The following is a 112,524-nucleotide window of genomic DNA, read 5'->3' as shown; positions in this document are numbered from 1 at the left end:
TCTGTGTAGCTTTCTTGTGAAATTTATTTAGAAGGTTCTTGGTCCTAGAGTAGACAAAAGTTCCTTGGGCATGTTTAGGTTGGTTGAGCAAACTTCCCAAATTCACCTACTCCAGACGTTTTTCTAAACTTCTGTGTCTAGTTTTCCAATTATAAAAAACAATAGATGGCCTTGTTTCTTTTTATTAGATGTTCTTGCCGCTTAATTTCATTTTTAAATTTCAGCTCTTTGAATCTCCAAAACAGTATTAAGCAATAATGTTGACAGTTGGTGTCTGTCTGTAGCTCCCGATTTTAATCAAGGTGGTTCTCCTTTCCCACCATTTGTGGAAATGTTTACTGTTGATTTGAGTACATCAAAATTATTGTTCTATGATTAACCCATTACACGTTCTGAAATCGATTCCCAAAATATTTAAACTGAAATCTTATTCCCTTAAAGAGCACACAATTTTAAAAAGGCGATCTGGGGAGGGGGCTAATGTTACAGTGCGCAGTTTAAACAAAGGCTGGCCCTGCAGGGGTGTGTGGGGGGATGGGGAATGGGTGGCAGTGTGCTTCTGTTTCGAAGGAGGGTCCTGGGGCATGGGGGACGGCGTTAAGTGCATCCTGGAGCCACATGCTTAGGGATTGGCCGCCAGCCAGCGCAGGGTGCGGCAAGCCCTGGGATGTACTCCAGCTCGAGGGCGCGGAACCTGGGGCCGGCTGACTTCGGCAATCAGCGTCTCCGCCCCTCGCCCGGTAGGCGGCGCTGGGGACCTGCAGCCCTCCAGCTGCCCACGCCCCAACCAACGCTACCCTCCGGCCCGGAGCTGGCTGCTCAGACGCGGCGCAGGGGCGCGGGGCAGACGCTGGGAGTCCCCGAAGTCACCCCGTGAGCTAGGACAGCCCAGCGCGGACCCAGGTAAACGGCTCCGTGTATCCTCCGCGCCCTCCAGTCTGAGAGCGGCCCTAGCTGGAGGCCCGCACCTCTGCCTGGGTCTCCCGGGGAACCGAAGCGCGCTGCGAGGCCCCTCTAGCCAGAGCCCTGCATTTCTCCAGCTACCCCCGGGCCTCGGAGCCTGCGGCCGCGGGCTAACGAGGAGGGCAGTTACCTTAGAGAAGTGGTGGATCCCCTTAGAGAGGCTCTGCTGCCGGAGCCAAAGCAGTGGAAGCCCCCTGCAACCTCGCTGCGCCCATCCCGTTCGCTCTACTCTCGCACCAGTTCAAAGCACGGTACTGTATCCAGACCCATCAAGGAGTCAGTTCTCCAAATAACCCTTCATCGAATGCAGTATGAACATAAGCACAAACACAGTGTCTATAACCTGAGAAGATTGTAAATGTCATCTGCAGGATTAAATACATGCAAACCCTGGAGAAATTTTAGGGGGGCGGAAAAAGAACAAAGAGAGGCCCATGTCTTGCCAGACACAAATAAAATAGTACCATAAAATTATTGTAATAAAACATTGTGAGACTGGCAGAAGGATAAATAAACAGATTAAGGGAACAGAACGAACAGACACCAGAAACAGACCAACACATCTAGTCACCTAAATATGACAGAGCTACACATTTAAACTGTGAATAAAGGATTGATTATTCAATATATGCTGTTAAAAGTTTAAAGAACTGATGTTGATCAGCAACTGAGGTCATTCCCCAGACTCTGCAGTGCTGGGGGTCTGGAGTGATGTAGGTGGGAGTGGGGTGAGGTGTGGTTACAAAGCCAGCAAAAAGAGGCCAACAGGCTGGGATGAAGAATCAGAGGCCAGAGTCAGGGCTTCCAGAGCAGCTGAAATTGAGGAGGGGGGAGGAATTCCAGAAAGAAGAGACCAATAGAGGGAGAACCCACAAATCTGTATATAACGCCTCTCAAATTCTTGGCTGACTCTTAAGCTGCACCGGTACGGGCAAGACTCCAAGGAATCCAGACGAAAACAGGCATCGACCAGAGAGTTCAACAGCCACCCTGTGCTAGAGAAACAGTGCAGAGCTCAGATCCCATCAATATTAATTTCTTGTTTATCATATACATCACAAATGTTTTTTCCTGGCTTGTCATTTAAATTTTAACTTTGCTTATTGCATTTTTCCCCATAAACAAGATTTACAGTTTTGTGCACACAAACTTGTGAATATTTTTCAATGTGGCTTTGTTTTGCTGAAATGCTTGGGTAGTCTATAAAATTATAAAAATATGCGGGCCGGGTGTGGTGGCTCAAGCCTGTAACAGCACTTTGGGAGGCCAAGGCGGGTGGATCACGAGGTCAAGAGACTGAGACCATCCTGGTCAACATGGTGAAACCCGTCTCTACTAAAAATACAAAAAATTCGCTGGGCATGGTGGCGCATGCCTGTAATCCCAGCTACTCAGGAGGCTGAGGCAGGAGAATTGCCTGAACCGAGGAGGCGGAGGTTGGGGTGAGCCGAGATTGCGCCATTGCACTCCAGCCTGGGTAACAAGAGCGAAACTCCATCTCAAAAAAAAAAAAAAAAGAAAAAGAAAATATGCTCTATAATTTCTTGATTGGTAGGTATGTTTTTTTTCATATTATTGTTTTTTTAAATTTTGTTATGGCTGATTTAAAAAAACAATTAAATCTTTGCTCTATGTTAATATGTGAGATTTTGGCAAAAGTGATATCTCTTATTAAAATAGATCAAAATCAGTTCTTTAAGTGTTTAACAACATTTACTGAATAATCAACTCAGGTTAGATGATCTTGGGAGGTGGACATGGGGGTAAGGAACATGGTTGTCAAAAGATGCAAAGTTTCCATTAGGTGGAATCAGTTCAAGAGATCTATTTACAACATGGAGATTATAGTTAGTCACAAAGTACAGTATTATATTCTTGAAAATCACTCAGAGAATAGAGTCTAGGTGTCTCACCACAAAGATGATAAGTATATGAGGTAATATAAATGTTAATTAGCTCAATTTAGCCATTTTACAATGTATACATATTTTTTCTTTAATCACCTACAGAAATGATCTATACATATTCCAAACATCATGTTATATATAATAAATATATATAATTTTTGTCAATTTAAAAAACTTATTCATTTATTTATTTTGAGACAGTGTCTTGCTCTGTTTTCCAGGCTAGAGTACAGAGGTGTGATCACAGCTCACTGCAACTTCTACCTCCCAGGCTCAAGTGATCCTCCTGCCTCAGCCTCCCGAGTAGCTGGGACTGTAGGTGTATACTACCATGCCTGGCTAATTTATATGTGTGTATATATATATATTTTGTGGAGATGGAGTTCTGTCATGTCACCCAGGCTGGTCTCAAACTCCTGGAACCAAGCAATCCACTCACCTCAGCTGGGATTACAGGTGTAAGCCACTGTGCCTGGCCAAAAAACTTAATTACTTTTTAAAAAGGAAAAGCTTGGTAAACACTTTGGTTTTCCATTAAAATCCCAGAAAGGACACACCTAAGAGTAATGGCTGCTTCCTAGGACTGAGGGCTATGCCTGAGGACTAAAGGCAAAATTGAAATAGACCTGCTCTGAAAAGTCTAAAATCAAGTTTCCATAGGATCAAAATGATGTGCCTGTGATTAAACTTCCTCCAGAACAACAACAAAAAAATTCTTAAGTGGAAGATAACAGAATTCAGAGTCTCTAAAATGTATCAACCACAATATTTAGAAGACAACAAAAATTTGCTACCTATGATAAAAAGCAGAAAAATGTGACCTACAATATACAGGGAAATTGGCATTGGAAGCAGACCAGCAAATGACACAAGTGTTGAAACTGGGCAACAAGAATTTTAAAGTAACTATTATAAATATATTAAAGAATATATGGAAAAGATAAATATAAAAAAGCAAAAGATGGGAATTTCAGGAGAGATATGGAAGCTAAGGAGAGAAATTGAAATTCAAAAAAAGGAAGCAAATTATAAAACTAAACATATACAATATCTGAAATCAAAAAATTTATTGGAAGAACTTAAAAGTAGATTGGACCTGCAGAAGAAAGAATGAACTTGAAGACAGTCAATAAAGATTATCCTAACTGAAGAACAAAGAGTGAAAATCAAGAAAATTGAACAGAATCTCAATGACTTGTGGGACGCTATCAAGCCCTCTAATATATATGTAATGGGAGCCCCAGAAGGAAAGGATTAAGCAAGGAGGTGGAAGGAAATTATTCATTATTTGAAGGAAAAGAATGAGAGCGGGTAAGTAGGAGTATACTGTTGTAAGATTCTAGCATTGTATTTGAAATGGTATAATACCAATTCAAAGTAGACTTGATATGCCAGTCACAGTGGCTCACACCTATAATCCCAGCACTTTGGGAGGCCAAGTCAGGCAGATCACTTGAGGCTTGAGGTTGTTGGAGTTGTATTTGCTTCATCTCTTTGAATTTTCATGTCAGCAATTGCTCCCATGTAGCATCAAGGGTGTGTGCAGCGAGGGGAAGTGAGTCTGAGAGAAGCCAGTAGAGACTCAGATAAAAGCAGGTAGAGCCAGTGGTACCAGGGCGTGGCCAATAACCAGGGACCAAATCCAGGGCATCCTCACAGAGTTCTTTGTGTGGTGCACGTGAGAGACCTAATCAAGGGCAGTGGCAGGAGGAGTGACTTCACAAAGTCAAAGACAGAATGTTAGCAGGACAAGGGGAAGTGAGGCCCTCTCAGGGCATGAGTCTGTCCTATAACTGGAAGAGCACCTTATGCAACCCCAGGCAAGACTGTTCCTTATGCAAAGCTCAGCTTTTCCAACTTTAGTTCATCACAAGTATACAAAAATTCTGAGTTGTAGAAGAAACAATTATGTCGGCCAAGTGTGGTGGCTCAGCCTGTAATCCTAGCACTTTGGGAGGCTGAGGCAGGCCAACATTTCACCATCTCTACAAAAATGCAAAAAAAAAAACTAGCCATGCGTAGTGGTGCACGCCTGTTGTTCCAGCTACTTGGGAATCTGAGCCAGGGGAATCGCTTGAACCCAGTGAGCAGAAATTGCACCACTGCACTCCAGCCTGCAAGACGGATCAAGAGCCTGTCTCAAAAAAAAAAAAAAAGAAAGAAAAGAAAAAATAATTATGTCTATGTATACCTAATTTGTTAATTTAGTTACTCACACTTTAAACCACGTATCATTGAAAGTAATATTTCCATTTATACACGCTGTATTTGCCCATTCCACATTTTCTGAAACAATTTTATTTCTAAAACTTCTACATGGATCAGGGACCCCAGGGTCTTTATCACCCCTGGAGCCTCATGTTGAGTCATCCAACAGGTTTCTTGAAAACCTTGTTTCTTGAGACTGACGAGACCAAAAAGCCTTGAGGAGTTCAGTTCCCTACTTACTATCATAAAGGTCTCAAGGAAATGAGTTTTCAGATGCTGCACTTATCGTAGGTGGAAATGGGGCCTGCTTGACCACTCAGCAGAGGTGTGAGGCTGGCTAACACCAAGGGAACATCCAAAGCACTGTTTACTAAAGGGTGAGAAAAGCTAAGGACCCTGACATTTGCAACATGGTCACAATGGATTATCTTATGGACAAAGGATTTACAAGGGTTGCTTATGTTAGAAAAAAAAGAGGGAAACTTTGAGAAAAGTTTTAAGAGTCATGTCAATATGCCAGGCACGGTGTTTCACACCTGTAATCCCAGCACTTTGGGAGGCCAAGGCAGGTAGATCACCTGAGGCCAGGAGTTTGAGACAAGCCTGGTCAACATGGCAAAACCCTGTCTCTACAAAAATACAAAAAAATTAGCCAAGCATGGTGGCGCATGCCTGTAGTCCCAGCTACTCAGGAGGCTGAGGCAGGAGAATCACTTGAACCTCGGAGGTGTAGATTATAGTGAGCTGAGATTGCACCACTGCACTCCAGCCTGGTGAGACTCAGTCTCAAAAAAAAAAAAAGAAAAGTCATATCAACAGAGTATGTAACTGAAATCAACATTTGGGGGCAACTAGGGAAATTTGATGCTTGACTTACTATTAAATGTTTTTAAGGAACTATTGTTTATTTATTTTTATTTTTTCGAGACAGTGTCTCACCCTTGTTGCCCAGGCTGGAGTGCAGTGGCTTGATCTTGGCTCACTGCAACCTCCACCTCCCAGGTTCAATTGATTTCCTGCCTCAGCCTCCCAAGTAGTGGGGCTTACAGGCACCCATAACCATACCTGGTTGATTTTTTGTATTTTTAGTAGAGAGAGGTTTCACCATATTGGTCAGGTTGGTCCCGAACTCTAGATCTAAGGTGATCCACCTGCCTCAGCCTCCCAAAGTGCCGAGATTACAGGCTTGAGCCACCACACCTAGTCTATTGTTTGTTTGTTTATTTATTTTGAGACAAAGTTTTGTTCTTGTTGCCCAGGCTGGATTGCAATGCCATGATCTCAGCTCACTGCAACCTCCATCTCCCAGGTTCGAGCGATTCTCCTGTCTCAGCCTCCTGAGTAGCTGGGATTACAGGTGCTCATCACCATGCTTGGCTAATTTTTGGTATTTTTAGTAGAGATGGGGTTTCACCATGTTGGCCAGGCTGGTCTCAAACTCCTGACTTCAGGTGATCCACCAGCCTCGGCCTCCCAAAGTGCTGGGATTACAGGTGTGAGCCACCATGCCCGGCCTGTTTATTTTTTAATTGAGATAATGGTGCAGTGGTTATATTAAAATAATCTTCTCTTGTAAATATACAATGCTGGCTGAGGCAGGCGGATCACCTGAGGTCATGAGTTCACAACCAGCATGGTGAAACCCCATCTCTACTGAAAATACAAAAAGTTAGTAGGGCATGGTGGTGCACGGCCTGTACTCTAGGCAGGAGAATCGCTTGAACCTGGAAGGTGGAGGTTGCAGTGAGCCGAGATCATGCCACTGCACTCCAGCTTGGGCAACAGAGTGAGACCCTGTCTCAAAAACAAAAAATACAATGTCGAATTTTCTTTAAATAGTCCAGTGCAAGGCTTGACGAGAAGACAGGGAGAAAGTGTGTGTGTGTGTGCTGGGGTGGGGAGGCAACTGAATGGGAAATGAGACTGACCACAGTTGATGATTACTCAACAAAAAACAAAACAAAACAAAACAAAAATAAGAAAACAGAACAAAAAAGAAAGAAAAAAGAAAAAAAAAAGATTACTCAAGCTAGGTCATGAGTACCTGGGGGGAGGATTATGCCATTTTCTCTCATTTTAAGTATGACATCCTCCATAGTAAAAAAACAAATACAATAAAATATTTGCAAAAGTTCGGTTTTTAAATTTAGGTAACTGTAGGCCAGGTGCTGTGGCTTATGCCTGTAATCCCAGCATTTTGGGAGGCTGAGGTGGGCAGATTACCTGAGGTTGGGAGTTCGAGACCAGCCTGACCAACATGGAGAAATCCCATGTCTACTAAAAATACAAAATTAAATGGGCATGGTGGCACATGCCTGTAATCCCAGCTACTTGGGAGGCTGAGGCAGGAGAATGACTTAAACCTGGGAGGTGGAGGTTGCGGTGACCCGAAATTGCGTCGTTATTCCAGCCTGGGCAACAAGAACAAGAGCGAAACTTCATCTCAAAAAATAAATAAATAGGCCAGGCATGGTGGCTCACATCTGTAATGAAAGCACTTTGGAAGCCAAGGTGGATCACCTGAGGTCGGGAGTTCAAGACCAGCCTGATCAACATGGTGAAACCCCATCTTCATAAAAAAAGAAAAAAATTTTAAAGAAAAAGAAAATAAATAACAAATATAAATAAACTTAGGCAATTGTAGTATGAGAAGCATAATAAAGACTAGATAACAATTGCCTCTTGACGGAGAGTTTCTTTGAGAACTAATAACTCTCAATGTTGGTGTCTGTATTAGTAATTTGACCAAGGCACACACATACTAAAGGCAGAGTTGGGCTCTGGTCTTGGGTCTTCCCAAGCTCTCATGTAATACTGCATCAAAGCCAACCACTCCATAACTCTAACTGGTTTATAGTGCAGCCCTCTCACCTGTCTTGATCTGGAATCAGGACTTACACTTGGTCAGTTAATCAGGCAGCAGTGAGCACCCATGCTAGAGCGTGTCTTACCAGCTTTGAGTATGTAGTGAGCCATGGACATTGTCAATTAGGTTTTAAAGACAGAAAAGAGGGCTGGGCTTAGTGGCTCATGCCTGTAATCCCAGCACTTTGAAAGGCTGAGGCTGGATCACATGAGCCCAGGAGTTCAAGAACAGCCTGGGCAACATAGTAAGACCCCATTGCTACCAAAAATTTAAAAATTAGCTGACCAGGCATGGTGGCTCACACCTGTAATCCTACACTTTGGGACATCAAGGCAGGTGAATCACCTGAGGTCAGGGAATAGAGACCAACCTGGCCAACGTGGCGAAATCTTGTCTCTACTAAAAATACAAAAATTAACCAGATGTGGTGGCTTTCGCCTATAATCCCAGCTACTTGGGAGGCTGAGGCAGGAGAATTGTTTGAACCTAGGAGGCAGAGGTTACAGTGAACTGAAACTGCGCCACTGCACTCCAGCCTGGGTGACAGAGCAAGATTCTATCTCAAAAAAAAAAAAAAAATTAGCTGGGTATGGTGGCACATGCCTGTAGTCCCAGCTACTTGGCAGGCTGAGGTGGGAGGACTGCTTGAGCCCAGGAGGTTGAGGCTGCAGTGAGCTATGATTGCACTACAGCACTACAGTCTGGGCAACAGAGTTAGAAAAAAAAAGGAAGGAAAGGAGAATATGTGTCAATCTGGAGAGTCAGTTAAGTGAAGCTGCTATGGTATTTTTGAGGAAACAATGTATTAGTCAGCTTTGCTGTGATAACAAACAGCACCTCCCCACACCTAATCTCATGTCTTAATACATTTATTTCTCATTTGCATTGCATGTTGGTGTCTGCAAATCAGTGGTGATGGCTCTGCTTCATGTATCATCTCATTCCAGGACTAGCTTGAAGGAGCAGCCCCTTTTTAGGACATGTTATTCTTATGGCGAAAGGAAACAACAGGGGACGGAGCTGAAATATCTAATGGCTCTTAAAGGTTTGTCTCATCTGTGGTGGGTATTACTCCTGTTCATGTCCTATTGGCCAAAGCAGGTCAAAGAACTACACTCTACCTTTGGAAAGACACTTCAGGTCACATATATAATCCTCCTACAGGGAAGGAAGCAGATGGTTGGAATCAATAATCCAATCATCTGCATATTCCAAGATGTTAACTATTGCTGCAGTAGAGGGTATGAATATTGCTGTTATTTTTTCATTCTCATATTACCCATTTTTACAATATTTATGCCATTTTAATCACTTGACATCTATCCTATTAGGATAAATTATAATGTCTGGAAGAGCTCACCTTGCCCAATATCTGGCCTTTGTTGGAGGAATTTGCTGACTATGAAAATCATACCCTTCACCTTGCACAAATCAACCTGTCCACTTGACTTCGTTTTGAACAGAGTCCAGATTGCTTCAATTACTAATGACTATATTGTGACTGAAACTTGAGCACTTATAAGCATAGTGAAAATATATGTATAAAAGAGGCTGACATGTATTAGATATTCAAAAAGACTTCTTCAATCTAAATGATAGGCTATTTACACTGATAAATGTTCCAACACAACATAATAAAAACATCTGGCTTCATTTGTAACATTTTATTTTGTAATTCACTTTCCATTACAAAAGTACATGTTCATTCATAAAAATATAATTTTCACAATTATAAAAATAAAAAGCAAAAAGCAGTAGATAAAAGCACTAGTTATCTCACCACCCTGTGATAACCACTTAGTCAATATATTTTCAGGAATATTTCTAGCATATGTAAATATATTAAAAGGGGTCTATGATTGACTAGTTTCAATTCTCACTATGGCATGACTCATCTATGCCATATAGATATATCCTATAGTATTAATGGCTGTACAATATCTTATCCTATGGGAAAAGCCTATTTTATTTTAACTAGTCTTCTATTAATTATCAGTTTTGTTAAAAATTCCCTTATAAATGAATAATTTCATATATCTATAATTAATTATATTAATTAATTCAATAGGCCAGCTTTCTGGGATCACAAATTTTGAAGCAAATGATTATGTGCAGTTTTGAAGCCCACAGTATTTTTTTAAATTAGTTTTTACATGTGGCCTTGCCGAAACAAGGTCTCAAACAATTGGATAAAGACTCAGAATTGTTCGTCTCCATGGAAATCTTTACTAAAAGGCGAAAGATTTATGCGACCTGAAGAGAAACCAGAGTACAAAGCCCATAGTATTGAATTACAAGAAAAATACTGAAAACCAGTCTACTTTGTAATATCAAATATGATTGCAGATCATCTGTGGTATTTGTCTTCCTGCATTCATCAGTCCCCTAAAGTGATAACAAGCTATTTGTCAATGCAGAAATAGTTAACTATTTAATATATTTATATAATTAATTAATATAAATAGTTAATTATTTATATAATTTGGAACTACCCTCCCACCAAAGACAACTAAAGTAATCCATATGGAATATAAAAAGCTTCTGGCCAGGCATGGAGACTCACCTATAATCCCAGCACTTGGGGAGGCCAAGGCAAGTGGATCACTTGAGGCCAGGAGTTCTAGACCAGCCTGACTAACATGGCAGAACCCTGTCTCTACTAAAATAAAAAAATTAGCCAGGCACAGTGGCACATGCCTGTAGTCTCAGCTACTTGGGAGGCTGAGGCATGAGAATTGCTTGAACCCAGGAGGTGGAAGCTGCAGTTAGCCAAGATTGTACCAGCCCAGGCAACAGAGTTGAGACTCTGTCTCAAAACAAAACAAAAACAAACAAAAAGCTTCTTTCTAAAACATTGAAAAGCTGACAAGTAGCAATATCCCTTGGTAGAAATCCAGAGAGAAGATCTCAGCATTTGGGGTACTTTTGTCAATCACAAAAAGTGATTAAAAAATATTGAGGAGGCTCGGCCTTTCCAAGGGTGGGGTAATTTTGGAAAACCACCCCATACTTTAGAGGTGGAATTTTCATTGACTGCACCCTGAAAGTAAAAGTAAACAAAAAGTAAACTAGCCTTCCCCTTTACCGTAGCTCAGTTTCAAGAAGTCTGGGTGATGCAGAAAAATCTCAAGCACTAAAATGGATTGCAAATGTTCCCACACATTTGCAAAAGTAAATGAAAATCCTTTCTAAAGGAAGATGATATCATCCTAGTATTAAAATTACTCCAATCAATTCTTCAAGTACAGTTTTCAACACTCCATCAAAGATAACCAAGCACAGCAAGAGATAAAATAAGAGTAAGCATAAACAGTAGAAAACAGAAAGAGGCTCACAGATACTCCACATAATGAACTTACTGGAAGCAGATGAGGGGGAAAAACTATCTTACTATGGTCATAGGGCTAAAAACTGAACTCAGCAATTTCATTCTCACATATAGACCCCAAACAAATAAAAAAAGCAAATATTGACACAAAAACTCGTATACGGATGTTCATAGTAACATTATTCATAATAGCCAAAGTACAGACAACCCAAATGTCCAACAGTTGATGAATAAATGAATAAAATGTGGTATATTCATACAAGAGAACATTATTCATCCATAAGAAGGAATGAAGCACTGATACATGCTGCAATACGGACAGCCCTTGAAAACATGATCAGAGAAAGAAGCCAGATACAGTGAGACTACGTATCGTATGATTCTATTTACAGTAGTACCCCCTTACCTTCAGGGGATACATTTCAACACCTCTAGTGGATGCCTGAAACTACAATATATCTAATCCTATCATACTATGTTTTTTCCTTTGCATGTATATCTACGATAAAGTTTAATTTATAAATCAGGCACTGTAAGAGGTTAGCAACGATAGCTAAGAACAAAATAGAACAATTAGAACAATATGCCAGCTTCTGTGACAGGAAAGTTGCATGGAAAACCACCACCATATGCCAGCAACACTGCTCTTGAACTTTGGGTCTTGATTAAGTATAAGAAATGTTGCTGGAACACAAGCCCTGTGATACTGTGGCGGTTGATCTGTAACTGAGAAGGCTGCTAAGTGACTAGTAGGCAGGAAGTGTAGACAGCGTGGACCATGGTGGATAAAGGAAGCGTTCATGTCCGGGGTGGGACGAAGGGGGATGGTGAGAGATTTCATCACGCCACTTAGAATGATGCACAACTGAAAACTCATATGTTGTTTATTTCTTGAGTTTAATATTTTAGGATTGTGGTTGACTGCAGGTAACTGAAACCATGGAAAGTGAAACCACAGATAAAGCGGGCTACTGCATTTAAAATGTCCAGAATAGGCAAGTTCATGGCGACAGAGATTGGTGGTGTCCAGGGGGTTGGGGGATCGGGAATGGGATGTGACTGCATAACAGGTACAGAGTTTCTTTCTAGAGTGAGAACAGTATTCTGAAACTGGTGGTGATGACTGACAACTTGTGAATGTACCGGAAGCCACTGCATTTGTATGATTTTTTCTTTTTGAGACAAAGTCTCACTCTGTCACCCAGGCTGAAGTGCAGTGGCACCATGATGGCTCACCACAGCCTTGACCTCCTGGGCTCAGGTGATCCTTCCACCCCAGCCTCCTGAGTAGCTGGGACTACAGGCACATGCCACCATGCCAGTCTATTTTTTGTATTTTTTGCAGGGATAGGGTTTCACCATGTTGCCCAGGATGGCCTCGTAATCCTGGGCTCAAGTGAACCTCCCACCTTGGCCTCCCAAAGTGCTAGGATTATAGGTGTAAACCACTTCCCCCAGCCTTGTACAATTTAAAATGGTTAAAATGATGAATTTTACATTGAATTTCACTTCATAGGAATTTTTTTTTAAAAAACAACAAACCACTTTAATGGACACATAAATTCCCTGGGGGTCTCATTGCAAAGCAGATTTGGATTAAGAAGTCTGGGTGGGGCCTGAGACCCTGATCCCCTTGCTTTTCACCTATGGCCACATTTTGAGACGCAAGACCACTCGAAGAGCCCCCACCTCTGTGAATCAACCCCTGCTCATCTGCTCCTGTAATTAAGGAGGACTAAAGCACAGATGGCGGGAATGGGGGTGTCCCCAGGTCTGAGCCTGGGGGGGGGGTTGCAGGCCTCCTCCAGGCATGGAAGTGGAGGGAGAGGGGGCTGTAGTTAAACGGGTTACTCTGTCAGCAGACACAGAGGAGACAGAAGGAGGAGCTTTTATTGCACACGAAGCTGCGGAAGGAAGGCGAGCAGACAGGGCTGGCTCTCAGAGGGTGCTGCCTGGCAAGGGCACCACCTCCAGCTGCTGGGCTCCAGCTCCGGGGCTCAGAAGCCATCTGAAAGAAAGCGGCGGCCTCCAGTGAGCAAGCTGGGGTGCTGCAGGGTCCCTGGCCTGTGCTGCCCAACAGTTTCTTCCCTCCTCTCCCCCGTCCCCCGGGACAAGGGGATCAAGGAGAGAGCAAAGTGCAACTCCATCCCTGCCTGATCAGTGGGGTGCCGTCTTCCCTGAGGGTGGAACAGGAGGGGCTTCTAAGGGGGAAATAAAAGGAGCTGAGGAGCTTTAGTCCGGAGAAGGCCAGTGAAGGAGGCAGCTTCTCCTCGCTGGGGTGTGCGGAGATGGTATCTAGGGCCGGCTCTTCCCGAATTTCGTCTCGACACTGGGCGGCAGCGACCGGGTGTGGGTTGGGGAGGAGGGGTGGTGCCGTCCCGCTTCCGTCCCCGGGGGGGCTGGGGCCCTCCCTGCTGTCCAGCATACATCTGTGTGGTGGAGCAGCGCCCCCCCCCCGCCACTGTCCAGCCCCAGATGACAGCAGTTCAGAGGCTTTCCTCTGCCACCTGCACTGCTCACCTTCTCCGAGGAGGTCGGGGGCCGGGCTGAAGGGTCCTGGGGGCAGGTTCCAGGCCAGCTCCTCCAGCAGGCCCAGCAGGTCTTTCACCTCTGTCGCCAGGTGCTCCACGGTCTTCTCTACCATCTATTATGGGAAGGGGGTCAAGTCGAAGACAGGAGTGGTGCCGCACTCTGCTTCATCAGCTAGGCCCTAAGGAGCAGCTAGCGGTTCAGCGGGGTGCAGTGGGAAAGGACTGGGCGCTGCGGGAACTGATTTTCCTCACTCAGGCTCTGCCCCTACCTGCCTCAGTTTCCCCAGATGACAATATCCTAGGGGGCTCGCTCTCTAAGGCTCCTTCCTTTATGGCACTCAGTCACAGGTTGGGGTGAAACGCCTTTAGAATACCTTCTCCCTTTTGGGACTTTGCAGCCTGGCGCTCACATTTCTTTTGTTGCTCTGCTCCCTGGTGGTGTCTCTGCTGAATGACAGATTTGGGATTTTGAAATTTACTCAGGGTTCTCAATAGTTATTTTTTTCCCGTGTATGCCATGGACCCCACTGGCAGTGTGATGAAGCCTACAGACCTCTTCTCAGAATAATGCCTTAAATGCAAAAAATAAAGCATATAGAATTACCAGGGGCATCGATTGCATTAAAATATTATTCATTATTAAAAATTAAACGTTTTGGCTCAGCACAGTGGCTCACACCTGTAATCCCAGGCTGAGGCGGGCAGATCACTTGAAGTAAGGAGTTTGAGACCAGTCTGGCCAACATGGAGAAGCCCCATGTCTACCAAAAATACAAAAAATTAGCTGGGCATGGTGGTGCATGTCTGTAGTCCCAGCTACTCGGGAGGTTGAGGCATGAGAATCACTGGAACCCTGGAGGCAGAGGTTGCAGTGAGCTGAGATTGAACCATGAATTCCACCTGGGTAACAGAGCAGGACTCTGTAAAATAAAAATTTAAACTTTTGGATATAACATACGTATTGACCAGGCATAGTGACTCATGCTTGTAATCCCAGTACTTTGGGAGGCCGAGGTGGGCGGATTGCTTGAGCTCAGGAGTTCAAGACCAGCCTGGGAAACATAGTAAAATCTCACTTCTCCAAAAAAAAAAAAAAAAAATACAAAAATTGGCCAGGCATGGTGGTACATGCACCTGTAGTCCCAGCTACTTGGGAGGCTGAGGTGGGAGGATTGCTTGAGCCTGGGAGGCGGAAGTTGCAGGGAGGTGAGACTGCACCACTGTACTCCATCCTGGGTAACAGGGAGACAATGCTTCAAAAAAAATGTATTTATTAACTCACATGATTTAACATCAGGCCTAAGAACAACAGAAAAGTTGACATAGGAAGGTTATAAATAATGTGTTGAGATATTCATAACTAGAACAAGGTGAAATGATCTGGATTTCTCTTGATGACCAAGCTATAGTACTGTTAATACCACTGCTTGCTGTCTGTATTTATGAGGAACGGGAATGCTCAATTTCAGTTAAAGGCTTGCAACAATACAAATGCAAGCTTTTTTCCACACAAGTTAGGAATCATGGCTAAATAACAAAATAGTGACTGAATTTCTACCTTCCCATCCAGTACTGATGCTGAAATATCTGCATGGGAGCAAGTAAGGCCTTAGGAGAAGCAGGGTCCATTGGGGGCTGGACAGCCTGACTGCCTAGATGGGAGGGTGATGTTGGACAAGGCAGCCACAGTGCAAGATTGGCCTGTATGGCCTGACATTCCATAGCAAGCTTGCATCTGCCCATAAAAACACCATCCTAGGCCAGGCCTGGTGGCTCACCCCTGTAATCCCAGCTCTTTCGGGGGAGGAGGTGGGCGGATCACCTGAAGTCGGGAGTCTGAGACCAGCCTGACCAACATGGAGAAACCTCATCTCTACTAAAAATATAAAATCAGCTATGCGTGGTGGCACATGCCTGTAATTCCAGCTACTTGTGAGGCTAAGGCAGGAGAACCTCTTGTACCCGGGAGGCAGAGGCTGTGGTGAGCCAAGACCGTGCCATTGCACTCCAACATGGACAACAAAAGCAAAGCTCCCTCTCAAAAAAAAACCCCAGTCTTAGAAGGTGGTCCTGACCCCGCATGTCCTTCCAAACCACGCTGTTACCTCCTCCACGACAACCAGACGGCGTTGCACAGCCATGTGTCTGTCACACGCTGTGCTCTGAGCTGCGTCTCCTTGGGGAGGGCTGAAGGGTTCTGCAGCTGTGGGGAAACAAGTCTTGTCACTGTGGGGCCCTTGGTTTGCCATCATGCCAGATACTCCTGTAAACACTGGGCTCAAGTGAGGTCGGTCCCCAAAGCAAATGCAACAGCAAGCAGAGGAAGGCCCTGTGGGGTCGGTGTGTGAGTGCCAGCCATCTCAATCGCACCAGTCACCTACAGACCCACATGGACTTCCTCAAGGAGGTGAAGCCCAGGGAGGAAGGGAAGACGGGCTCCACCCTGGGAGAATGGCAACTGCAATGACAGAGAGGCCTGAAAGAGCATGGCTCAGTGTATAAACCCTGCAGGGAGCCTGCAGTGGCTGGAGATACAGGGTGGTCGGGAGAGAGACTGGACAGGGAAATCCTGGAAATCAAACCAAGGGGGCAGAGCTTTAGCCCAGAGGCTTTAATAAATCAGTTCTGATGCATGTTTGCAGGGAAATCTGGGCTCACTGCAACCTCCACCTCCCGGGTTCGAGTGATTCTTCTGTCTCAGCCTCCCAAGTAGCTGGGATTACAAGCACCTGCTACCATGCCTGGCTAATTTTTGTATTTTTAGTAGAGATGGGGTTTCACCATGTTGGTCAGGCTGGTCTCAAACTTCTGACCTCCCAAAGTGCTGGAATCACAGGCGTGAGCCACCACACCCAGCCAAGGGGGGTTATTTTAACACAAGAGTCACAGAGTCAAACATGAATTTTTAAAATATAAGGAATAGACTGGAGGGAGATGCCTTTGAAGGCAGGGAGTTACTGCAGCAATCAGGGTAAGAGGGATGAAGGAGAAGGGATGGGCAGAGGCAGTAGCTGTAGGAATGTGAGGATAAAAGTGAGAGGAGGTATTTCATTAGCAGCATTGACACTGGGACCCGTTAGTAACAGCTGGCATGTGATGAGCGCTTACCATGCACCACGTAGGGTGTTAACCTCTCCAACAACCTGTTGTTACGCCCAATCTACACGTAAGAAAACTGATGCATAGAGGGGTGAAAGTATGTGTCCAAACTCACTACTCATAAGCAGAGGATCTGCCATTCCATTGTTCTCCTCGAGTTAGCTCTTCCAGGCACCATCAACCCTCACCGCAGAAGTCTAAAAGCCCGGACTCCAAGCTCAGGCTTCAGAGTTGGTAACCCAGAGATGCCTTTGGGGCATCAGAGTTGGCTGGAACCTTGGAGAACACTGACACTCAAGAAGAAGGGTGCTGCCCCAGAGGTCAAGAGCAGCCAAGCTTTACAGATTCTGCAGAGATGAAAAAGGTCAGCATGGTCGAAAGCAGTGAGGAGGTCTAGCAAGATAAGGACTGGAAAAAGAGCATGGGAAAGGACCTTGTTAGATGTCACCCCAGGAGTGGTGGAGGAAAAGCAGAGTTTGGATTATGGTAAGATGAGAAGGGAAGGTGAGGCTGGGGATAGAAACTTGGATTCTGGAAAATTTCACAAAGCTTGGCTATGAAGGAAAGGAGATTGATCACAAGGTCTAGAGAAGATTGTGTGTGTGTGTGTGTGTGTGTGTGTGTGTGTGTGTGTGTGTGTGTGTGTGTGTTAATCATTGGAAAACACAATGATGTTTACAGCCTGAGGGACAAAAGGAAGACAGGAGAAGCAAAGGAATGCTCTTCCTGAATTGACGGGAGGCCCTGGATCCAGAGAGGGTGGGAACACATTTGGAAGGAAGACAGAAGAAATGCAGCACAAATGGGCAGAGGTAAACCATCTAACTAGAGGGCCAGAAAGTGGAGTGAGCTCCTGCCTGATGGGCTCTGTTCACTCTGTGCAGTAAGACAGAGAACACGTAGGGAACAGAGCTAGTTGTTAAAATTTCAAGAATCCTATGAGTAGGTTACTAAACACAGATGTTAAAATAGTGACCGTGGTGGCTGGAAATGGTGGTTTGTGCCTTTAATCCTAGCACTTTGGGAGGCTGAGTGGGAGGATCACTTGAGGCCAGGAGTTTGAAACCAGCCTGATCAACACACTGAGACCCCATCCCTCAAGAGAAAAAAATTTTTAAGTAAAAAGAAAAAAAAAATGGTGGCCATGATGATTTACACCACAGAAATCACCAACCCCACCTGCCTTTTTTACTTTTTGAGAGCCAGTCCATCAGTGCACCACCAGGAAAGGGACTTGAATAAAGGGCTTCAAAAGGGGATGTGCAGAATGAGGGAGGCAGGGTAGGAGGACCATGCAGAATGAGCCGGCATCAACAAGGGATCCTGGAAGTGTGAGTCCTCCCCCACCAGTGCTCCGCAGTCTAGGCGCACAGCAGCAAAGACAGATGGCTGGATGGAGTCTGCAGGGTGGATGTGGTGGAGGCAAGGGGCCAAGGAGCTGAGATTTGACCAGCCAGGTTTAGGAGAGGAGCCCTGGAATCCAGCGGGGATAAGGAAGGAAATGAGGCCAAGAAGAGGGCCGATAAGCTGGGAGAAGTGGGGGGCTGAAGAGACTGGAGGTCTTAGGAATCACAGGAGGAACAGGAGGTAAAGAATGTTGCAATTTTTGCTTTTACAGGTAGAGTGGCTGCAGATAGTGACAATATCAAGGCTGTGGCCATGGATGTGGGCATACAAAGCTCAGTGTGGGGAGAGAGTTACGGAGCTTGAGCTCTCTAGGTGCAATGCTTGTAGCTTAAGGCCTTGGTGTTGGATGGGTTGGCCAAGGGGCCATCTGCACTTGTCTAGAAGGGGGGCAGGTCTTGAGATAGGACAGAGCTGGTGACGGATGTGTAACTCTGAGAGGCCAAGTGACTTGCCCAAGCTCACACCATCAGTAAATGCCTGGACCTCAGGCACCCTGACCTCCTGGCTTCAACTCATCAAAGTAGGGCCCCCTGCCTTGTGATTTTCTAATTCCAACTCTATCTAGATCTCAGCTCTTCCACTCAGGGATAAGAACAAGACCAGGGACAAAACGTCCTTCCAATCTGAGCATCTTTTGTGGAGAACAATCTGTTTTTCAAATTTTCCTTTTCATTATTTCCCTCCACTAAACTTAGAAAAGACTCTTCAAAAGATAATGGTGTTATTCCTGAATTTGGGGAGGGAGGAGGACATGATAAGGTGCCTTGGTTATTTTTTTAAGGCGAGTCTTTTAAAGACCCATACTGAAATATTTACTGATGAAATGTTATGCTGTCTTGGATTTACTTCCAAATAATCCAGGTGTGGGTGGGGATGGGGGAGAGGCCTGAGTGGATGTTTAGAGCTAACAAGATGGGCTGAGAGTTGCTAATTATTGGAGCTGGATGATGAGCATGTAGGGGTACATTCGGCTTTTCTCTCTACTGTTGTGAGTGTGGTTTGAAATGTTCCATAATAAAAGCCAGCTGTCTGATGGGGTTGTCAGCAGAAAGCAGTAGCCATCGTGGGCTGCAGGCATCCATGTAAAATATTCAGAGAGAGAGGCTCCACCTGGGGGCTATGCTCCATCCTGGCCCCACATCCTGAGAAGGCCCTTGAGAGGCAGGAGCAGGTCTAGAAGAGGCTATGGGAAAGAGACTTCTTATTTATTTTTAATGGGGTCTCAGTCCGTAAGTGCAGTGGCACAATCATGGCTCACCGCAACCTCTGCTTCCCGGGTTCAAGCAACTCTCCCACCTCGGCCTCCAGAGTAGCTGGGACTACAGGCACACATTATCATGCCTGGCTAAGTTTTGTATTTTTTGTAGAGATGGGGTTTCACCACGTTGCCCAGGCTAAGCTCAAACTTCTGGGCTTAAGTGATCCACCTTCCTTGGCCTCCCAAAGTGCTGGTATTATACGCGTGAGCCATTGCACTCAGTCTGGGACTCCAAATTCTAACTCAATTGTTTCAGCTGAAACTGGGCTGATCAACTTTGAGAGGAAAAGCTCTGAGGGGGCCGGAAGAGCTGTTCTCACCCACAGAGTGGCTGTCCTGGGGGGCCTGTCATCATGCGTCTGTGGATACACACACCACCTGCTGGCTCTGTCCAGAGGCCTTTGGCCAGGCCTTTCCCCTGAGCCTCACCTGCCCTCCCCCAGACCCCAGCCACTCTCCCCTCACACACTTCTCCCAGGCTCAGGCCAGAAGGATACAGTGTGACCCTGCTGGCCAAGTGGGAGTCAGGCTGCGTTGGAAGTCAAGAACAACTAGAGCCTGCTCCTCTCCACTGACCTAAACACCCTGTTCTCTAGAGTCTGTAATGAGGTCTAACTTGGCTCCCAATCCCCTCCAGGGAAAAGGCGGGGCTGAGGTTGCTCCCCACGTGGTTCAGCGCTAATCCTTCACATCTGGACAAAACTGTGCTCTGTGCCCCTTGGAGCGACTGTCCATGAGCTCATCGGGGCCTCCACGGAGTACATCTGAGAGAGCAAGCTTGGAGCAGAGCCTGACACTGTACTGCCTGCTCCCTCCCCACCAGGTCCTCCCCACAGAGCTGACTTGAATGCATCGTGGCAGAAAACATGCTGGAGACCCCTGTTCTCAGCCTGGTTCAGCCACTAATGATTGTGGGATTGTGAGAGTTTCTTCTCCCTGAGCCTTTGCCGCCTCCTCCAAAAAATAGGATGAGGTCGGCCTGAGGCCCTCACTTCCCCGTGTAGCTCATCCTTAATTCTTCTTGTCTGTCATTCGGAGTCCACAGAGAGGCCTCAAAAATGAGCTACAAGACCTGAGCTCAGTGGTTCACACCTGTAATCCCGGAGCTTTGGGAGGTCGAGGCAGGAGGATCACTTAAAGCCAGGAGTTTGAGACCATACTTGGGCAACATATTAAGACTCTCTCTCTAGGAAAAAAAATAGACAGGATTGGTGGCATATGCTTGTGGTCCCAGAAGTTTGAGACTACAGTCAGCTACGATTGCACCACTGCTCTCCAGCCTGGGCGACAAAGACCCTGTCTTGTAAAAATAAAAGTAAAAAAAAAAAAAAAAAAAAATTAGTAGTCACACATGCACCCATAGGGCTGTCAGTGGCTCAGACAAGGGGAGTGGAAAAGGCTGAAGGATTCTGATGATTAACCCTGAGCAGCCAAGGCTGTGGCCCCACAGGGCTCCCTTCCTTCCTTTCCTCCCACCCTCCTGGGCCCTGCCAGTTGGAAAATGGACCTCCTTGGATGCTGCGTTGTTTTCTCTGGCCTAGCTCCTGCTCCGGGCCTGATGTGCACCCTGGATAGTGGCCATGGGTGGGGCATCCTGTGCTGGTGAGAACAGGCTGCTGTGGAGCCAGGAGGCCCCAGGGGAGGGCTGGGCTGGGCTGGCTGCCCCAGTTAAAGAGATGTGGCCCCTGGGTGCCATCCTCTGAGGCTGAAGTACTGCTCCCTCTACTTCCTGGCCTTATGGGGAGACCTTTTGTATCTGAACCCAAACAGTAAGAAAGTGCCACAACGCAGATGATTTCTGCATGCTGGGCAATGAGAAATGTTTTCTCAGTGGCGTCTCTGAAAGGTGTTGCTGTATCTTCTGAATTATCAAAGTCACACTCTTTGAAGGGTCTGCTTTGAGAAGCAACCCTGGACACTTGGGGGTTAATTATATTTGACCACATTCAATGTAACAGAATAATAAACTTTACTACATCCAATACTTGTATAAAGATGTATGATTCATTCAAAACCATCCATGGGTTTTGGTTATTTTTGAAAGCAGCAGAACACTATTCTTCAAATGATTCTATAAAAAACTCCAAAATGTGGGCCTGGCATGGTAGCTGATGGTCTAAAACGCCATCAGGGAATAAAGGTTTCTCTGAGTGCTGCTAAAAGAAACCAAGACTGGGGCTGGGCGTGGTGGCTAACAACCTGTAATCCCAGTACTTTGGGAGGCAGAGGCTGGCCGATCCCTTGATGTCAGGAGTTCGATACCAGCCTGGCCAATATGGTGAAACCCATCTCCACCCCCACCCCCATCTCTACTAAAAAATGCAAAAGTTAGCTGGGCGTGCTGGTACGGCATCTATAATCCCAGCTACTCAGGAGGCTGAGGCACGAGAATTGCTTGAACGTGGGAGGCAGAGGTTGTGGTGAGCCGAGATTGTACCACTGCACTCCAGCCTGGGTGACAGAATGAGATTGTCTCAAAAATAAAATAAAATAAAATAAACCAGGGTTGAAAGTCGGACAAGCAAGAGATAGATCTCAATTTACAGAAAATATAAGGGATGGAGGTATTTAAATGACATCAAAGGGATGCAATTAGCAAAATCTAAATGTGGAAAACTTTACAGAGCAAACTTAGTTTCTTCAACAACAACAAAAAATTAAGTTAAAAAAAAAAAAAAAAAAGCTGGGCATGGTGGCTCAGGCCTGTAATCTCCGCACTTTTGGATGCCGAGGTGGGTGAATCACAAGTTCAGGAGATCAAGACCATCCTGGCCAACATGGTGAAACCCTGTCTCTACTAAAAATACAAAAGTTAGCTGGGTGTCAGGGTGCGCACCTGTAGTCCCAGGTACTCAGGAGGCTGAGGCAGGAGAATCACTTAAACCCGGGAAGCAGAGGTTACAGTGAGCTGAGATTGAGCCACAGCACTCCAGACAGAGCGAGACTCCATCTAAAAAAAAAAGGGGGGGCAGCAGGGAGAAGACTTACATATTTAAAGAGACTTAATAGACATATTGACCAAATGCAGTATATGTAACTTTATTTGGATCAAACAAATGAATTGTCAAAAGACATGACACAATCAAAGACATTTGAACAGTGATTGAATATTTAATGATGTTCAATCACACACTCTTTTTGGAGTGCGACCGTGGCATTGCAGTTAGGTTTATTAAAAGAGTGCTTATCTCTTAGAGATACACAAGGAAATATTTATAGATGAAAATATATGGGTTGGGCGCGGTGGCTCACACCTGTAATCCCAGCACTTTGGGAGGCTGAGGCAGGTGGATTATAAGGTCAGGAGTTCAAGATCAGCCTGAACAACATGGTGAAACCCTGTCTCTAAAAAGAAAGAAAGAAAATACATGATATCAGGCCAGGCGTGGTAGCTCACACCTGTAATCCCAGCACTTTGGGACGCCAGGGCAGGTGGATCACTTGAGCCCAGGGGTTCGAGACCAGGCTGGCCAACATGGTGAAACCCTGTCTCTACTAAAAATACAAAAATTGGTCAGGTGTGGTGGTGGATGCCTGTAGTCCCAGCTACTCGGGACGCTGAGGCAGGAGAATCACTTGAACCTGGGGGCGCGTAGGTTGCAGTGAGCTGAGATTGCACCACTGCATTCTAGTATGGGTGACAGAATGAGATCCTGTTGCACAAAAGAAGGAAGGAAAGAAAAAGAAAGAAAGAAAAAGAAAGAAAGAAAGAAAGAAAGAAAGAAAGAAAGAAAGAAAGAAAGAAAGAAAGAAAATACAATGCCTGGATTCCATAATCCAGGGAGGGGAGGGGGTGAGGACTGTAGATGAGATAACACTGCCCATGAACTAAAACTTGTTGAAGCAGGGTTGATAAGTACATTATGTGATTCTTTCATATACTATTATTTTGTATTTTTTGTATCCAACAGTTTTCATAATCAAAAGTTAAGAGATATCTGAGGCCGGGCGCGGTGGCTCATGCCAGTAATTCCAGCACTTTGGGAGGCCGAGGCGGGTGGATCACGAGGTCAAGATATCGAGACCATCCTGGTCAACATGGTGAAACCCCGTCTCTACTAAAGATACAAAAAATTAGCTGGGCACGGTGGCACGTGCCTGTAATCCCAGCTACTCGGGAGGCTGAGGCAGGAGAATTGCCTGAACCCAGGAGGCGGAGGTTGCGGTGAGCTGAGATAGCACCATTGCACTCCAGCCTGGGTAACAAGAGTGAAACTGCGTCTCAAAAAATAAAAAAAGATATCTGAAATCTGAAAGATTATGCACAAAAACGTATGAAGTCAGTGTGAAATTGCATTAATCATGAATACTTTCCTCCTTTTCTTCTTCTTCTCTCTCTCTCTCTCTTTTTTTTTTTTGAGATAGAGTCTCACTCTGTCACCCAGGCTGGAGTGCAGGGGCACCATCTCTGCTCACTGCAACCTCTGCCCTCTGGGTTCAAGCGATTCTCCTGCCTCAGCCTTGAGAGTAGCTGGGACTACAGGCATGTGCCACCTTGCCTGGCTAATTTTTTTGTATTTTTCATAGAAACGGGGTTTTACTGTGTTAGCCAGGATGGTCTTGAACTCCTGACCTTGTGATCTGCCTGCTTCGGCCTCCCCAAATCCTTTTCTTCTTAATCTGTAGCAATGAACGTGCATAATCAGAAAGAAAAACAACGTTTAAAAATGGGTTAGAATTCTCTCTACAAAAGTGGCCACTCCCTCCTCCCTCTGGGAGAAGCACAGGCTCTGCTTTGTGCCCTCAGCTCCTGGAGCCTGGGGCTGAGCTGGGAGGCGGGTAAAGGAGAAGCGGATGAGAGGGTGTGTACTGGGGCCCTACTCTATGCTGGGCAGAGTCCCAGCCACTCCTCATACAGCTTGTGAGAAAGTCATTGCTGGTTATCTTTAACAGGTGGGGAAACTGAGGCTCAGAGAAATCAGTGGAGTCATCTGAGAGGATGTGTGCTGATGCATGTTCCCTGCTGGGCACTTCCTCCCTCGTCTAATCCCTGAGGCCAGCCCTGTGGGGCGGGTATTATTCTCCCCAACTGACAGAGGAAGAAATAGCCCCAGAGAAAGGAAAGGACTCACCCAAGGTAAGGGATCACGAGGGCTGGCCTGGATCCTTTCCCCAAGTGCTCACTCCCACAGTTCACTGGGCCCTGAAAGGGGATGGGGGCTTCTATCTTAGCACAGGGCACTTCTGCCTGGGTGGGGGCAAGGACTGAGGGGGCAGGAGGCCTGGATGTTTCGTGAGGGCTCTGCCTTGGCACCACCATGAGAACTGAGCTTACCCCTCACCTGGACAACTAAAGTGAGCAATAGCCGTCCCTGACTAAATGGGGTCATGGCTTGTAAACTATAGAGTCCTGTGCAATGTGCAGGGTGGTGGAATGAGCATCCGTGTACAGTCAAGACTACAGTCAGGTAAGTCACTTGACTTGAGTCACCCTGAGCCTCACCTGTGAAGGGGCAACATTAAGCTGAGGGGAGAGGTGGGGGAAAGAAAAGGGAGAGTAAAAGGCAAGGAACCCAGCTAATGGAGTACCCAGAGAGCCTCTCCCTCCTGAACAGCCCTCCACCTCCACCCAGGGCTCCACCTCCACCCAAAACAGCTCAGTCCCCCAGAGAAGCTCCCTGGAAACCAGGAGGCTGACTTCCTCACCAACTGCAACACCCCCTGAGGCCACCTGGCAGGTGAAGCAGTGGCCTTTCTCCTGGGCCCGCTTGCCTGGCTCCTTGAGGCTGTATGAGCTGGCCTGGGTCACTCACCCTTTGGAGTCTGGCTTCTTAGACAATGTCCTATAAAGCCAGGCCTGAGCCTCCGCAGGCCCTCTGAGATGTAGCTGGCCTCCCGGGCTGCCCCACGCAGCAGCTGTGACCTCCCACCCCAGATCCTGGCTCCTCTCTTGCCAGCTCTACTCCCGTCATTGAGCTTCCCTCTCTCTCCTTTGTGATCTCTCTCAAATCTTTCTCTTTGCTTCAATATCCTCTCTCCCTCCACCCCATTTTAGTCACTCTTTCTCTTTCCTTCTCTTTGGTCTCTTAAACTCCTTTTTCTTTCTATCTTAGTTCATATCTGTTCATCTACAAAGCCTCTTTCTGTCTCGGCCTGTCCTTTTTCCTTTTCACGATTTATTCTTCCCTCTCTTCTTTATCTCTCCATTGCTCTGCTTCTCTGCCCTTTCTGCGTCTGTTTCCTCTCACCGTCTTTCTCTCCATCCCTCCCTCCCTCCCTGCATCTGCCTCTCTCTCCATCCCGCTGTAGTGTCCAACTCTCTCTGTCTCTCTCTTGCCCATTCCTTCCTCGCCATCTGCGGGTCCCCTGCCGCGCCCGGCGCCCCACTCACCAGCCAAAGCGCCCGCGGCGCGGAGCAGAGCCAGCCCAGCCAGCGCGCCGAGCAGGGTCCGCATGTTGCCGGCCCGGACCAGCGCAGCGCCGCGTCTGCCCGCAGCCGCCCTCCCCGGATCGCGCCCGGCCGGCCTGGGAGGAAATGCTCTTAGTCCGAGCCAAAAATCCTGGGCGGCTCCGGGCTTTCCGGCTGGAGCGAACCCGCCTCCTCCAGAGGCCCCTCTACACCCCTTGGGCAGCTCGGAGCCCAGAGACCCCAGGAGCTGAGACGCTGACCGTGCCACCCAGGCGCCTCCCGGGGAAAGGGCCGCCTCCGGAGTCCCCGCGCCTCCTGGGGTCCCGGGAGGGAAGGGGAGGGATTGGGTGTGGGCGTTGGCTTTAGGCGGCGAAGCCTGGGGTCAGGGGTTCGTTATGATCCCATTTCAGAGGCGGGCAGACTGAGGCTGGGAGAGAAGTGCCTTCCTCGGCATTACCCTCAGCGATGGTACAGGATCTGAATCCCTGTCTCCGGGAGTGTGGAAGCTTTTGCTTGTCTACCTACGAATGATAAATTAATTCTAATGACACGGAACAGTGTCTGGCCCTAAGAAGGAGACCCAGAAACTCACTGCTCTGGTAAGGGAGTGATAGCAACGTGAAAAGGTACTGGTACTTTAAAAAAAAAAAAAAAAAAGGTAAAATTGGGACTCTCGTAAAGATGAAATTAGCATATTCTAAAGGTTTTATTTAATCCATTATTAATGAGGCAACAAGTAAGATGCCACAAGCAGTCCAAAGTTTGGAACGCAGTAGTGGAAACTTCCCCTATGGGACACGCCCATTCAACAAAGTGCAACAACAAATGAAGGTTTAGTGAAAACACAAAGCAAAAAAGCTGCAGCTCTGACCTCTCTGCTGCAGAGCCCTGAGTGCCTTGCCTGGCTGTAAGTAGAACGCTTTCATCAGCAAGCCTGGGAGAATGCCCTTGTCCATCAAGGGTCCCCATTGGGGTTAACTGGAGCCCTTGCAGATCAAGGCTGCCCCTCTGCCTTCTGTGTTCTTGGCTGTGGCTGTGTGTTGTCCAAAACAGTCACCATGCTAACCAGTGATCCAGTTCTTCCTCCCGTAGAGTGACATGATAGCCTCAGACACAGAAATTCTGGTTCTGAGCCCGAGACTCTGAGACAGACTCAAATCTAAATTACTTATTATTTATTTATTTTATTATCATTATTATCGAGACAGAGTCTTGCTCTGTCACCCAGGCTGCCGGGCAGTGGCACAATCTCAGCTCACTGCAACCTCCGCCTCCCAGGTTCAAGCAATTCACTTGCCTCAGTGCCTCCAGAGTAGCTGGGATTACAGGCACCTGCCACCACACCCAGCTAATTTTTCTGTTTTTAGTAGAGACGGAGTTTCACTATGTTGGCCAGGCTGGTATCGAACTCCTGACGTCGTGATCCACCCTCCTCAGCATCCTAAAGTGCTGGGATTACAGACATGAACCCCTGGGCCTGGCTCCAGGTCTAGATCTTTCAAAAGCTCTCAAGGAGATTATGATGCCCCCATGAGCTGGCTCAGAAGAAGAATTTATTTCAGGAATGCCAAAAATATCTCATGCTTGGTGGTAGGACACTCCTTGATAGTTCAGCCAGGTGCAAAGTTGTCATAGCACTGCCAAACCGATAAGGATTCTTGTAGCTCAGAGCCAGTGGGCTACCTTATATTCTGAATTTAAGATTAAGAAGAAAAACAAACCATATACAATACATTCTTGTTGTGGGAGAGCATAAAGTAATTAAGTATACAGAGTAAAACATTAAAGCCTTTTTGTTATGAATTCCCTCCATCCAACGATTCAGGTCCAGTCCCCTCGGCTTGGTAGGCTGTGCCTGTTCCAGTTCCATGCATTCCTCATCTGTCTAATGTATAATTAGACGCAAATGTATATACATAAGATCAAATAAGAGATATTTTGAAGATTGGCTTTCATTCATGTTTATCTCAGCCATAACATTAAATCTTGGCTGGGTGCAGTGGCTCACGCCTGTAATCCCAGGACTTTGGTATACCAAGGTGGGTGGATCACCTGAGGTCAGGAGTTTGAGACCAGCCTGGCCAATATGGTGACACGCCATCTCTGCTGAAAATACAAAATACTAGCAGAGTGTGGTGGTGTTGGGCGCCAGCTACTCCTTAGTCCCAGCTACTCGGGAGGCTGATGCAGGAGAATCGGTTGAACCCAGGAGGTGGAGGTGTCAGTGAGCCAAGATTGCACCACTGCACTCCAGCCAGAGCAACAGAGCAAAACTTTGTCTTAAAAAACGAAAACAGGCTGCATGCGGTGGCTCATGCCTGTAATCCCAGCACTTTGGGAGGCTGAGGCAGGTGGATCACGAGGTCAAGAGATCGAGACCATCCTGGTCAACATGGTGAAACCCCGTCTCTACTAAAAATACAAAAAATTCGCTGGGCATGGTGGCGCATACCTGTAGTCCCAGCTACTCAGGAGGCTGAGGGAGGAGAATTGCCTAAACCCAGGAGGCGGAGGTTGCACAGATAATTCCACTTCATTCCTTTAAGAGTTACAAAATATCCCATTGAATGGATACAAGCAGGATTATTTGTCCAAACAGTCCCTATTGATGTGCATGTAGATTGCTTTTTTCCTCCAATATAAAATATGCTTTAATAAACATACTTTTGCATATATCTTTATGTACATAGTTCATGTATTTCTGAAAGGCTGGAAGAAGAATCATGTGTCAAAGGGCATTTTACGTTTTGCCAGGTAGGCCAAAAACTGTTCCTCAAATTGTCACTAAGCCCACAGGAGGGACAGGAGTCTTTCAGCGCTGTTCCAACGTGAACCGGAGTATATGTTGGTCTCGGTAGGAATTGGGCTGCAGGGGGCGCCATTTACATAAATACTTCTGGATTGCAGTTAGCTGAAGTGTAAACCTAGCGGTCACCTACATTCTCCAACACCGGATATTTATCAGTTAAAATTTTGACAGCTTGATGACGGAAAAAGTTACCAAATAAAAGTTGTTATTTTATTTACAAACTATTTATTATAAGTGAGGTTAAGCTTTATTTGCCTCTTCAATTACTTTTTTCTATTTTCCTCCCTTTCCTTTCTATAATCTGATTATTAATGTAATGTCTGTCATATATGTTGGCAATATCTTCTCCCAGCCTTCCGTTGTCTTTAACTTTCTTGGTGGAGTCTTTCCTCGTTCAGAAGTTTTAAATATTAGGTAACCAAATCTCTCAGTATTTTCTTTTATGACTTACAGAGTTTACAACTTGACTATGATTCCTCGAATCAAGGCTGCAGATATTTTTCTGTATTTTCTTCAAACAGTTTTAAGGTTTCCTCAAGGTCTAATGTCTAATCCACTTAAAAGTGTTATGTGGTTGCAAGGAAGGAATCAAACTTCAATTTTCCCCTGAACTGATGTCTCAGTGTCCTCATGTTCTTTATTGCACGGTCCAATCCTTTTGCCACTACTTTGAACATAAAGTAGTTTGTTAGCTACTCATTTCCAAGGGGAGCTCTGGGAAAATCTCTATATATCATGTCTGTCACAAGGTCAAGGAAACAAAAGTGCAAAATAGACATAATGTCAATAAATGCTGAAACCAAATTTGATGAAATTAAACAGCCCTAGCTAACTTAAAAACAGTAAAAACAACAAACAAGATTAAAACAAAGGAAGTAAGACATTTTCTTAACAAGGTAACTACTTTTTAATTTTTGTATTAATAATTTTTCAAATTAAAAAAATTTTTAAATAGAGAGATGGTGGGTGGGGTCTTGCTGTGTTTCCCAGGCTAGTCTCGAACACCTGGGCTCAAGTGATCCTCCCGCCTCTGCCTCCCAAAGTGCTGGGATTAGAGGAATGAGCCACCCTGCCCAGTCAACTCCTTTTATCATAAATAGTTCACATGTACATACAAGAGAAAGGAGAAATGTATTCTTTGTTAAACTAGGTTTGAGGTAAAGATGCCATTATTGGCCAGGCATGGTGGCTCATGCCCATAAACCCAACGCTTTGGGAGGCCCAGGTGGGAGGATCACTTGAGCCCAGGAGTTCAAAACCAGCCTGGGCAACACAGCATGACCCCATCTCTACCAAAAATTAAAAAAGAAAATAAAAATTTTTTAGAAAAAACACTGGTTGGGAGTCGTGGCATGTGCTTATTACTTGGGAGGCTGAGTCAGGAAGATCACTTAAGCCAAGGAGTTTGAGGCTGCAGTGAGCTATGATCATACCACTGTACCCCAGCCTGGGTGACAGAGTAAGACACTGTCCCCAAAAATAAATAAATAATAAGTAATTATATTACAAAATTTAAAAAAGATACCACTATCAACAACTGTTTGGCTGGGCACGATGGCTCACACCTATAATCCCAGCACTTTGGGAGGCAGAGGCAGGCAGATCACTTGAGGTCAGGAGTTCAAGACCAGCCTGGCCAACATGGCAAAACCCTGTCTCCATTAAAAATAGAAAAACTGGATGGGCGTGGTACACACACCTGTAATCCTAGCTACTAGGGAGGGTGAGGCAGGAGAATTGCTTGAACTCAGGTGGCAGAGGTTTCAGTGAGCCAAGATGGTGTCACTATACTCCATCCTGGGCCATAGAGTGAGACTTAATCTCAAAAAATAAAATTAAATTAAGATAAATGTTTGAAAATCAATTTATTTTCTTATACTTACAGAAACCAGCCCAAACATGTAAAGAGAAACTCCTGGGCAAAATGATAATATGGAGCCAGTGGACCTAGTTAACAATCCTCCTATTTCCGTATTCTCTAAAGTGACCAGTGAAATTAAAGGTAGGGGAGACTGGCATCAGTGGCAGAAATTAGAGACATATGCCAAGCATGTGCCAGGCCAGCTGGATCTAATAATACCTCTCACTATTTATTATTATTCTGTTTTTACTTACTTATTTATTTATTTAGAGACAGAATCTCACTCTGTTGCTCAGGCTGGAGTGCAGTGGCTCGATCTCGGCTCACTACAACTTCTGCCTCCTGGATTCAAGCGATTCTCCTGCCTCAGCCTCCTGAGTAGCTGGGATTACAGGCCCATGCCACCATGACCAGCTAATTTTTTATTTTTAGTAGAGACAGGGTTTTGCCATGTTGGCCAGGCTGGTCTCGAACTCCTGACCTCTGGTGATCTGCCTGCCTCTGCCTCCCAAAGTGCTGGTGTTACTGGCATGAGGCACCGTGCCCGGCCTATTATTATTCTGTTTGTCGCTGAATTTCTCTGAACCTGGTTTTGTACTAAGGCTGTACATGCATCAGCCTATTTAATCTTTGCATCAGTAAACCTATCAAGTAGATATCCTATTCCCACTAAAAAATAAAAAAGATCTATTAAATATATTTGATTCAAGATTAGAAGGTGGCAGATCCCACTTTGGAAGTTAGATAGATGTGATTCCAAAAGTACAGTCCTCAGCATTATCAGGCCTCTTGACTCTCAAGTCCCAGGAAAGGCACTAAATAGAGGATCTGGAGAAGAGTGGAGGTGAGAAAGGGACAAATGGAATATGGGGGGCTCAGAGGGCCACGCCCTGTGCAGTCAGGGGAGAACGCTCATAACCACCTGCATGAATGAAGTGCTTCATGTGCACACATTTCTCTTTCACTTAATACTCCCATGACCCTGGCAGGTGGCCTCACAATCCACGCAGATTGTGACGGTACCTGCCAGGGTCATGGGAGCATACAGAATGTGAGGTGTGGAGAAGTTAGGACATGGCCCAGGGCATACAGAGACTAGTTAGGAATTTGGGGATTTGCCTCCCAGACATCTGCGTTGCCTCCACAGGCAATGCTACAGGATGTGCACGGTCCTCCCAGCCTGGCCGGGCCGGGGCACAAGTGGTTGGGAATCTGGCAGGGGCTTGCTCTCCCGACCCAGGCCCAAAGGCAAGGGGCCAAAAGGAAACAGGAAACAGGGACTGGTCATCTCTCTGGGGAGAGAGGTGAGGTCAAAGACAGCCCATTTAAAAGAGCCTCAGTGGCTGGGAGGGCCTGAGCTGACAAAGCCTCCTTGTCTTCTCCCTTTGGCACAAGAGAGGATTTCCAGAGGTATCAGGAAGACCCACGCCTGGAGAGCTCTCAGTGAGCGCTGGGCAAAGCTAGCTACTCGGCACAGATGGATAGGGGCTACTACGCAAGGCACAGAAGTTAGAGCCAGAGAAAGTGAGCCAGTGAAGTGTGAATGTGGATGGATGTCTCTGTTGGGGGAAGGAAAAGGAGGGGGCAACTCGATGGGTTGAGATGGTCTTTTTGAGGTTGAATGTAGTGGCTCATTCCTGTAATCCTAGCACTTTAGGAGGCTGAGGCGGGGGAATGGCTTGAGTTCAAGAGTTCAAGACCAGCTTGGACAACATATCAAGACCCTGTCTCTACAAAAATAAAAATAAAAAATTAGCCGGGTGTGGTGGCACACACCTGTAGTCCCAGTTACTCTGGAGGCTGAGGTGGAAGGATGGTAGGAGCTTGGAAAGTCGAGGCTGTAGTAAGCTATGATTACCCTGTGTGCCAGCCTGGGTGACAGAGTGAGAGACCCTGTCTGAAAAAAAGAAAAAAGAAAAGAGGTTTTTTGTTTTTCTTTCTCGTTTTATTCAAGAACTCATACAAAATATTCCAAATAAATGAAATTTAATCCTCATCTTCCTCTCTTCTTTGACCTTGTTAATTTGGAAGTAACGTAATTCATAACTCTCTTTGCTGTTAGCAGCCATGCATGACCAATCACGTACTCTTCTTCTTCAAATCATTTTTAGTGTGATATTTCACATACCTTTTGGAAAAAGTCACCCCGGATGTCACAGTGATCTTGCTCTTGCTCCTTTCGATGGTCACCATGCCCCTGACCAAGTTTCCCAGCTTTTCCGTTCACTGACCCTCTCTTGCAAACACTGCTCAAAATTGGCAGCACCCATGATTCCATCTTCTATGGGGTGGGTGCAGTCAAGAGTGATCTTCAGAATCTGCTTCTTTTTTGCCCCCCATTCACCACAAGCTTTTTCATGGGTGCCATGGCAGTAGTGGAGGCAGAAAGGGAGATGTTTCTTTTTAAATTGTTATTCATATTATACAATTTCAGTAGCTTTGGGGGCACCAGTTATATTTGGTTATGTGAATGAATTGTATAATGGTGAATGCTGAGATTTTAGTGCACACACCACCCAAGGAGTGTGCATCCTACCCAATGTGTAGTTTTTTATCCCTCACTCCCCACCCATGCTCACTTCTGAGTTTGCAGAGTCCATTACATCACTGTGCATGTCTCTGTCCTCATAGCTTAGCTCTCACTTACAAGCAAGAATATATGGTATTTGGATTTCCATTCCTGAGTTACTTTACTTAGAATAATAGTCTCCACCTCCATCCAAGTTGCTGCAAAAGACATTATTTTGTTCCTTTTAATGGCTGAGTAGTAGTCCATGGTGTATAGGTACCACATTTTTTAAATCCACTCATTGGTCAATAGGCACTTATGGTGATTCTGTATCTTGGCAATTATGAATTGTGCTACAATAAACATCCCCCTTTAATCTACCTCCTTTCTTACATGTGGCCCTGAATCCTCCCAGGTAGGAGAAGATGTAGGAAGATGGGAAGGTCTGCTTGGTACAGGGAGAAGTCAAGTGTAGAGTGAGGGTAGAGGTTTAATATTAACAATTATGGCCGGGCGTGGTGGCTTACACCTGTAATCCCAGCACTTCAGGAGGCCGAGGCAGGTGGATTCCCTGAGGTCAGGAGTTTGAGACCAACCTGGCCAACATGGTGAAACCCCATATCTACTAAAAAAAAAAATTAGCCAGTCTCGGTGCCACACACTTGTAATCCCAGCTACTCAGGAGGCTGAGGCACAAGAATTGCTTGAACCCAACAAGAGGAGGTTGCAGCGAGCTGAGATTGCATACTGCACCCCAGCCTGGGTGACAGAGCAAGATTGTCTCAAATAGTAAAAATACTATCAGCTTGGCGCCGTGGCTTAATTTGTAATCCCAGCACTTTGGGAGGCCGAGGCGGGTGGATTGCCTGAGGTTGGCCAACCCGACCAACATGGTGAAGCCCTGACTCTACCAAAAATATTTTAAAAATTAGCCGCATGTGGTGGCATGCACCTGTAATTCCAGCTACTCCGAAGAAGAATTGATTGAACCCGGGAGTCAGAGGTTCAATCGATTCAGTCCGGGGAGCTGAGATCATGCCACTGCACTCCAGTGTGCCTGACAGAGCCAGAATCCATCTCAATAATAATAATAATAATAACAGTTATAATACCAATAGTTATAGTCCTAACAGCCAGCATTCATGATTTTGACATCACGTCCAACCCAGAGTGAAGTACTATAAAGTCTGGTTTTTTTAATTTGTAAAAATTTTATTACAGATTTATTTTTTCTGATTAAAATATCTTTAGTTTTTAATTGTTATGGGTACATAGTAGATATATATCTTTATGGGGCACTTGAGATGTTATGATGCAGGCATACAATGTGTAATAATTACATCAGGGCAAATGGGGTATCTATCACCTCAAACATATGGTTTCTTTGTGTTACAAACATTCCAATTGTAGTCTTTTAGTTACTTTTAAATGTACATAGCAAAGGTAGAGTAAAAATAAAAAGAAAGAACAAACAAAAATGTACAATTATTGTTGACTATAATCACCCTGTTTTGTTTAAATAGTAGATCCTATTCATTGTAACTGTATCTATCTCAATAGTTTTTGAAACAGGTGGTTTTCAGTTACATGGATAAGTCCTTTTATTTCTTCTTCTTTTGAGACAGAGTTTCACTCTGTCACCCGGACTGGAGTGCAGTGGTGCAATCTCGGCTCACTGCAACCTCTGCCTCCCAGGCTCAAGAGATTCTCCTTGTAATGCTGGGATTACAGACATGCACTATTACCACCTAGCTATTTCTGTATTTTTAGTACAGACAGAGTTTCACCATGTTGGCCGGGCTGGTCTGGAACTCCTGAGCTCAAATGATCCACCTGCCTTGGCCTCCCAAAGTGCCAGGATTACAGGTGTGAGCCACTGCGCCTGACCAACAGGGGTAATTTATTTAGTGACAATTTCTAAGACTTTGGTGCTCCCATCGCCTGAGCAGTGTACACTGTATTCAATGTGTAGTCTTCTACCCCTCACCCCTCCCCAGCTCCCCCCAGTCCCAAGTCCATTATATCATTCTTATGCATTGCATCCTCATAGCTTGGCTCCCACTTATAAGTGAGAACATACAATCTTTGGTTTTTCAATCTTTGGTTTTTCATTCCTTGTTACTTCACTTAGAATATGGTGTCCATCTCCATCCAGGCTGCTGCAAATGCCATTATTTTATTCCTTTTTATGGCTGCATAGTATGCCATGCTACATAGTCTATTTTTCAGTTATCTTGGCTGCTACCCTATGCGATGGGTTCTGTGATTATCCCAGAGCTTAGCAACAGCAGTTTTCCAACCAGTGTCTTTTGAAGTGATAAATCCACATTTAGAAGAGGAGAAAACTGGTCTAAATAAAGGGTCCAGCAAAAGAACTCAGCCACCCATAGTGCCTGGTATCCACTTACTCAATTTTGAGATGTTTTTGCAGCAGATTCACATTGCTAAGTGTAAGTTCAGCTCATTGTGAAATCCATGGCTATTTCCTGAGAATGCATCAAGCTATTGTTCTTGAATTCCCTGTGGGCTTGGTGGGTAGCAGTGGGTTGGCATCTCCCTTGAGTTCTTTGAGAATTTTCTCTGCAATGCTCTCTAGGGGGATGATCTTATTTTGGCTCCTTGAGGTGAGCGTTTTAAACTGTCTGAAGACATTGCCTTGCTGACTGTTCAGAGCATTTCCGAGTTAGCATCTCTTAGTAAGGGAGGCAGAGGAATTGCATTCAAATAGTGACTCTGTCCTTACTGGTAGTGTAGCCTCAGGCAGTTCACCTCCTCTCTGTGAGCCTCACCAACAAAGACAGAGCAATAATAGCATCTATGGTCACAGCAGAATGTGAATTCTCTTGCTCACCTGCTTCTAACCTGCTGTCCTGGACCTGTCACTATGTTTTATTTGCTGTATATACTTGTAGATTGTAAGTCTCCTGATGACAGAAGGGTGGCACGCACCTGTAGTTCCAGCTACTCGGGAGGCTGAGGCAGAAGAATCACTTGAACCCAAGAGGCAGAGGTTGCAGTGAGCTGAGATTGTGCACTGCACTGTAGCCTGGGCGACAGAGCAAGACTCTGTCTCAAACAAACAAAAACAACAAAAAACAGAAGTGCAGCCAGGGCCAGTGGCTCACGCCTGTAATCCCAACGCTTTGGGAATCCAAGGAGGGTGGATCACCTGAGGTCAAAGTGCTAGACCAGCCTGGCCAACATGGTGAAACCCCATCTTTTCTAAAAATTAGCCGGTTATGGTGGTAGACACCTGTAATCTCAGCTACTAGAGAGGCTGAGACAGGAGAATCACTTGAACTTGGGAGGCAGAGGTTGCAGTGAGCTTAGTTTGCGCCATTGCACTCCAGCCTGGGCAACAGAGTGAGATTGTCTAAAAAAAAAAAAAAAAACAACAGCAACAATAATAAAAAAACCCAGAAGCACACACACAGTTTTATTTCTCTGCGACTACTGCTCCAAAGCAGTGTCAATCACTCACATTAATGATAACTTTTAAGCAAAGCAAATTCTGTTTCACAGAGAAAACTGGAAGTTGGATATTTGTAACTGTGACTGTCATTTAACATTTAGCAGACCAGTAAAGCTCATAAACGCACATGACACAACTCTCTGCAGACATATGCATCCCTTATGGTATAACTTCTCCAAGTGGCAAAAAGAAACATGTGCATTAACACACCCAAAGACGTAAGCTCTTGGTAGCATGTTAAAAAAGAAGCAAGGACTTGTAAGTCAGTGACAAATGCCTGTAATCCCAGCACTTTGGGAGGCTGAGGCAGATGGATCACTTGAGGTCAGGAGTTGGAGACCAACCTGGGTAACATGGCAAAAACCTGTCTATGCTAAAAATATAAAAATTAGCCAGGCATGGTGGTACACGCCTGTAATCCCAGCTACTCAGGAGGCTGAGGCACGAGAATCGCTTGAACCCAAGGAGCAGAGGTTGGAGTGAGCCAAGATTGTGCCACTGCACTCCAGCCTGGGCAACAGAGCAAGACTCTGTCTGAAAAATAAAAATAGTCCAGGCACAGTGGCTCACGCCTATAATCCCAGCCCTTTGGGAAGCCAAGGCCAGCAGATTACCTGAGATCAGGAGTTCAGAACAAGTCTGGTCAACATGGAAACTCCATCTCTACTAAAAATTACAAAAATTAGCCAGACATGGTGGCAGGCACCTATAATCCCAGCTACTTGAGAGGCTGGGGCAGGAGAATCTCTTGAACCCAGGAGGTGGAAGTTGCAGTGAGCCGATATCATGCCATTGCACTCCAGCCTGGGCAACCAGGAGTGAAACGCCGTCTCAAAAAAATAAAAAATAAATAAAAATAAGGCCAGGTGCAGTGGGTCATACCTGTAATCCCAGCTCTTAAGGAGGCAGAGGTGGAAGGATAGCTTGAACCCAGGAGTTTGAGACCTGCCTGGGCAATATAGCAAGACTCCAATCTCCACGGAAAGGAACAAAAAGTATAACAAAAATTAAATAAAAATAATAAAAATAAAGAAGGAAAAGTATATACACTTAAATTATGCTTCATAATGCATGTTTTAGTCTTTCATTTTTCCTAGAAATTATTTATGTACCCAGCAAATATCCACCAATTAAATAAGTACGAGGTTTCGAGTCACCTAAATATCTTTGAAATTATTCTAAAGTCGATATACCATGAAAGTTAATTTTTTTTTTTTTTTTTTTTTGGACAGTTTCACTCTCTCGCCCAGGCTGGAATACAGTAGTGCAATCTTGGTTCACTGCAACCTCCACCTCCCAGGCTCAAGCAATTCTCCTCTCTTAGCCTCCCCAGCAGCTGGGACTGCAGGCCCACATCACCATGCCCAGCTGATTTTTGTATTTTTAGTAAAAATGGGGTTTCACCAGCCTGGGCAACATGGTGAAAACCCATCTCTACTGAAAATATAAAAGTTAGCCAGGCCTGGTGGTGCATGCCTGTAATCCCAGTCACTCGGAGGCTGAGGCATGAGAATCGCTTGGACCTGGGAAGCAGAGGTTGCAGTGAGCTGAGATGGTGCCATTGCACTCCAGCCTGGGTGACAGAGCAAGACTCTGTCCTAAATTAAAAAAAAAAAAAAAGTTTTACTGACTCACCTATGGACCCCAGGAAAAGACCCTTTGTTTAGAACTTCTAAATGGGGAAGGCCAAGTCCACCCTGCTATGTTCTGCAATACAATCCTGCCCATAGCCCTGCAGTGTCATAGGGGTGATTCAGCTCTGCCCTGTACCTGGGTACACTTCTTGGGTTACCCAGCCCCCTCTAATCCTGCCTGCCTGAAGATGCCTGGTCTCCGGTTCATGGCCCCAGAAGGCCAGTGTCCATTTACTGATCTGCTCCACTTAGTCTGTATGTAACTTGCTACTAGAAGTGGTCCCCTGTGGGCAGTTATAGTTGATCTTTCTGGGGCTATTTTCCCATAGTGACCATGGGAGAATGGCATGCATACCTGCTCAGGGGAGGGGGCTGGCCACACCTTGCCCCAGAAGCCCTCAGGGTCACTGACATGAACTTGGATTAATGCCTGGTGGCCATGTCAGCCCTCCCCACCCAACCCTGTACCCTTGAGCTGCCTCCTCCTCCTCCTCTTATTTTATTTTATTTTATTTTTTTGAGACAAAGCCTTGTTTTGTCACCCAGGCTGGAATGTAGTAGTGCAATCTTGGCTCACTGCAACCTCCGCCTCCTGGGTTCAACCCAGGTGGATGTCACCATGCCTGGCTAATTGTTGTACTTTTAGTAGAGACAGGGTTTCACCACGTTTTTCACTCGCTTCGGCCTCCCAAAGTGCTGGGATTACAGGCATGAGCCACCACACCCAGCCTCCTCCTCCTCTTAAATCAACTCCTTATAGTGAAAAGCAGGAGAATCATGAGGTAGAAATGCAATAGTTTCCATATAAGGAATGAAATGGTAGAGTCCTTTTTAAATATGTCTTGCCCCAGTGTCTGTTTTTTTGTTTCAGTGACTGAATACCTGAGACTGGATACTTTATAAAGAAAAGAAATGTATTTTTTACAATTCTGAAGTCTGGGAAGTCCAAGGTCAAAGGGCTCCATCTCGCGAGGGCCTTCTTGCTGGTGGGAACTCTGTAGAGTCCCAGGGAAGTACAGGGCATCACCTGGCCAGGAGGCTCAGGAGAGATGGCCAAACTGGCTTTTCTTTTTTTTTTCTCTGTGCTTTAATGGGGGCAAACAAATTGGCCTTTACGACAGACTCACTCTTGTGGTAACTAACACATTCCCTTATTCATCCATTAATCCATGAATGAATGAGTCCATTCATGAAGGACCCTATCACCTCCCAAAGGCCCACTTCTCAACAAAGTTCCCAACACATGAACTTTTGGGGATGCATTCAAACCATAGCAACAGGAAAACCTATTTTGCTGTGAATATATTAATACCGAGGTGCGATTTTATGCTACCATCACCTCTGCAATTTACAATAGTTAGACTGTGAGCATATGGTGCAAACGCAGGCCTTGAAATCTAGGTTTGATTCCTGGTTCTTATCACTCACTAGGTTTTTTTGTTTCTGTTTTTACACTCACTAGTTCTGACTGTAAACAAGGTATTTAATTCATTTGGCCCCAGTTTTCTTTTCTTTCTTTTTTTGTTTTTGAGATGAAGTCTTACTCTGTCACACAAGCTGGAGTACAGCAGCACAATCTTGGCTCACTGCAACCTCCGACTCCCAGGTTCAAGCAATTTTCCTGCCTCAGCCACCTGAGTAGCTGGGGTTACGGGCATACACCACCACACTCGGCTAATTTTTGTTTTTTTAGTGGAGACAGTCTTGATCTCCTGACCTCAGGTGATCCTCTTGCCATGGCCTCCCAAAGTGTTGAGATTACAGGCATGAGCCACTGGGCCTGGCTGGCCCCAGTTTTCTAACTGGGAAAAATGAGTTAGCAGCATCTACTTTCTAGGGTTTGAAGTGAGAATTACATGAAAGAATGCAAGCAAGGCTCTTAGCATAACACCCAGCATATAGTGAGTTTTTAATTCATGTTTGATCTTCCTGTTATTAATACGGAAGCAATTCTGTGGGACTCCTGCAGATTCAAAGGCTATAAAGGAATTTCATAAGGCATCCCTCTCTGGTCAAAGTGTGTTTTGCAGCAGGCATGAGAGGACGGCAGAACAACCCTAGTGACACACTGAAAATTGAAATTTCATAATGCATTTATTTTCCATTTTCTAGGAAATACTCTGATACCCAGAACACAAGCCCGCAAGCCCTCTGGCTGTGCAGATGTTAAAGCTTCATAAATGCTATAACTACTGCTGTTCTGTGTACATGTGCAACATATTAATGCTGCACCTTTAGCCAATGGCAAGAAAACCCCTGGGTCAGCAGTGTTTACAATATTTGCACATTGCTGTGGATATGTTATCAAAGGTGGGTGCCAGTAACATGAACAGGATGTGGGGGTTTTAGGGAGTTAATGCTCACAGAAACTATTCTCACTCTCAATACATCATTCTTGGATAAGATCTGTAAAGTATTTGGAAAGTGAGGCATGCTGCTGAGAACGTTACTTTGGATGTTTCATCCAACACCGCTGACAGGCAGCTTGGTGAAATATTGAGGTGTCAGGGGCCTAGGTCCGCCACTAAATTAGCTAGCCATGTGACATTGGTGGTTGCCTTTCTTCACTTCACATACCATAGTTCCCTCCATGGCGGGAGTTGGGGAAGGGGATTCTGCCGTCACTTTCAGCATTCTGATTAAAAGTGGAGCTCAAACATGATTCCATCTCTTTTCCTGTGTTGTTTAAGGCAATTCTAGCCAAGTCGGGCAACATTAGATTTTTGGAGCCATCCAAGATGAGCTTCACTAAGTGACCAGCTTGGCTCTCTTTTTCTACTGTTACTTATCTTGTTCACACACCATGCCGATTGCAGCTGGTTGTCATGCTGTCTTGAAGACAGAGTTCTCTCCACTCCAAGAGAGCAACATGGAATGTGAGCAACTCAGCTCTTGTTGGAAAATTGTCAAGAAGTAAAGGAAAAACAATTTTTTCTAAATAAAAACAATTATACACAGATTCTATTTTTATTCTTATGATAGTTGCATTGAATTCCTCATTTCATGTTTATTTATTCCAATTGCTTTCTTTTCTTTTTTTGAGATGGAGTTTTGCTGTTGTTACCCAGACTGGAGTGCAATAGCACAATCTTGGCTCACTGCAACCTCCGCCTCCTGGGTTCAAGCAATTCTCCTGCCTCAGCCTCCCAAGTAGCTGGGACTACAGGCACGCACCACCATGCCCAGCTAATTTTTGTATTTTTAGTAGAGACGGGGTTTCACCTTGTTGACCAAGATGGTCTTGATCTTTTGACCTCGTAATCCACCCGCCCCAGCCTCCCAAAGTGCTGGGATTATAGGTGTGAGCCACCGCACCCAGCTTCCAATTGCTTTCTTACATTTATTAGCATCTGTATTTCCTTTAATAATGCAGCCAGTACAGGCCAGGTGTGGTCGTTCATGCCTATAATCCCAGCACTTTGGGAGGCTGGGGTAAGTGGATCACTAGAGGTCGGGACTTCGAGACCAGCCTGGACAACATGGTGAAATCCCATCTCTACTAAAAATACAAAAATTAGCTGGGCCTGGTGGTATGTGCCTGTAATCTCAGCTACCCGGGAGGCTGAAGCAGGAGAATCGCTGGAACCCGGGAGGCGGCGGCTGCAGTGAGCTGAGATGGCACCACTGCACTCCAGCGTGGGCAATAGAGTGAGACTCCATCTCAAAATAATAATAATAATAATTTTTTTTTTAAAAACACAACTAGTTCAGTGTTACTCTCATGCCCAATTAATTTATTCTACCCCCACCATGCGCATACACACATAAATGTGCCACCATGGAGGCTGTATAGAACAAGTATAGTTTTAAACCAGGGTTGTTTTTAAAATATTATCTCTCTTTTTATTTTTCTTCTATAACTCTCTCCTCTCTTCTTCTCCTGTGCCTCCTGCAGCATGGCCTGGATTTTTACCTTTAATTTTTTGAGGTCATTTCTGAAAATGTTTTAATGCGGGTCTGTGTGTGACAAGTGCTCTGAGCCCTTGAATGCAGGTGATTTTCCCATCACTCTCTCCCATTCATATGATAATTGGGCTGAATATAAAATTCCGCCTTTAAGACCAGGTGCAATGGCTCACTCCTGTAATCCCAACACTTTGGGAGGCTGAAGTGGGTCGATCACTTGAGGTTGGGAGTTCGAGACCAGCCTGACCAACAAGGATAAAACTCTGTCTCTACTTAAAATACAAAAATTAGTTGAGCATGGTGGCAGGTGCCTGTAATTCCAGCTGCTCAGGAGTCTGAGGCAGGAGAATCACTTGAACCTGGGAGGTGGAGGTTGCAGTGAGCTGAGATTGTGCCACTGCACTCCAGCCTGTGCGACTGAGTGGCAAAAATAAATAAATAAATAAATAAAATTCTACCTTCAAAATTACTGTCTTCTAATACTTAATAACTACTCTGTAGTTAGTTAACCATTATACCACACGGTCTCCTAGCATTTCATGTAGCTATTTGATGTCTCATTGTCATTCCTTTGGAGGTCATTTGCTCGCTCTCTGTCTGGAAGCTTTTAGAACTTGCTTCGTATCATTATTATTATTATGTTAAGAGAGGGCCTCACTCTGTGGCCCAGGCTGGAGTACAGTGGTGTGTGATCACAGCTCCCTGCAGCCTTGACCTTCTGAGCTAAAGTGATCCTTCTGTCTCAGCTTCCCAAGTAGCTAGTACTACAGGCAAGTGCCACCATGACTAGCTAATTTTTTTTATTTTTAATTTTTTTGGTAGGAATAGAAAGGGTCTCAAAATGTTGTTCAGGTTTGTCTCAAACTCCTGGCCTCAAGTGATCCTCCCACCTTGCCTCCCAAAATTGGGATTACAGACATAACCCACTGTGCCCAGTGTGATTATTATTTTTATTTATTACTTTATTTTTACTTGTTAGAGACAGAATGCTTGTTCCTAGGTACTGCAAGGAAAAATTAGCATTTGGACAAATGATTCTCTCAGCAAGAGCAATTTTACTTTCTGCAGAAAGGGTGCTCCTGTTAGCTATCTTGCTACGAGAGTACAATGAACAAAGGAAAGGCAGGCACATTTATTTTTTACAATTGGGTCTTTACTGCTGTGTCTGATCTTTGTTGGTTGGAGCCAGACTTCACAATCTAAACTAAACCTTGACTGGCTAACAACTTAAAACTTTTTAAATAGGCCGGGCATGGTGGCTCATGCCTGTAAACCAAGCACTTTGGAGGCCAAGGCGGGCGGATCACCTGAGGTCGGGAGTTCAAGACCAGCCTGACCAACATGGTGAAACCCTGTATTAAAAACAAAACAAAACTTGTCAAAATAGGTAAAGGCAATGGAGAACATAGGAAAAGAGGAAGTTTAAATAAGGAAGGGACATAGGCTGTGAGCTGGGACATGGCTTTAAGCACGTCTAGCACAGATATCTTTGTTAAAGTACAAGGACATAGAGCGTACTATGTACTTGTGAGCATGTCTAACAGCTACATAAGATAGGGCTTAACAAAGAGTTACTAGCAAAAAAAGGAAGAAGACTTTGAAGAAAGTTCGTCTTTAGAACAAACTGTTATTTCTAACACATTATTATTATTGTTTAATAAGAAAGGAAACTTTGAAGTGGAGCTTTTTACTTTCTAAATTTTATAGTTGTACCTAGGAATTGATTTTTCCTTATCTCTCATTAGCTCTAAGTCCTTTCAAATAAGGTCATTTTTTGGAAATGTATCGCTGTTATTTGTTGAAATATTTCCTCTACTCTATTTTTACTCCTTACTCCAGCTGGAACTGTTGCTCAGGTGCTTGCCTTTTCATGCTTATCATCCACATTTCAGGCTTTTCTTTTCTATTTCATATGTTGTAGTCTTATTGTGAGACTGCCACAATCGTGTGCTCAATATTCTTTCTTCAACTATATCCATTCTATTTCATTTGTGCTATTTCCATTTATCAGATTCTTTGTTTTGACTATTTTATGTTTCCTACCTAATATTTTCACTTACTTTTTTTAAAATGATATCTTGTTCTTGCTGCGTGTTTTTAACATTTTCTCTTACCTCCCACTTAAGGAGCATGTTAGAGTTTGCGTCCTTCTGTTTCAACACATGTGATCAGATGATATAGGTTGCTTGTGTAGACTTGTCCTCCTCAGCCATCCATTATTTGGCTGTGGGCTCGTTTTCCCTTGGGGAAATGTCTGATCATATGTATTGGGAGGGGCCAAGACCAGCCTCATCTATGTTGGTCGCGGTGATGTTAGGATTGAGAATCCAGGGACCACAGACCCCTTAGTGAATCCCTGTTTGAGGCCAATCCACTGGTCTCTCCTTTGGCTGGAGTTTTCACTTTTAAACCCTTAGGGGAAATAAGATAATCCACAATCCTGCTGATTTGATTGGAAGCACGATGGAGGGCTGTCTGTGTCTATTTTTGTGAACTCTTTCCCGTGCCCCCAAAGAGTTTGTGTTGCTGATATGGGTGGGCATTGCTCTGGGCACTGTTATCTGTCATGCTGAAGGAGTCAGGCTGATGACTGCCTCTGTCAAGGCAACTTGAGAGAACAAGAGCAGAATGTAAATGCTGCCCAACCAATCCTTCATGATGCCCAGGCTACAGCTGTTAGCCCTCCCACCCTCACACCAATTTCAGTAGTCTTCAGTCTTGGAGGTGGGTAGTGAGGAATTCACTAATTTCCCTGCTGTGTTAGGAATCCATGTGTCTCTCTCTCTTTTTATTTTTTCTTTCTTTTAAGACCTACTCCTGGGAACATGTGTCTCTCTCTTGTCCTTCCACTGATTGATTAGGGTTAATTTTGGGGATCTTGGCAGGAATTTTCTGCCATATAGTTTCTTATTTATGTCTTTATTTAGAATAAATGAATGAGGTGGGGTGTTACTCTTTCTTTTCTTTTCTGTTCTGTTCTTTTTTTTTTTTTCTTTTCTTTTTGAGACAGGATTTCACTCTGTGGCCCAGTATGGAAAGCAGTGGTGTGATCACGGCTCACTGCAGCCTCAACCTCCTTGGGCTCAGGTGATCCTCCCACTTCAGCCTCCCCAGTAGCAGGGACCACAGACAAGTACCACCACACCTGGCTAATTTTTTTGTAGAGACTGGGTCTGGCCATGTTGCCCCAGGCTGTTCCTGAACTCCTGAGCTCAAGCAATTGTCCTGTCTCAGCTTCCTGAAGTGCTGTGATTACAGGCATGAGCCACTGCGCCCAGCCAGCATCTTCATCTTCATAGTATTTTTTAGTATCTTCAACTATAAAATGGGGATAATGGTTACCTCGAAGAGCAGTTGTGGATTTTGGATATTTTATATCAGTGTCTAGAAAAAAATAAATATTTAAAGAGTATTGAGTTCTTTTTACTTTCAAAAGACCTAATGCCAGCCGGGCACAGTGGCTCCTGCCTGTAATCCCAGCACTTTGGGAAGCTGAAGCGGGTGGATCACAAGGTCAGGAGTTTGAGACCAGCCCGGCCAATATGGTGAAACCCTGTCTCTACTAAATATACAAACTCCTCCAACTTTTGACCTCAAGCGATCTTGGCCTCCAAAATGCTATCCAAATTTTAGGATCCTTTTTTTAATTTCTGAGAAACAATATCATTGGAATCATGATGAGGATGGCATTGAATCTGTAGATTGCATTGGGTGGTATGGATATTTAAACAATATTAAATCTTTCAATACATGAACAAGACATGTCTTTCCATTTATTTGTATCTTCAGTTCCTTTCATCGATGTTTTATAGTTTTCAGTGTAGAGATCTTTCACTTCCTTGGTTAAATGTATTTCTAGGTATTTAACTTCTTTTTAACTACCATAAATAGGATTGCTTTCTTTCTTTTTATTTTTTTGTGGGTAGGTTGTTGTTAGTGTATGAACACGCTACTGATTTTTATATTTTGACTTTGTATCTTGCAACTTTACTGAATGTATTAGTTCTAACAGGTTTTTGGTGGTATCTCAATTCTTTTTTTTTTTTTGAGACGGAGTTTCGCTCTTGTTACCCAGGCTGGAGTGCAATGGCGCGATCTCGGCTCACCGCAACCTCCGCCCCCTGGGTTCAGGCAATTCTCCTGCCTCAGCCTCCTGAGTAGCCAGGATTACAGGCACGCGCCACCATGCCCAGCTAATTTTTTTGTATTTTAGTAGAGACGGGGTTTCACCATGTTGACCAGGTTGATCTCGATCTCTAGACCTCGTGATCCACCCGCCTCGGCCTCCCAAAGTGCTGGGATTACAGGCTTGAGCCACCGCGCCCGGCCTCAATTCTTTTAATAATGAAACTGAGGTCCAGAAAGGTGACAAACTTGTCTAAAATCCTGCATCTAGAGCCAGGTTAGACCCCATACTTCAATCTCAACAAATAGGGTAATACTTTCTGCTTTTTAAGTGTGTCATATGTATCATTAGTATGCATAGTGATTTTAGGTAATAATTATCCTTTCTTCTCATATGTATTAGAAAAATATAATAAACAAACCAAGCCTGGCATTTCATAGTTATTCTTGTTTAGAAATATTTTTTTAGGTGAAATGCTGGCTGGGTGCAGTGGCTCATGCCTGTAATTCCAGCACTTTGGGAGGTCGAGGCCGGTGGATCATTTGAGGTCAGGAGTTTGAGACCAGCCTGGCCAACGTGGTGAAAACCCATCTCTACTAAAAATACAAAAATTAGTCAGGTGTGGTGACATGCACCTGTAATCCCAGTTACTTGGGAGGCTGAGGCAGGAGAATTATTTGAACCCAGGAGGTGGAGATTGCAGTGAGCTGAGATTGCACCATTGCACTCCAGCCTAGCCTAGCCTATAGAGCAAAACTGAATCTCAAAAAAAAAAGAAAAAAAAAGTGAATTGCTTCAGTAAATAATAAATTCAGATGCAGTGTAGACATGATTAAAGTTGTTGTGGAGGAGGCCCCTATGTGCTTGAGATTTACAAAACTCTACCTTATATTATAAATGCCATTCCTCTCATTTATAACAATGTTAAGATTTCATAATTTTAGTAGCAATTCATCCTATGCAATGTATTAATACAAGGAAAAAGTAAGTAAAACTTCTTTCATGATTATTTCCCTGAGCAACATTTTTGCTTCTTTCTTACTTTTAAAAATTGCATTTCCATTTCCCACAACACCAACGTAAGTAATATTCGTTGTATACCAAAAGTACTTCCCTTATTCCGACATTATGACTTACTACAAGTAGAAATGAGGCAATTGGTGTACTTAGTCCTTTATAACAGCTTGGAAGCCATCTCAAAATGCTTCACAGAAATTGCAAATACAGTATTCTGAGTAGGATTTTCAAATATTTACTGTGGAATCAGAGCACAAATCTCCTCTTCAAGAGAAATGTGAACATGAAAGACTTATTGTCCAGGGTGGATGAAATGGAAACATAATTCACAATTTGTTGTGGACAAGGAGCCTGTCAGAGAGAATGTTTCCAGGGTCTTACAAGGGTATTACTCAGCTGCCCTACTAGCATTTTTTTCCACTGTGCTGACAAGAAAGGAAAGGAAAAATATTCACAACCTAGGTCGCTAAACTAAGAGCTTTAATTAATGAGACCCCAGAAAGGTTCCTAACAGATAAAAGTGTGATTGCTCTGTGTTCTCTGACCGCAACTGCAGGTTCTCTGACTACTCTTTTGTGTTCTGAGACCCTCAGTGTGAAGATATAAGGGCTGTCTGAGATGGCAAATTGTTTTGCTAAAAAGCCTCTTTACACATCTGGAACATAACCTCTTAAACCCAGCCCAGCCTTATGTTAACACCGTGGCTTATAAACCATGCTTACGCTGCATGGAATCATAAACATGTTGAATGTAGGAAACACTGTTAGTTTATAAATTGGGCCTGCTATTAAGTTTTGAGGACATTAGTTTGTTTTTATTTTTTTGTCCTTTCTTTTATATTTTTCCAAACTATTCATGCTTTGGAAATCTAAGGGGTGGGTAAGAAAACAGTTTAGTCTGCTTTTTTTTCATGGTTGCTCCCAACAAGATGCCTCTGACTTTTTCTCATCCAAACTCGACATAAAGCTGTTTCTCCCTTATCACCACCATGACTGCCACACAAAGCCAAGATGTCTCCATTTTAAATTTGTTTTGCTTCACAGACTTACTACTAAACTCCTGGGTGATGGGGAGGTGGGTAACACAAGGCCCAGAGTCATGCCTCTTGGTGTGATGTTGGGCAAGTTACTTCACCTCGCTGAGATGTTTATGGGTCTGTGAAAGGAACGATCTGCTCCATGTGCTCACTACATCCCCCTTTGCATCTAAGCCATGATAATAACCCAAATAAGATGATAGGATTTTATACAGGGGTGCCTGGCTATTGACATTTTGATCAACGATAGACAGCACATATGAAAGTGGTTCTATAGGATTAGAACACCACATTTTTACTGTACCTTTTCTAAGTTTAGCTATTTTCATTTTGTTTTTTGAGATGGAGTCTTGCTCTGTTGCCTGGGCTGGAGTGAAGTGGCATGATCTCCGCTCACTACAACCGCTGCCTCCCAGGTTCAAGCGATTCTTCTGCCTCAGCCTCCTGAGTAGCCAGGATTACAGGCATGTGCCACTATGCTCTGCTAACTTTTGTATTTTTAGTAGAGATGGGTTTTCACCATGTTGGCCAGGATGGTCTCAAACTCCTGACCTCAGGTAGTCCACCCTCTTTAGCCTCCCAGAGTGCTGGGATTACAGATGTGAGCCACTGCGCCTGGCCTGTTTAGCATTTTTAAAAAAATCCCAACCTAAAGAAAAGCTAGAAACACAAACACTTAGCATGTGTTACAGTTACCTTCAGCATTCAGTACACTCTACATGTTGTAGAGGTTTGTAGTCTAGGGGCAACGGACTGTACCATATAGCCTAGTGTGTAGTTGGCTCTACCACCTAGGTTTCTGAGTACACCCTGTGACATCTGCACAACGATGCACTCACCTAATAATGCATTTCTCAGAATGCATCCCCGTTGTTAAGTGATGCATACTGGACATTGTGCATTAAAAAAAAAGCCAGAACACTCCTTATGTACCGCATAGACTTTACCAAACATTGAGTTAAAACAGAAACAAAAAGGAGACAATCCTACAATGAAAAGGAGACACTCATGTCTACCCTAGTGATTCACCCTGTCTGGAGGACATAAGGGGGCCACGGACAGTTCTGCAAATATAATACGGATATACCCAATATCCACCGTGTTTGGCTTCCTTTATCAGTGAGATACAAACTGATATCTGCAGTGTATAAAGAGTTTCCTAGTAGAGTCTATTTGAGAAAAAGAATCAAATGTGCATCAATATGTCAAAACTGACAGATACAAGAAAACCATTCAGCTAGAGATAATTCACATCATTTTATTCAAGTTAATCCATTTCATTCAATAATCGGCCACATTGTTCCCAGCACCACTATTACTGTCATTATTTCTCTTTGGAGAAGACCAGGTATTAAGAAATCTGGTCTGAATTTCCATGATGCCTAATTCTATGGTCAAAAATCCTCTTCTTTACCAAAAAGCAACTTCTTAATCACAAGAGAAATAGAGGGATAGACTGAGATATATTTGCAGAAATTTATCTCCACTGGAGACAATTCATAGTTCATAATATTTCAGGGTTGTGCTTTACTCGGGGGCTCTGTTTTGGGGAGGGGGTTGTTTCTCCTAAATGTTTGCTTAATACAAATAACTTGCCCCACTGTATCACAGATGGGAAATGAGGACTAGTCCCAAGGGAACAAGGAGGCAGTCCTCCAGGGAACAAGCCTTAATGGCTCCTAGTGGTGACAGAGTCATTCTGCTTCCCCAACCTGTGAGCAATAATAAAGTATAACCAAGTGAACAGGAGAGGTAGTAACTAGCCAGATAACCCACGGGCTAGAATCTCTAAACAGGAATACTTGTGTGTTTTGAATAATTCAGAGCTGGAAAGAGACACTTTTGGAGAATAGAAGAGTGTGAAAAAGATAGAGGACTCTCACCAAGGAACCCACAAAAAAGGTGGTACCAGTCAAAGGTAGTCTTGTCCTTTTCTTTTGAGATGAGGGTACCCCAAATGGGTTGTGCCACTTTCACATAAAAATTGGAATGATAATGAACAAGTGAAAGTGAAATCAGTTTCTGTCCTTTGTTCAATTAACATGGATAGAGCACCTGTGTGCAAGGTAGTGGGAGGTGCTGAGGGGAAAGGTAAAGCTGTTTAAGCTGTGGCCCCGAGCTGAAGGAGCAATCTAGCAGTGCTATCAGACCCCACACACTACAGTGTCCCAGGGGTCAGGTGGAGGGAAGGATCACTTCCGGCTGCAGCATCAGGCAAGGCACTCTGCAGCCTCCCCTCCGGGTTCTCAGTGTGCCTCTATGTGGCCGCTTAGCCTGCCCCATCCCAGGCATTTGCGAATCTTCCTTATCTTTCTCTGTAGGGTGAGAAATGGAAGTTTGACAGGATAAGATCCTGCCTCACAGGTACTTAATAAATGTGTGTGGAATTGATGTATGGTGAAAGAGTCACTTTATCTTAGTGCAGCAAGGTGGAAAGAGCTTTGGGAAAGGAGAGGAACGATGGTGGTAGTGACGGTAAGGTGTTTTCATCAGAAGACGGGAGCAAGGGTACACAAACCAAAAAGTCAATTTAGTACATGGCTTAGCCTAGAGCACACAAGGGCCCCAACACAACCAAAGGCCATAAAAAGGTAGCTGACATCCTCTGACAAATAGAAATGAAAAGCTAAAATCTTTCTGTTTCTCTTTGAAGTAACAACTGGTGTATTCAAGCTCAACCAGAGCATATAAGAGAAAAATGAGTAATGAGAGGGTCCGAAATAGCTTTGAAGGACAGTCAGATTCTAGAAAGTAGAAAGATCACTGAGTAAACACTGTACCCCCCTTATCTCCCACACACAAAAAAGGTGAACATGAATGTGAAAGTGTAGAGCAGGCTTTCGGACATCTTCAAGTTTGTTTTTGGCGCTTCGGTTTGTAAGCAATCAAGATGCTGAGAGACGCTATCCCAAACAGGAAAGTCTGTAGGAACCAGAGTAGCCGAGCCCGACCACTTGTGATGCCTTTGTGCCTAAAAAAAAAAAAGAAAACAAAGTTTTAACACCAGAATGTTAATCTTACAGCTTCATAGGAGTTATTGTCTTCTATATATTTTTAAAAATTATACCTTCCACTACTTTCCTTGGGTTTATTTTGCTGCTTTTCTCTGGCTTATCTTGGATGGTTCATTTATTTTTCATGTTTCTTGTTTTCTAATAAATGTATTTTGCATGATACAGCCTTCCCTGAGAACCAGTCTGGCTACTGTCTGGGGCACAGTATTCTAAAACTGTTCCTCATGCATTTCTGATGAGTGGATGGAGTAAAAAGCACTGGTATGGCTTCAGAGCAAATGTTCTGAAGACAGACCAGATATAGATCCTAGCATGATCACCTACCAGCTGTGACCTGGGAAAATCACTCCGTATCCCTCAGAATTAGTTTCCTCAACTGAAAAATGGGAATGGCAGTAGCTATCTCACTGAAAGTTGAGATGATTGATGGGATAATACAGGCAAAGTGCTCAGAAGAAGCCTGGCACACAGTCATGATAAACACCTGCCTGTATCATCATTCAAATTAAACTGCCTAAAACAAGGTGCAAAAAAAGAAAAAAAAAAGACCCAGTGGAAGTGAATGGCTTGCTATGTACCATCTGTATATAAATAAGCCTCATTTGGATGACTTTTATTTAAAGCAAATGTCAAAAAACTTGTCTGTTTCTTTTTGAAGTAACAACTGACAGTATATGGAAAAACAATGTACTTTTATACAGTAACAGATTAAAGGAGAGAGATCCTATGAATATCTTAATAAATGCAGAAGTGGCATTTGATAAATTCCAAAATCTGGTCTTTTTCCACCCCTGCTCCAGAGATGGGGTCTCGCTCTGTCACCTACAGTGGAGTGCCTGGTATAATCATAGCTCACTGCAGCCTCACACTCCTACACTAAAACTGTCCTCCCACCTCACTGGGATCATCACAGGCCTGGCTAGGTTTCTTTTTCTTCTTCTTCTTTGTGGAGACAGTGTCTTGCTTTGTTGCCCAGGCTGGTCTTGAACTCCTGGCTTTAACCGATTCTCCTGCCTCAGCCTCCCAAATCCTGTGCTAGGATTACAGGTGTGAATCACCTACATCCACACCCAACATATTTTTTTTCTTTTCTTTTTTTAAAACGAAGTCTTGCTCTGTTGCCCAGGTTGGAGAGCAGTGGCGCAGTCTCAGCTCACTGCAACCCCTGCCTCCCAGGTTCAAGTGATTCTCCTTCCTCAGCCTCTTGAGTAGCTGGGATAACAGGCATGCACCAGGTACTTTTAATTTTTTAATTTTTTTAATTTTTAGCAGAGATTGGGTTTCGTCATGTTAGCCAGGCTGGTCTTGAACTCCAGACCTCGTGATCCACCCACCTCAGCCTCCCAAAGCACCAGGATTACAGGCATCAGCTACTGTACTCAGCTCCAACCCCCATTTTTAATAAAATTTCTCAGCAAAGTTAGAAATACAATGGAATTTCCCAATTTTGATAGAAGAGATCTACAAAACTCTGGAATAAACACAATGCAAAATGTTGAAAGCTCTCCTTTGAGGTCAAGAGCAAGGAACACTTCTAGTCAGTACTTCTAGAAGTTCAAGCCAGTAGAATAAGGAAAGAAACATAAATAAAAGGTATACAGAATTGAAAGAAATAAACTGTATTTCTGGACAGTTTTATATCTGAAAAACTGAAAATAATCTACAAACTATTAGAATTAATAAATTTACTTAGCAAGGTTGCTGGGTATAAGGTCAACATAAAAAAATTTACCGTATTCATACAAACTACCAACAAACAACTAGAAAATGAAACAAAGTGAGCCGAGATCATGCCACTGAACTCCAACCTAGGTGACAGAGCTAGACTCCATTAAAAAAAAAAAAAAAAAAAGCCAGGTGTGTCTGTAATCCCAGCACTTTGGGAGGCCAAGGCAGGTGGTTCACAAGGTCAGGAGTTTGAGACCAGCCTGACCAACATGGTGAAACCCTGTCTTTACTAAAAATACAAAAAAATTAGCTGGGCATGGTGGCACACACCTATAATCCCAGCTACTCAGGAGGCTGAGGCAGGAGAATCGCTTAAACCCAGGAGGTGGAGGTTACATTGAGCTGAGATCCTGCCACTGTGCCCTAGCCTGGGTGACAGAGCGGGACTCTGTCTCAAAAAAAAAATCAGCGGGAGACTGTGGCTCATGCCTGTAATCCTAGTACTTTGGGAGACTAAGGCAAGCATATCACCTGAAGTCAGGAGTTTGAAACCAGCCTGACCAACGCAGAAAAACCCCATCTCTATCAAAAGTCCGAAATTAGCCAGGTGTGGTGACACATGCCTGTAATCTGAACTACTCAGGAGGCTGAGGCAGGAGATTCACTTGGACCTGGGAGGTGGAGGCTGTGGTGAGCCAAGATTACCCCACTGCACTCCAGCCTGGGCAACAAGAGTGTAACTCTGTCTCAAAAATAAATAAATAAACAAAAGTCAGCCAGATGCGATGGCTCACGCCTATAATTCCAGCACTTTGGGAGACTGAAGCAGCCAGATAACTTGAGCCCAGGAGTTCAACACCAGCCTAGGGAACATAGTGAGACCTCATTTTTTTTAAAAAGTCATTTATAATATCATCTCAAAGTAGAAGTAGCTGGAAATTAATCTAACAACAATGTGTAAAACCTCTTAAAATTATAGATATATTAAAGGAGATATATTTTAATTATAGATATATTAAAGACAGACTATTTCATCATTAGAAGACTCAATAATAGAAATATTTGATGGTTTCCTGACCTTAAGGGAAAAACTAGGCATATGTTAGCCCATTGTAATGGCACACCTGTAGTCCTAGCTACTTGGGACGCTGAGGCAGGAGGATCACTTAAGCACAGTGCTCAAGGCTAGCCTGGGCAACATAGTGAGACCCATCTCTTAAAAAATAAAAGAAAATTTTAAATAGGCAAAATGACAATGGAAATCAATTACAGAAGGCATTATATCTATATATATAAATACAACTGGATTACAGGCATCAGTCAACCATGCCCTGCAACTTTCAATTTTATAAGCTGAGTTTTTACCACATAATTAACTTTTAAAAACAAACACGTGGCCTGGCAGGGTAGCTCATGCCTATAATCCCAGTGCTTTGGGAGGCCGAGGCGGGTGGATCATGAGGTCAGGAGATTGAGAACATCCTGGCTAACACAGTGAAATCCCATCTCACTAAAAATACAAAAAATTAGCCAGGCGTGGTAGCACATGCCTGTAGTCCCAGCTATTTGGGAGGCTGAGGCAGGAGAATCATTTGAACCCAGGAGGCAGAGGTTGCAGAGCTGAGATTGCACTACTGCTCTCCAGCCTGGGCGACAGAACAAGATTCCATCTCAAAAAAAAAACAAACAAAAAACAAATATGTTTGCTTTGAAATGGGCAAAACAACAAAAATATTTTGTTCCAGAAAATAATTTGTATGATCTTGTAAATGTGTAAGATACTTAGGAAAGAAAGATGAAGATGAGTTGCCATCTTGGAAGAGCAGGCTCACTGAATAGCAGTGCCTGTTCCATCCTTCTCCAGAGGGGTCACAATTGGTGGCTAGGGCACCCAGAGGAGTTTCCTGGTGTCACCATAACTTGTTTTCATTCAAACACCTTTATCTGTATCCTTAGCTCATTTTGCCTATTTAAAAGACAAAAAAAGCCTTTTAAGAAAATTTTCTTAATTCACATTCCCTTAATGATTCCAAGACCCAGGCAGATGTAAAAATATTTTTGTGAGTACATTTTTTCCTGCCTTATGAAAAAATGTTACTTCTGTTACTTGAAAATTTTCACAATTTACCTGTTTTGGTCACTCGAGGCTGCCCTATCACAGAGTACTTCCACTTGTCAAGAACTTCTGTTCTGTTTCTATACTGTAATAAAATCTACAGACAAATTTTCACAAAACCTGAAAAACCTTTCTAAGGGCTGCAGAGCCAACTGGGGTAGGCAAGCAGCAAGAATCTAATTTCTGAACTAAGAGAATAAGCCGTATATTCTGAAAGGAAAACTCCAGATTGTAAAAAGGTAACAATGAACATGAGTGTTGGCCTCAAAGAGATATGATTTTATTTATCCCTAAGGAAAAACCATTCTATTTTTCTTGTTAAAATATTATTATGTAACAAAAACTATAAGCACCTTTCAAAGAAGAGTTGAATCTCACTTTGTAATCAAATAAATTCAAGTTAAAATGGCTAGATACCCTTTTTAATCTATTAAAATAGCAAAGGGTATTTTGTACACGCCCTCCCGACCCCACCAAAAATGCCACTTTCTTTTTTTTCCTTTTTTTCTTTTTGAGATGGAGTTTCACTGTTATTACCCAGACTGGAGTGCAATGACACAACCTCAGCTCACTGCAACCTCCACCTTCTGGGTTCAAGCAATTCTCCTGCCTCAGCATCCTGAGTAGCTGGGACTACAGGCGTGCACCACCATGCCCAGCTAATTTTTGTATTTTTAGTAGAGAGGGGGTTTCACCTTGTTGACCAGGATGGTCTTGATCTTTTGACCTAGTGATCCACCTGCCTTGGCCTCCCAAAGTGCTGGGATTATAGGTGTGAGCCACCACGCCCGGCCGCTTTTTTTCTTTTTTAAGACAGAGTCTCGCTTTATCGCCCAGGCTGGAGTACAGTGGTGAAAGCTCACTGCAACCTCCACGTGACTCTCTGCCTCAGCTTCCCGAGTAGTTGGGATTACAGACATGCACCCCCACCCGGCTAATTTTTTTATATTTTTAGTAGAGATGAAGTTTCACCATGTTGGCCAGGCTTGTCTTGAACTCTTGACCTCAGATGATCCACCTGCCTCAGCCTCCCAAAGTGCTGGGATTACAGGTGTGAACCACTGCATCTGGCCAAAAATGGCACTTTCATAGAATGGTAGTGAAAATGTAAAATGCAAAAAACCCAAATGAAAAGCAATTTTGCAGTCGTATCAAGAGCTTTATAACTGTTCTTTCACTCAGTAATTCTACATCCACGGATTTAGCCTAAGGAAGAAAATAAGAAATATAAAATGGTTAAAGAGTAAATGTGCATTGTTAGAAGGTTCATTAAATACTTATAGGATATGCAATTACAGGAGTCTTTTGCAAACTTTAAAATTATTTACCTAGAGATTTTAAAAACCTGGGAAATTATTTAATATTATAATTACGGTGCTTATAAAGTTAAACATGAAGCCCAATCTTATCTCTAGTGAAAAGGAACTCACCAGAAAAGTGCTTCCTGTATTTTTTAAACATGGGATTTGAGAGACTCCATATTAATAGCCTGATGTGCACCGAAATTCCTATTTAGGGCCTAACACAGAGGAGGTGTTTGCTAAATGCTAACTTCCTGCTACCTGATTTTTCCCTCCATGGTTGTTTCTGTATTTTTTTTTAGAGTCCAGAATATTGTTTTGTGCATGATGTTTACTGAATTAAAAAATTAACATATGCATGAAAAATAAAAAATTTCACCCAAATGTTACAAGCAGTTATTTGGTAGCCTGTAAATGTATATATGTCTTCATTCACCTAAATTTATTTCTTCTTTTCATTCGTCTCATAATATTTTTTTTCCTTTGGGAGACAGAATCTTGCTCTGTTGCCCAGGCTGGAGTGCAATGGCACAATTGCCGCTCACCACAACCTCTGCCTCCTGGGTTCAAGCAACTCTCCTGCCTCAGCCTCCCAAGTAGCTGGGATCACAGGTATGAGCCACCGTGCCCAGCTAACTTTTATTTTTGTATTTTTAGTAGAGACAGGGTTTCACCATGTTGGCCAGTCTGGTCTCCAACTCCTGACCTCAGGTGATCCGCCTGCCTCAGCCTTCCAGAGTGCTGAGATTCATCATCTTACAATTTAAAAAGAGGATTTATTTTGATTTATAGTGACTAACGATACATTCTGACATGTTAGACCATAAAGAAATGATTTCAAGAACATAAAAATAGTGACCTAACCTCTATGCCTGTTCTCCCTCTGCCCTTCAAAATAACTGTATATAAATTTGAGTATTCTGGTTTTCATCAGATACTCAAAATGCCAACAACAAAATAGGTGTCAGGTGCTCCTACATTCCAAGTTGAGGGGCTGGACCAGACACTTTCAATCCGAGATTCCACTGCGATACTGCAGAGGCCACTGGGAAGAGGTCCTAGTGTTCTGTGGCATTTCCCACAAGCCCAGAGAATGGCTTCAACAAAACCATTTGTAGAGCTTGACATGAGTCCCCTGGAATCTGGGGAAGGGTTTAATATCTGATTCCAAAGAGTAAGCACTGCTTTGGCCGGTTTGCTGGGAGAGCAAGGAAGCATGGCTGCACTGCGGACTGATGAACTTGCAGATGATCCCACTGGAGGGATAAGGAAGTTGTTTACTGTGAGCCACACGGATCCTGCAGAAGGCACTGGACATAAGTAGGTTTAAAAGGACCCTGTACCACTGGCCCACCTGAAGGAAGGAAGTGATCTCAATAAAAGGGTAATTCTTCCCAGAATACAGACTCTGCGGGTGAAACTGTAAGTGGCATGCTGGAGGAGGTATCTGAATGAACCATAAAGGAAACTGCAGAAGGGAGATCCCCAGTGATGAGCAGTGTCTCAAAAATCTACCACATCCCCTCTAGAGAGAAAGAGCCAGTACTGGAAACACTACATACACAGCATCCAGCTGCCTGATCACAAAGCAGCAGCTGTTTATTGTTTTTTTAATTTTAATTTTTGAGACAGGGTCTTGCTCTGTCACCCAGGCTGGAGTGCAGTGGTGCAATCTTGGCTCACTACAGCCTCTGCCTCTCAGGTTCAAGCGATTTTCATGCCTCACCCTCCTAAGCAGCTGGGACTGCAGGCACGCACCACCATGCCTGGCTAATTTTTTGTATTCTTAGTAGAGATGGGGCTTTGTCATGTTGGCCAGGATGGTCTCAAACTCCTGGCCTCAAGTGATCTGACCACCTCAGCCTCCTAAAGTGCTGGGTTTACAGGTGTGAGCCACTGCACCAGGCGAGCAGAAGCTATTTAAAGCTCAACCTTATTCTCTGTAACTATTCCCACCATCCCAAGGGACCATAAGCAGCAACCGCTAGTGAATAGATGAGAAGGTGGAGTGCAAGAGAAGGCATCAACTCCACCTTTTCCCCACTGCAGGCTCCTGAGCCCCAGCTGAATGAAAACAGACATTTTGAATTAGAAGAAAGTTTATAGTTTTAACAAATAGACTGGGCTAGAATGGATATCATCAGATGGTGATTGGAAATCCTATGATCTGCTTGAAATTCCATCCAGAGATACGGTGGAAGGTGGGGAACAACCCACAAAGCAAATTTACTTGGAGAGTGGTGAGAAAGAAATAATAAAGTTACTTTCTGCTCCTCTTCAAAGAAAGTCTAGCTTGTGGCTGGGCACAGTGGCTCATACCTATAATCCCAGCACTTTGGGAGACCGAGCCACGTCAATCACCTGAGAGCTCAGGAGTTCGAGACTAGCATGGCCAACGTGGTGAAAACACATCTCTACTAAAAATACAAAAATTAGCTGGGTGCGGTGGTGGGCTCCTGTAATCCCAGCTACTGGGGAGGCTGAGGCAGGAGAGTTGCTTGAACCTGGGAGGCAGAGATTGCAGTGAGTCAAGATTGCACCACCGTACTTCATCCAGCCTGGGTGACAAAGCAAGACTCTGTCTCCAAAAAAAAAGTCTAGCTTGTTTAATAAACAAGAAAACAGAGTAATAGTGCCCAATTAACATTGATTATTTTGATTGAAAAACAGTAATAGAGTATCTTATTTTTTACTTTTAGAATAGAAAAATAAAAGAGGTGATAGTATATCTTGACCAGAAATTAATTTGATTAATTAATTAATATCTGGACCAGAAAGTAATTGAAAAGCAATTCAGCATTACTATAACCATGTTTTCCAGTGTACCATACTTTCTATATATGCTTATATAAAGTACAAATATAAAAATAATTTTTTCTAGTATTCTCATACAGTATTAACCTACGCTAGCAACTGCTAAGTGGGGTCTGGTTTGGGGGCTTTTAACTAGCATTGCATCTGAGAATTATCTGTGGAGCTTTTAAAAAGAACACATTCTTACATCTGCAAGACTTACCCAATCAGAATCTCTGGGTCTGGAAACCAGACGTGTGTATTTTGAAAAAGCTCCTCAGGTGGTTCAATTGTAAAATGGGGATTGCCAGTCACTGGCCTAGGTCAGTCACTTAGCTCTTTTGTAAACTAGAAGCCAGGCTCCTAGCCTTTTGGTCTAGTTGGGGCTACCCAGAAAATTTGTTAAAAAATGACAAAAGTCACCTGAATTAGATAACTAAGTAATTGATTAACCAATATAAACAAAATGAATCCATTCATCAAACATTTACTGGGTACTCCCTCTGCACGAGGCTCAGTATCAGGTATGGGGATTCTTCTCTACCCGGAAAATGTTATCAGCCTACAAGTATGTGAATTATTTAAATGTGGCTACTCTCGGTTTATATTAGATACTAAGAGAAAGGCGACAAGGAGTTACTTCAAAGACTTACTTGCACAATACTATGGCATACAAGGACTCTCCCACATGAATCAGCCAGGCAAGCCAATACCTGAAACCAAAAACAAAGTTAGTCTTTTTTCAAGGTGATAGTTATCTGCTGATGAAATGAAATCTAACACAGCCATCTCAGAAAGAAAAGCACCTTAATGTGAACTAACAGTACTCTTAGATACCAAAAGGCAGCTGCGGGCCTTCCAGGTCTCCCGTGAGACCAGAGCTGCAGTGTCCACAGCCCATTTGTGCAGCTCTCCTTACCCATTGCTCAGGAGGGTGTGATGGTGGTCCACCAAGTACTGAGTGAAAGAGCCCAAGGGCCCAAGGCTCTGATAAGGGATACTCTGAGGCCAGAAGACAACCCACTGAAAGAGAAGCAGAGACACAGAATACCTATTAGGTCACTTAAAACCTGTTTTTTTTTCTTTTTCTTTTTATTAGAAAGGCTGTGAAACAATACAAAAACAACTACAGACCAAAGAAACTCTGAACAGTCATCTGGGCCTCCATTCTTGACTTCCATTTTCTTTCTTTCTTTTTTTTTTTGTTTTGAGACAGGGTCTCACTCCACTGCTGGGGCTAGAGTGCAGTGGCATGATCATGACTCACTGCAGCCTCTACCATCTGGGCTCAATCCATTCTCCCAACTCAGCATCCCAAGTAGTTGGGACCACACGTGTGTGCCACCATGCCTAGCTACTTTTAAAAATTGTATACAGAGGCTGGGCGCAGTGGCTCACGCCTGTAACCTCAGCATGTTGGGAGGCTAAGGTGGGTGGACTACCTGAGGTCAGGAGTTTGAGACCAGCCTGGCCAACATGGCAAAACCCCATCTCTACTAAAAATAAAAAAAATTAGCTGGATGTGATGGCAGGCGCCTGTAGTCCCAGCTGCTTGGGAGGCTGAGGCTGGAGAATTGCTTGAACCTGGGAGGTGAGGTTGCAGTGAGCCGAGATTGGATCATTGCACTCCAGTCTGGGCAACAGAGTGAGACTCCATCTCAAAAAAAAAAAAAAAAATTGTATACAGAGACCGGATCTCACTATGTTGCCCAGGATGGTCTCCAACTCCAGGGTTCAAGAAATTCTCCCACAGTGGCCTCCCAGGCATGAGCCACTGTGCTGGGATGACTTCTATTTTCTAAAAGCAACTCTACTGGGAGATTTATGCTGAGGAAAGTATGTGGTTATCAGACTCAGTGCCCACGGTGGATGACTCCTAGTCTTTTTTTCTTTTTTAAATTTGTAGAGAAGGGATCTTGCTTTGTCACCCAGGCTAGAGTGCAGTGGCATGATCACAGCTCACTGCAGCATTGACTGCTGGGGGCTCAAGCAATCCTCCCAACTCAGCACCCCCAAGTAGCTGGGATTACAGGTGTGGGCTACCACGATTGGCTAATTTTTATTTACATATATTTTTATTTTTTTTGAGACAGGGTTTTGCTCTGTCACTCAGGCTAGGGTACAGTGGCATGATCTTGGCTCACTACAACCTCCGCCTCTCAGGTTCGATTCTCCCGCCTCAGCCTCTGGAGTAGCTGGGACTACAGGTTCCTGCCACCATGCCCCAGCTAATTTTTGTTATGTTTTGTTTTTTTTGAGATGGAGTTTCACTCTTGTTGCCCAGGCTGGAGGGCAATGATGCCATCTTGCTGCAACCTCTGCTTCCCAGGTTCAAGTGATTCTCCTGCCTCAGCCTCCCGAGTAGCTGGGACTACAGGCGTGCCACCACACCTAGCTAATTTTTGTATTTTTAGTAGAGATGGGTTTTCACCATGTTGGCCAGGATGGTCTCGATCTCCTAACCTTGTGATCCACCTGCCTTAGCCTCCCAAAGTGCTGGGATTACAGGCGTGAGCCATCATGCCCACCCATGACTCCTATTCTTAATACATTCAACCAAAATCAGTATTTTATAAAAGATATTAGCAAATTTTGAATTTATGTGCTTTGGTTAGTTTCTTTACTGCAGAACTGGCTTGAGACAAAACCCTTGCTTAATTAAGAATTCCTTTCTCAGCTTTCCCTTTTTGTACCTCTAAAACTGAGAATGAGCCACTGCAAAGAGATGGAAAATAAATGAGATAAGGTTTGTGACATTTTAATAGCAACTGCTTAATCACATTTTTTGTAATCTTAACTTTTTCTCAGCCTCTGTGTTGCAACCTCTAAGTTGTACCAGCTTAGAGTTTCCTGAGAATAACTGCCAACAGTTTCAAAATGTATTGTCCTATTCATGTCTTTGTCAAGATCAGTACTACCTCTCTCACTATGTTGTCTCACATCTGAAATTAAAATAAAGCACAAATATCACTGCATCCTCCCAAACCAAGGTGCAGGGGGAGCATCTGCCAGCTCCACAAGATCCCAATTTGAAGTCCTCAAAGCTTTCCTCCAATTATATTCTAACTAGTCACAGACACAGAATTGTAGAACAAAATTCACCTTTGAAAATTTTCAGTTCAACACCTCCACTGTAATACAAGGAAATCAGGACAGAGGTGGTCCTGTAGTGTATACCAACAAACTACACCGTGGACATGACAAATCCCCAATCTCCAGGATCTACTGGTATATCCCAATAGGTTCACCTTCCTTCAAAATTTTACCACCTTATCACTTGAGGTCAGTGTTCGAGATCAGCCTGACCAATATGGTGAAACTCCATCTCTACTAAAAGTACAAAAAATTAGCCAAGGGTGGTGTAATCCCAGCTACAGGTTGAGGCATGAAAATCGCTTGAATCTGGGAGTCAGAGGTTACAGTGAGCCGAGATCGCCACTGCACTCCAGCCTGGGTGACAGAGCAAGATTGCGTCTCAAAAAAAAAAAAAAAAAAAAAAAAAAAAAAGTTACCACCCTAGCCCACAACCTACTCCACGCATCTTTCTCGTTATCCTTTAAGCAGATTCTTTCTCAGCCAAACGTCGCTCTTTTTTTCAATAGTTTTCTTCTTGCTTCCACACCTATGTCGTAACAGTTATATCCTCTCTATCCCGTCTTACCACGTAAATTCCACCCATCCTTTATGTTTATCCCCGTTTTCCAAGCGATTCCTACTGGCTCAAACATTCTGCTGCGGAAGCCCTATTCTGACTTGGCAGGCCTATGGCAGTCTGTCAACTTGACTTCCCACTTCGTGAGAGGCTTAGGCTCGGTGAACCACTTAGTAACGGAGCAGAGGTGAGAATGCAAAGCAGGAACACTGGGAAGCAGAAACCATCCCAAGAGCCCACCGAACTTCCGCTTACAGGAGTAACCTAGGCAATCATCAGCCGCGCGTGCGCATAGACCTCGTTCCCACAGCGCCCCTCGCCCTACGAAGGCCCGGCGGGACAAAACAGACGCCCGCCCCGCCCCACACCTCACCGCGAAGTAGTCCAGCCCCCGGGACTGTGACCAGAGAGGGCAAGGGTCTGGGTGGACGGAAATAGGCGGTAGCTGCGCTGCTAGCCTTCGACTTCGCCATCCTTTTGAAAAACCTAGACACAGAGTTGGCTGGGAACTTCCCAGCCGTCCCCGCCCCTGTATAAGAAAAGCCTGGGCCGGGCGCTGTGGCTCAAGCCTATAATCCCAGCACTTTCGGAGGCCGAGGCGGGTGGATCACTACTAAGTCAAGAGATCAAGACCATCCTGGCCAACATGGTGAAACCCCGCCTCTACTAAAAATACAAAAATTAGCTGGGCATGGTGGCGCGCGCCTGTAGCCCCAGCTACTCGGGAGGCTGAGGCAGGAGAATTGCTTGAACCCAGGAGGCGGAGGTTGCGGTGACCCGAGATCACTCCATTGCACTACAGCCTGGGTAACAAGAGCGAAACTCCGTCTCAAAAAAAAAAAAAAAAAAAAAAAAAAAGAAAAGAAACAAAAGCCTGACTAGCCGGTTTCTCAAGGGCCCGGGCGCCGGCCCAAGACCCTGGCGGACCAGTGCGCCTGCGTCTCATTCCGGCGTCTGGGCCCTTCCCCTCTGCTCCAAACGCGCGGGAGCCGGGATTGTGCTTGCACGACCTCCCCCGGCCTGCGGGCCAAGGTCCTGCGGTGAACCGAGCGCTCGCTCCGTGGCCCGACCGTGGCCCTCCGGCGGGCGCCCTTACTGTGTGGTAGCCAAAGCCGAGGGTGATGACTGTGAACCAGAATAGACTGCCTCTCTGGAAATAGGCCGTAGCGCCGACTGCCGTAGCCATGGCTGCAGCACCTCGCTGGGAGCGCGCGGCTGGACAGCGTCCCAGGCGAGCGCGGAGGCTGGGCCGGGACAGGGCCGCGCTCCTCCCACCATCCCCGCAGGGTGACGATGGTGCGGGTTGGGAGCTCCCTGTGAGCAAGTCTCCCTGTCTGGTCCCCGTGCCCTGTCTGGTTCCAGTACAAGGGGCCTTGGAATCACACTTGGGTTTAGATCTGGCGGGCTGGTCATCTTGTAGGCGTGACTCTCCTCTGTGACGTTTCTGGGTTTAAGATAAAGATATTGGGGCTGGCGAGGTGGCGTTTCCCTGTAATCTCAGCACGTTTGGCGGAAGGATCGCTTGAGCCCAGGAGTGTGAGACCATCCCGGGTAACATAGCGAGACCCTGTTTCGAATAAATGAATGAATGAATTAGATGTTGGAATAAATTCCAGCAGTGTGGGAGGCTGAGGCGGGCGGATCACTTGAGGTCAGGAGTTTGAGACCAGCGTGGCCAACATGGTGAAACCGCGTCTCTACTGAAAGTACAAAAAGTTACCTGGGTGCGATGGCGTGCGCCTGTAGTCCCAGCTACTCGGGAGGCTGAGACAGGAATCTCTTGAACCTGGGAAGTGGAGGTTGCAGTGAGCTGAGATCGCGCCCACTGCACTGCAGCTTGGGCTACAGAGTGACACTCCATATATATATGTAAAAGCAGGGGTTGCTGTACTGCAGCTGGTATTTATTGAACACCTCCTATGTTCAAGGGATTATTCTAAGTACTATACAAGAATTAACTCATTTATAGCCGGGCATGGTGGTGTGCACCTGTAATCCCAGCTACTTGGGAGGCTGACGCAGGAGAATCGCTTGAACCCTAGAGGCAGAGATTGCAGTGAGTCAAGATCACCCCATTGCACTCCGGCCTGGGTGACAGAGTAAGACTCTGTCTCAAAAACAAAACAAACAAACAAAAAAAAAACCGCTCTATTTAATTCGTAAAACAATCCTAGGCGGTAAATTATTGTCTTTATTTCAAAGAAGAAGAAAACAGCACAGGGTCCTGTAATGCCCAAGTGGGTGGAGATACTGGAAACCGAGGGGCAGCTGAGTGTTCCAGTTCCAGAGAGGGCACTCTGGAACCAGCCAAAGTTCTGTTTCCTCATTTTTTACATGAGTATCTTGGGCTATAAAGTCTTAAAGAATGGATTTCAGAATATGTGAGGAACTCTGTTTCCCAGGTAGACCACAGTGCCCTTGAGTATCGGGATTAACAGTAACAACTGGTGTATTCTTAGTCTTTATGGCCTTTGCTCACACCACGCTCTTTGTTCTCCTCCCTCCAAATAACTCCTTGTTTTCTCAGCTTTCCGTTTGTTTCTTCCCTCCTAGAATAACTTTTGCTTATTATCTTCTTTGTGTTTCCAGTCCCTTTCAGATTCTATTTGTACCTTCATGCAGATGACTAAAACAGTCTCCAGCCCTCACCTGTTTTAGTTGGGCACCTTTACCAAGGATTACTCACACCTCAAAGACAAGAAGTCCATTATCATTATCCACAGAGTCCATCTTCACCAAGGCTATCGTGTCTGTGTTTACAGCACGTTCCCTCTACCTTGTACCCAGATTCCTTGCTTTGACTTTCCCCATATCATGTAGAGATTGCAGACTAATCAGCTGTCAAGAGTTCTACTGATTGGGTAATACGTCTAGATTAAATCATGGTTTAATCCCCACTGTCTCAATGAGTCACTCCTTCCTATTTCCTACCACTTTGGCCCACATGCAATCCGTTTATTGAATTTGTGACAAATGACAGGATCATCTTTTCCAAGTATAGTTCTGATTAAGCCTTTACCATACCAAAACTTTTTTTTTTTTTTTGAGATGAAATCTCACTGCATTTCTCAGGTTGTAGTGCAATGGCAGAATCTCAGCTCACTGTAACCTCGATGCCTTCTGGGTTCAAGTGATTCTCCTGCCTCACCCTCCCTAGTAGCTAGGACTACAGTCGTGTGCCACCATGCCAGGCTAATTTTTTGTATTTTTAGTAGAGATAGGGTTTTACCACTTTGGCCAAGCTGATCTCGAACTCCTGACCTCAGGTGATCCACCCACCTTGGCCTCCCCAAGTGCTGGAATTACATGTGAGCCACCATGCCCAGCCTGCCTTACCAAAACTTTTCAAGAACTTCCCTAATTTTAGGCTATTGTTTTTCAGTATTTATATTTAGGGGGTAAATCTGCAACAAGGGAGATATTGGAGAAATAATTCATGTTACAAAAAATGTTGGAGAGGCAAAATGGCTTGGGTCAGCGGACTACAGGGAGCTAGTTTCATGTCTTCCAGGGAATATTAGTTTCATGTCTTCTACAACCGAGCTTAGAGCTCAGCCTATTACTTAGTGTCCTGTGTCTTCCAACTTCACACTTTTTTTTTTTTTACAGAAGTGAGCCACAGCACCTGGCCTCTCCCAGATTTTCTTCATTGTTTTCATATTTAGGTATTAATCCATCTAGAGAGGAGAGGCCTTGCTAGTTGTATGACCGGGGCATATCTCAAACTCCTGGCCTCAAGTAATCCTTCCACCTCAGCCTCCCAAAGTGCTAGGATTATAGTTGGGGGCTGTGCCTGGCCATCAACAGCCCAACACTAAGCATGTTACTGTTAGCATGGGAGGCTGAGGCAGGCAGGTCATGAGGTCAGGAGATTGAGGGGAAGAATATTTAGTAACATTTAATAACAACTTTTAGCATGTTTTTAAATGAAAAGCCATTCATATGAATGACACCGTAAATAAAGTTGAAAGACCTGAAAGAAGGAATTCTCCAATATATGTAATTGACAAATGATTAAAGGATATGAACTGGACCTCCTCAAAAGAGAAAACTTGAGGCCAAGAAAAAAGAAAGGTACCATCTGGATAGTTACAAAAAAGAGTGAGATGGGTACTGGAAAGTTGTTGTATTTGAGTTTTTATTGAAAAAAGGAAGAGATATTCCAAAAAAAGCCTCAACAAAATCCCACAGAATAATAAACAGAGCTACAGACAAGCAGAGACATAAATAAATGGTCCCAGGCCAGCCTGAGAGAATGAGATGAGGGAGCAAGAACTGGGTGTTTGGGAGGGGAGGAGAAAAGAAATTGACTGGACTCTGTGGAGAAAGACTAAGTGGTTGAGAAAGGAACACAAGGCAGAGCCAGCCTGTGTTTCTGACCAGCCCTGGAAAAGCTGATTCAGTGAGGGCACAGTGGGTTATGAGTGTGGTGTGTGTGTGTTAGTGTGGATGGGTAGCTACCAGTATGGCTAATACATAGAGAGACGGTGTGCGTGAGTGCCTATGAATTAGCATAAAATGTAATCAAGGTACAGTATACGAGGGTGGTGAGGACTTTTAACTGTGGATCCCAACTGTGTGGTCCCAATCTCAGAGCCACCTAAATTTGCCTAGCTGGGTAATCCTGGGAAATGCAGATTGGATCACTGTTCAGCACATATTTCCTCCTCCATCATCACCTCCATGGAAGAAGGGTCCATACTTGCCCCATTAAAGTTGGATTTGGCCATGAGACTTGCTTTGGCAGATAAAATATGGACAGAAGTGGCAGTATGCAACCTCTGTCCCCAAGAGTCTGAAATTCCCCAAAGTGCTCCTGGGGGTAACCTAAGATCATTACTTGAGATATTTTGCAGACCCTGCACTGGATGGATCTGCTGACACCACCCAGACCAGTAATCTGGCTCAACCAGTTCTGCCTTTGCACCCAGGAACAAAAGACATTAAGAAAAACTTCACTTCTACCCCCTATGATTCCATCTCTAACCTGACCAATTAGTACTCCCCACTTCCCAAGTCCCTGCCTGCCAAATTATCATGAAAAACTCTGATCCCTGAATGCTCGAGGAGACTGATTTGAGTAATAATAAAACTCTGACCTCCCTCACAGCTGGCTTTGCCTGAATTATTCTTTCTTCATTGCAATTCCCCTGTCTTGATAAATTGACTCTGTCTAGGCAGCAGGCAAGGTGAACCCACTGGGCAGTTACATTTTGATAGAAAATTGCCAGTTTTCTGCACATTTTAAAATGAATTACTTTTAATCTAATTGCAACATTCTCTTACACTTTAAAATATTGCTCTATACTTTTGGTACAATCCCTTCCTAATATCTACTACCTCCATGTCCCCCCCCCAACACGCGCATGCGCGCGCGCGCGCACGCGCACACACACACACACACACACATGCATGAACTTATGCACACAGACACACACCAGGAGCTTTTTATCTTACCAGTCCTTTTGAAAAACTAGCTTTTAGTCATATTGATCCTTTATCTTTTTCTATTTCATAAACTTAAATCCTTCCTGTTTATTTTGTAGTCTTTTTCCAGTTTTCCTGTGTCAAAAACAGGTGATTTGTTTTCAATCTTTTTTTACTATGAAGGCACCTAAGAACAATGTCTTTTCCACCCAGTATACTTTTAGCTGTATTCCGTATGTTCTCCTTTCTGTCAATTTGTACGTTGTTGTAATGTCTATCTTATTTTCTCTTTGAATAAAGGTTTATTTAGACGTGTTTCTTAATTTCTCTGGGTTAGTTCTCTCTACCTTACAGATATGTTTTTGTCACAAAAATAAGCATCAAAGCTATGGACGCTTGTAGCAATAAGTACAAGTGAGAGTGTCCAGGGATCAACAAGGAAGCATTGTATATGGTCATTTGGGATCTAACTCCACTCTTTACCACCCATGATTTCCCAGAAAAATAGTTTCACGGAGACTTTCCTCATTTACAAGCTGAAGCTAAGAGGAGTTGATAGTAACATTTGTGCTACAACCCACAAGAGTTATCATAAGGTTCAAGCAAGGAGATGGCTATGGCTACATGTTGACAGCAGTCATTTTAGCTCCCTGTGCCATGTGAATGTTTACATTGAAAAGCGGGCCATTTAGATGTGACGCAGAAAGTAAGTATTTAATTTCTGCTGTCCCAGTAGAGAGCAACAAACAGAGCTGATTTGTGGAGAGAAGAATGCATCCTGGGTGGGAGTTCCTAGAAATAATCAAAAAAGCTGATGCTGAAAAAGACAGGACTTGAGAAGGCAGGGGCTTAGAGCCAATAAAAGGTGAATAGCAATGTCAATGTCAGTTGATATTCCCGGGCTATTGACACCTGAGATCATTGGGTCACAGTTGTAACTAATACAGCAGAGCATATTGATCCAGAGCTTGAGTGCTTATGGTGGCAGAAAGTCACACTATTTTACTCTCTGTGTAACTGTGAAAAGTTGCCTACCATATCTGGGCCATGTTTGTCTCATATGTTAAATCAGAACAACACGCATGTAGCATTTAGACTAGTATTTGGCACAAATACTTAAATGTTAACAATAACTACTAATATTAACAAACCAGTCATAACACTGCTACTCACAGATAGCCCTGTACCATAATAAGATGCATATTTGAAAGTGCTCCATAGCTACTCTTTTGTTGTTATCTGCTTTAATAAAAACCCACCAATAAAACCACAAACTTAAAACAAACCCATATAACTGGCTGCACTGGCGTGCGTCTGTAATCCCAACTACTCAGGAGGTAAAGGCAGAAGGATTGCTTGAGGCCAAAAGACCTCCTTAGGCAACATAGTGAAACCCCATCTCTACAAACACAAACACACAGTATTTAAAAGTGGAAAGGAGATGAGGGAGCATTAACAGCACAAATAAAAAAAGGGAAAAGGGCTCGGCTTGGTGGCACACGCCTATAGCACTTTGAGAGCCCAAGGCAGGCAGACCACAAGGTTAAAAGTTCGAGACCAACCTGACCAACATGTTGAAACCTCATCTCTACTAAAAATACAAAAATTAGTCAGGCGTGGTGGCGCTCTCCTGTAATCCCAGCTACTCAGGAGGCTGAGGCAGAAGAATCGCTTGAACTTGGGAGGCGGGGGTTGCAATGAACTGAGATCGTGCCACTGCACTCCAGGCTGGGAGACAGAGTGAGACTCTGTCTCAAAAAAAAGAAGAAGGAAAAAAAAAAAAAAGAGAGAGAGAGAGAGAAACTATTTCTCCAGGCTTCAGAGACAAAATCTCATACTGCTACTGAGATGTTGGTTTAAAAAGAGAAGACTGGAATGAATTAAAAAAAAAAAAAAAAGACTGGTATGTACATCACATTACTCCTTCCAGCTCAGAGGTCTGTGGGGTTCAGCTGCTCAGAAATCAGGACAAGGTGGTGGGTAGATTTGAGACTGGGAGGAATAAAAATACAATGTCGGTAGGGACCACCTCAAAAGCGCTGGAAGAAAAATGCCGGTTCGCCTGCGCCGAGCCCGGAGCTGCCGACAGACTGAGCGACCCCGCCCCCGCACGGACTCCTGCAGCCGCCTTGCGGTTCTCCAACAGCCACAACACGCTGAAGCTGCGCTTCCCGGCGGAGGACTAGTTCCCCGACCCGAGCAGCCACAACAACCACATGGCCAAGGTGCTGACCCCCGAGCTGTACGCGGAGCTGCGCGCCAAGAGCGCGCCGAGCGGCTTCATGTGGGACGACGCCATCCAGACCGGGGTGGACAACCCGGGCCACCCATACATCGTGACCGTGGGCTGCGTGGCGGGCGACGAGGAGTCCTACGAAGTGGTCAAGGATCTCTTCGACCCAATCATCGAGGACAGGCATGGCTGCTACAAGCCCAGCGATTAGCACAAGACCGACCTCAATCCCGACAACCTGCAGGGCGGCGACGACCTGGACCCCAACTACGTGCTGAGCTCGCGGGTGCGCACGGGCCGCAGCATCCGCGGCTTCTGCCTCCCCGCGCACTGCAGCCGCAGGAAGCGCCGTGCCATCAAGAAGCTCGCGGTGGAAGCCCTGTCCAGCCTGGACAGCGACCTGGCTGGCAGATACTACGCGCTCAAGAGCATGACGGAGGCGGAACAGCAGCAGCTCAGCGACCACCACTTCCTCTTTGACAAGCCCGTGTCGACCCTGCTGCTGGCCTCTGGCATGGCCCGCGACTGGCCGGACGCCCACGGCATCTGGCACGATGACAATAAGACCGTCCTGGTGTGGGTCAACGAGGAGGACCACCTTCGGGTCATCTCCATGCAGAAGGGGGGCAACATGAAGGAAGTGTTCACCCGCTTCTGCCCCGGCCTCACCCAGATTGAAACTCTCTTCAAGTCTAAGAACTATGAGTTCACGTGGAACCCTCACCTGGGCTACATCCTCACCTGCCCATCCAACTTGGGCACAGGGCTGCGGGGCAGGTGTGCATATTAAGCTGCCCCACCTGGGCAAGCACGAGAAATTCTCGGAGGTGCTTAAGCGGCTGCAACTTCAGAAGCGAGGCACAGGCGGTGTGGACACAGCTGCGGTGGGCGGGGTCTTCGACGTCTCCAACAATGACCACCTGGGCTTCTCAAGGTGGAGCTGGTGCAGATGGTGGTGGACGGAGTGAAGCTGCTCATCGAGATGGAGCAGCGGCTGGAACAGGGCCAGGCCATCGACGACCTCATGCCTGCCCAGAAGTGAAGCCCAGCCCACACCCGACACAAGCCCAGCTGCTTCCTAATTTATTGCCTGGGCAGTGCCCACCATGCACCCCTGATGTTCGTGGCCTGGCAAGCCCTTAGCCTTGCTGTAGAGACTTCGTCACCCTTGGTAGAGTTTATTTTTTTGATGGCTAAGATACTGCTGATGCTAAAATAAACTAGGGTTTTGGCCTGCAAAAAAAAAAAAAAAAAAAATGCCAGTGTATAATGCACTACTATGCTCCCCTCTTCAAGGATGCCCACTGCCCATTGCCAGGATGAAGGGGCAGCAGGCTGGGCTCCAGAGCCCAGGGCTTGCTTCAGAGACCCCTGCCATCCACCCATCAGCATCCCTAATCCCTGGACCTTTAGTGCCTTCTCTCCCTCCAACTTGGCCCAGACTCCATCAGTTCTGGGCTGGCAGGATCATACCATTTATTCCAATGTGCCACCATCAGCAATGGGCAGATAGAGCTGCAGGCTTTGGAGTCAGGAAATTTTCCAAGTGCTGGCAGATCCTAACCACATAACTTGAATCGGAATGCCATGTGCTCTCTTTCCTTTGCCCAGTTTTGAGTTTGTTCCCACTTACATGCTATGTTTCCATACTCAGAAATACACTTGTCTTCACACACACAAACACATGTTCACACTCAAGTATACACACACACAGTCGCGCAGACTCACTCATTTTGCGCACTCCTACACACATCAGCATACTTATACAAACTTACATGCATGCCCACACTCACAGTCACACACATACAGGTGACTTCCTAGCAGCAGAAGCTATATGGAGAAAGCTGCCTCCAGGACTCTGTGCTCCTGTGAAGGGCATAGTAGGCTCTAACAGCAAGGAAGTCCTTGTGTCTGTCTGGGTGCTGGGGTTGGGGAGAAAAGTCTGCACTGTTGTTCTCAAGGTAGGAACAAGCATAACGGTCTACCTTTGAGCATATTATCTACACATTTGAAGGTGCTGCTTTTTAAACTGCTTCTTCTGACTTTTTATCCCAACTCTAACAACCATTATGTTAACATATTATGTTAAAAGTGTTTGTAAAGGTGTCACTTTTGGAAAAGCACTCAGGAGAGATAATTTGTTTCCCCTGTCCCCCTTCCAGCACCCCAGACATGCTGCTGGGCCTGTTAGTAGCACCTGTTTCTGGTTGGGCAGGTGGCAGCAACTCTGTCTTCCTGACTTAGGATTTGCCAACATTCAGTGCTGGTTGTCAAGGCAGACCAGGAAGAGTAATTAATTTTATATCATTATTTTCCTGGATAAATGACAAACACAAGTGTGTATCTGGCTCCTCCTCCTATCAAGAGGTGAAGTGTATGTCCCTTTTTCATGACAGCTGAATACAGAGTTTCTCGACCTGAAGAAAGCAGCAGAAGTGGCTCTGGTGCCAGTCCCAGACCTAGAGCCTGGCAAGTTCTTTTGTGTCCTTGGAGCTCTGTTCCCACGTTAGATGGGCCACTCTGCTGGAAAGACCATGCAGACAGGAGAGACACCTGGCCAGCTGCCAAATGTTTCGATCCTTACAAAAGAGGTGCCAGGTAAGTGAGTAAAGAAGCCATTTTGCTCCTGCCCCAGCCAAGCTCCTGGTTTGTGCTATCACCAGTGACCCCAGTCCACACCATGTGGAGCAGCAGTGAGCTGTCCTGACAGAACCCTGCCAGGTTGTAGAATCCTGTGCATTAAGGCTCTCAATTTTGGAGTGGTTTGTTACACAGCAATAGATAACTGATACAAAATGCCTACTGGAACTAATGAGGATCTCCAGCTGGAGGATCAATGAGTACATTGACCTCTGTTCTGTGATATACATTATTTTGATACATTGTATCTTAAGTCACTTACAAATGAGAACGTGCATATATACATATCCTAAAAATCTCCCTACAAATCAGGTATAATTCTTTCTATTTTATAAGTGGAGACACTGATGGTTAAAGCCACAGTAGAGAAAATAATAGACTCAGCTACTGAATAACCCAGATCTATGCAATTCCACAGCTTATGGTTCCTTCTGGTGCATCCTGCTGTCCTTAATTATGATGACTCTCTTGGGACTCTGCCACCTAATGACCTTACACATTTCTAATGCATGCATTAAGTGAGTCATACTGGACAAAGGAAATTGTCAAGTAAATAATCATGTTTCCCACAATCCCTAGGAATCCTCTTTGTGTCCTCCAGCTTTGTTGCTGCAGAGCATACAGTAGTGCCCTGATACTGCTTCCATCAAGAATGTCTGTAAACCTAATGTTTTACCAGCAATTACAATGTGCATTTGAGTTATTCCGGTTTGTTTCATTTTAGTGGTGGATACCCTGGATTTTAAGTTGAATGAGGTTCACCAAAACTGATTACGTCTTTCCTCCATCATTTCTCAGTAAAACTAAAAGAAAGCAGTCTTGTAACAAATTCTTCTAGAAAAAAAAAAGTGGAATGAGAGTGGGAATGGGAATGAGAATTAAATCATAGATGAACCACTTTATTCGAGATGAAACAAAATGCTCCTTCAAAAAACACCTGGAGAAAAAAAACTCTCCTTATTTTGACCTTCAGCATCCCAGGGGAAGCTTCTCATGGCCAGAGCTCCAGTCCTTGAGCCTGCAACCTTTGACTAGAAGTACACCTGACCTGCAAGGGATTAGCAGATGTGCTAGGGCAATGAGCTGTTACTCTTTATTTCCAGAGCAGTTTACCTGGTGTATACCTGTGGAATTTTGGATGGCCTCTCAGCTGCATGACTGCTGAGGGGTTTCTACACCAAGCCTTCTACCAGCAGCTTGCTGGTGGAGAAGGGAAGAGAATGGCCGGGGCTTTGCTCTCAGTCAGACCAACCTTGGCTGGAGTCCTGTGTCTGCCACTTACTATGTAATCTTGAGAAGATACTTAGCATCTCTAAGTAAAGTTTCTTTTCTGTAAAACAAAAGCAATCATACCCTTTCATTTTTGCTGTAAAATAGAGGAGCCCAATTCTTTGTCATTGTCTCCCTGGGATATCAAAAAAGGGCAGAAACTCACACCTTAGTATGTCCAATGTGGCTGATTGTATCCACTACAGAAAAAAGGAAGGGAAGGGATGTGTGACAGAGACCAGCATCTATTTCATTTCTCTGTCTTCTTAGAAAAAAAAAACAATTTTTTGGTGAACACAAAGTCATCAAAAATAAAGACTAAATTTTCTAGCCACCATTGCTGCTGGCCACATAACAAAGCTCTGGACAAGGAGATATAAATGTAAGTATCATGCACAACCCTTTGGAAGATTTTTAATGGAGAAGGCCTGCCCTTCTTAGTTTTTTCCTGATTTATGCTGACTGGAATGTGAATGTGAAGGCTGGAGACTAAGCAGCCATCTTGAGCCAAGGGCAGCATCCTCAGGGTGGCAGAGCAACATTATAGGAGCAGCCTGAGTTCCTGATGCTCACAGTGGGGCCAAACTTTTTTGTTCCTTTAGTAAAAGAGAAGCAAACTTTTTTAAAAAACGTATTTTTAAACCGCAATTAAATCTTAAGTTTTTCTGTTACCCACAATTGAACTTAATCATTACCAGTACTGGAAGTTAACATGCTTTGTGGTAAATTTGCTCTCAGTGTTTGTTTTCCAAGACTGTTTCTTCCTGATTTCTTAAAACTTGAATTTATTTGACATGCTGCCTGGAGTGTTGTTCATCTTTCTCAATCAAGGACACTGTTGGATTCTCTTCCAGTGTGCTTGCTAAGGTCTGTGATACTCACTGCTCCAAAATCACTCCAGGAATCCCAGTGGTCTCTGGATTTAAAACTTAAAGACATAGCTTTGAGAAACTTGCCACATTCAACCACATTATATTCATTCATTAATAGTGAAAATACTAACTGACATGTTTTCATGTTTGCTATGCGCTGAATGCTATGCAGTCGGCATGGAATATCTCATTCGGTCATTCCAGCAAACTTGTGACTTATTACTCCTGTCATTTCTGTACTGCAACCGAGAAAACCAAGACCCTTAGTCACTTCAGCAACTGCCTTCTCAAAACAGGGTACTGCTGGAATCGACTGTCAGCCAGGCCCTGAGAGTACCATGCCCTATTTCCCCGAATTCTCTGGTATCTAAATTTGAAGACATTGCAGGAAAATCTCCCCTCTTGGCGCTGCTGTGTGGACAGGGACATGCCCTTTTGCAGCCCTGATTCCTGAGGCCCTGGTTCTGAAACTGAGACAAATAGGCTCTCACTAAAAGCAAGGTCTTTTTTTCTAGTAGCCTCTTATGAGTAACTGTCTCCTACCTCACACATAATCTCCCAAGCTGGAGGCACGATTTGAACTAACATCTGCTCACGCTTGATTTATGATATTTCATTTCAAACCCCATTAATCTATCTAACATTGATAAAGCTTCTGAACTTTGGGTTGCTTCCTGAGATTAGTTTGAATCATGCATTCATACGCTTGATCATTTTTTAAAAACCTGACTGCAGGCTCAGGGATAAATTCCATGCTGTTCTATAAATTTATCACCAACTTAATTTGGAATTTGTACGGTGTCTCTGCTTGAGTTACCTGGACTTTCAGTCAGATCCCAAAGTGCAAATCCCAACTCAGGTTCTATTATTTGAATCCCATAAAAAAATTCTGAATGCATAAAAATATCAGATAAGTTAAATATTTGGCCTTTTACATTACAGTCTAAGATGATTGAATGCCGGATAAAACTGACAAATATACAGACTTTCATCCCAATGTAAAATAAAACATCCTGAAACACAGACCCTCTCTCAAAACAGTGCTAGTAAATAAAACACCTGGAGCGAGAGTGTTCCTCTTATACTGAAACCAGAGTGCAGATTGAATATGTTAATGGTGCCTTAAGTACATAATGGGTAAAGATTCCTGAACATTCACAGCTGAGGAGTTAACATTGTGGTGAGTGAAGATGAGCTGAACTCCCTTGGGGAAGGCTCGGCGTTGGAGAAGGGTCTGTGTTAGTCAGGTTTGCCTTCCCTGGTCAGCTGCAGTCACAGGTGTCTTCCATTGCAGTGAAATATGTGCAGCAAGCTTGGGCCAGTGCAGCTGCAATGGTTTGCAATTGCCCCTGAAAAATGAGCAATCTTGAGCCTTGTGTTGATTGTCCAGAAGTATTAAAAACTGTGTCCTGCCTTATTCTTTTAAAGCTGCCATTCTCACAGTCATTTTGAAAGGAAACGTGTGGGCTTCTTGGAATGTCTACTTATCAGCCCAAGATTAGCAAAGGGATCTCCAGAGCCTACAAAGTAATACTCTGGGTAGCCCAGAGCCATTAATGCTCATATTCTTTCCTTGAGACCCATGGGAAAGCCATGCATTAATTCACCAAAAATGAATGGAGCCTTCTCTATGCACCAGGCACTGTTCTGGCTGAAGTCTATAAACCAGGCTAAACCCTTGCGTTCCTAAAGGAACAGCGATCAGTATATACTGTGTGTGTTAAGTAACTACTGCAGATTCCGTGGGTGCTGCAACCGAATCCCTAGGGCACCCACCATCCAGGAAGAACTAAGGGCTTTCTCTGGCTGTAGCAGGCTAGGTCACACTAACGCAGGCCTCTGTAACAACTGTTTCAGTATGCACTGAGTGGTTAGGTTAAATATTAAAAGCCAGTACCCTTATGCAAAAGCTGGGATGTAACAAAAGCCCACCAAGCGTTTTGCCTAGGTCTCTCCTGGAACTTAAACCATGACAAAATAACAAAGGAATTCTTAACAGTACCCATCTAGGATTAAACAAGTTTGATTGTGGGTCTGAAGAAACTCCCCAGGCATCCCAAACCTCTGTGATTTAGCAAGAGACAAGGTAAAAGTGATCACCCCAGCACCTGGACCCATTTAGATTAAGTAAATTTACTGAAGCTCCAGAGGAAGCTCTTCAGGACTCAGATATTAGTTATAGATTAAAATAAGTTAATCACTAATATCTTCAGATGATTGCACACCTACATTATAGACATATAACTTGGAAAGTATATAACTCTGAAAAACTTTGTAATTTTGAGTTGGTCTGGCAATAATTTCCAGACCTTCTCCCCATAACTGATTGTAGAAATAAAAACTCTCTTCTGAGGACACAAACAGATGGAAAAACATTTCATGCTCATGGTTAAGAATAATCAATACCATGAAAATGGCCATACTGCCCAAAGTAATTTCTAGATTCAATGCTATCCCCATCAAACTACCATTGACCTTCTTCACAGAACTGGAAAAACTCACCTTAAACTTCATATGGAACCAAAAAAGAGCCCACATAGCCAAGACAATCTTAAGCAAAAAGAACAAAGCTGGAGGCATCATGCTACCTGACTTCAAACTATACTACAAGGCTAGAGTAATCAAAACAGCATGGTACTGGTGCCAAAACAGAGATATAGACCAAAGGAACAGAACAGAGACCTTGGAAGTGATGCCACTCATCTACAACTGTCTGATCTTTGACAAACCTGACAAAAACAAGCAATAGAAAAACGGTTTCCTATTTAATGAATGGTGTTGGGAAAACCGGCTAGCCATGTGCAAAAACCTGAAATTGGACCCCTTCCTTACACCTTATACAAAAATTAACTCCAGATGGATTAAAGATTTAAATATAAGACCTAACACCATAAAAACCCTAGAAGTAAACCTAGGCAATACCATTCAGGACATGGGCATAGGTAAGGACTTCACACTAAAACACCAAAAGCATTGGCAACAAAAGCCAAAATAGACAAATGGGATCTAATTAAACTCCACAGCTTCTGCACAGCAAAAGAAACTATCATTAGAGTGAGCCAGCAACCAACAGAATGGGAAAAAATGTTTGCAAGCTACCATCTGACAAAGGGCTGATATCCAGAATCCACAAAGAACTAAAACAGATTTACAAGAAAAAAACAACCCATCAAAAAGTGGGCAAAAGATATGAAAAGACATTTTTCAAAAGAAAACATTTATGAGGCCAACAACATATGAAAAAATGCTCATCATCACTGGTCATTAGAGAAATGCAAACCAAAACCACATTGAGATACCATCTCACGCCAGTTAGAATGGCGATCATTAAAAAATCTGGAGACAACAGATGCTGGAGAGAATGTGGAGAAATAGGAACACTTTCACACTTGAGGAAGCACCACATTGTTGGTGGGAATGTAAATTAGTTCAACGATTGTGGAAGACAGTGTGGTGCTTCCTCAAGGACCTAGAAATGAAAAATCCATTTGACCCAGCAATCCCATTACTGGATATATACTAAAAGGATTATAAATGTAAATCATTCAATTATAAAGACACATACACACGTATGTTCATTGCCTCACTGTTTACAACATCAGAGACCTGAAATCAACCCAAATGCCCATCAATGATAGAATGAATACAGAAAATGTAGCACATATACACCGTGGAATACTATGTAGCCATAAAAAAGGATGAGTTCATGTCCTTTGCGGGGACATGGATGAATCTGGAAACCATCATTCTCAGCAAACTGACACAAGAACAGAAAACCAAACACTGCATGTTCTCACTCATAAATGGGTGTTAAACAATGAGAACACATGGACACAGGGAGGGAAACATCACATGATGGAGTCAGTTGGGGGGTGGGGGGCTGGGGTGGGGAGATTGGGGAGGAATAATATTGGGAGAAATATCTAAAGTAGGAGACAGGGGGATGAAGGCACCAAACCACCTTGGCAAGTGTATTCCTATGTAACAATCCTGCAAGATCTGCACAATATCCCAGAAATTAAAGTATAATTTTAAAAAAGTAAAAAGTCAAAAAAACTCTCTGGATTTCTGCTCTAAGGAAGGACCTCTTCAAGATTTGTTCCTTTTTGATATTCTGCCACCATCTCAGAGGCAATGGCCAAGCTGTTTTTCTTATCTGTTATTTCTGCATCCTACATAGTTTTCTCTCTCTTACTAGGTAATGTCCTTATGTGTCAAAAGATACCTGGGATTTTAATCAAACATAAGACATGCAGACATGAAAATGATTGTCATAAGGAAGAAGTTTATCCTCACATATCCCTACAAACAGGAGGCATGGCATGACATCAAGGGAAGCACCAAGGGAAGGATTGGCAGAGGGGAGAGAAGAGAGCCCTCTATTAGGGTTTTTACAGGAAGGAATGGGTTAGGCAGTGTAGCTATGCTGAATAAGCTTAGGATTGGGTAGTTTGAAATTTTCAATGTGCTTTGGGATTTAGAGGTGGTCTCTAGTTTTCTGAAACCTCTCTGGGGTGATCGTTTTGTTTTGTTTTGTTTTGTTTTTTGAGATGGAGTTTCGCTCTTGTTGCCAAGGCTGGAGTGCAATGGTGCATCTCAACTTATTGCAACCTCCACCTCCTGGGTTCAAGCTATTCTCCTCCCTCAGCTTCCTAAATAGCTGGGATTACAGGTGCCTGCCACCACATCTGGCTAATTTTTTGTATTTTTATCAGAGATGTGGTTTCACCATGTTGCCCAGGCTGATCTTGAACGCCTGACCTCAGGTGATCTGTCCCTGCTCTGCCTCCCAATGTGCTGGGATTACAGGCATGAGCCACCACACCCAGCCTCTGGGGTGATTTTTATGACCTGGGTAATATCGGCTGAGATGCACCATTGCACTCCAGCCTGGGCAACAAGAGTTGAAAGTCCCAATATTGGCTTGATTAATAAAGGAGATGGTTGGCAATGCAGCTCTGGATTGGTTGGGTTACATATCAATGGTATGCTCACAGAGGAGTCATTGGCCATCTCTAGGAATTAGCTAGCTAGCCCTGGGAGGGGCACTCTCTCCAGGATCAAGGCCACAAGTGCCAGAACACCAAGAATATAGAAAATAAGAAAATACAGTCAATCAACTTGATATAGTTAATAATTCTTTACATTAAAATTTCCCTGTTCAAATTACTCTCTGGATTCTGTCTCCTGACTGGTTTGTGATATGTAATGTTGTCTTTCATATATATTTATATATAATCACTTAAAACATATATGAGTGATCATTTTCTTCTTTAATTCCGATCTTAATACTTAGGACAAGAGATGTTCATCACGGAATTATTTATCTTAACCTCTCTCCCTTCTTTCACAAAACCTCTGTTTTCTTCATTCATTTATTTATTTGAGATGGTGTCTTGCTATGTTGCCCAGGCTGGACTTGAACTCCAAGGCTCAAGTGGTTCTCCTGCCCTAGTCTCCTCCTGAATAGCTGAGAATAAAGGTACACGCCACCATGTCCAGCTATTTGTATTTTTATTATGTGTCTGTTCTGCCTTTCATATTTTTAATGCTAATTGAAATGGAAGCTCAATCAATGAGGCAGAGATCATTTCTGTCCTGTTTGTCATTGATCTCCACGAGACTAGAGATGTCACCAGAATGAGGAACCATGGTAGAAGGAAAAGAAGAGGATAGAGAGAAAATCTGTGGGAAGTAGGAAAGTGAGCCTCTGCTGCCTCCATCCCCACACATGCAATAGAGGATACTGTGTGACTAGAGGGTGCTGTGCTGAGCGGCAGCCCCCACATGTGGATCTGGTACCACAAGGCATGAGGAGAGGGGAAAGACAGTCGACAGGTGCAGCTGGCTAGGAGGGGCAAAGACATAGACCCACTCAGTGTCCAGCAAAATAAATTACCCTGAAAAAGATCCAAAGCAAAAAACCTCTATCAGAGGTGTGAGGGAGTGTGCACATGTGTGTGTCCATTTGTGTAATTACTCACTGGAAGTGTGATTGTATATGTGTATACACTGATTGGAGGTAGGCGGGGAAGCAGCTGATCCCATAGTGATCACCTGCTCTGGAAGATTAGACTGGGCCGCACAGACCACCCGAGTAACAAGGCAGGCAGGACTGAGTGGTGCCACCTGCACTGACAAAGGGAGTGCAGATTCCCCCCTTGGCAACTGCAGACCACGAGGAAGCCGGCTCTCCTCTCCTCTAACCTGCAGTCCATCACTGAAGGGGACTCTGCAGGGGGAGGGTGGCAGCATGAGGGTGACACCTGGTCCTGCACAGGGACTGAGAAGAGAATCTTGAAGCCACCTGGGAAACTGCTGGCTCAGGCTTCCTGTTTGTGAAGGACCAAGATTAGTTTCCCTCCACTTCACAGAAATGAGGGCTGGAAATGAAAAACTCATGTACACTTCAACACTAACAGGGGTTCCACGGTACCCTCCGGTGTTGTGGAGTGTTACGGCTCCTCCTTTGGCAGGTGTATGTCTGGCTTTTGATAAGTGTTTCCCAAACTGCAGCTGTGTGTGAGATTAGGCATCACTGTCATCAGTGTTTCCAAATTTCGATGCCTCTTATACTATCATTTATTTAATGTTTTTCTTTACCTCAACTTGTGTTTTTACTTAGCTCCATTCTAAGCAATAAAATGTCATGGGTTTTCTGTGCTAATTATACTTTTATCATATATTACATTTAAATAAATACCCACTTATACCTACTGTTAAAATGAAAGGTCTGATCTTCATACTACTTAACATCATCTCCCATACCATTGATAAGTGCCACACATTTTGGGAAACATGGTACTACATAGTGTGTGAGGCCCCTCATCATATCCAAACCATCTGAATGTTCGGCAGTGTTCTCTGGTTAATGTCAGAAAGGTTAAGAAAGATTCTATAAGCTGTTGGCATTTTCCTGATGGAGAGGAAGATACTATGCCCTGTTTTAAGACTTTCTCTTCAAACAATGTTCATCACTCTTCAGTGATTTGAAAATATCAAGAACTTAAAAGTGAGTGGCTAGCTACTTCCATTTCCCTTCCAGGGTATCAGCATCCCAAGTGAGGTCAGCTTGGACAGAATTAGACCGATAATCTTTGGTGTTATCAAAAGAGATAAAGAGAAGAGAACAATTAAAGTAATTACAATATGTAAACAATTTAGAAAGTCAGAGCACACTGCTGCATTTAGTGTGAAAGAAGTGACATTGAAACAGAAATACAAAAGGACCTTCATCTTCATCTTGCCTCTGCCCCTTACTGGCTACCCTGGAGACCTTCAGGTGAACCTCTCCCTCCCTGTGGAACTCAGATTGTTCTTCTATGGTGAGGGAGTTGGATTAGGCCAACACTTCTTAAGCTAACATTATTGGATAGGCATCATTACCTCTCAGTGCCCTAACAAGAAATAAATATGCAGTAGCAATCTGTTTTTCTAAACTCTGTTATTCTCCCGGAAAAAAAAAAATGCAACCGCTGAATAAAGTAGTCTCTAAGGCATATTCAGAAGCCAAAATTTCATCCAAGGTTTTCCGGGGTCATCTCAGTGAGGAATTTTTAGGAAAGTGGTAAGGTCAGAACAGGCACAGTGGCTCATTCCTGTAATCCCAGCACTTTGAAGGCCAAGGTAGGAGAATCGCTTGAGCTCAGGAGTTCAAGACGAGCCTAAGCAACATGACAAAACCCCATCTCTACATTAAAAAAAAAAAAAATTATTAGCCAGGCATGGTGGCACATGGCTGTAGTCCCAGCTATCTGAGAAGCTGAAGTGAGAAAATCGCTTAAGCCCAGGAGGTCGAGGCTGCAGTAAGCCAAGATGTGCTGCAGTGAGCCATGATCACACCATTGTATTCCAGCATGAGTGACCAAGTGACACCCTATTCCCCCTACTCCCAACAAAAAAGTAACAAGTAAGCATGGAGCTCACCAATGGGCAGTTATTGGTGTGGATATATCCATTATGGAAGTGGATGGGGTTCTTTCTCCTGCCCTTGAAGGGGAAATTCATGGTTAAATATATGAAAACTAAAGGCTCACCTCAAATTCATTCCCACACCTCCTCTCCTTTCCTTCTCCTCCAGCTGAACCTCTGAGCAGGTTCCTCTGGAGGCACCCAGGCTCAGCTCAGAGGCACTGCAGAAGTTAAACCATCCTGGCTCCAGCCTGGTCTGGCCTACGAGCTGCAGTGCAATTGGAAGCCTATCAGGTTCCAGGGCACTGATTTTTCTCTGAGGTAATCTTACTATTACATTTACTGCTCTGCAAAACATGTTCAAAACCAACAATAACATACAGCTTTGCACTGACAGAGGCAATACTTTCAAGATGCACAAAATGGCTTGAGGATTTTCACTTCTCACTTCTATAACCATGGCTTTGGTTTTTTAAGCTTGACAAGCAAATATCCCTCTACACACATTTGTGTATCATAATCCCTTGCTGCTCTTGTGTGACCTGCCTTAGAATGGTAGGTAGCTTCGGGGTGCAGGATGGAGACCATACCTCTGGTAGGAGCTGCACACAACTGATTCAATCACAATTTAGTTGTTTGGCAGGCTTAATGCAGGCATAGTGTACTAGTCCATTTTCATGCTGCTGATAAAGACATACCTGAGGCTGGCCGGGTGCAGTGTCTCATGCCTGTAATCCCAGCACTTTGGGAGGCTGAGGCAGGTGGATCACCTGAGATCAGGAGTTTAAGACCAGCCTGAAACCTCATCTCTACTAAAATACAAAATTAGCGAGGCATGGTGGCGCATGCCTGTAATCCCAGCTACTCAGGAGGCTGAGGCAGGAGAATAGCTTGAATCTGAGAGATGGAGGTTTCAGTGAGCTGACATCACACCATTGCATTCCAGTCTGGACAACAAGAGTGAAACTCTATCTCAAAAAAAAAAAAAAAAAGACATACCTGAGACTAGGCAATTTACAAAAAAAAAAAAAAAATGGAATCACAGTTTAATGGACTCACAGTTCCACGTGGCTAGGGAGGCCTCACAATCATGGTGGAAGGTGAAAGGCACATCTCACATGGCAGCCGACAAGAGAAGAGAGCTTGTGCAGGGAAACTCCCCTTTATAAAACCATTAGATCTTGTGAGACTTATTCACTATCATGAGGAACAGCATGGCAAAGACCAGTCCCTGTGATTTCAATTACCTCACACTGGTCCCACCCACAACATGTGGGAATTGTGGGACTTACAATTCAAAATGAGATTTGGGTGGTGACACAGCCAAACCAAATCACATAGGCACATTTAATTTACCCCAAAGACCTCGTCCAGGCTTGCCTTAAAACCAGAAGATGGACCCAGTTCCCTGCAGCAACTGGAAAGGAGCTAATTTCACTCTTATTCTCCTCAAAATGATTTTGAGTTCAGAAATGAAGACCCTCATCCAGGCCAAACTGGAGTATTCCACCAAGTAGGGTTCTGGTTTCAGACTCCTGGCCCAGCACTCAAGGCCATGCACAAATCAGCCCTGGTGCCCCATCCCCACCCAAGCTCCCTCCACAGGCCCTGGTGGACCGAAAGAGCTAAAGTTAAGTAGGGAGCATTCTAAGCACTGTACACCTATTGGGTAACTTCACACACAGGACAACCCTGTGAGAAAACAGTATGGTCACCACCATTTTACAGATGGAGAAACATTGAAACAGAGAATAAGCAACTTGCCTAAAATCCCAGGGATTCTCAGCAGTGGAGCTCATATGTAAACCCAAGCAGCCTGCCTCCTGTACCAGCCTGCTCACTCTTAGTCTGCCTCCCGTACCACTGGCTGAGCTCTTGACCTGCTTTAACTGTAGCACAAAACATGAGCAAGATCCAACTGCAAAGAACTGTGACTCAGTTCTGGTAAAATCCCTCCTCCCACCCAGGAAAGGCAGGCCAGAGAGTCACAGCAAGGAAGAGGATTTATGTAAGACCAAGAGAAACAGAGGTAACTGTTTGGGATAGCCTGTGAGCACTAGCCTCGATGGGATTCCTCAGGCAGGAGGGACACCTCCCTGCACCTGCTTATGGACCACTGAGGCTGCCTGTCCTATGGAATTGAGACCAAGTTAAAGTGTCCATCTCTACTAGAGTATTTCAAATAGAAAGATCCCATGTGACAATGAGTTTCCCCGTATAGTATGTATTACTAACTCTGAATCTTTTTTTTCTTACAGGATTTGCCAATAAAATCTGAAATGTCTTATTTTCTGATGGAGACAGTTTTCTCTCTCTCTCTCTGTCTCCCTCTCCCACACACAGCAGTTAAACTGGGTAACTCCTAGTGCCTACCCACACCTTCCTGCAAGTGCTTCCTCCACCTAGAACTGCACTTAAACTACTGTAGCTGTGTTTTAGGGTCCTCTCTAGTATTGAAAGTCCTGCTCAAATGCTACCTACCCAGCCAGACACAGTGGCTCACACCTGTAATCTTAGTACTTTGGGAGGCCAAGGTGGGACCAGTACTTGAGGCCAGGAGTTGGAGACCAGCCTGGCCAACATGGCAAAACTCCATCTCTATTAAAAACACAAAAAATTAGCCAGGAGTGGTGGCACATGCCTGTAATCCTAGATATTTGGGAGATCCAGACGTGAGAATTGCTTGAACCAGGAGGCAGGGGTTGCAGTGACCTGAGATCCTGCCACTGCACTCCAGCCTGGTGAACAGAGTGAGATTGTCTCAAAAAAAAAAAGCTCCACCTACCCTAGAAAGCTTTCTTAATCTCTCCAGCAAAAGTAATCATAATCTTTCCTTTCTGTAAACTAAGAGCTTTCTACTCTATCTCCTTTCTGATTCCTTTATCTTGCATCTCACCTTCTATTCCCCTTGAGGATGGTACCTTTCATTACCGTCCACTTCCATAGTGGATAGAGCAATAATCAATACTAATCAAAAAATATTTGTTAAATTTACGTTGACACGTTTCATCCCCAGTGATGGCTGATGTGAGAAATTGTGATGTCTGCTGACCAGAGGAAGATTAAAAAGAATCAAGACAATAGAAAGTGCAAATGGTGATGAATATTTGATTCAAAAACAAGAAAGCAAAAAAAAATTATGGATACCACTTTTTATATAAGGAAACATTGTAAGTTTACATTAAATGAGGATCCTACCAGGTAGAACCAAGATCCTGAGGTTATCATCCACTTACTGCTGGAAATTCTGTAGTCCACAACATTTTCTTCTGTATAATATACAGACATTCATTGCTCAAATTTTAAAAATATCTCAGCAGGGTCAATTATTATTTTAATAGTCTTTCTCTAACCCTACCACCGTCAAGTGATATTTGTGAATGCTTTTAGATAGGTAAAGATATTCAATGCCTTGATTATCCTCTGGGAATTTTAACTGTTGTTTTCACGTACATTAATAATTTTTCAGTGTAATTTTTCCCAAGAGAATACATCAAAAGAAAGCATACATAGATTTACATATGTCATTGCTAATAAACTTCCCAAGAAGAAAATAGACTTCCATCCAGGTGGAAACAGCAACATTTTAAATCAAAGCTTAACAATTATCAAAGCATTTTCCAAAGTTATAGAAGAATGCTAGGCTATAAATCCAAAGCAATCAGAAAATATCCATGGCAATTTTGACAAGTGGCTACTCATTTGACAGTTAGGTGAGCACCCTGCAATCTCTATTATGCCTCATCTGTCATTTTGTGTGCCCAGAATGTGTACACCCTTCTTATTTGAAAGTAATTCCAAGAGAGTTGGGTGATGTCGCCCTTTGTCCCATCGTGAATGCCAAAGGAGTAGACATTTCCTCTCCCGGTTCCCTGGGTACTTGGGTGTAGGTGTATGATGAGGAAACTTGAGGAAGTAATAAAAAGGCCTGAAGACAGACAAAAATTATTAGGATTCACTAATGTCTAGATCTCACAAAAATGTATAGGAAAAGCAGCATCTCAAATTGAGGTAACAGTACCAGGCATATGTTTTTTCAAGTCCCTATCTGATAGAAAAAATACAGGCTGCGTGCTGTGGCTCACAGCACTTTGGGAGGCCAAGGCAGAAGGATCATTTGAGGCTAGGAATTCGAGACCGGTCTACACAACACAGGGAGACCCTGTCTCCATTTTAAAAAATAAATGTAAAATATAATGATAAATTTATTTATATATATCTATAAGCAACCTAATGTGATGTCTGGGATTGCTTCAAAATAACTCCAACAAAAAAAAAAATGTTTCAGTGGGGGATAAATTAAATAAGATTGACAGAATTCTAACAGAGAATCTGGAAATAAATACAATCTGGTTTAGATGTTTATCCCTCCAAATCTCATGTTGAAACGTGAGCCCCATTGTTGCAGGAGGGGGCTTAACAGGAGGGGGTTTGGGTTGTTGGGGTGGATCCCTCATGAATAGTTTGGTGCTCTCCCCTTTAATAGTGAGTTCTCACTCTATTGGTTACCTCGAGACCTGATTGTTAAAAAGAGCCTGCTAGGCCGGGTGCGGTGGCTCACGCCTGTAATCCCAGCACTTTGGGAGGCCAAGGCGGGTGAATCACGAGGTCCGGAGATCGAGACCATCCTGGTCAACATGGTGAAACCCCGTCTCTACTAAAAATACAAAAAATTAGCTGGGCACGGTGGCGCGTGTCTGTAATACCAGCTACTCAGGAGGCTGAGGCAGGAGAATTGCCTGAACCCAGGAGGCGGAGGTTGCGGTGAGCCGAGATCGTGCCATTGCACTCCAGCCTGGGTGACAAGAGTGAAACTCCGTCTCAAAAAAAAAAAAAAAAAAAAAAAAGAGCCTGCTATTCCTCCTCACTCTTTTGCTCCCTTTCTTGCCATGTGACACTCCAGCTTCACTTTCCCTCCACCAAGACTAAAAGCTTCCTGAGGCCTCACCAGAAGCTGAGCAGATGTGGGTGCCGTGCTTATATAGCCTATAGAACCATTAGTCAAATAAACTTCTTTTCTTTATAAATTACTCAGTCTTGGGTATTCTTTTATAGCAATGCAAAATGGACTAACACAGGATACATGGAGTTTCATTTTATTCTGCTATTGTAAATGTTTAAACATTTTCATAAGAAGCTGAAACTCTTAAAAGCCCAAGAGGGCCGAGGCACAGTGGCTCATGCCTGTAATCCCAGCACTTTGTGAGGCCGAGGTGCATGGATCACTTGAAGTCAGAAGTTTGAGACCAGCCTGGGGAATATAGTGAAACCCTGTCTCTACTAAAAACACAAAAATTAGTGGGGCATAGTGGTGCACACCTGTAGTTCCCATTACTTGAGAGACTGAGGCAGGAGGATGGCTTGAGCCCAGGAGGCGGAGGTTGTAGTGAGCCAAGAGTGTGCTACTGCACTACAACCTGCGTGTTGGGAATGAAACCCTGTCTCCAAGAAAAAAAAAAAAACCCTAGAGCAAAGCAGCAGGGAGCATCCCAGGGCAGTGGCATGTTGGAGGCAGTAGTGCTCCTGGGAGTGCTGGAAAAGGAAGCAACTTCTGCCTGCATCTGCCCATGGCTGTACCCAGCTTCCCCTCGGTTGCTGCCCATTTTCTGAGCTGGATTTTCTCGTCTTTGCAGAGATTTAATGAAGTACCCACTATCCTTATATTTTTGTTTTTTGACTAAGTTTCTATAATTTGCAACCAAGAATCTGAATGGCAAAACCTAAGCAAAATTAAATCTCTGGAAGACTTTCAGGTTGTCTCCTCTGGTGAGTATCACTAGTTAACATTAAACTAGACCAAATACTACCAAAAGCAATCTACAGATTCGAAGCAATTTCTCTCAAAATACCAATGTCATTGTTCACAGAAAATGTTTTCTATACTCTAAAATTTGTACTTTCAAAAGAGTATAGTAACTAGAACAGCAGGGTATTGGTATAAAAATAGACACATAGACCAATGGAACAGAATAGAGAATTCTGAAATATATCCATATATTTACAGCCAAATGATCTTCAACAAAGCTGTCAAAAGCATCTGTCAAGAGTGTGTCAGTGAGGAAATGACACACTCTTCAATAAATGGTGCTAGGGAAACTGAATAACCATAAGCAGCATAAAACTGGGCCTATACTCTCACCATATACAAAAATTAACTTAAGACAGATTAAAGACTTCAACATTTGACCCGAAATTGCTAGAAGAAAGCACAGGGAAACACTTCAGGGCATTGGTCTAGGTAACTATTTTATGGCTAAGACCTCAAAAGTATGGCAACAAAGACAAAAGTCAACAAATGGGACTATATTAAACTGAAAGCTCCTGCCCAGCAAATGAAACAGAGTGAAAAGACAACTTATTGAATAGGAAAAAACATTTGCAAACAACTCATCTGAGAAGAAGCTAATAGCCAAAATATACAAGAAACTCAAACAATAGTCATTTTTTTAATCCCAACAAAAATAGGAAGAGGACATAAACAGACATTTCTCAAAAGAAGACATACAAATGGCCAAGAGATATATGAAAAATCCTCAACCTAACTAATCATCAAGGAACTGCAAATCAGAACCACATTGAGATATCATCTTATCCCAGTGAGAATGACTAGTATTAAAAATAAGAGATGTTAGGACAGCCAGCCATGGCTGCAGAAGGTCCCAGCGCAGGGTCTGTGGCCCCGGTCTCCTCCACATCCTCCCTGCCCCTGGCTGCTCTCAACATGCGAGTGTGGCGCCGCCTGTCGCTGTTCTTGAACGTGCAGACGCAGGTGGCAGCCGACAGGACCGTGCTAGTGGAGGTGATGGACTTTGAGTACTTGGAGATCTGGTAGCTGGAATCGCACGCCAACCCCACGGGCAGGCTGCTGGACGCCTGGCAGGGACACCCTGGTGCCTCGGTAGGCCGACTGCTGGAGCTGCTCACCAAGCTGGGTCACGGCGATGTGCTGCTGGAGATTGAGGCGGATTGCCAAAAGTATATCTTGAAGCAGCAGCAGGAGGAGGCTGAAAAGCCCTTACAGGTGGCCTCTGTCAACAGCAGTGTACCATGGACAACAGAGCTGGCAGGCATCACCACACTTGACGACCCCCTGGTGCAAATGCCTGAGCGTTTCAAGGCCTTCATCTGTTATTGCCCCAGCGACATCCAGTTTGTGCAGGAGATGATCCGGCAACTGGAACAGACAAACGATAGACTGAAGTTATGTGTATCTGGCCGCGATGTCCTGCCTGGCACCTGTGTCTGGTCTATTGCTAGTGAGCTCAGCGAGAAAAGGTACCGCAGGATGGCGGTTACCTGCAGAGCAAGAAATGTGACTTCCAGACCAAATTTGCACTCAGCCTCTCTCCAGATGCCCATCAGAAGCAACTGATCCCCATCAAGGACAAGGCAATGAACAAAGAGTTCCCCAGCATCCTGAGGTTCATCACCGTCTGCGACTACACCAATCCCTGCACCAAATCTTGGTTCTGGACTCGCCTTGCCAAGGCCCTGTCCCTGCCCTGATGACTGCTCTGGGACTCTGGGTGTGTGTGTATCTGTCTGCCTGTCCATGCACTTCTGCCCTGCCTCCTCGGGTTGTAGGAGGAATCTGTGCTCTACTTGCCTCTCAATTTCTAGAGATGCCAACTCCACAGACACATCTGCCACAGCTGGACATCATCTGGACATCACATTTTATGTCCTGCATGGAACCAGTGGCTGTGAGTGGCTTGTCCAGTTGCTGGCTTACCAGCCAGGACAATATGGAACAGGACCAGCTGGGACTAGCAGAGCCAGCTCTGAGCTATTCATATACCTTCAGTCTCAGTTTCCCCACCTGAACAGTAGGATGGGGAGAACAGAGAGTAGCTGTGTTTGAATCCCTATACAAAATGGTGAAGCATAGCTCTGGATCTCCTGGGGGTGACTAATCTTGGCTGAGGGAGAGCTGGCTGCTGCTGGACTACCTGCTGGTCACTGCTGGAACCATGACACTGCTGGGGCAGCTGCTTCCACAATGATGCCTACTGATGCTTCAGTGTCTCTTTGCTCCCCTCCTGTTCCACTGCCTCCTTCCTCATAGGGCAGGTGGGGAAACGGGGTGGCCCAGCACAAAGAGATCCCACCTTGAAGCTTATTTCCTAATGAGTCCACCACTCATCTGCATCTTTGACACCTCCTGGCTTCTGCCCAACTTTCAGCAGTGGCAAGTCCTCGAGTGGCTGGCCTGAGCAGCTCGAGCTGCTTTTCATTTCTACTTGGCAAGATGCCTGTGGTCGTGCCCTCAGTTACACCTGGCATGAGAAGGGATCCTGGCCTCTGGCATATCCATCAAGTATGAGTTCTGGGGATGAGTCACTGTAATGATGTGAGCAGGGAGCCTTCCCCACTGCACCACCCACAGAGAGCTTTACCACCAACTTTGTACCTTGATTGCCTTACAAAGTTGTTTGTTTACAAACAGCGATCATAGAAGACCACCTACCCCAAAGCTTGTGGGTACACAGGCATATACAAACACACACGGACACACATATGTATGTACAGACACATACTCTCACACACACAGGCACCTGCACACGCACGTTTCTCTAGGTACAGATCCCAGGAACAGCTATGTGGGAAAGTCCCACCATTGAGGGAGCCTAACCATGTCCCTGAACAAAAATGGGGCACTCTTATATTCCTTTTCTCTTGTGTCCCTACTCAGTGAGATCAAACTCTGGAAAGGACCCCATGTACCAGTATTTATACCTTTAATGAAGCACAGAGAGAGGAGGAGAGATGTTTAAACTCACAGAACAATAAACTACAGACACAGCTGTCCTCTCTCTCTCTCTCTCTCTCTCTCTCTCTCTCTCTCTCTCTCTCTCAACCCCCCAGAGCGATTTGCTCATTACCCTCAAACTCTCCTTTGGGGAGACAGTGTCATAGTCTTAGGTGTCTGTGCCCCAGGGAAGACCTTAGGACCCTAAATCAAAAAGAAAATCCATCTCTGCTCCACTTCCAGCCAGGCTGGAGCAAGGTGTCTTTTCTCAGGATCTTGGGAGAGACTGGAGGCCCCTCTGCATGATCTTGTTGAAGTGTTTAGCTGCCGTGCACCTGTCCCCCTTTAATACTGGGCATTTTAAAGCGATCTCTAAAAGTATCTTCTACATGTTTTATATGCATTATAATAATTTCAAAGACATCTGAGAAAAGCCTATATTTGCTATTCTGCCTGTATCCTAGAATATATTCTGTATCATCATTTATAATAAAGAATATTCAGGGTAGGAGAAGATGGCACTGTAGGACTAACTCAGGATTGCAGCTCCCAGTGAAAACACAGAGGGTGAGTGGACACCGCATTTCCAGACGGATCTTTATTGCCCACAGACCAGGAGATTCCCAGGTGTAGGAGCCCCACGGGCCACCAGTGTGGCTGTTTGGGCCAGTGCTGCTGTTTGGGCCGGTGCAGCTGTTTGGGCCGGGGCCACGGCACAGCAGCACTCCATACAAAATACACTGGTTTGGTTGCCCTGTTAAACTGGCAATTGGAGATTTTGGAAGGCAGATTAGCACATTCATCTGATTAAATGGGACAGGCCAGGAGATTCCCAGGCCACAACATTGTTGCAGCCAGCTCAGTGGGTCGCTGCACAGGAAATCATACAGATCCAGACGCCCTTTCAGCAGGAGACTGGAACACCTGGGAGAGAGTCAACCATTCAACTTAAAGAAAAAAAAGCGCTCTGAGGCAGGGAGCCAGGTGATCAGGCTCGGCGGGTCCCATCCCCACAAAAACAAACAAAACAGCAACTGGAAACGCTTGGGGTTGAGAGTTTCATGGCAAACACAGCTGAACCCAGGATGGTCCAGCTCGGTGGGGGAGGGGCGTCCGCCATTACTGAGGCACTCGACCCCTATGGAGGTACTCTGCCATTGCTGACACAGCCTGCCATTGCCGAGGCAACCCGCCATTGCCAAGGCAACCCACCATAACAGAGAGTCTGCCACTACAGAGGCGGGCCACCATCACCACGGCAGTTCTAACCACATCCATATAAACAGGACTACAGGAAATGACACACGGCAGCAGGGCAGAGCCCATGACAGCAGGGCGGAGCCCACAGCAGCAGGGTGGAACCCAGGGCAACAGGGTGGAGCCCACAGCAACTCAGCATAGCCACTACAGGCAGGCAGTGATTAGACTGCCTCCTTGCTGGGCAGGACAGTGCAATGAATACTCATAAAAAAAGCACTAAGTCCCTGGGACAGAGCACCTGAGGAAAAAAAGGGGCTTTATGAGTTCTGCTGCAGCAGACTTAAACGTACCTGCCTAGCAGCCCTGAATGAACAACAGAGCTCACAGCTCAGCACTTGAGCTCTTATAAAGTACAGACTGTCTCCTCAAGTATAAAGTACAGACAGTCTCCTCAAGCAGCTCCCTGACCCCCGTATATCCAAAGAGTCACCTCACAAAGGACTGATCAGACTGACATTTGGCGGGCATCATTCAGGGACAAAGATAGCAGAAGAAGAAACTGGTAGCAACCCTCATACTTCCACAGCTGCTACAGGTGTACCCCAGGCAAGCAGGGCCTGGAGTGGACCTCAGCAGTACTACAGAAGAGGGGCCAGACTGTTAGAAGGAAAACTAAGAAACAGAAATACTTCATCATCAACAATCTGAACGTCCACTCAGAGACCCAATTGGAAAATCAGCAACTACTCAGATGACAGGTGGATAAATCCACAAAGATGGGAAGAAACCAGCGCAAAAAGGAGGAAAACACCCAAAACCAGAACACCTCGCCTCCTACAAGGGACCACAACTCCTCACCAGCAAGGGAACAAAGCCGGACGGAGAATGAGTGTGATGAAATCACAGAATCTGACTTCAGAAGGTGGGTAATGAGAAACTTCCATGAGCTAAAAGAACACATTCTAACTCAATGCTAAAAAACTAAGAACCTTGAAAACAGATTTCAGGAAATGATAACAAGAATGGACAACTTAGAGAGGAATATAAACAAATTGAAGGAGCTGAAAAACACAACACAAGAACTTCGCAAAGCATGCCCAAGTTTCAACAGCCAAATTGACCAAGCAGAAGAAAGGATATCAGAAGTCGAAGATCAACTCAATGAAATAAAATGAGAAACCAAGATTGGAGGAAAAAGCACAAAAAGGAATGAACAAAGTCTCCAAGAAATGTGGGACTATGTGAAGAGATCTAATCTACGTTCGATAGGTGTACCTGAATGTGATGAAGAGAATGAATCCAAGCTGGAAAATACTCTTCAGAATATTATCCAGGAAAACTTCCCCAACCTAGCGAAGCAGGCCAATATTCAAGTTCAGGAAATACAGAGAACACCACAAAGATATTCCACAAGAAGAGCAACCCCAAGGCACATAATCGTCAGATTTGCCAGGGTTGAAATGAAGGAGAAAATGCTAAGGACAGCCAAAGAGAAAGGTCGGGTTACCCACAAAGGGAAGCCCATCAGCTCACAGCAGATCTCTCGGCAGAAACCCTACAAGCCAGAATAGAGTGGAGGCCAATATTCAACACCCTTAAAGAAAAGAACTTTCAACCTAGAATTTCATATCCAGCCAAACTGAGCTTCATAAGTGAAGAAAAAATAAAATCCTTTGTGAACAAGCAAGTACTCAGAGATTCTGTCACCACCAGGCCTGCTTTACAAGAGCTCCTGAAAGAGGCACTACACATAGAAAGGAACAACCAGTACCAGCCATTAAAAAAACATACCAAATGGTAAAGAGCATCAACAAAATGAAGAATCTGCATCAACTAATGGGCAAAACAGCCAGCTAGCATCAAAATGGCAGTATCAAATTCACATATAACAATATTAACCCTAAATGTAAATGGGCTAAATGCACCAATCAAAAGACACAGACTGGCAAATTGGATAAAAAGCCAAAACCCATCAGTGTGCTGTATCCAGGAAACCCATCTCACATGCAAGGATACATAAAGGCTCAAAATAAAGGGATGGAGGAAGATTTACCAAGCAAATGGAGAGCAAAAATAAGCAGGAGTTGCAATTCTCATCTCTGATAAAATAGACTTTAAAACAACAAAGATCAAAAGAGACAAAGAAGGACATTACATAATGGTAAAAGGATTGATACAACAAGAAGAGCTAACGATCCTAAATATATATGGACCCAATACAGGAGCACCCAGATATATAAGGCAAGTTCTTAATGACTTACAAAGAGACTTAGACTCCCACACAATAATAGTGGGAGACTTTAACACTCCACTGTCAATATTAGACAGATCAACCAGACAGAAAATTAACAAGGATATCCAGGACCTGAACTCAGACCTGAAACAAGCAAACCTGATAGACATTTACAGAACTGGCCGGGCGCAGTGGCTCAAGCCTGTAATCCCAGCACTTTGGGAGTCCAAGGTGGGTGGATCACGAGGTCAAGAGATCGAGACCATCCTGGTCAACATGGTGAAACCCCATCTCTACTAAAAATACAAAAAATTAGGTGGGCACAGTGGCACGTACCTGTAATCCCAGCTACTCAGGAGGCTGAGGCAGGAGAATTGCCTGAACCCAGGAGGCGGAGGTTGCGGTGAGCCAAGGTTGCGCCATTGCACTCCAGCCTGGGTAACAAGAGCAAAACTCCGTCTCAAAAAAAAAAAAAAAAATACATTTACCGAACTCTCCATCCCAAATCCACAGAATATACATTCTTCTCAGCACCACATCACACCTACTCTAAAATTGACCACATAATGGGAAGTAAATCACTCCTCAGCAAATGCAAAACAACTGATATCATAACAAACAGCCTCTCAGACCATAGTGCAATCAAGTTAGAACTCAGAATTCAGAAACGAACTCAGAACTGCACAGCTTCATGGAAACTGAAAAACTGGCTCTTGAATGTTGACTGGATAAATAATGAAATGAAGGCAGAAATAAAGAAGTGCTTTGAAACCAATAAGAATGAAGACACAACATACCAGAATCTCTGGGACACATTTAAAGCAGTCTCTAGAGGAAAATATATAACAATACATGCCCACATGAGAAGAGTGGAGAGATCCAAAATTGTCACGCTATCATCAAAATTGAAAGAGCTAGAGGGGCAAGATCAAAAAAACTCAAAACCTAGCAGAAGACAAGAAATAACTAAGATCAGAGCAGAACTGAAGGAGATAGAGACATGAAAAACCCTTCAAAAAATCAATAAATCCAAGAGCTGGTTTTTTTGAAAAGATCAACAAAATAGACAAACCACTAGCCAGATTGATTAAAAAGAAAAGAGAGAATAACCAAATAGATTTAATAAAAAATAATAAAGGGGAAATCACCACAGATTCCACAGAAATTCAAAACATCATCAGAGAATATTATAAACAACTCTATGCACATAAACTAGTAAATGTGGAAGAAATGGATAAATTCCTGGACACTTGTGTCCTCCCAAGCCTAAACCAGGAGGAAGCCAAAACTATGAATAGACCAATAACAAGGTCTGAAGTTGAGGCAACAATTAAGAGCCTACCACACAAAAAAAGCCCAGGTCCAGATGGGTTCATAGCCGAATTCTACCAGACACACAAGGAGGAACTGTTACCATTCCTTCTGAAACTATTCCAAATAATTCAAAAAGAGGGAATCCTTCCCAAATCATTCTATGAGACCAACATCATCCTGATACCAAAACCCAGCAGAGACCCAACAAGAAAAGAAAACTTCAGGCCAATATCCATGATGAACATAGACACAAAAATCTTCAATAAAATACTGGCAAGCCAATTGCAACAGCACATTAAAAAGCTTATCCACCATGATCAAGTAGGATTCATCCCAGGGATGCAAGGCTGGTTCAACATACACAAGTCTATAAACGTAATTCACCACATAAACAGAACCAAAAACAAAAACCACATGATTATCTCAATTGACGCAGAGAAGGCATTTGACAAAATTCAACAGCCCTTTATGCTAAAAACCCTCAATAAACTCGGTATCGATGGAACATATCTCAAAATAATAAAAGCTATTTACGACAAACCAACAGCCAATATCATATACTGAATGGGCAAAAACTGGAAACATTCCCTTTGAAATCTGGCACTAGACAAGGATGCCCTCTCTCACCACTCCTATTCAGTATAGTACTGGAAGTTCTAGCCAGAGCAATCAGGCAAGAAAAAGAAATAAAGGGTATTCAGATAGGAAAGGTGGAAGCGAAATTGTCTCTATTTGCAGATGACATGATTGTATATCTAGAAGACCCCATTGTCTCAGCCCAAAAACTCCTGAAACTGATAAGCAACTTCAGCAAAGTCTCAGGATATAAAATCATTGTTCAAAAATCACAGGCATTCCTATACACCAATAACAGACTGAAAGAGCCAAATCAAGAATGAACTGCCATTCACAATTGCTACAAAGAGAATAAAATACCTAGGAATACAACTCACAAGGAAGGTAAGGGACCTCTTCAAGGAGAACTACAAACCACTGCTCAACAAAATAAGAGAGGACACAAACAGACGGAGAAACATCCCATGTTCATGGTTAGGAAGAATCAATACCATGAAAATGGCCATACTGCCCAAAGTAATTTACAGAATCAACACTATCCCCATCAAGCTACCATTGACTTTCTTCACAGAACTGGAAAAAACCACCTTGAACTTCATATGGAACCAAAAGAGAGCCCACATAGCCAAGTCAATTCTAAGCAAAAAGAACACAGTGGGAGGCATCACACTACCGGACTTCAAACTGTACTACAGGGCTACAGTAATCAAAAGAGCATGGTACTGGTACCAAAACATATAGACCAATGGAACAGAACAGAGGCTTTGGAGGCAACACAACATATCTACAACCATATAATCTTTGATAAACCTGACAAAAACAAGCAATGGGGAAAGGATTCCCTGTTTCATAAATGGTGTTGGGAAAACTGGCTAGCCATGGGCAGAAAGCAGAAACTGGACCCCTTCCTGACACCTTACACCGAAATTAACTCCAGATGGATTAAAGACTTAAACATAAGACCTAACACCATAAAAACCCTAGAAGAAAATCTAGGCAAAACCATTCAGGACATAGGAGTAGGCAAGGACTTCATGACTAAAACACCAAAAGCATTGGCAACAAAAGCCAAAATAGACAAATGGGACCTAATCAAACTCCACAGCTTCTGCACGGCAAAAGAAACAGTCACTAGAGTGAATCGGCAACCAACAGAATGGGAAAAAATTTTTGCAGTTTACCCATCTGACAAAGGGTTGATATCCAGAATTTACAAAGAACTCAAACAGATTTACAAGAAAAAAACAAACAAGCCCATTCAAAAGTGGGCAAAGGATATGAGCAGACACTTTACAAAAGAAGACATACATGAAGCCAACAAACATATGAAAAAAATGCTCATCATCACTGGTCATTAGAGAGATGCAAATCAAAACCACATTGAGATACCATCTCACGCCAGTTAGAATGGCGATCATTAAAAAATCTGGAGACAACAGATGCTGGAGAGGATGTGGAGAAATAGGAACACTTTTACACTGTTGGTTGGAGTGTAAATTAGTTCAACCATTGTGGAAGACAGTGTGGCGATTCCTCAAGGACCTAGAAATAGAAATTCCATTTGACCCAGCAATCCCATTACTGGGTATATATCCAAAGGACTATAAATTGTTCTACTATACGGACACATGCACACGAATGTTCATTGCAGCACTGTTTACAATAGCAAAGACCTGGAACCAACCCAAATGCCTATCGAGGATAGACTGGACTGGGAAAATGTGGCACATATACACCATGGAATATTATGCAGCAATCAAAAACGATGAGTTCTTGTCCTTTGTAAGGACATGGATGAATCTGGAGAACATCATTCTCAGCAAATTGACACAAGAACAGAAAATGAAATACCGCATGTTCTCACTCATAGGCGGGTGATGAACAATGAGAACACATGGACACAGGGAGGGGAGCACTACACACTGGGGTCTATTGGGGGGAATGGGGAGGGACAGCAGGGAGGAGCTGGGGAGGGATAGCATGGGGAGAAATGCCAGATGTGGGTGAAGGGTAGGAAGGCAGCAAATCACACTGCCACGTGTGTACCTATGCAACTATCTTGCATGTTCTGCACATGTACCCCAAAACCTAAAATGCAATTAAAAAAAAAAGGAATGAAATAACATCACTTACTGAATGACTGCAGGTCATTATGTTAAGTGAAATAAACCAGGCACAGAAAGACAAATACCCCATGTTCTCACTCATATGTGAAAGCTAAAAAGGTTGACCCTACAGAGGTAGATAATGGAATGATAGACACCAAAGGCTGGGAAGGGTGCACGGATGGGAGGAGGGGATGAAGAGAGATTGGTTAATGGTGTAAGAATACAGTTAGATAGATGGAATGAGTTCTAATGTTTGACAATAGAGTTAGGTGACCACAGTTGACAACAATGTATTGTATGTTTCCAAATAGCTAGAAAAGAGGTCTTGAAATGTGCCCAGCACAGAAATGAAACTCAGGTCATGTATATCACCTGAATATCCTGACTTGATCATTACACATTCTATGCATGTAACAAAATATCACATGTGCCTCATAAATACGTTCAAATAAATATGTATCAAAAAATAAAAATAAATAAATACTTTTAAATTTAAAATACTGGGACAGGTTTGGCAAATAAGTTTTAGGAGTACAGCTGTTCTCCCCTCCTAAACCACTGACTGACTTTGGTAATTAATCTCATACGAATTACCTTCTTGTTATTCCTGTGTATGGAATAAGAATTTCTCAACACAGCTCTCCAGGCAGTGACTGCCTAACATATCTGACCAGAAAATTAAAAGATATTTGCCATTCCCAGCATAGACAAAGCAAAACAAATGGAAAAATCCGCTACCACCTCTAAAAGATATATATATTTTTTTGTTTTTTGAGACAGTCTTACTCTGTCACCTAGGCTGGAGTGCAGTGGCACAATCTCAGCTCACTGCAATCTCTGCCTCCCAAGTTCAAGCGATTCTCCTGCCTCAGCCTCCTGCTACCACACCCAGCTAATTTTTGTATTTTCAGTAGAGATGAGGTTTCACCATGTTGGCCAGGCTGGTCTCGAACTCCTGACCTCAAGTGATCTGCCTGCCTTAGCCTCATAGAAGTGCTGGGATTACAGGTGTGAGCCACCACGCCCAGCCTAGCTAATGTATTTTTAAGCTTATTATAAATGAGTTCATAATTATCATGTCTGCCCTCTCCTCTCCATTTTCTTTTCCAGTTGTAAAGGTATAAATGACATATACATTGTATTTGGCATGAGTTAATATCAGGAACTCCTCAAAAGAAAACTTCACTATAAGGGAACATCCCTGGATCTGAAGGCTTTAGAACCCCTTTTGTTCACTCTTATCTCTATCAGCTAAGTTGTTTGCCACAACCACAAACCACCACACACACACACACATGCACACACACACATTCATTTCATAGTGTTTTTTTTAAGTGCTCCCAAGAAGTGAAGGGCACATAAACTGGCATTTCCCAGCACTGGAGGAGCTACTAAACTCTATGCTACAAAGAATCACTTCTAAAACTTTCTCATTGTAGGTGCAGAGAAGAGTAAATAGGATCAAGGCTTACTTCCCCCACCAGATCACCCACACAGATGGTGGAGTTCAGAGAAGCTGCCACAGCAGAAAATTCCTCATGACTTCTTTCAAATCGATCAAAATGTTACATCCTATCTTATACAACTCATATTTGTATAAATGCAAAAACAATTACTTTTCCTCAAAAATTGATATTTCAAGAAGGAACATTAGCTTTACCTCTGCCCCACTTGGCCCTGGGATCTCTCTACCCCTGTTGGAGAACAAAGGGGAGAGAAACCAGGCTCAGGGTTCAGGTATGCTAGTAGAGCTGTTGACCTTGACAGTAAGCTTGGATCTGTCAGTCCTGCTTGCTCCTCCTCACCATGATGTAACAGGATGGAATTAGGGGCTTTGTGGGATGTTGTTTTCCTGGGACTGGCAACCAAAGCCCACGGCTAAGATCCAAAGAGAACAAGAGCCCTTGTTCAAAACTTGCCCACAGTAACCAATTCAGGGTTTGCTGAGAGGGGTCATTTCAGTTAGAACTCGCTTCCACAGTCACCAACACCCCTCTCACATGCCTAGGAGAAGAAGGGAGAACAAGGTCTCAGAGTGGGGAAAGAAGCAAAAAAATGCTTATGGTGAGAGGCATAATTTTCCTTAGCCAACCTGGAAAAGAGTCCTCCATAAAGCCCGCAAGGTGAAGGAGACCGCAAGGAGGAGATATACGTCACTGACCTTGGTATCTTCCTGAACATTGGGACTGCTGGTAGGATAACAAGGCAGAAGGTGGTGCTGGGAATGGCCTCTACAGTTTCTGAGTCACAAGAGATACAGAGAATAGGCTTGGCCGTGTCCACAGACCCCAGGTTTAGGCCATGGAGATTGGTTGAGCTTAGAGCTCTCAGGGATGTTGGATAAAACTGGAAGCCACAGACTTGAGGTTAGCTCAAGGGGCAGGAAAGTCAGACAAGCACCCTCCCAGAGGCACTGAGAGACATCAGTGGCCCTGTTGGACACTGCCCATCCCCTCTGAGTCAGGGAACAGGCAAAACCAATGGTGGTGACCAGTGTCAAGGAGAGAAACAAGCTCCAGTTATTAGGGAAACAAGCAGAGAACAGGGTAGGAGAAAGAAAAGTGAAAGCCATCTCTTCCCCATTTGATCCTCCAGACCCCTTGAGCAGGATTCTCAATGTTGGATCACATTAGAGTCACCTGGAGGCTTAAACCCCAGCATCTCTGGTAGGCAAGCCCAAGTGTCAGGACTTGTAAAGCTCTGCAGATGTTACCAACACGCAGCCAAGACGAAGAGGAGGAAACTGGAACTGATCATGAGGCTGAAGTTTTAAAATGCGTGAGAGTGAGTCACAAAACTGCAATGAGATTGTTTCATCACTAAAAGTGGCTGGAAACGTAACATTGGGAAGAAATCGGAAGACACTCTTATCCACAGAGAAGATGTAGCAGTGTTTGGAAAAATAAACTGCTTTATGTTTGTATTCCCAAAGAGACAGAAATCTTCAATCACATTAGTTATACATGAAATGGGGGTAACAACATCTAACTCCTATGGTTATTTGAGATATAAGAGGTATGGGGAAGGTTCATTAGGGCAGGGATTCTGTCTGTTTTGTTCAGTCCTAAAGTTCTTGCCTAGCACATGGAGCTCTCAAAGGTACTGCTTGAATAATAAATAGTTATGGGCAAGTACTAATGAAAGGTAAATTTATGTTAGAGATGCCTGTGTAGCCCTGCAAATTAATCAGCTCTTCTTCATTTAAGCTCCCAGTAGTGGAACCTGAGTCAAGGACATGATGTTCTGACAGACTCCTGTTAACTCCACTAGGGACAGCATCAGGTCTGAGAGGCTGAGGAGATGATCCCAAGCCAGCAAAAGAGACACAAGATTTAGGGAGGGGAACTTACATACAGGGCAGCCCAGAGGCTGCAGGCTGGACAGGAGAATGGCTGCTGCCTGTGGAAAGTGAGAAGTTTATATAAAATTTTCACTTAACACTCTTGCTCTAACAACCTCCACCTGGCAACATTCATTGACCCCCCAAAACTAAGGGCCTCAATCCCCTGTATGGCCCCTATTCCTCAGGATGGGATGGGCTAGCAGCTCAGATGTTCCTCATAGATAACGAATGAATGGCCGGGTTGGCCACACTTGGAACTTCCAACACACATTCTGGTGTGTCTGCCATTCTCAGGGTATACTTCAGTTATCCCTCTCAGGTGCATCTACCATACACATGTGTCTACCATACACATGGGTCCAGTGGTTTATTTGAGATGTTATCCCAGGAAGCCAGAGAGAGAAAAAAGAGAGGAGTGAGATAGGGAAGGAGGGAGAACCAATGGATGGTGCTTGATTGAGCCGGTGACTGTTGTGAGAGATTAGGCTCAGTCCTGCTAGGGGAGCCAGGCAGAAATGCAGCTTAGAATCATTGGTCCAGGGACCGGATGTGGTGGCTGACTTCTATATTCCCAGTACTTTTAGAGGCTGAGGCAGACAGATTGCTTGAGCCCAGGAATTGAAGACATGGGCAACATGAACATAAAGAAATCCTGTCTCTACAGAAATTAGCCAGGCATGGTTGCACACACCTGTAGTCTCAACTACTCAGGAGGGTGAAGTGGGAGGATCAGTTGAGCCTGCAAGGCAGAGACTGCAGTGAGCTGAAGTTACACCACAGCACTCCAGCCTGGGTTACACTGCAAGACCCTATCTCAAAAAAAAAAAAAAATCACTGGTCCAAGGCTGAGAGGGTGAGGGGCGGGGCTAGGGCCTTTATCCTTGGACACCTGTCCCAGTGGTCGTTGGTTATGATAGAAGCCTCGGCTCCTTGACACTTCCAGGCTACAGCGTGTGGGCTGAGTGAGCTCCTTGCACATTGGATAAATACATAAGGCAGAAAGAGCTGAGATCCATGAGTGCTAGTGGTGGGAGGTGCTCTGCCTGAAAGCTCCCACACACTACAGCCAAAAGCAGAGGAGGACTGAGGGTGTGTAGCAGGGGACACCAACAGCATCTGCTCTCTGAATACTCAGGCATTAACAGGTGTTAACTATTTATGAAGTTCCGTACATGCCTCAGGAGACAGACATGATATCTAATCACAGAACAATTTTATAATTTAAAAAGGGATTTGATTCTCTTCTCTGTCTAGACAGAAAATAAGCTGAGAAAATGACTCAGACCCTGGATGTTTAAACAGAACATTTTGTGTGCACCTTAAGTTAAGATATGTAGTCTCTAGTGTGGAAAGTCAGATTAACACACATTACTTTGCTTGGAAACTAATTAAATTTTTCTATCTGCCTCCTTACCCTCTATCAATTAACTGTAATTTAAACTTTACCTGGGTCTTTCTATAAAGGAAATAAAGTACACAACCAAAGTTCTGGAAAGCAAACACAGCATTCTTAGGGGGAAACTTGTAAAATATGAGATAAAAACTGAGAATCTGGTAGTTTGAATTTCAACTGATTTCAGACTATATTATTCAAGGAGGAGAGGTCTGGAAGTTACAAAAAGCAACAAATATGCTGTCCCACATTATCTACTTCAAGGGGATGTTAAGGCCACTCATTTCCCAAAATAAAGAACGTCTAGCAGAGAAACAGATCATGGGGCAAAGGAAACTCCCCTACATAACATTGCTCCCTAGGCTTTTTCTTGTGTGGGTTCTAAATGCTTCTGCAGGCTAAACAAAAAGCTAGTAGAAGGAATGATATGAATGAGAGAGGCACAAAACTATCTTCAAAAGTGGATAGGGCTTTGTCCAGCCCATCATAGTCTATGGGAGCTCATGTGGTGAGATTAGCAGAAATGACTCATTTTCATTGGTTCATGCCCCTTCAGGGCCCTTTAAGTAGTTTTTGGAGTCCCCAGGTATATCTCAGGTGTATTTATGAACATGTCAGTTTCATGTGAGTGCTGCTATTGTTCTTCTGTTCCCTGCCAGACGTGTCCAGGATGTGGCCCTCTCCTATTACAACTGAAACCTGGAACCCCCAAGATACCAACACTGCACAGCCGTCTCCCTCACTTCGTCTTATGTTCTGTTGCAGAAGTGTCAAAACTGTATGATTGATGCCTTCATGTCTTAGAGAAACAGCCTTACCGAGTTTCATCTACTGCACACCTCTTCTCCAAAGGACACTCAATTGTTGTATGAAATCCAAGAAGTAAGGAATTCGACACAGTCAAGACTCATACCTGTGTCCCAACACTTTGGGAGGCCAAGGAAGAAGGATTGCTTGAGGCCAAGAGTTCAAGATTAGCCTGGGCAACATAGTGATACCCTGTTTCTACAGGAAAATTACCCAAGTGTGACACACCCATAGTCCCAGCTACTCAGGAGGCTGAGGCAGGAGACTCACTTGAACCCAGGAATTTGAGGCTGCAGTGAGCTATGATCGCACCATTGCACTCCAGCCTAGGTTACAGTGAGACTCTGCTCTAATATAACAATAATAATAAAATTTTTAGAAATAATTTTTTACAAGATTCATACACAACGGAGTAACAAACACTTCAAAGCCTCCCAATCCCTCTTGGCTCTGGCTGGTTGCAGATTTCTTCGTTGTCATCTTTTAGAAGGAAATTTCCTTTGGCTTTCTTTTTCAGGAGGCATCTTACACCCTCCAGCTATGCCCAAAACCCCAGTCCAGAACCTCCTTTATGATAATAACAGTTGTTGTTTTATTTTCTTTACTCAATTTTCAATGCTTGTTCTTTTTAATGAGTATTTTCACCACCTAAGTGTTTAATTAGATGACAATAAACTTACTCAGAGGATCATGTTAAAATGAAGATTCTGCTTAAGTAGATCTGGGTTGGGCCCACCATTCTGCCTTCTTTCCAAGCCCACGGGAGATAAGGATGCTTCTCATCTTGAACCGACCCTTGGGAAGCAAAGTTTAAGGGATTTTTCAGATAAATATGGCATGATTCCAGTTTGACTAGGAAAATGAATGCATCCCTTCATAGTGAGCAGTAGCAGGGAGCATATGTTTGAGAATAAATACCTATTCTTGAAAATGCCCAGAATGTCATCCATGACCACACTCACATAAGCACACTCTGCAGCAGAGGTCCTCACACCTGAGTGTGCATCAGAATCACCCACAAGGCTTATTAAACACGGATTGTGGGCCCCACCCCCAGAGCTTCCACTTTAGTAGACCTGGGTTGGAGCCCAAGAATCTGCATTTCTAACAAGTTCCCAGGTGATGCAAATGCTGCTGGCCCTTGGACCATCTTGAGAGCCACTACTGTAGCAACATTGAAACCAATAAAACCCCCACTATAAGAAACAACAGTGTCCAGTCATCTGGGTGAGAACAAATTACCCCCTGGATTCCTGCCCTGCTACACAAAAATGTGAAATCATCTAAGCTGGACTTACCTGCCTTCTGACATATGTCCCCACACCTCTTGCAAAGGTTCACAAAGACCTGTCAATATTAATCTCCATATGTTTACTTTGACTTGTAACCTGGGTCTTTGTATTTAAAGTAGATTACCTGTAGACAACATATACTTGGGTCTTATTTTTTCAATTCACTCTCTACTCTGAAAATTGAATTTCCTATCAGTGTATTGAAACTACCCATATAGGCTGGGCATGGTGGTTCACGCCTGTAATACCAGCATTTTCAGAGGCTGAGGTGGGTGGATCACTTGAGGTCAGGAGTTCGAAACCAGCCTGTCCAACGTGGCAAAACCCCGTCTCTACTAAAAATACAAAATTAGCCAGGCATGGTGGTGCATGCCTGTAATCCCAGCTACTCAGGAGGCCGAGGCAGGAAAATCACTTGAACCTGGGAGGCAGGGGTTGTAGTGAGCCAAGATCGTGCCAGTGCATTCCAGCCTGGGCAACAAGAGCAACACTCCATCTCAGAAAAAAAAAAAAAAAGAAACTACCTAATTTAAAATGATTATTTATATAGTTAGCTTAATATCTACCTTGTTTGTCACTGTTATCTATTGGTTGCATTTGTTCTTTCTTTTAAGAAAAAGTGATGGTGTCTCACTGTGTTACCCAGGCTAGTCTCAAACTCCTGGGCCTCAATGACCCTCCCACCTCAGCCACCCAAGTAGCTGGGAGTACAAGGTGATGCCACCACACCCAGCTGTTCTTTCCTTTTTTGCCCTCTTTCTTTTCCTTCCTTTCTTCTCTGATTTAATTGAGTATTTAATATAATTAAATTTTATCTTCCTAGTGTATCCATTATACTTCTTTAAAAATTTTCTAGAGGTTACACCAAAATATATAGTATATACATTCTTAACTAATCTACAACTATTTTCAAATAACATTATAACTCTTCACGTGTAAGGCAAGCACCTGATAACGATGGTTTCCAGATTCATCTATATCCCTACAAAGAACACAAATTCATGGTTTTTTATGGCTGCATAGTATTCCACGCTGTATATGTGCCATATTTTCTTTGTCCAGTCTATCACTGATGAGCATTTGGGTTGGTTCCAGGTCTTTGCTATTGTAAACAGTGCAGCAATAAACATATGTCTGCATGTGGCTTTATAATAGAACGATTTATATCCTTTTGATATATACCCAGTAATGGGATTGCTGGGTCAAATGGAATTTCTATTTCTAGATCCTTGAGGAATCACCACACTGTCGTCCACAATGGTTGAACTAATTTACACTCCCACCAACAGTGTAAAAGTCTTCCTATTTTTCCACATCCTTTCCAGCATCTGTAGTCTGCAGATTTTTTTAATGATCGCCATTCTAACTGGCATGAGATGGTATCTCAATGTGGTTTTGATTTGCATTTCTCTAATAATCAGTGATGATGAGCATTTTTTCATGTTTCTTGGCCTCATAAATGTCTTCTTTTGAAAAACATCTTTTCATATCCTTTGCCCGCTTTTGAAAGGGTTTGTTTGTTTTTTTCTTGTAAATCTGTTTCAGCTCTTTGTAGATTCTGGATATCAGCCCTTTGTCAGATGGGTAGCTTGCAAAAATTTTTTCCCATTCTGTTGGTTGCCAGTTCACTCTAATGACGGTTTCTTTTGCTGTAGAAGAGCTCTGGAGTTTAATTAGATCCCATTTGTCTATTTTGGCTTTTGTTGCCAATGTTTTTGGTGTTTTAGTCATGAAGTCCTTTCCTGTGCCTATGTCCTGGATGGTTTTGCCTAAGTTTTCTTCTAGGGTTTTTATGGTGTTAGGTCTTATGTTTAAGTCTTTAATCCATCTGGAGTTAATTTTAGTGTAAGGCGTCAGGAAGGGGTCTAGTTTCTGCTTTCTGCATATGGCTAGACAGTTTTCCCAACATCATTTATTAAACAGGGAATCCTTTCCCCATTGCTTGTTTTTGTGAGGTTTGTCAAAGATCAGATGGTTGTAGATGTGCTGTGTTGCCTCCAAGGCCTCTGTTCTGTTCCATTGGTCTATATCTCTGTTTTGGTACTAGTACCATGCTGTTTTAATTCCTGTAGCCTTGTAGTATAGTTTGAAGTCAGGTAGCATGATGCCTCCAGCTTTGTTCTTTTTGCTTAGAATTGTCTTGGCTATGCAGGCTCTCTTTTGGTTCCATATGAAGTTTAAGGTGAATTTTTCCAGTTCTGTGAAGAGGGTCATAGGTAGCTTGATGGGGATAGTGTTGAATCTATAAATTACTCTGGGAAGTATGGCCATCTTCACAATATGGATTCTTCCTGCCCATGAGCATGGAATGTTTTTTCATCTGTTTGTGTCCTCTTTTATTTCCTTGAGCAGTGGTTTGTAGTTCTCCTTGAAGAGGTCTTTTACATCCTTTGTTAGTTGTATTCCGAGGTACTTTATTCTCTTTGTAGCAATTGTGAATGGTAGTTCATTCTTGATTTGGCTCTCTTTAAGTCTGTTATTGGTGTGTAGGAATGCTTGTGATTTTTGCACATTGATTTTGTATCCTGAGACTTTGCTGAAGTTGCTTATTAGTTTCAGGAGATTTTGAGCTGAGACAATAGGGTCTTCTAGATATACTATCATGTTGTCTGCAAATAGAGACAATTTGGCGTCCTCCTTTCCTAGTTGAATACCCTTTATTTCTTTTTCTTGCCTTATTGCATTGGCTAGAACTTCCAATACTACGTTGAATAGGAATGGTAAGAGAGGGATTCCTTGTCTAGTGCCAGATTTCAAAGGGAATGCTTCCACTTTTTGCCCATTCAGTATGATATTGGCTGTGAGTTTGTTGCAAATAGCTTTTATTATCTTTTTTTTTTTTGAGACAGAGTCTCACTCTGTCACCAGGAACCAGGCTGGAGTGCAGTGGCACAATCTCAGCTCACTGCAACCTCTGCCTCCCAGGTTCAAGCAATTCTCCTGCCTCAGCCTCCTGAGTAGCTAGGACTACAGGTGCACGCCACCACACCCAGCTAATTTTTGTATTTTTAGTAGAGAGGGGGTTTCACCATGTTGGCCAGGATGGTCTCGATCTCTTGACCTCATGATCCACCCTCCTTGGCCTCCCAAAGTGCTAGGATTACAAGCTTGAGCCACCGTACCCGGCCTAGCTTTTATTATTTTGAGATACATTCCATCAATACCTAGTTTATGGAGAGTTTTTAGCATAAAGGGCTGTTGAATTTTGTCAAAGGCCTTCTCTGCATCTATTGAGATAATCATGTGGTTTTTGTTTTTGGTTCCGTTTATGTGGTGACTTGAGCCTATTTGATCGTGATGAATATGCTTTTTGATGTGCTGTTACAATCAGTTTGCCAATATTTTATGGAAGATTTTTGCATCTATGTTCATCGTGGATATTGGCCTAAAGTTTTCTTTTTTTGTTGAGTCTCTGCCAGGGTTTGGTATCAGAATGATGTTGTCTTATAAAATGATTTGGGAAGGATTCCCTCTTTTTGGATTGTTTGGAATAGTTTCAGAAAGAGTGGTACTAGCTCCTCTTTGTATGTCTGGTAGAATTCAGCTGTGAACTCATTTGGACCTGGGCTTTTTTTTTTGGTTGGTAGGCTATTAATTGCTGCCTCAGCTTCAGCCCTTGTTCTTGGTCTATTTAGGGTTTCAACTTCTTTCTGGTTTAGGCTTGGGAGGGTGCAAGTGTTCGGAATTCATCCATTTCTTCCAGGTTTACTGGTTTATGTGCATAGAGTTGTTTGTAGTAATCTCTGATAGTAGTTGGTATTTCTGTGGAATCAGTGGTGATATCCTCTTTATTGTTTTCTTTTACATTTATTCTTCTCTCTTTTCTTTTTTGTTAATCTGGCTAGCAGTCTATTTTGTTGATCTTTAAAAAAAAACAGCTCCTGGATTTATTGATTTTTGAATGTTTTTTAAATCTCTCTATCTCCTTCAGTTCTGCTCTGAGCTTAGTTATTTCTTGTCTTTTGCTAGCTCTTTCAATTTTGATGATAGGGTGCCAATTTTAGATCTCTTGTTGTTTCTCATGTGGGCATTTATTGCTATAAATTTTCCTCTGCACACTGCTTTAAATGTGTCCCAGAGATTCTTGTTTGTTGTGTTGTTTCTTCATTGTATCAATGGTCTTTACCATTTGGTATGTTTATGGAGTGGCTGGTACTGGTTGTTCCTTTCTATGTGTACTGCTTCTTTCAGGAGCTCTTGTAAGGCAGGCGTGGTGGTGATGAAATCTCTCAGCCATTGCTTGTCTGTAAAGGATTTTATTTCTCCTTCACTTATGAAGCTTAGTTTGGCTGGATATGAAATTCTAGACTGAAAGTTCTTTTCTTTAAGGATATTGAATATTGGCCCCCACTCTCTTCTGGCTTGTAGGGTTTTGGCCAAGAGATCCATTGTGAGTCTGATGGGTTTCCCTTTGTGGGTAACCCGACCTTTCTCTCTGGCTGTTGTTAGCATTTTTTCCTTCATTTCAACCCTCATGAATCTGATGATTATATGCCTTGGGGGTTGCTCTTCTTGAGGAATATCTTTGTGGTGTTCTCTATATTTCCTGGACTTGAATATTGGCCTACCTTGCTAGGTTGGGGAAGTTCTCCTGGATAGTATCCTGAAGAGTGTTTTCCAGCTTGGATTCATTCTCTCTGTCACATTCAGGTACACTTATCAAACATAGATTAGGCCTTTTCATAAAATCCCATATTTCTTGGAGGTTTTGTTCTTTTTTCCTCTAATTTTGACTTCTCGTTTTATTTCATTGAGCTGATCTCCAATCTCTGATATCCTTTCTTCTGCTTGGTTGATTCAGCTATTGAAACTTGTGTATATTTTGTAAAGTTCTCGTTTTGTTTTTCAGCTCCATCAAGTCATTTATATTCTTCTCTAAGATGTTTATTCTCATTAGCATTTCGTCAAACCTTTTTTCAAGATTCTTAGTTTCTTTGCATTTGGTTAGAACTTGTTCTTTTAGATCAGAGAAGTTTGTTATTACCCACCTTCTGAAGCCTGTTTCTGCCCATTCATCATACTCATTCTCCATCCAGCTTTGTTCCCTTGCTGGTGAGGAGTTGTGATCCCTTGGGGGAGGAGAGATGTTCTGGTTTTTGGTGTTTTTAACCTTTGTATGCTGGTTTCTTTCCATCTTTGTGGATTTATCTAACTGTGGTCTTTGTAGTTGGTGACTTCCAGATGGCATCTCTGAGTGGATATCCTTTTTGTTGATGAATTATTTCTTTCTGATTTTTAGTTTTCCTTCTAACAGTCAGGCCTCTCTGCTGTAGGACTGCTGGAGGTCCACTCCAGACCCTGCTTGCCTGGGGATCACCTGAGGCAGGTGCAGAATGGTAAGAGTTTCTGCCAGTTTCTTCTTCTATTATCTTCATCCCAGAAGGATACCCACCAGATGTCAGCCTGAGCTCTCCTTTATGAGGTGTCTTTTTGGATATATAGGGGTCAGGGAGCTGATTGAGGAGATAGTCTGGCCCTTACAGGATATCAAGTGCTGAGCCGTGAGCTCCATTGTTTCATTCAGAGCTGCTGGGCAGGTACATTTTAGTCTGCTGCAGTGGAACTCATAACTGCCTTTTTTTCCCAAGTGCTCTGTCCTAGGAAGGTGTGGCTTTATTTATAAGTTCCTGATGTACTGCTGCCTTTTTTCAGAGATGCTCTGCCCAGCGAGGAGGTAGCCTAGTCACAGTCTGCCAGTAGAGGCATTGCTGAGCTGCTGTGGGCTCTGCTCAGCTGCTGTGTGAACTTCCCTGTGGTTTTGTTTTTAATAGAGGTATAGTTAGAACTGCCTCAGTAATGGCAGTCTGCCTCAGTAATGGTGGACTGCCTCTGTAATGGCAGATTGCCTTGGTAATGGCAGACTGCTGCCTCGGTAGTGGTGGACTGCCTTGGTAATAGTGGATGCCCTTCCCCCCACAGAGCTGGACCATCCTGGGTCCAGCTGCTCTTGCTGTGAAACTCTCAATCCAGAGTGTTTCAGATTGCTGGTCTTTGTGGAGGTAGAACCTGCTGAGGCAGATCACCTGGCTCCCTGTTTCAGCTCCCCTTTTTTCAGTTGAATGGGCAGCTCTATCTCCCAGGCGTTCCAGGCACCAGTTGAAACAGCCACCCAAATTTGTGTGAGATTTTGTGTGGAGACCCACTGCACCGGCTGAAACAGTCATGCTGGAAACTCGTGGTGCTTTTCAGGCGAGGAATCTCCTGGTCTGTGGGCAGTAATAACTCGTTTGGAAATGTGGTGATCACTCACCCTCTGCATTGTTTTCACTGAGAACTGCACTCCAGAACTGTTCCTATTTGACCATCTTGGATCTGCCTCTTCAAGAA

At 44.0% G+C, this 112,524-nt stretch overlaps 2 protein-coding genes, 1 non-coding gene and 2 pseudogenes across 9 annotated transcripts; 2 read left to right on the top strand and 3 right to left on the bottom strand.

The window, feature by feature from the left end:
* Positions 1-10,101: 10,101 nt before the first annotated feature.
* On the bottom strand, positions 10,102-10,217 carry LOC118146460 (U5 spliceosomal RNA). The gene has a single exon (XR_004732323.3). It is a non-coding gene; the product is annotated as a U5 spliceosomal RNA (small nuclear RNA).
* Positions 10,218-12,155: 1,938 nt separating this feature from the next.
* On the bottom strand, positions 12,156-25,995 carry LOC118146100 (placenta-specific protein 9-like). 6 transcript variants are annotated; one of them, XR_013524842.1, is made up of 5 exons: positions 25,899-25,995; positions 15,909-16,006; positions 14,073-14,250; positions 13,793-13,916; positions 12,156-13,280 (listed from the first exon to the last, which is right to left on the bottom strand). XR_013524842.1 is itself a non-coding variant. In XM_078345360.1 (5 exons), exons 1-5 carry the CDS (start codon positions 25,960-25,962, stop codon positions 13,211-13,213), a joined length of 429 nt encoding a protein of 142 aa, XP_078201486.1. In that variant the 5' UTR covers positions 25,963-25,995; the 3' UTR covers positions 12,156-13,210. The 6 variants fall into 6 exon arrangements, 5 of the variants coding, with proteins under 5 accessions (XP_078201486.1, XP_035122044.3, XP_035122046.3 ...); XM_078345360.1 differs by having other exon boundaries at positions 14,178-14,250; XM_035266153.3 differs by lacking the exon at positions 14,073-14,250 and having other exon boundaries at positions 15,879-16,006.
* Positions 25,996-49,524: 23,529 nt separating this feature from the next.
* On the bottom strand, positions 49,525-64,051 carry LOC100896450 (transmembrane protein 254). Of its 2 annotated transcripts, none has more exons than XM_035266150.3 (4): positions 63,927-64,051; positions 60,098-60,201; positions 59,832-59,891; positions 49,525-51,257 (listed from the first exon to the last, which is right to left on the bottom strand). In XM_035266150.3, exons 1-4 carry the CDS (start codon positions 64,014-64,016, stop codon positions 51,137-51,139), a joined length of 375 nt encoding a protein of 124 aa, XP_035122041.3. In that variant the 5' UTR covers positions 64,017-64,051; the 3' UTR covers positions 49,525-51,136. The 2 variants fall into 2 exon arrangements, with proteins under 2 accessions (XP_035122041.3, XP_078201485.1); XM_078345359.1 differs by lacking the exon at positions 63,927-64,051 and adding an exon at positions 62,840-63,107.
* Positions 64,052-70,454: 6,403 nt separating this feature from the next.
* Positions 70,455-71,910, top strand: LOC100388139 (creatine kinase B-type pseudogene; annotated as a pseudogene).
* Positions 71,911-89,825: 17,915 nt separating this feature from the next.
* LOC100413926 (myeloid differentiation primary response protein MyD88 pseudogene) lies at positions 89,826-90,812 on the top strand (annotated as a pseudogene).
* The last annotated feature ends 21,712 nt before the right edge of the window (positions 90,813-112,524 follow it).

Source organism: Callithrix jacchus, chromosome 12 (assembly GCF_049354715.1).
Source record: "Callithrix jacchus isolate 240 chromosome 12, calJac240_pri, whole genome shotgun sequence".
Taxonomy (NCBI): Eukaryota; Metazoa; Chordata; class Mammalia; order Primates; family Cebidae; genus Callithrix; species Callithrix jacchus.
This window is presented reverse-complemented; position numbering and strand designations above follow the sequence as displayed.

Excerpts from the sequence above, each read along its gene's own strand:
- LOC100896450 (XM_035266150.3), bottom strand. The coding sequence starts at position 64,016 with ATGGCTACGGCAGTCGGCGCTACGGCCTATTTCCAGAGAGGCAGTCTA. Across the intron at positions 60,202-63,926 it reads TCGGCTTTGGCTACCACACA|TGGGTTGTCTTCTGGCCTCA; the intron begins GTAAGGGCGCCC and ends CTTCTCTTTCAG. Across the intron at positions 51,258-59,831 it reads TATGCCATAGTATTGTGCAA|GCACAAAGGCATCACAAGTG; the intron begins GTAAGTCTTTGA and ends TTTTTTTTTTAG.
- LOC118146100 (XM_078345360.1), bottom strand. The coding sequence starts at position 25,962 with ATGCGGACCCTGCTCGGCGCGCTGGCTGGGCTGGCTCTGCTCCGCGCC. Across the intron at positions 14,251-15,908 it reads GTCTGGTTGTCGTGGAGGAG|CAGAGACACCACCAGGGAGC; the intron begins GTAACAGCGTGG and ends TCTGTCATTCAG. Across the intron at positions 13,281-13,792 it reads CCCCGACCTCCTCGGAGAAG|ATGGCTTCTGAGCCCCGGAG; the intron begins GTGAGCAGTGCA and ends GCTTTCTTTCAG.